The 144,179-nt window shown below is 43.9% G+C and overlaps 1 protein-coding gene and 1 pseudogene across 1 annotated transcript; one reads left to right on the plus strand and one right to left on the minus strand.

The window, feature by feature from the left end:
• Nucleotides 1-12,921: 12,921 nt before the first annotated feature.
• On the plus strand, nucleotides 12,922-61,206 carry LOC137351908 (transmembrane protein 88). The gene is made up of 2 exons (XM_068016784.1): nucleotides 12,922-13,450; nucleotides 58,967-61,206. Exons 1-2 carry the CDS (start codon nucleotides 13,175-13,177, stop codon nucleotides 59,234-59,236), a joined length of 546 nt encoding a protein of 181 aa, XP_067872885.1. The 5' UTR covers nucleotides 12,922-13,174; the 3' UTR covers nucleotides 59,237-61,206.
• Nucleotides 61,207-127,026: 65,820 nt separating this feature from the next.
• Nucleotides 127,027-130,807, minus strand: LOC137352017 (ferritin heavy chain-like; annotated as a pseudogene).
• Nucleotides 130,808-144,179: the final 13,372 nt, after the last annotated feature.

Raw genomic sequence — 144,179 nt, forward strand, 5'->3', positions numbered from 1 at the left:
CCCCGCCACCAAAAGTGCCCCCACCACCAGTCCACAACCCCAATCTTGTCATCAAACCAGGCCTGGAATGAACCTTCAGGTTTTCACCTGCACTGTCCATTCCAGGAAACCATTCCAAGTGTTGACCGTTCTTTGTCTGAAGAATTTCATCCCAACATCAGTCCAAAATTGTTTTCTCCGTGTCGTGATAGTGCTCTGCGTTTATATTTCTCATTTAACATCTTATATATCTCCGTAGGTGCTTCATCTCCTTTATAGGACGACGGGCCCAATTTCTCCAATTTTTCCTTGTATCTCAATCCTTGCATGATAGATTCAAAGCGTGGCTCCTCTCTCCACCAACTCCATGGCTTGATAGGTTCCCTTACATATTCTTGGCTAAAGCTGATTTTTCTTGAGTGAGCTAATTTACCTATTGTCAGAGGGCTCTCGGTGGGATTTTCAGTGAGCTGACTGAGTGCTCACGGGCCACTTAAAGTGAAAACATTGAAACACTGTCTCCTTAGCAACATCAACCTGCTCCCACCATCTCCTTAGTTTTTTTTAATTTCCAAAATATACTTTATTCATAAAAATCTGTAACAAATACATTCCCAAACAGTTTAAAACAGCATCAAGTCAAAAAATACGAACAGTGCAAAGGTGATCAGTTTCCTTCAATACAATCATGAGTTGCCTCACAACCCTTCCATTTCATTTGTCATGCCATTAACATTTTTACATTTTACAGCAAATGAAAATTTTTCCGATACAGTTCAAGGGGTTTCCCATGGATCCAGCCCCTCAGTTCAGCTTGGTGGGGGGACCTTACACAGTGGTCTTTCCCCATTGAGCCTTTGCTGTGGCTGCCCCAAGCTTTAGTGCGTCCCTCAGCACGTAGTCCTGGACCTTGGAATGTGCCAGTCTGCAACATTCGGTGGTGGACAACTCTTTGCGCTGGAAGACCAGCAAGTTTCGGGCAGACCAAAGGGTGTCTTTCACCGAATTGATAGTCCTCCAGCAGCAGTTGATGTTTGTCTTGGTGTGCGTCCCTGGGAACAGCCCATAGAGCACAGACTCCTGTGTTGCAGAGCTGCTTGGGATGAACTTCGACAAAAACCACTGCATCTCTTTCCACACCTGCTTTGCAAAGACACATTCCAGAAGGAGGTGGGCAACCGTCTCTTCCCCACCACAGCCACCGCGGGGGCATTGCGCGGAGAGGGCGAGACTTCGGGCATGCATGAAGGATCTGACGGGGAGGGCTCGTCTCACCACCAGCCAAGCTACATCTTGGTGCTTGTTTGAAAGTTCTGGTGATGAGGCATTCCGCCAGATGACTTTGGCGGTCTGCTCGGGGAACCATCCGACAGGATCCACCGTCTCCTTTTCCCATAGGGCCTTGAAGACATTCCGTGCAGACCACTGCCTGATGGATCAGTGGTCAAAGGTGTTTTCCCGCAGAAACTGCTCCACGAAGGATAGGTGGTACGGCACGGTCCAACTGCATGGAGCGTTCCGCGGCAATGTGACCAGGCCCATCCTTCGCAACACCGGGGACAGATAGAAGCTTAGCACGTAGTGACACTTGGAGTTTGCGTACTGGAGGTCTACACACAGCTTGATGCAGCCGCACACGAAGGTAGTCATCAGGATGAGGGCCACGTTGGGTACATTTTTCCCGCCATTATCCAGAGGTTTGAACATCGTGTCCCTCTGGACCCGGTCCATTTTAGATCCCCAGATGAAGCGGAAAATGGCTCGGGTGACCGCCACAGCGCAGGAGTGGGGTATGGGCCAGACCTGCGCCACGTACAGCAACAACGTGAGCGCCTCGCACCTGATGACCAGGTTCTTACCCACAATGGAGAGAGATCGCTGCCCCCACATTCTCAACTTTTGTTGTACCTTGGCTACTCGCTCCTCCAAGGTTTTGGTGCACGCCCCGGCCCTTCCGAACCATATCCCCAGCACCTTCAGGTAGTCTGACCTGACGGTGAAGGGGACAAAGGATCGGTCAGCCCAGTTCCCAGCCTCGCTCTTGCCGTGGTTAACTTTGGCTCCCGAGGCCAGTTCGAAATGGTCGCAGATGCTCATCAGTCTGCGCACGGACAGCGGATCTGAGCAGAAGACGGTTCCTTAGTAACATTGACCACCTCACCGTCTCCTTCGAAACGACCCCCTCTCCACCATCTCTTCAATAACGATGACCCCTTCCACTGTCTTCTTAGTAATGCCGATCCCCTCCATCATCTCCTTAGTAACACCGACCATGTCCACCATTACCTTAATAGCACCAGATGCTAGAATGGAACACCCAGTGATGACAAGGTGTAAATGAAGGTAACCTCAGTGGATAACGAACTTCCTCCATTCACATGGCCAAATTTGTGCAGGCGTAAACATTGCTCCAGTCACTTCCTAAGGCCACTCCAGGTTAAGTTGGTGGAACGGCTGCATGGGCAATTTCACTCAGTAGCTCTCACTCCGAGACCCCAAACCCCCGTGTCTTTACTGATGCAGCATTCAGAATTCTCATCTTTTAAGTGATGAGATTTTAAGTGGAATTAAGGAGCAGAGGGATTTTAGTCTGCAGAGACACAGGTCATCAAATGTAGCAGTGTAAATAGAGGACTTTACAAAAGGCAAACAGAATCATTAGCTTCTATCTGGAGGCATAGAATACAAAATAACAAGGTGACATTGAATCTGTACAAAATCATAGGCCACATTTGGCGTATTGGGAATCCTACAATAGAAAGGATATAAAAGTGATGCAAAAAGGTGGAGTTCAGATTCACGAGGATGTCATCGAGGAGTTATCGTATGAAGAGAGACTTGAGAAATTAGAGTTTATTTCATTTGAAGGTTAAAAGTAACTTGATGGAGGTCTTCAAAGTTAAGATGAGTCATTAAAGGGTAAATCGCATAGTTTCTATTGATCAGTGAGCTAGTAACAAAGGGAACAAATTTAAGATGATCACAAAAGGAATTAGAAAGGACATTAGGAAAGATTTCTTTACATAAGAACTTAAGGAAGAGTAGCAGGAATAGACCATACAGCCTCTAGAGCCTGCTCCACCATTCAATACGATCATGGCTGATTATCTGCCTCAACGCCACTTTCCCACCTGCTCCCCATATCCTTTGATTCCCTGAGAGACCAAAAATCTGTCTGTCTCAGCCTTAAATATATTCAACGATGGAGCATCCACAACCCTCTGGGGTAGAGAATTCCAAAGATACACAATCCTTTGAGTGAATAAATTTCTCCTCGTCTCAATCCTAAATGATCAATCCCTTATCCTGACACTGGGCCCTCACCACCATGTTCTAGATTCCCTCGCTAGGGGGAAACAACCTCTTAGTGTCTCCCCTGACAAGCCCTCTCAGAATCTTGTATGTTTCAATGAGATCACCTCTCATTCTGCTAAACCCCCCTGGCCTGATTTACTCAGGCTCTCATCATTGGACATCCCTCTCATCCCAGGAACTAATCCAGTGGAAACAGAGATCGGTTAGAATGTGGAATTCTCTGCTACAAGCCATTGTTGAAGCAGAGTCCATAAACTATTTTAAAAAGGAATTAGATAAGATCCTTGAATAGCAGGAACAGTAAAGAATATGACTGCGGGGTTAGACTCAATGGCTCGTGGAGATAAACACTGGCAAGGACCGGATGTGCCAAATGATCTGTTTTTGTGCTGGAACATTCTTTGATTTTATAATTGTATTTGTTTTGTTTATTTTTTGCTCCTCACCAATTTAACATTAAGAGCCAACATTGCTATTCTTTTATCAATTGGGTATCTAACATGTATGGAAACCCAGAACCATGTTTAAGAGTTTCTGAACGAACCAGCTGAGAATTCCATGCAGAGCTTCTGATTTTTATTTCTTACTATGTTTCTGTGAAGCATCTTGGGATGTTTTCCTATGTTAAAGGCACTATATTGATGCAGATTCTTGTTGCTGTTTGCCCGATACTAAGTGTGCACACACTCTCTCTCTCGACTGGACTACATCCCATTAGAGGGATTGGCACAGCCATTGTATTCCCAAGTGGGTATTACTAGGGTTTAACCAGTTAAAGTTCTGCAATTTATTAGTCCAGAGCATTGGTAAGCTTCCCACTGCTTTCACAGGGAGGATCACCCCAGCTATTCGAGCATAGACTTGTATGGTTATCATTAATAAGCGAATCTGACTAATTGGACACCAATAATGTCTTGGACTGCTGCCAACTTAGCTGAATCAGGAAGATTACTTGGTCTGCCGCAGACAATACCTTTCAATATATAAAAGGAGCAGAAATATCACAGAGGGAAATACCACTTCAGCTCATTTTCACCTTTCATTGCTTCTCCATCATCCATGTCACACGTCTCACAACCACTTTTCCTTCCAACATCTTGCACTTGTCTGGAATTAATTTTATCCGGCACAGTTCTGCCTATCTACAGATTATATCTAACGCATTTTCTAGTTCTCTGACTGCTTCCTCAGACCGAACTGCCTACAGTTCATTATCATCTGAAAATTTAATCAATTTACATTGGGTTTCTGAATCCAAATTGTCCAAAATAGTAGATTGAAAATAGCAAAGATCATTTCATTATTTCCTTCCCACCTTAACACCACTCCGCTGCCCCCATATACAAACAGGAATTTTTTTTTCCCTTCAACTAATTCTCCACAGTCAAATGCTACTTTGAGGCTCTAATAAGTTAATCTTATTACTTTCCAGTCTCTTTGGAATGATTCAAGTGAGAATCATTAACACAATTAATATAAGTAATTAACATAGAACAACTCTGAGTGTTAGGTCTGCACAAACCCAGGCCACAAATCTCCCACCTGATTATCTATGTGACGGCATCCACATTAAGGGGGAGGAGTTTCCTGTTTCATGAAGTGTCGCCTGGTCGATGCCACTGTTTTCTGCGAAGAATTAGAAATATTAGAGAGAAAAATTATGGCTATCCAATTGTATACACAGCTGGGAACAGGGAATTTTACAGTAACAGCTACACCACATTGTATATACAGCTGGAATAAAGAATTATACACCACATTGTAAATACGTTTGCAGGGAGCTGAACTAAATCGCCCTCTTCATTTTTAATTACCTTGTGAATTACACAGTGAACTATCTCGCCAGTTACAGACTGACTCCTTGCAGATAATTAGGGACGAAGCTGTGGGCAGCTACAATTTGGAGTATTTCTATGTTGGAACATGGTTATGATTTTATAATTTTATTTGCTTTATTAATTGATGCCACTCACTTGGTTTGACGAGTTTTTTGTCAGCTGGATACCCGACATGTATGGAACCCCATTATCATGTTTGAGAATCTCTGTGGGAAATTCCAGCCACATAGCATTCTGTTTACCTGGTATGGAGTGTACTGGCCTCTCTCTACAGAGGAATATAGCCCATTAGGAACACCCAAGTGTGTGCAGTATCTTCATTACTGCGTCTGATGCTGCATCATGTTAGAGGATAAAGTCAGTTTAAGAATATTGCCAGTACAGAAACTAATCATCAAGCCACAGGTGGCACCTTGGATTGCCACTAATGTCAGTGTTAGACAAATATGTGCAATAACTGTATATAGCTATCTAATACTGCAGATCATGCCAATATAAAATTATAGTCAGTCATCCTTCTTACTTACTTTGCAACTTTTCTTTAAATCAGACAATACTTCCTTGTATTTTCCCAGGTACGGTGCTGACCACCCCCCGCATCCCCCCACACACCCCATCCTCCATTCTCCACAAACTGCAGCTCATTCCAAAACTCTGCTGCCCACGTCCTATCCTGCACCAAGCCCCGTCCTCACTGGCTCCCAATCACCCAGTGCTATTTTAGAGTTTATTTCAAATGGCCTACCTCAATTAAATAGCATAAATTTGTACAAAACATCGATCAGGCCACAGTTAGACAGTAATAGGTGCAGTTTAGGGAACTATATCGAAAACTTATTAAAGTCAGAGAGGACTATGATGTTAGTGTTGATTCACCAGGATGACTCCATAGCTGAGACACTAGAGTTACAAGGAGAGACGAGGTAGTGGAATTATTGCCACTTAAGCAGAGAAGAGGAGAATGAATAGAGTTTATTTTTAAATTATAAAGGGCTTTGATAGGGAAAGATGATTTTCTTTGGGTAGGGAGTCAGTCACAAGGCTCGTTATTTGAAACTGTCACTAAGAGTGGGAGGAAAGGTTAAGAAACCCATCTGGTTCACTAATGTCCTTTTGGGAAGGAAATCTGCCTTCATTACTTGGTCCAGCTTATAAGTAACTCCAGACCCAGAGCAATATGGTTGATTCTTAACTGCCTTGTGAAATGGCCTAGCAAGCCACTCAGTTGTATAGGGATGGGCAATAAATACTGACTTTGTGAATGAATCATAAAAAAAAACATTTATTGCCCATTTCTAGTTGTGTCGAGAAGGTGGCAGTAGGCCTTCTCCTTGAACTGCAGCAATCCTTGTGAGAATAGTGCTCTCACAATGGTTTTGGATATGGAATTCCAGGATTTTGTCTCAGCAATGGTAAAGGAATGGCGGTATATGCTCAAGTCATAATGGTGGAGTGTGACATGGAGGTGATGGTGTTCCCAAACATTGCTGCTCTTGTTTTTCTTGGTGACAGAAATTGCAAGGGAGGGAGAAGTAACCTTGGTGTAATGCATCCTGAAGATTATATGTACTGCAGCCAACATGTGCTGGTGATGGGTGGGCAGCTTTTGAGTCCGGTGGTGGGGCACCAATCAAGTGAACTGCTCTGTCCTGGATGGTGTTTTATTTCTTGAGTGTTTTTGCAGCCTTAACATCCAGGTAACTATTTGAAGTAAAGGAAGTAATGGAATTCATTTTAGGTTGTTCTAACAAGAGCCGCACGAACACCGTGGACTAAATGGCCTCGTTTTATGCTGGTTCTAAATGTGCGCATTTCTTTGCTACTGTTTGAAATGCTAGCTTCCAAGGTGATGATAACAGTTACATTAGGGAAATGATATAATCATAATAATTGTGATAAATAGTTAGTTACCTCAACAATCAGTAATAGTTAAAATTAAGGCCCCCCATTAAAATGGTGCCTAAAGGAATTTTCAATGAACTTGGGAGGTGACTAGATGTGTAGATGAGGGTAAAGCAGTTGATGTAGTCTACATGGACTTCAGTAAGGCTTTTGATAAGGTTCCTCATGGGAGATTGGTTAAGAAGGTAAGAGCCCATGGGATCCAGGGCAATTTGGCAAATTGGATCCAAACTTGGCTCAGTGGCAGGAGGCAGAGGGTGATGGTCAGGGTTCTTTTTGCGATTGGAAGCCTGTGACCGGAGATGTACTACAGGGATCAGTGCTGAGACCCTTGCTGTTTGCAGTGTACATTAATGATTTAGATGTGAATATAGGAGGTATGATCAGTAAGTTCACAGATGACATGAAAATTGGTGGTAAATAGTGAGGAGGACAGCCTTAGATTACAGGATGATATAGATGGGCTGGTAAGATGGGCAGAGCAGTGGCAAATGGGATTTATTCCTGAGAAGTGTGAGGTGATGTATTTTGGGAGGACTAACAAGGCAAAGGAATATACAATGGGTGATAGGACCCTAAGAAGTACAGAGGATCAGAGGGACCTTGGTGTACTTGTCCATAGATCACTGAAGGCAGCAGCACAGGTAGATAAGGTGGTTAGGAAGGCATGTAGGATATTTACCTTTATTAGCTGAGGCATAGAATATAAGAGCAGGGAGGTTATGATGGAGCTGTTTAAAATGCTAGTTAGGCCACAGCTGGAGTACTGTGTACAGTTCTGGTCACCACACTAGAGGAAGGATGTGATTGCACTGGAGTGGGTGCAGAGGAGATTCACCAGGATGTTGCCTGAGCTGGAGCATTTCATCTATGAAGAGAGACGGGAAAGGCTGGGGTTGCTTTCCTTAGAGCAGAGGAGGCTGAGGGGGGACCTGATTGAGGTATACAAAATTATGAATGGCATAGATAAGGGAGAGAGGATGAAACTTTTTCCCTTAGTGGAGGTGTCAATAGCCAGGGGGCATAGATTTAAGGTAGGTGGCAGGAGGTTTAGAGGGGATTTGAGGAAAAATCTTTTCACCCAGAGGGTGTTTGGAATCTGGAACACAATGCCTGAAGGGGTGGTAGAGGCAGGAACCCTCACAACATTTAAGAAGTATTTAGATGAGCACTTGAAACACCAAAGCATACAAGGCTAGGGGCCAGATGCTGGAAAATGGGATTTGAATAGATAGGTGCTTGATGGCCATCACAGACACAATGGGCCGAAGGGCCTGTTTCTGTGCTGTATAACTCTATGAATGTCAATCATAATTTCTACCCCATGGTAATTATTGCAATTACAGTTGATAAAGGTTATGGCAAGTTAGTCCTTATAAAGAGTTGACCTTTCACTTTCCCTGATGCGTGCCAGCGAATGCAACAATTACCCAGGATCACACCGACCCAAAAATGTTGCCAATGACACCAGCAAATTTTCCACGATTAGCTGGAAATTCCCTAATTTGCCTTCAAATGGCAGTGACTCAAGCTACAAGGGAAGCATCTAGAGTGCCTGTCATATAAATGAAGCCAGAAATCCCAGAATGGGTGATTAGTATCAGGCTCCCTAACCCAACCAGATGGAAATTGTAGTTTCCCCCATGGCTCCATTAAAGATTATTTTTTTAAAACCTGGTGGAAAATCTTTGGGGGTTCAGGCCATGATCCTGAGCTAGACCCTGGACAGTCCCCACATCCACCATTGGATTGGCTAGAGCACCAACCTGTGCTGATCATACATCATGAATCTTAGAGGGCTGAGGTGGCAGGAACCCTTGACGTAAAATGCTCCTGCCCCCTCTTACAAGGGCACAGCAGAAAATTTGCTTCAAGGTTGGGACCCAGCATCATGTTGGTTAAAGAAACAGTCACAGATGTGAGGAATGACGATATGTTGGAAGGAGGCCACATGGGTTAAACTGAAGATTAGAAAAGGGGCAATCACAATGCTGGCAGTGTACTATAGAACCCAAAACAGAGGGAAATAGAAGACAAATTTCTGAGATGTGCAAAAACAGTAGAGCAGTATTGGAGGGATAGGGAGAGGCAATATATACTTAATGGAACGCTTCTAAAGAGTGGGCATGGGAGTTCATGTGCATAGATCTTTGAAGGTAGCTGGACATATCGAGAGAGTGGTTAGAAAAGCATATGGGATCTTGGGCTTCATAAATAGAGATATTGAGTACAAAAGCAGGGCAGTTATGCTGAAACTTTATAAAGCTCTGTTTAGGCAACAACTGGAACATTTATTTTTTTTATTTTATTTTATTTTTTAACCATGTGCCTGTTTTTCACGTAGACAGAGCTCCTCATTATTCTGCTATTAACACTCTCTCTGGACTAATGCTTTGTCTTTCACCACAAGCATTAACACACTCTTTGCCTTTGTCCCAGGACAGCTTTGTTATTTAATCTCTCCCGCCCTCTGCCATATCACACACCTTTCCTTTTGTTCTCTTCCCAACCAACCACCACCACCCCTCCAACCCCTTCACTTGCTTAAAACCTAATTCTTTTCTAACCTTTGCCAGTTCTGATGAAAGGTCACAGACCTGAAACGCTAACTCTGCTTCTCTCTCCACAGATGCTGCCTGACACACTGAGTATTTCCAGCACTTTCTGTTTTTATTTCAGATTTCCAGCATCTGCAGTATTTTGCTTTTATTAACCAGAGTACTGTGTCAGTTCTGCTCACCACACTTTAGGAAGGATGTGAGGGTCCATCAGAGGGTGCAGAGGAGATTTACCAGAATGGTTCCAGAGATGAGTGATTAGCTACAAGGTTAGGTTAGAGAAGTTGGGGTTGTTCTCCTTGGAGCAAAGGAGATGGAGGGGAGATTTGCTAGAGGTGTACAAGATTATGACAGGTTTAGATAAGGTAGACAAAGAAAAGCTGTTCCCATTGTCTAATGATACAAGGACTAGGGGACTACATTTTTGGGCAAGAGATACAGTGGAGATGTGTGGAGGAACTTTTTTACGCAACAAATAATAATGACCTGGAACTCACAGCCTGTGAGGGTGGTGGAAGAGGAGATGATCAATGATTTCAAAAGGAAATTGGAGAGGGACTAGAGGGGAATAAACTTACAGCACTACTGGGATAGAGTGGGGGAATGGGATTGACTGGCTTGCTCCACAGAGAGCTGACATGGACTTAATGGGCCAAATGGCCTCCTTCTTTGCCATAATGACTCAATGACATCCAATTAACACACCATAACCATAGTTCCGTTGGTGTTGCAGAGAGGATGCGTCAGAACGGCCATGGATTTTTCAGGTCAATAAGTATTTAAAAGAGCAACAGACTTCTAAAGTCAGGTCATAAGGCCCAAGGACAAATGTATTATCTCTTTCTTTTGAAATAGTAACCATAGGAACAGCTGGACTCACTCTACAGTTGTTTCTAATGGTACTTAACAAAATGATAGATAAGAGTAAAAAATAGAAAATCAAATTTTCATTCAGTGTTTAGGAGCACTCAGCCAAATTTTCTTCATAAGTTCAGTTCATTACCTCAAATGTCAACACAGACTAAAATGCAAATAATATTTTACCAGCTGAGTGGCAAACTCTGACAGGGAAAAAAGGTAAAACCAAAAACATGGTGCTGTACTTGGAATGCATCACAGCGACCGGCTGGTTTTCCTCTAGTGTTTGACATGTGCTGTTGCAGCCCATAGACTCCTGGGTTTAACTGCAATAATAAACTATCATTTCGGATGAGCCTTTCCGTCTTATCTTTTTAAATAATCTCGAACAGGCTCATTTAATCACATTACTGCAACGGCAACCTTGATACCATGGATAGAGGGTTGACTGGATACAGAAAGCAGAGAGTTGGATGGTTTTCAGATTAGTAAGGCATTGGTGGGGACAGTCTATTGGGACCTTTTCATTTATGTAAATGGTTAGGACATGCATATAAAGGGAATGTTGTCAAAGTTGCTGATGATACAAAATTAGTGGGTTTGCATATATGCTAACCAGCCACATTTTGTGTGGGCAGTCAGATTTTCCAGCCCGTGTGTGCTGGAGTTTGGATCTCAAGCTCCTTGAAGTCACTGTATGAGCCACCACGCTGTTCTCTCACACACGATGCGCGCATAACATATACATAACATATATACCACCTTTCATGTCTTCTGAATGTCCAAAGCACATTACACATAACAATGTACCTTTGAAGTGTAGTCACTATTATAATATGGGAAAATACAGTGACTAATTTGCACATGGCAAAGTTCCACAAACAGCAATGAGACAATTGTCAAAAACAATGTCTGTATGTGGATCAACTTTAGAGGAACCAAAATTATAATCAAAATAGTGTCCAACTTTTCTTTTCATTGTATTCCCCTTGGTGCCAGTGTTTGGTATTGATTCTTAAACCTGCTTCTACTAAGTGTTACTTGAGTAGCAGGAATATGAGAAGTGCTTGGCTGCTGTGTTCCTCTCGCCACATTTCGAGATAGGCGTTGTCTCATGGCAGTTAAGTCCTCAAATACAGTTGCTGGAAGATGCATCTGCTGTACTGATGCAAAGGCAGCCTGGCCCTGCCTCCTTTCTGCCACCAATCCAGGCATCTGAAAGGGCTGGTGGGAAGACATATGTGTTCTGCTATCCTGAGAAACAGCAGCATCGTGTGAATGCATTCCTGCCATGCAATTTCTGCCGGGCACTGGATCTGTATGGCCACTGATCTCTGGGAATATAGAGTGAATGGTAGCAATCAGATCACTAAGGCGTTAAAGGATGGTTTCTGTAACATGTCAGAGTCTTATCCACTCTGGCAGACAAGGACTCCATGCCAGTCTGAGCATACGTAGCAGAAGCCATAATTATCCTTTGGGTCTCTGTGGTTGGTGTCTCCGCTACAGGATAATCCTGGAGCTGCTAAACACTCCAGAGTAAACAGGAGTGTTGCAAAGCCATCCTTCATGCTGATACAGATTTAGGTTGATGCCTCTTAGTGCCAATTTAGGGCAATTTTCTGCTGTGCCTCATGCCTACTTGGAACTGGGTTGACACTGTTCAAACACATATGTCATAGGGTTGATGGCAGAATATGTAAAAGAGAAAGGGAGCAGATTTAAAAACTCAGAAATCCTTTGTACAAATAGAGATAGAACCGATACAGTCCTTCATCAATTAAACGACTAAATGTGCTTTATTTTAAGTTCTGGAATTAACAATGGAATTGTAAAATTATTTATGTTTAAATGTATTATTAGTCTTGGGACGGAGTTACTAGAGTTCTGCCTAAATTTTATTCCAGTTACTCATGCTTAATATATAGTCAGCTGCAGTTAACTACAAAATATGATGCAATAGAAGTACTGCTGTGAGCTACTCTTAGGATCATAATTTATAGGTCTCCAAATGTATTTATTTATGGAACCTTAGATGAAGCAGTACGAGGATCAACGGGAAATTTTAAAACTGCAGGCTGCTGTATTGCAAAACATTATGAATGTAACATCAAAAATACTATTAATGTAATATAATTAAGAATTATTCTTAATATTGCATTAAGAATAGAAAGTCTATTTATTTATTGCAGGTTTGAAAGATACCACATTTTAGTCTACTGCCGTTCAAAAGGACAGAATTCATCGTCTGGTTTAAGCTTTTTGCACCTTGTGTGTGTTTGCAGCTGTTACCTGGTGGCAGCTGTTTCAGTTTGTGCTGATTGTCTGATACCCAGGTACTGATCTGGGTGGTGCATGCTCAGTGGCTAGGGATACAGCACAAGGGGATTGGTTCGTGGCGGGAAGGACTGCATCCTCAGGCAGCTTGTTAATCTCGACTAACTGGCTTAGTGTCAAAGGCTGATAGAATCAGCTGCCGCTGTGGATGCTGCTCATGCAAGGCTGGACTCCTCACCAGATCTCAGCGCTGAAAGTGATTTATATCTATCGCAGGACAGGGCAACATTAACGTGGGACTAGCAGGATAACCGGCAAAGAAACTATTTGTGTGGATCGCAGCCTAGCCCAGTAACTCATCGTATCCTGAACACTGAAGCCGGGAACTGCAGCAAAATCAATTAACTGTGGAAGACAAATCAAAAAGGAAATATCTGCAGTGGTAAAATGGCAGAGCATGAAATTGAGGACTTTGACGCGGACAGTGTGTCGGACACTGCCTGCATGCTCAAGCACGTCCACCCTCCACCGTACAGCATTGATGACCAGCCATGGCCGCTGGAGGCACGCAGCATGTGCGAGTCCTGGGGATGGGCTTTCCTGGTCACTGCCTTTAACTTTGTGCTGTTCCTCCTGAACTTTGTCCTCATGGGCACTGTGTTTGGCATTGTGCTGCTACCCACTATTGTGGTGGTGTACTTTGGGTTTCAATGTCACTCCAGGGTAAGTAGCCTCTGGCTCGGAATGTTAATTCTCTATTTGCTTTGTAATGGCTGTGAAATTATAATGGTGGTCATGAGTGGCCTGCTAGCCTGTCTGGACCAAGGATACTACTGACTAAAGTTAAAAGGTTGTAAAGACTGCATGAGTCTTCGATAATTGATTGCATTTTCCATTTAAATAATTGTAGTTTCGGTGCTGACCAATGCTAAATGATAGAAATGCACACATCCTAAATTATAGAGAGGGGATTATGCTCCTTTCAACATTGATTCAAATGTAGCTCTTCTTCATCTGAATGGTAGAAGGTTCCTATTCCTGATGGCCTGCCCAGTGAGGAAGCAACATGTTATAATGCTTGTGTGATATAAATGAAAACTCCCAATGGTTTTGAATGCAAACGGACGGTGCAATGAAAGATATTAAGACGGTCCAGTTCTATCAGCAGGGTCAGTGAGTGAGCCTCAGCTATTGCTCAGCTGCATGTGCTGCCCAGGGTGTGAATCACACTGTAACAATATTGCCAGAAACTTCAGTCAATGGATGTAGTAGGCTACTTTCTGCACCCTTCATATGTTTAAATTAACTTCCGCTAAAGGTAGACTGTGTACATTTTCATGGCGAGAAAACTACGGTTTTAATCTTCCACACTCAAAAGACAACGCAAGGGTTTATTTTAAAGAAATAGCTCAGAGTTATTGTGAATTTTTCTAACAATACTGTCTTTGAAAAAATATTCCACGTCTGAATATGAAACTAAGAAAAACATCAAGACACCCTGACCCCTCTCCTTTTATGAAACACAAACTCAGGCTATTGTGATATTTAGAAATGGGTCACAGGGAACATGGAGGGACAGGTTTGGTGGCATTCATGTCTGTAGCTTTAAATAAGATGGTGGCAAAATCCCAAATTCGACCACTTTAGGGGGAGCTGGTGGGCACCTATGTCCAATTATCAAGGGGTGGAAAACAGGCGGCCAACTCACCCACTGAGCCATTCTCTGGTGTATATTTCAGGAAGATAGGTGGAGATCTGGGAACAAGTTACTTCCCTGTCTGCATTCCCAGACATTGATGTATGAGGATTTAAACAGGAGAGAATAAACTGAAATTATTAGATATGTTTAAACTGGTTCATGTCAAAGGGAATTAAAATTCTATCAAGTCAGTCAGTGTCTCAGTATTTTCACTTAACTAGTCTACCCGTTGGAAAGTTTCCTTTTTAAAAAATAAATCACCCTCCATTTCTGAAAAACCAATAAAGTTTGTCGTATTAAAAAATATTTTCTTGGTTTGATTGAAAATGAGATGGAAAATTAACTGGAAAATTAATGTAGTTTGCAAACCACAAATGAAAATGAAAAAGCTGTAGTGCCTTGCTGAACCTAAAATAGTCTCAGCCCAAATTCTACTGTCACAGGACAAAGTTGGGACTTGATATGAAACTGAGATTATACTTTGTCGTTGCAACAAAAAATGGTGCACACCGAGGATCAAGCTTTTGTTTCTTTGCTTTGGTGTCACAGGTTAAACCTGATTAGGTGAGCTGGTGCTATTGGGACATTTGGTGGAGACAGATGGATTTTCATGTTGGCCTGTTGGGCGGAGGTGGTTTACGTCTTTCAGCTCAGCACTATAAACTTTCAGTAGCATCCCAGGCAGTTGGACGCTCTCCAAACGGCCTTGTCGTGCCTGCCTACGATACTTCTGGATCGAGCCATGTTGTGGGGTGGGGCTAGAGTAGGAAGAAAAGGCCACTCCCCGCTCAAAATTTCTTACTGGGGCCAACAAAGAATGGAAATTGGTTAGAAATGGGTTTTGCCCCAAATTACTTCCCCTGGCCCAGATAAAGCTAAGATTTTTATTTAGATTATTCCAGAGTACAGTAGCGTTTACTAATGTCTGTAGTGTAAAGGAAACTTTAAAAAAGCAATTAAAGAACTTGCATTTAAATAGCGACTTTCATGACGTCATGAAGTTGCAATGTGCTTCCCAGCCAATGAAGTAATTTATAAGAGTATTCACTGTTGTAATGTAGGGAAATGGGGCAGTTTATTTACACACAGTAAGGTCCCACAAACAACAATGGAATAATTGACCAGATAATCTGCTTTGTGGGTTTTGGTTGAGAGAAGGACTCCCTTACTCTTCGTCCAATAGTGCCATTGTACCTTTTACTTCCATGTTGGTTTAATGTCTTTTCTGAAAGTGCAGCACTCCTTCAGTATTGCACTGAAGTATCAGCCTGCATTCCTGGCATGGTTTACTTTTCTTTAAATATGTGGCTGTACCTTATCCAAACCATTTAATATTTTATATACCTCAACCGTTTCCTTTAGACTGTAGAGCTTGCCTTCAGGTGCTTTTACCAGCTGGCATTTTATTTCTTTCTCTCCCCTTTTTCATTTGGCATTGGGGGAATTCTATAGGTGCTCTGCATTGTGCTGCATTTTACAGAGCAAGCGGGAGCAGCACTCCACACTTACACTCCTTGTCCATAAGGCTTTACCTGGTGTACTGTGCATAGACCCATATCTTCAGGTCCCAGAACAGTGCACTCGCTTACACTAAGGAGTGCAGCTGATAGATGGTGAATTACAGTCTGTGGCCACAATATCCTGTTATGCCAAGGGAGCTACTAAAGCTACAATTTCTATAAATGGGTTGAGTTGTAACTTAGATGCTTTAATCACAGTGTGCGTTGAGAATCCTCCTGTTGTGTTTAACTTCCATATGTTAATTAATGGTTTAGGTAATAGACTAAATTCAGTAACAACAAACGATGATCTGCAGTCCTGCTCCATTACCACAGCAATGATGGAGCAGGAGACTCCTTCTCTGTTGGGAACTCAACTCTTGTCCGAATTGCCAGAGCCAGGCGATTTAAACAACGTGGGCTGGAGTCCCGTACCTGAAACCCTGGGGCTAGTTTGAAGGATGGAAATAGTGGCTTTGACCACCAGGGATGCTATGTTCACCCCAATGAGAAAGACTTGAACAAAAATGGACCCTTCTCTGGGATATCCAGTTTCCTTGCTCAGGAATAGGAAGGGTGCAGTCACGATGTTGGGGGTTTTCTACAGGCCTCCCAACAGCCAGTGGGAGGAAGAGGAGCAGATATGTAGACAGATTTTGGAAAGATGTAAAGGTAACAGGGTTGTAGTGGTGGGTGATTGTAAGTTCCTCTATATTGACTGGGACTCACTTAGTGCTAGGGGCTTGGATGGGGCAGAATTTGTAAGGAGCATCCAGGAGGGCTTCTTGAAACAATATGTAGATAATCCAACTAGGGATGGGGCTGTACTGGACCTGGCACTGGGGAATGAGCCCGGCCAGGTGGTCGAAATTTCAGTAGGGGAGCATTTCGGGAACAGTGACCATAATTCCATAAGTTTTAAGGTACTTGTGGATAAGGATAAGAGTAGTCCTCGGGTGAAGGTGCTAAATTGGGGGAAGGCTAATTATAAGAATATTAGGCAGGAACTGAAGAATTTAGATTGGGGGTGGCCGTTTGAGGGTAAATCAATATCTGACATGTGGGAATCTTTCAAACGTCAGTTGATTAGAATCCAGGACCAGCATGTTCCTATGAGGAAGAAGGATAGGTTTGGCAAGTTTTGGGAACCTTGGATAACACGGGATATTGTGAGCCTAGTAAAAAAGAAAAAGGAAGCATTCTTAAGGGCTGGAAGACTAGGAACAGACGAATCCCTTGAAGAATATAAAGACAGTAGGAAGGAACTTAAGCAAGGAGTCAGGAGGGCTAAAAGGGATCATGAAAAGTCATTGGCAAACAGGATTAAGGAAAATCCCAAGGCTTTTTATACATATATAAAGAGCAAGAGGGTGACTAGGGAAAGGGTTGGCCCACTCACGGACAGAGAAGGGAATCTATGTGTGGAGCCAGAGGAAATGGGCGAGGTACTAAATGAGTACTTTGCATCAGTATTCACCAAAGAGAAGGACTTGGTGGATGATGAGCCTAGGGAAGGGAGTGTAGATAGTCTCAGTCATCTCATTATCAAAAAGGAGGAGGTGTTGGGTGTCTTGCAAAGCATTAAGGTAGATAAGTCCCCAGGGCCTGATGGGATCTACCCCAGAATACTGAGGGAGGCCAGGGAAGAAATTGCTGGGGCCTTGACAGAAATCTTTGCATCCTCATTGGCTACAGGTGAGGTCCCAGAGGACTGGAGAATAGCCAATGTTGTTCCTTTGTTTAAGAAGGGTGGCAAGGATAATCCAGGAAATTACAGGCCGGTGAGCCTTACGTCAGTGGTAGGGAAATTATTAGAGAGGATACTTCGGGACAGGATTTACTCCCATTTGGAAACAAATGGACTTATTAGCGAGAGGCAGCATGGTTTTGTGAAGGGGAGGTCGTGTCTCACTAATTTGATTGAGTTTTTTGAGGAAGTGACGAAGATGAATGATGAAGGAAGGGCAGTGAATGTTATCTATATGGACTTCAGTAAAGCCTTTGACAAAGTCCCTCATGGCAGACTGGTACAAAAGGTGAAGTCACACGGGATCAGAGGTGAGCTGGCAAGATGGATACAGAACTGGCTCGGTCATAGAAGACAGAGGGTAGCAGTGGAAGGGTGCTTTTATGAATGGAGGGATGTGACTAGTGGTATTCCGCAGGGATCAGTGCTGGGACCTTTGCTGTTTGTAGTATATATAAATGATTTGGAGGAAAATGTAGCTGGTCTGATTAGTAAGTTTGCAGACGACACAAAGGTTGGTGGAGTTGCGGATAATGATGAGGATTGTCAGAGGATACAGCAGGATATAGATCGGTTGGAGACTTGGGCGGAGAAATGGCAGATGGAGTTTAATCCGGACAAATGTGAGGTAATGCATTTTGGAAGGTCTAATGCAGGTGGGAAGTATACAGTAAATGGCAGAACTCTTAGGAGTATTGACAGGCAGAGAGATCTGGACGTACAGGTCCACAGGTCACTGAAAGTGGCAACGCAGGTGGATAAGGTAGTCAAGAAGGCATACGGCATGCTTGCCTTCATTGGTCGGGGCATAGAGTATAAAAATTGGCAAGTCATGCTGCAGCTGTACAGAACTTTAATTAGGCCACACTTAGAATACTGCGTGCAATTCTGGTTGCCACACTACCAGAAGGACGTGGAGGCTTTGGAGAGGGTACAGAAGAGGTTTACCAGGATGTTGCCTGGTCTGGAGGGCATTAGCTATGAGGAGAGGTTGGATAAATTTGGATTGTTTTCACTGGAACAACGGAGGTGGAGGGGCGACATGATCGAGGTTTACAAAGTTATGAGCGGCATGGACAGAGTGGATAGTCAGAAGTTTTTTTCCCAGGGTGGAAGAGTCAGTTACTTGGGGACATAGGTTTAAGGTGAGAGGGGCAAAGTTTAGAGGGGATGTGCGAGGCAAGTTCTTTACACAGAGGGTAGTGAGTGCCTGGAACTTGCTGCCGGGGGAGGTGGTGGAAGCAGGTACGATAGCGACGTTTAAGAGGCATCTTGACAAATACATGAATAGGAAGGGAATAGAGGGATACGGTCCCTGGAAGTGCAGAAGGTTTTAGTTTAGGCAGGCATCAAGATCGGCGCAGGCTTGGAGGGCTGAATGGCCTGTTCCTGTGCTGTACTGTTCTTTGTTCTTTGTTCTTGTCATTAGGAAACCACCTTTTCAGAAGTTGGTGGGTCCCACTTCCACCTTCTTGAAAGTACTACATATCACCGGCACTGACATGATGGGCCGAATGTCCTCTTTCTGTGCTATAACCATGCAATAATTCTGTATGCTTCATGAAGGCATGTTGGGGGGCACCAGAGTTGGGATTGGCAATGCTTCCTGCAGGTGACAACATCTTGCCAATTCCACTTCCTTTCAAGCTGTCACAACCTCCCTAGCCTACAGGACACACCAGCTCTGCAAAAACAGTGCAAAAACCAAGAGTTAAGCATCTCAATTTCTGTTACTGCTAGCCCCATGCATCCCAAAAAATGTCCCCAGTGTGCCCTGATCCCAGAGTAAACCCTGGGCCAGCATTCTCTGGGTAAACTATTTTTCACAGTTTATCTCCAAACTGTAGAATTAATTTTTTCAAAACTTAATATCGACAAAGGAGAATCGCGTTTGATTGAAACAGCTTGATTTGTTTTATTCCTGGGAATCTCACCACCAGTGCAGTTTCACTAACTGACTTCCTGTGTCACTGCTCAGATTAAGACCAAGGTGCAGGGATGAAACAGGTTGCTGGCATCAATCTGTTAATGCTCTCCCTGTCATGTCAGAAGCCATATCAAAGAAAGTACCCCACCTATTTAAATTTCTGTATCAATACTCCCTGATTGTCCAAGATAACAAAACTCCAGAATATTCATCCATCCTCACAATCTCCACTATTCAGTCCTGGCCGACTGGCCTATACAGATGACATTTGCTTGTTCCTTTAATTGCAGTTTGAAAGCATTAAATATTTTTATATGATTCTGCTCCATATATTCAGAATTTACAAGTCTCCATATGACATGGAGAACTCATTGATCACATCTGCTCCTTCCTAATATTACTTTCCACTTTATCCCACTAGGAGCCATAATACCCGGAATAATCTATTTATCTAGCTCTACCACACGCTGCACAATTTACTTCCTTGCCATCCTCTTCTCCCTGGCTGTCATTTATATGGCTCCTGTTCCTCATTATTTTTACCTTCTTTGTGTGTGTTTTTTTTAAATCTTGTTTTGCCACTGTGCTCATGGTCTTGCAAAATTTCTATCAGTTTCCTTTCTGCAGCCTTTAAACTTTACAAACTCAGAACTGCAAATGCAATAAATTGAAATCTTTAAGTGAGACATCCTCACAGCTGTTCCTGTTGGATGATAGCCCGGCTTTTGGAGTCTATCGTGCAATATAAATGAGGCCGTAATTTCCTTCTAGAGGCAAGAAATACCACCTCATTACAAAGTAATAAAGATGAATGGTTTCTGCTACTGCCTCTTGCCTTTGGGATGTTAGTTTTGTTGGGCTATAGACCAAGGGGAGATTTGTAAAATGATCAAAAAGGCTAATGGAATGCTGGCTTTTATATCTGGAGGACCAGAATACAAGGGGCAGAAGTCATGCTACAGCTATATAAAGCCCTAGGTCAACCACACCTAGAGTACTGTGAGCAGTTCTGGAGCACTGCATCTTCGAAAGAATATACTGGCCTTGGAGGGGGTGCAGTGTAGATTTACCAAAATGATACCTGGACTCCAAGGTTAAATTAGGAGGAGAAATTACACAAGCTAGGGTTGTATTCCCTGGAAATTAGATGGTTAAGGGGTGATTTGATCCAAGTTTTCAAGATATTATGTAGCATTACAAACTCACAGCTTGGTAGTTGCACATGCACGGTCTCCACAAGCTGTGGGTTTCACACTGGTCTCTGAAGTGACCCCACACTGTGAATAAGGCCAAATCGTCAAAGCAACATCTGAATGGTATTACAGAGCATGGGGTGCAGGAGTGGCCAAATCAACAGCTTCGAGCATAATAAAAACATAATAAAAATCAAGGCCATTTGGCCCACCAAAGTTAATCTAATATCTCAACTCTCCCATCAAAACTCATTCTTATAACTCTCTGTCTCCTCATTCGTATCTTCAAAATGATTAAACTTTTCCCAGTATAACTGCTATTTGGGAAGGAGGTGGAGGAGAGAGAAAAGTGAAAGCCACTATCAGCAGTAATACTGATACGCAGTAAGAGAACATTATCAACTACCTGCCTCACTGCCAGTCAGACTGTACTCAGTTTGAGTGGATTTTTCAAACAGTGAACTTCTCTTAGCAGCAGGATGGAGCACTTACCAGCTGAGTGAGTGACACTGAATGCTTCTAAGTGATGGGCAGGTGAGTGGTTCCCATAGAACGATAGCATCAGTCAGCCCATAAGATAACACCCATCACAACCAATTTTCACAGAACCACTTTTGTTCCTGAAATGGACATCATCAACTCTGTTCACTTACTGCAACTGGAAGCAGCCATTCCCCTTCATCCAGGGCTTGGAAAATCAGCGTTAATAAGTGTTCCCCTGGCAACCTCGCTGCCACCAATCAAACTTGCAAAAGACAGGGGACTCAAGAAACTGAAAGTAAATGTTTCCTGCGGCCATAAAGAGGGCAACACAAGCCACCATGTTACTGTGCACCAGTTCCGTTCTATCAATGTTCCCTTGGTTTTTCTCAGAGATAAAAACATTTGTTCTGTTCGCCCTGATTGTACTGGGGATATGCTGGATAGAATATTCATCCAAAGACTGTACTCATTGCCGATTGATATACATTGTACATACCAGGTCCTGTGATGTAGCTGCTGTTGATGTGCTATTGGGATTCAAAATCAGTCACGATAGCATGTTCAAGGTGCAGTCATTGGAAATGCTTTCCTGTTGAACATCAAATAGTTGGGACAATATATCAATTGAACTGGAACACAAACAATGCAAAGTGAAGGGGAGAGGCACAGGGTCATCCTCTCCCCATCAAAGCAATCAATCCCCTACCCAAGGGATCAGCCCTTACACCCAAATGCTCTCTAACCTGGTTAACACCATCACACAAGGCGTCAACTATAACATTCACAGGATAGACTTTGCACCTCTAGAGACACATAAAATCCATTTCCTCTTTCTCCACCCTGACCCAGTCCCTGACCTCAGTAGCATTGTTTTGCAGATGCCGGGTGCGACCCAGCCACATTTCCAGGTTCAAAGACATGGTGAGATATTTTAACCCAGCCTGCTGGGTAGGGAACCGGTGAGATTGGGTTGGGTGCCTGTTTAACACCCTGTCACTGGACAGTACAATCAGGGCGGGTGTAAAACTGCCAGCCGACCCAATCCTGTTAAATTCAAATTAACCCCCCAATTTGATTTCACGTTGTAACTTCATCCTCTGACCACTTTTCATTTATCGGTCTGAGTCTGTTATTTTTGCACTCGTATAACAGAAATAATTCTCAGTTATTATTTTGTTGACATTATATTGTGTTTTTGCTCAGTGAGAGGTGAGAAAGAATTGTAGTTGTTAATAGCTCAGGAGATTGATTTCTGTTTATTGCCACTTGTATTCGTGTTAGCAACATTGAGCATTGATTACTGTAGCCTAGCACTGGCTGCCTCAGACTGGGACACAGTTAGAAAGCAAATTCATGTTTATTCCCACAGAAATACTGCATCTCTCTCAGCTGGAAATTGGCACTGTTAAACATTACGAAATCTGGACTTTGTTGGCTGAGACCAGCTACACTGCTAAACCTCATGTTGGTGCGATAAGCAACACTTCAAATGAGCTGGAACAGTGCTCCAGATGTTAAACCACTAGGTCCTGAGGTACTGGCCACTTCCACACACGGCATTGTGCTGCCCGTACTCCTATGATCCTGAGCTTTCATTGTAGTATTTTTCATCTACATGCTGTCCCTCGGCGACATAATCAGAAAACACAATGTCAGGTTCCACATGAATGCTGATCATCTCCAGCTCTCCCTTGCCAGCACCTCTCTCGAGCCCTCCAGTGCCTTTGATATGTCATGTTGCTTGCCCGACATCCAGTATTGAATGGGCAGAAATTGCCTTCAACTAAACACTGAAAAGACAGAAGCTATTGTCTTCTATCCCTGCCACAAATCCCATTCCCTAGACACCAACTCTATCCCTCTCCCTGGCAACTGGCTGCAGTTGACCCAGACTGTTTACAACCATGGCATCCCCTTTGACCTTGAGCTGAGATTCTGACCTTGTATCCCCTCCATCACCAAGACCTCCTACTTTCCACCTCCGTAACATCGCCCGTTTCCACCTCTGCCTCAGCTCATCTGATGCTGCGACCTTCATCCATGCAGTTGTTACCTCCAGACGCAACTATTTCAATGCTCTCCTGACCAGCCTCATACCTACCAGCCAACGTAAACTTGAGGTCTTCCAAAACTTTGTTGCTCCTGTTCTAACTTGCACCAAGTCCTGTTCACTTATCGCCTGCCATGGTCACCAATCTACATTGGCTTCCGTTCCAGCAATGCCTCAATTTTAAAGTTCTCATTCTTGTTTTCAAATCCCACCACTCCTTCCTATCTCTGTAACGTCCTCCAGTCCCACAATCCTCTGAGATCTCTGCACTCCTCCAATTCTGGCCTTTATGCCTCCCCCATTTTAATGGCTTCACCATTGGTCATCTCGCCTTCAACTGTCTAGTCCTGATCTCTAAGGCAGGAATATATAAAATTTCCTCCCCCAAACCTCTCCACTCCTCTACCTCTCCCTCCTCCAAGATGCTCCTTGAAATTTACCTATTTGACCAAGCTTTTGGCCATCTGCCCCAATATCTTCTTATGTGGCTCAGTGTCAAATTTTGTTTGATAATACTCCTGTGAAGCACCCTGGGAAGTTTTGATACAGTAAAAGTGCAATATAAATGCAAGTTGTTGTTATTTGTCCCCCTCCTCTTCCTCTTCCTCCCCTTATTGGATGACTTTCGTGACAGGTAGGGGCAGGGCCTGAGAACATCTCCCTCAAGTACCTCTTAACTGACTGCTATCTTCGGTGAACCAAACTGTAGCTCAGTAGCCGGGGAGAGGGGATTCGTGCCTTAGGCGAAAGTACACTTAAACACACAAATAAATTTATTAGTTTAAATAATTAATTGTTTGCTTAGCATCGTATTTTTCCAAATACGTAAATCTCACTTCAGGTGACTTAGTTCAGCAAAAGGCAGCTATATAGTAGAACAGTTTACATACATTACAGCAACATCGACAAAAAATACATAAGCTGAACCACAATCATCCCATTGCCTGTCAAGCAGGCAGCTACAGATCATTGGCAGTTAAGGTTCTTCTTCTGTTAAGGGTTCATCAGCTTCTAAGGGTTTATCTTCCTGGAGGTTTGGTTTCTATCCCTATATAAATTGCAGCTAAGTCCTCTCAAATTGCAATGCCACCTCATTACTAAATTCACCACCTTTTTTATAAGTTGTCCTTTTTTCCCGTTCCATAGCACTTGGTTCAATCTAAACTGAATCCCCTTGCGCTGGAACAATCTTTTCCCTTTCCAGAGGAAATGTCCAAACCAAGAAGGAAAGGGCCCCATTCAGAGGAGCGGGTTTGGGAGCAGCAACAATTCAGGGGGTGGTTAAACGTGGGGTCGGGAGGAAAGCACCTGCTGCTTCTGGCTCCACATTTAGGTAAGTTATCTACTTTGTTGCGGTTGATCTTCAGGGCTGGTTTCCTTCAGCTCAGTTCACAATGGTGCTGGCTGCCTCATAACAAACCAAGCTGGGCAAGGGGACTGCAAGTAGGCATTCAGCCGCTTATTTCCATAGGCAAAGGGCTTAACGCCTGCATCAGGTGTGGGCACAGGCCACCTCTTGTTTGTCCTTAACCAAAATGGTGGGTGGCACACTGCTGGCTGGAATTATGCATGCACTTCCTGCCTGCCACTTTGCAGCCTTAGGTATTCACGTGATGTCTCAAAACTGGATGCTGCGTGATACAATTTCTGGGCCAATATCTCTAGCACAAGACTCCTTATACACAGAAAACCCTCCAAATAGGAAAAATACCACATGAAGTTTAGAAGCTTCATTATGTGAAAGCTTTATCCATTGATTGAAATGTTTATTTGAAAGTGCAGTGAATTTGAATTGTGACCTTCCACCTAAGGGACTTAGTTTGTGATCCAGCCCAGACGGGTGGCTATGAATGTCTTTCTCTGCTGGTCACAGCAAGTCTACACGAACTGAGTTTGGAAGGTCAGAACCTCAGGGCATGAGCTCAGCGCTCTAGTCTTCCTTGAATTGATTCAGAAGGATCATTGGTGAGTGATATGGAAATGAGACAATTCTAGCGTGGGGGTGTTGCCTGAGGTCTATTGTTGGGTGGAACTCTAGCGCGCTGTTTGCATTATCTGAAATTTGAGATTAGGGTTACTGACGCAGACAGGCTTCCATGGAATATGAACTAAGAATCATAAAGAAACTATAGACAATACATCAGTGCTTCAGTTTTGGCCAAATAAACTGTACTATAGATTATTTATGTTTTCTCGGCAAACTTTCTTACCCGTCCCTTAGCAGATGTGTACTGAGACGAATTTCAGACTGAGATCAAGATAGAGATTTATATTTAATTATTTGTCTCCAGATCATATAAAAAATATCTGGCAGAATAAAAACATAGAGCACAATGGAAGAGCAGGTTGGAGGCGATGATTGATGTACTTTGAATTTAGTCCCATTGAAAGAGATTCCACAGAGTTGTTAAATTAGTTGTCAGAGTGTGTGGCCGAGCTCAACCAGTTTCATTAATCGCGCTGTGCCTATCACATTCAATATGATTGTGGTGGGTTATTGACAGAAATTTCCAGAGACATGATCAATCATTGGTGGTCAGGCAAGACGGGCTCAAAACACAATTTGATAGACAATTATCTGCAATTTGATTGTCACCTACTGCAAGTCTATTTCATGTTTCATAAACTCTAATTCAGCCTTTGAGCCATATCAATAAATTCAGCTACACAATGCAGAGTTACATAAAACATTAAGAACTGCAACTCTGGTCATGTGATGTAATGGAATAGGACAGTCATTGACAGGTAATGAAACAAGTGGAAGAGGAAGTGAATAAGCAGCAGGGGTTGGAGTGATGAATCAGTTTCATTTGGTGCCATTTCTCTGTAGAATATTAGCTATAAAATCGATTCGTTCTCAAGTGTAGCAAAGAACAATAGCACTGCCAGTGCAAAGACATACAATGGGCATTATCAGTAATGTTGCCTACTAGATGATTTTAGTGATTTCTTGATTTATCCAGAATCAGGGTTAAAGTGGAAGGGTGAGGCATCGATTCATGGATAGGTCCATGTGTGGCTCACTGACTGCTTTCTGGTATGGGTTCTTCATCTTCTCAATAAATATCCAAGTATGCTTCATGATCTGTTTGACCTTGCCCCTTTTGAGCATGTTTCAGACTTTACATACTTGCGTTAGTCCTCGTCCTTCCACACCTGAATAATAGGCATATGCTGCCAGCCCAGCGATGCACTGTTACTGCCCTCTGCTCCCACTCCTGAGATTCTCTTTTAATGCCCCCACACTCCCAAACAACTGATTCCTTATTAGTGCCTTGCACACTTAGACCAATAATTCCTTTTTACTACCCCACACTCCCAGATCTGCGTTTCCCTATTAATGCCTCGCAGTCCTAGATCAGTGATTCCCTGTTATCAAGGCCATAAAGCAGGTTAATAAGGCCATGAAAATGCAAACAAAGCACCGCTGTTCAGGTCTAGAGGAATAAGAATTGAAAAACAGAGATGTTATATCAAACTTGTATAGCACCTTGGTTAGATCATCCTTAGAATATTGTGCACAGTGTTACGACTGACCGCTCCAGCCAAAGCCCCCAATCAAAATAGACGATTCTGATTGTGGTGGGAGAAACGCACTGTTAATTCAATCCCGCCGCTCCACAGATCGCCTAACATATCGTTTAAAACTTTCCAAATTAAAGAAAGACCCAGCCAAATTGTATCATCTATTAACCCCCGAATGAGGCTAACCAAACCAGGTGTCTTTAAATCAACAAATTAACTGTTTAATCAGAAAAACTAAATTCTTAAACACTATGAAGATATAAACAACATTGAAAATGGAAAAAATTAGAGTCCTTGCAAATCTACAGTCCAATGTTGCTTGAAGTCCTCACAGCCATCCGATGAGGGAGAAAAGATTCTTCCACAGTAGAACAGTCCGTAGTCTAACTTCAGCAGTAGGTGATGCTTCCTTCTTCAGCGATGAATTTCAACAATTAACAACCTGCAAACACTTTCGATGGAATCAATCTGACTTTAGAGTTTTTGAGGGATAAAAGATTGTCACAGTCTAACTTCCTTTCCTTCAGTTCAAATTATCAGAGATCTCCATTTTGGCTTGACGTTTTTTTAGAATTTTGAGATAATAATAATTAAACAGACTAAATTTTTCTTCCTTCAGTTTAAATGGCTGAGAGCTCTTTTTTCAGGTGCTAACACCACAGCTGTCTGTGTCCTCTGTTAGAACAAACTGTCTTCAACTAAAAAGCCTGCTCAAAACTGAATTGTAACAAATGTATCATTTGATACTCACTCCAAGTGGCTATATCCATGGTAATGAGAATGCACCCTTTGAATCGCAGTCTCCAAATGGTTGTATCCAACGGCAACCGAAAATGCATTTTCTTTAACTCCTGAGGCTTGCTGATTCTTAAAGCAGTACTGATCCTCCGCAAGCCTTAAAGGCAAACCACATATTCCCTGGAGAAAAAAAAATACAGGACCATGACAACAGATTTGGTCTCCATAGGAGAAAAAAGGATATGGAGGCACTGGAGAAGGTGCAAAAAAGATATGCAAGAATGATAACAGAACTGAGAAATTATAACTATCAGAAAAGAATGAATAGGCTGTGGCTCTCTTCACTAGAAAAGAAAGGCTGAGGGGTGACCTGATAGAGGACTTCAAAATTATGAAGAGGTTTGATAAGTTAGATGTAGAGAAGATGTTTACGCTTGGGGGGAAATCCAAAACTAAGGTACATGAATATAAGATAGTCACTAATAAATCCACTAAGGAATTTAGGACAAACATCTTTGCGCAGTGAGTCTTGAAGTGTGGCACTTGCTACCACATGGAACAGTTGAGGTGAATAACGGAGCTGCATTTAAGGGGAAGCTAGATAAGTATATAAGGGAGAAAGGAATAGTAGGATCTGCTGATAGGATTAGATAAAGGGCTGGATTTTAAAAGCCGGCTGCTGATCTCGGCGGCGAGCTCAAAAAATGGCAACCCGCCTGTGCAGGCTGCATGTCAAAAAGCTGCCGCAATCTCAAGCGCGGCGGCTCATTTAAATAGAGGAGGCAGGCGGTCCCTCCCTGGCAATGGTGTCAGTTGCCTGTGCACGGGCGCTGCCGCTATTTGTAAAGGGCAGCTAGCCCTGCCGCCCAATTAAAATTTTTAAAGTCCTACCCCCCAAAATTAAATAAATAAATTTCAAATGCCCCTTTCCCACCCCCACCCCCCCCCCCCCCCGCAATAACAATTAACCATTTTCCCTTTTCCCTGCAAAACACTTAACCTTTTACATCTGGATCTTCCACCCCCACAAACTGCACAAAGTTTAAGGTTCAACCCTTTCCACCATCCCCTACACCTATTACATATATTTGACCCCGTTCTCCACCATCCCCCACATTATCGCACTGACAAACGTACCTCCTGACCCCTCCCCACCAGTGTGGCGTCGTGTTTCCCCGGACGTGAAATTGAAGGGGGGAGGGGGGGGGGGTGTGCCACCACGGAGCCTCCCCGCTGCCGGGAGGATCAGACCAGGCCCTCCCAGCATCAAAGTCTGTGGTAGGCCCAATCTGGAGCCATCTTCAGGCCCCCCAACCGCCACGGAAGCTGACGCCTGGGGAGAACAAAATCCAGCCCAAAGTAAGGTAGGAGGACACTCGGGCGATAGGTAAACACCAGCAAGGATCAGATAGGCCGAATGGCCTGTTTCTCTGCTGCAAATTCTACATAAAAGAAAAAGACTTGCATTTATACAGCGCCTTTCATGACCTCAGTACATCCCAAAGCACTTTACAGCCAATGAAGTACTTCTGAAGAGTAGTCACTGTTTTAACGTAGGAAACAATTTGCGCACAGCAAGCTCCCACAAACAGCTATGTGATAATGACCAGATAATCTGTTTTAGTGATGTTGATTGAGGGATAAACATTGGCTAGGACACGTTACTGCTCTGATCTCGCAGGTCAGTAATTTATTAAATTAACACAAGTAAGTTTATCAGTTTAATGTTTTTTTTTGCTCGGGCCGGCCATGCTGGCAGCTTGACTGATAATGTTGATGTGCAGCCAGCCATGCTGTGTTTACTGCCAATCTTGCTGGCTCTTCTGCCTAGTAGGCTGTCTCTGCTGCTAGTCTTTCTGTCACAATCCAACTATTCTGCTGTTACTTCCTTTCACATTAGCTTGGCCTATGCTGGCACTGATTGCCTTCCTGTTGAGTCAGCTGTAGTGTTGCTGGTTATAGTCCCATTGAATCTGTCATAGTGCCGTTGGTTCCCTCCCACTTAGGCCATCCATAATGTCGCTGAAACCCTCCTTATTGTGTTGCCCATGTTTGATGCTGCTCTCCTCTCTGTTGGATTGCTCATGGTGCCATAAAGAGTCCTAAAGAGATCCGGCAGAAAGAATTGGCTCTTGTCAACGGATAGAGAGAGGAAGAATAATTGGAAGTGTCTTTAACTTTCATTCACAGACTCAATGATTCACAGTGGGAGCACTGCTATACCAAAAGTACATCTATTTCTCCGAGCTATTCATCACCAGATCTAGCTGGACTACATCGAGTGGTATCATGTTTCATTCTCCTCCATTAAAAACAGCCCACTATTTCTCTCTCAATTTACAACATTTTGGGGCAGTTTACTTTTGATTACCCTATACTACAGCCTAGCACTGCACTACAAGCTGATCCCCAAATATGAGGCCATCAATGAAACAGGCTCCAATTATGATCATGTTTATTCTCACCCCTTAAGTAGATGGACCAGTGTTGCCATGTGTGTGAGGTTTGTGATGTTCCTTAAAGTGCTTTGTTGGTTTGGAGGTAGGAGAAGTCTTCACTTCACATGAAGTCACAATTAAGCTCAGTGAAAATTAACAAATTCTAATTTGTTGAATTGCTCCTTATCTCAAATGGATAATGACAATGGGAAGAGGGAGAAGCAAATAAATGAGAATTTAACTGGAAAGGATGGAGAAGCAGAGTTAGCGACACATGCAAAGGGCAGATAAAATAGACATTTGAAACAAAGTCAGGAAGAGAAGCGTAGATGAATCATTTAACAGATATCGTTAATGTTGAACTACATAGAATATACAACAGAAACTGGCCGTTCAGCCCAACTAGTCTGTGTTTGTGATGATACTCCACGTGAGTCTCCTCCCATTCCAACTGCATCATCTCAGACTTTCAGCATATCTTTCTGTTCCCTTGTCTCTCATGCACTCATCTAGTTTTCTTTTGAATGCATCTAAGCTGTTTGCCTCGACCATCTCCTTTGGCAACGAGTTCCACATTCTAACCACTCTCAGAGTAAAGAGATTTCTCCTTATTTCTGTTTTATTTATTATAAATTATATTATAATTAATTATTATAATATTATAAATCTTTATAGATTTATTTGTCATCATCTTGTACTTAACAGCTCTTAGTTTTGAATCCTTCCACAAGTGGAAATATTCTCTCTATGTCTACTCTGTCCAACCCTTTCATAAGTTTAAAGAACTCCATCAAATCGCCTTTAAATCTCTTTTCCAAAGACAAATCCCCTATCTGTTCAATTAGCTGTAATCTCTCAGTTCTGGTACCATCCTTGTAAACCTGATTTTTTTGCACTTTCTCTAGTTCTTCTATGTCATTTTTATAGAATGGAGACCAAAACTATGCACAGTGCTCTAATTGTGACCTTATAAGTTTATCATAACTCCAGTAATTCTGAATTCTATACACCTAGAAATAAATCCCTTAGCATTTTTAGTTGTGTTGCTGACCTGTGATGTGATTTTCAATGATTTGTTCACCCTGCTCTTCCTCGAATAGAGCTATGCGATATTTTTACAGCCACCTGAGCAGACAGTATTAGAAGCACACTTATAGGACAAGGAGAAGAATCATTGTCCCAGCCACGATGAGTTACCTTTTGTGGGTTAATCACTATTAAAGAATATGAAATTTACTTCAGGCGATGACTTTTCAAATGCATTGCATTCCTAACAGAATCTCTAAAAGGTCTTTTTAGATCTGCCAGTCTGGGCCTGTTTCTAAGACATGTTATGCATTCCAGCTGCATCTCTGATGATAATGTATTGGTGAGAGTTAGTCTGAAAGAGAGACAAATCAATGCCATCCGATAATGTAAAATTGACAAAGGCCTCAGGCTACTTGAGGAGGAGCAATTGGCAATATTTTCCTCTTAGGCTACCTCAGTTTTCCATCATAACTCAGCCTCTCAGGAGCTCGGGAGCTATCCCGATGCATCTCTATCCATTAACTGACCCATATCGATCTTCCAGTTTCACCTCCATCAAGATGCTGGAAACAGCCACCCAAAAAGGTGCAGGTGCAACTCAATAAGGCGGTAGTGACAAGTGGCATCATGGCCCTGATATTGTGTTCAGCAGCGAAGGAGCAGCTTGGCACTGCCCTCAGATCTTTATGGGCTTTAGAGTGGCAATTTACAGTTTTGAGGGATCATTTCTAGTGCGGTGCCCTCTACAGGGCATCTGTGACATGTATGAGCTGGACAAGCAATAGCATTGGTCTTCAACCATTACAGATTGAAGAATCCTCACTGAAACATGCAGCGTCTAAACCAGGAAGTATAAATTAGAATATTTTAATTCATTGTCAAATCATGTACATAAAAGAAAACTAAAGAGAAATAAAGGTGGAATTAAGAAAGATATATAAGAGACAGAAAGAGAAACTTAAAAAAACCTCAAATGATAATTAAATTCTGAAGGAATGAAACTCCACACTTGTAAAATTCAGTTTTCAATGCCAGAGAGGTTGTTTGGCAATGATTAAAACTTAGTATGCTGCTAAAAATTCACTTACAGCTGAATGCACCAGCTCTAACTTTTTGTGGTATGTTTAGTGGGTACATACAGCAACTTCATGTGCTTACATGGATTTCATTGCCAGGTTGGCAAGGTACCGGTGGAGAGAAACTCGTGGAGCAGCAGGGCAACTTCCGGATTTCTGCATTTAACTGCGAATGTGTGGATGCAGGAAGTTGCTATATGATTTACTCCATAATAACAGTGAGCACTGATAGTCGCACCATTATTCTTAATGTAAAATTCATGCCCATAAGTCACATTTTCCTTCATTACCAATATAGCAAAGCTGGGCATGAGGAACACCGATCTACATCAGGCATTGATATGCCAATGGAGGCATATGTCTCACACCCAGCTACTGGAACCAGGATCTGAGAGAGGCTGGAAGCTTTTGCCTGGCCTCAAAAAGGACAGTCCTTTTAAGCTGAAGTAGACAAAAAAGCCTTGAAGTAGACCCTTTTTTCTCAACAATCGATCTCCTGCCTCCCCCCCCAACTTCTTCCCCACTAACCCTGCAACCTGTAACATCCTTCCCGACAAATTGTCTCTGCAGCAATGGTAGAAATTCTGCCAGAAATCCAATAAAACAATTCAAGTCAGGCTGAAAGTTTTCTCGGCTGAACAGCTCCTATGTCAGGCCCCACCAGATTTATAGCAATATAATGAGCACCGAGGAAAATTGAGGCACCCCTGTGAGAATTTAATCAGAGAATAGAAAAAAATAAAGATGAGGAAAAAAAAAGAGAACATAGAAGGGAAGGAAAAGCAGAAACAGCAACATATATACAATAGAAATTAGCTTACAGCACTCTACTGCTCTGGGGTAGGGGGAGTCGGTGCGCGACAACCATAAAGATCCCTCTGTCCACTAGTGATGTTGCTAATGATTCTGGATTCATTACTTTAATGGGAAACACTGTTTTTCATTTTGTGTTTTACCACCTTCTAGCTGATGTTCATTAACACCATCCAATAGGTCAGGAGGAAATGCCCTGTGGGGAATTTACAAAATGAAAGCTCAGTAATTGTATCCAGATCCATCGCGCATACAGTGTTTTAGAATATCAGCTGAGTTTATCAAACCTTTGAACTTTACAGTAATGGGGAAAATAGAGAAATACAGTCATTAAATGAAATGTCGTGAGTAGTGCTGTAATCATCCATCACATGTGTTCAATTTGCACCTCTGTTTACTTGGTGGCAACTGCAAATAAGTTTGATTTATATTACACGGTTGCTCATTATTATCTCTGCTTCCTTGTACGTTGTTAACTCCACACCACAATCAAACACTACAGAAGACTGACACGACCATAAATTCACGTGCAGAAGCTTGTTAGTTAGGGAATAATCCTTGCATCATAATGAAGCAGCAACTTTCCTCTTCAAAGTTGATGGTTGCTGTGCTGAATATAATTCACATTTCTGCCCCCATTGTTTTCCGAAATCACAGGGAGACCAACGAAGTAGTGGCCTGCATTTTGGAATTCGTCTTACAAAGGTGTCAGCTCCTATATCATACTACAAGCAAGGCTACCTTGCACCAAAGTGACCGCTCTTCGGCCTGAGTTTAGTGTCTTGGCAGCGGCCCTGGAAACAGGTGCCATCACCGCACGGGTGAGGTTGTGGTCAGCCAACTGCGATCACCTGATGGCCTGCCAATTAACAGCCTGGAGGTGCAGGGACCGTCCAGTGGTGGAATGGGGGCAGGCCATGAGGCACTGATCTCAGTATCACCCAATGCAGAAGCAGGTGCTGGCGCCATTTTTAAAGAACTGCCAACCCTGCATTCAGTCCAGCCTGGCACGCTCCAAATGGCACTCCAGTAAGGGCACTTCCTCCAGAGTGGAGCCCTCCAACCCCTTCAATCCGATGAAGGGCTTGTGGCTCAACTGGGGAGTCCAGGGGACAATCAGGAGGGTGCAGCAATCATGCTGGAGGAAGACACTGGATGGCCTCAGGGTTTAGCGATGCTTCCCTGCAGGTTCTCTTCCAGGCTGCAAGGGAAATGCTGGAGTTTCTCTTCCCAAGGGACATCAAGAGGAGACCCTCCCACCTGACCAGGTAAGGATGGACGGAGATAGCAGAGGAGGTCAGCAGTTGCAGGGTCACCCTCCCGGTCCTGGGTGCAATGCCGCAAACAAGTCAATGACCTCCTCCATGCCGCCAGGATGAGTCCTACATACCGCTCTCCTCTTTGGGGCTCGCATGTGCCAACGTGAGATGGTGCGCTACATGGGGAGGGAGAGACCAACCAAGCATTGGCAAGGGAGGGGACGCCAGCACCAGCTGACATATGAAGCAATGCTGCATCTCAATGACAGACAGACTTATATCTTTGTTTACCCCCACCACATCCCTTGGGAGCAGACGTGTGGAGGAGGCATTTGGGAGCCCCATCATGTGCCAGTGGGATGCCACCAGCATGCGTGTTGTGCTAGTCTTTGTGTGGAGACTCAGAGTGTCCCTCCTTCTGCCTGCAGGAGAAACAGGCCCACAATACTAAAGAGAGGTCCAAGACCAGTGGAGGAATCCCAGACTTCAGATCACTGATATCGGCAGAGGAGGAGCCCTGGAACTGGTTTGCTGGCAGGGCAGCTACACCATTGCAGATAGTGAGACTGGAATGGCAACCCAAGAGAGTGTGGAGGCATTGGGCTCATACATCCATATGGACCATATGGATATCCACAGCAGACATGGATGGAGGGAGGAGGGCTGAAGCCCTTAGCTCCTAACTGTTGGTGTTCACTCATGCAGGTCTAGGCACTCTAGAAGGATGGTCAGCTGCTGAGACTGTGAGCCTGCAGTCCACCTCTGAGGAGGAATCCTCAGAGGGTGCAGCATCACATTGTTCCCCCGTACCCTCTACCGCAGCGCAGATACTTGCACATCGGTGGGTATGCTTTCATGAGTAGATTCAGGCTCACAAGTTGGCAAGCACTACGCAGACACACCCAAGAAAATGACGGAGGCTGTGACAGCCAAGGCCACCCACAGTTGGAGGACTGTGGGAGGCCTGGTTGATGACGGGCCTCTGGTGTCGGCCACATGGAACCTGCTGGAGTTGCAGCGAGAGCTAAGGAAACATCTGGCGGAGCTGCCAGAGGCCATGCGCAGCCATGCGTGGACAATGGAGGAGTCCATTCAGGCCATGAGTGCTTCCATGTCTCAGATGTGTGCATGCATAGTTTCCTCCATCGAGAAGTTGGTGACCCTCATGAAGAGCCAGATCCAGCAGACCAATGAGTGGATGACAGAGGTGCTCGCAGACCTGCATACCATCACCTTATCCATGAGCTCAATGCAGCAGTGGAAAGGCGAAAGGAGGACGAGGCGCCTGAAGTCTCCACCAGGTCCTCACCCTCCTCTGGTCAGAAGGAAGGTACAAGAGTGCCTTACAAAGGATCTGGGGGCTCCTCTCAGGGCGTTCTGATTGTGGACAGCGGTTCTTCAGCCGCTCTGCCAGTGACCCCAGTAGATGCGGCAACAGAGGGGGTCCTGAAACTGTGCGGGTGCCCTTCAGCATGCCTTCCATGCCCACTGGATGGCTGCCAAAGTCATCCTTGGCCACAGGATAGCCCAATCTACAGCCTGCCTCCACTCCAGTTGCAAGTACTCATAAGCACATTCAGAAGAGCACCGATACACATTCGGGGCTGGATTTTGTGCAGGAGACAGGGCTCCCAGCGCCAGGCCTAAAAGGCGGGGAGAGTCTGCCTCTTCATTTTTTCAGCCCCCCGGAATGATCCTCTGGTCTTTTGGAGTCAAAGTTTTAGGAGGCAGGATCGCCGTCCCTTCAAAGACTTTAGAGGGACGGAGATCCCGTCTCCAAGAGCTGCTGGCCAAATCACTGGGCCGCTAGCTCAGCAGTATTGGCAGCGCCAACGGGAGCAGTGGCCACTGCCGGTACTGCAGAGGCTTCAGACCCAGGCCCAGTGCTGGAACCTCGGAACACAGGCAGGTGAGACGAGGTCACTGAGGCCAGTCCGGAAGGCCCCAGCAAGGGGGGGCTGGTCGTTCAGTCCAGGGGGAGGAGTTTCCCGGGGGTAAAGTTGTTCCTGGGGAGAGGTCCTCTGTGGGCCAAAAATTGCCCACTAATAAGGGACCCCACCCCCAAGCAAGCAGGGAGGGCGCCTTATTTTACAAGGCGTCCTCCCCACCGCTGGTAAGATCCCAGCGGCGGCGGGAAGAGGCCCTTCATTGGCGGTTAATAGGCCTCTTAAGGGCCTTAATTGGCCTCTGGACGGGAAGGTTGTCATTGGCCTATCCCGCCCTTGGGAAGATTGGAACCGGGAATTCTGGCATCAGGTTCTGTGGCGGGTGATTCTGCTTTGATTCTCCCACGACACAAAACCCGCCTTCCAGATGAGCACAAGATCCTGGCCCTAGGTGTTCAAACTTGGCACTTGCTAAGATCTGATAGGGTAGTTCCAAAAAATGTGTTTCACAGTTACTGATGTTGATCGTTTATGCATTCATTGCTGCCTTGTCAGAAGTCACCTACACCATTGTTCCCTCAATGGGCTGCCAGTGTAAGGGCAGGCTGAATTTGGTCACCTCCTTAACTGTGTCAGAGCATGTGGTGAAACTGGGCGCTAGGCGATGGAGTGCAATATGAGGGAGACGATATCCGGGTAATGTGAGGGTGAGTCTTTCTTGCACAGGCATTGAAAGGGCATCATGGTTGTAGGAATCGGGTGTGAATGAGATTCTCCTGAGCCTCCCTTGTGTGTCTCTCAATGCCCCTTGCCTCTGGTGCAAGGGGCTCATCATTCTGTCCTGCTTACCCAGCCCCCTCCTCCACATCCTCCTCATCGGATGAGGCATGATGATCAATTATGTCCCAATGATGCCAGGCCTCCCCACTCTGCAGCGCTAGATTGTGCAGAGCACAGCAGACCATCACAATACGAGAGACCCTCACTGAGGCATACTACAAGGCTCCAATGGATTGGTATGGGCACTTGAATCTCATCTTCAGCTGGCCATTGGCTTGCTCGATGATCGCTCAGGTGGACCCGTGGCAGACACTGTGCCTCTCCTTTGCTCCAGTGCAAGGGTTCCTCACAGGCATGAGTAGCCATGTCTTCAATGGGTAGCCCTTGTCCCCAAGAACCCATCCCTGAAGGTGAGTGGGGGACCGGAACAGTTTTGGCACATGGGGCTGCCAAATTATGTAGGTGTTGTGAACAAAAACCATCAAGTGCTGCTCCCAGGTAATTCACAAGTTGATGTGGTGCCACCAGATAAATTTTACATTAATAGCTTCGGAATTCCACTTGTTGTCCCGTTCCCACTATTGCTGTGGTTACCCTAACCTTGGGCCTATCGTTGGGCAGCTGATGCACCTGCCCGAGTCAGGCAGTAAACACTGCTAAGAAGCAAATCAGGGTCTATGACATACACAGAATCCTGTTTGCCATTTGAGAAACGTACTGGGCAGAGAGGGCTGGCAGTGCAGCCAAAGATGGGCTGGCAGGTTAATTTTGTGTTCATTTCTGTGGAGCTGGGAGGCAGAGAAGAGCTGCTCAAATTCAATTGGTCCGCTGCTTCTTGAGGCCCCTCTGCATTCCAAGAGTGTCCCCCTCCCACAGACCTACCATTTTCTAGCTTGGGGACCTGACGGGCTGCCCCACATTGCAATGGCCCAGAACCGGCAGGCTGCCCTAGAGTGCTTGTTTGCCGCCCACAGTCGAATGTTAATGAGGCCTGGCCCTCAAAATGGATGGGGCCTTCCCACCAGGACTATTGAACAGTCAGCTAAATGGAGGGAAATCTACCCCATTATGTCCAGTTTTGGATCCCTTGCTTTTGGAATGATGTCAAGGCCTTGGAGAGGTTATTGAAGAGATTCATGAGGATGATATCAGGGTTGAGAGGCTTTAGTTATGAGGAAAACAATGGGGATCTTTCCATCAGAGCAAAGAAGGTTAAAAGGAGTGGTGCTTAAAATTATGAAGGTTTTGACAAAGTAAATTGGGAAGATTTATTTTCACTGATTAGTGAGTCAGTAACTAGTGGACATAAATTTCAGGTTATTGGCTATAAGAAGAAAGGGAGAGGCTCGAAGATATTTTTAAATGCAGTAAGTTGTGATAGAGCAGAATCCATTATCATAGCTTTTTTTACAAAATGGGGTAAAATATTGAAAATTAAACATTTTAAAATAATGAGGAAGAGACAGAGGAATGGAATGAAGGGGATTGCTCTCTTAGAGAACCAGCGGAGGTGCGATGGGACAAATGTCTTCCTGCACTGTAAAATTCTATTATTCCGAATGTATGAGTATTTTTTCATATGATTTCCCTTCCTCAAAGGTTGGATGAAATATTTAATACTGTGATACAGGAGCTTACCTAATGCTTGTTCTGAACATCTCAGGGAGTTGTAGACTGAAAAAGGCAGTTGATCAACCAAATCACAGATGACAGATTATAATTGGACACTTAAGAGGCTAAACCACTAACTAACTAGGAAACTGTGTGTTTCTTCTGCTATGTACTTGGGAGCAGCTGGCAAACTCCTCGCCTGTACTAATATCGTGACCAGATTTGAGGGTGGAGTGGAATACTCTGGAAAATGGATTTCAAATGAATAACCTTAAAAATAAATTGGATGTCAGTATTTGAATGGTTTCTAATTTGCTGCTTGAATGATTCCAAGCAAACAGGGTGCTTTGAGACAGACTGACAGCAACAATCAACCAATTCTGACAACCTCCTTATCAGTAATTATAACAAAGAGCTTCGTACAGTCAGTCCACAGGAGAGATCACATTAACCCGCAATCATCATCTTTCATTCAGCAATAATAATTGGGTAAATAAACAGCAGAAATCTAACTCGACATAAATGTCAATTTGAAGTTTGTTCTCCATATTCCATTGGTAAAAACTCCATTATATAAAATCCCATGATAATATTTCAGTGCAGAAGTGAACATCAGTCTAGATTATGCATGACCTTCTTAGAGATGAAAATGCTACCACTGAGCCAAGTCTCGGTAAGTAAAGTTACCAATAAGTTGCTCACCGATGCTCAGTTTGGGTTCTGCCAGGAACACTTGGCTCCAGACCTCATAGAAGCAAGTGAATCCATGGAAAGCATGCGACCCAAATCAGATCAGCACAAAAATTCTTAAGGAATGTGCTCATCAGTTTGCAGTTCCTTGTTCTCTGGTCTTTCAGAAATCACCTGACACGCGTACCGTTCCTTGCTGTTCGAAATCAGCCATCACCGTTCCGGTTGCTAAGAAGTCACGGCCTGTTGAGCTGAATGATTGCCGACCAATTGCTCTTACATCGATAGTCATGAACTGTTTTGAGCGCATTGTGTCAAAGTGTCTTTTAGATCCTCTTGTTCCACATATCGATCAGTTACAGTTTGCTTATCAACCTCATGTCAGTGGACAATGCTGTTCTGACTTCGGTCCATTTGATCCAACAGTACATGGAGAGATCAGGTATCAGTCTCCGGGGCTTACTTGGAGCCCATGTTAATGAATACTGGATCTCTTCAGGGCTGTGTACTTTCGCCTTTGCTTTTCATCCAGGACACAAATGATTGTCGATCAGAACATGACAACATAATGATTCTGAAATATGCTGATGATATGGTACTTGTGGGCATCATCAGGAATAGCGAAGGAACTCAGTGGAGAGGTTTGTAAAATGGTGCAATAACAATTCTCTTAAATTGAACAAAAACAAGACAAAAGAACTAGTTATAAACTTTAGGAAAAAACAGTTAATGATATTGTTCCCTTGAAGATTCACGACGTGGACATTGCAATAGGCACCAGCTCGGTACCAAAGTAGATAAGTTGAATCAGTGGAACAGTTTAGTGATGCAGTGGCCAAGGGACATATATGATGATACTACCTTAGAAAGTTAAAATCCTTTCGAGTAGACCCTACAATCATGAAACACTTTTATCCGGCCGTAGTTGAGAATGCTGTCCTTTTTGGATGTCTCTCCTGGTACAGTGGTCTTAGGAATGGAGATTCTTTAAGGGTACAGAGATTGAGGAACCAGGCAGGAAGGGTATTTGATGAGCAGACCTTTCTTGATGAAATCTGCTCTCAAAGAATTTTGATGAAATTAGAGAGCATTATGAGCAGCGAGAATCACCCTTGTCTCAATATTACTGTTGGATGCATTCAGGAAAAAGACCACTATCTCTTAGATGTAGGACAAATCGGTTCTCGAACTCATTTGTGCCTTTCTCTATAATTACTTTTAACAGGAGCTTGATTAATGGATGAGGATATGCACATATGATGGGACTCACTGACTGGAGTCAGACCTAGCACAAAGGAAGATGGTTGTGGTTGTTGGAGGTCAATCATTTCAGCCCCAGGACATTGCTGCAGGTGCTTCTCAGGGCAGTGTCATAGGTCAGAGGTCGGCAACCCGTGGCTCCGGAGCCATACGTGGCTCTTTAACATCTCATTTGCACTTTTTCCAGGTGGATCAGATTATCATGACAAAAGCCCCAAAAAATGAAGTCAAGAAAATAACAAATCTAAGAACTATTAGACAGCAAAACAATTTTCCTTATTGAGTTATTTGTTTGCTAGATCAAAAATGTAGTTTCTAAGCTTCAAAAGTGGTATGGCACTTGAATAGCCTTAACAATTGACAGCACAAGATGCAAAAAGAAAAATACATGTTTTACTGTGCATATACCTCTGATTTTCGAGGAAGGATTGCTTATGTCTGATATAGGATGAAATGTTTTATGTTGACAATAAAATCGAATTCTGCCCAGTAATTGTTTAAAACCTTTGCTGAACAATTTCCACCCAAAATGAAAGACAATGTGCTGTTATGTATCTTCAGGAAAAAGTTGAGAAAGCCGAAGGCAAATTTAAGATTCCAGTAGCATCAAGGTTCAACTTTGAAACCAGAAATTGTATTTTTACCTATTCCAGGGATGTAGAAGTTGGATTTTTGCCCGACCTATATATGAGATTGAAATTACGTGAAATTCAATAGTAACTGCAGTTACTCTTATAATCATCAGAGAGAAGTTAAAGCAAATTACTTTTAACGGCATAATTGTGCATAATGTTCCTTAGATTCTTAATAAACTATTTTTTCCTCTTAAAGTATGCTTGTGCTTTCACTCCATTCTTTTTTTTGTCTTGTGGCTCCCAATAGTTTATATTTTAGGTAAATTCTTTCAAAATGGTTCTTCAGGTTAAAAAAAAGGTTTCCAACTCCTGTCCTAGGCCTATCCATTTTCAACTGCTTCATCAATGATCTTCCCTCCATCATAAGATCAGAAGTGAGGATGTTCACTGGTGATTGCACAATATTCAATTCCATTCACAACTCCTCAGATACTGAAGCAGTCTGTGGCCACATGCAGCAAGATCTGGACAACCTTCAGGCTTGGGCTAAGTGCATGTAACATTCATGCCACACACACGTGCCAGGCAATGACCATCTCCAACAATGGCATTACCATCGCTGAATCCCCCATCATCAATATCCTGGATGTCACCATTGACCAGAAACTTAACTGGTCCAGCCACATAAATACTAAAGAGCAGGTCACAGCTGGGAACTCCTGAGTCCCCAAAACCTGTCCACCATCGACAAGGCAAAAGTCAAGAGTGTGATGAAATAGTCTCCACTTTCCTGGATGGGTTCAGCTCCAACAACACTCAAGAAGCTTGACACTATTCAGGACAAAGCAGCCCGTTTGATTGGCACCCCGTCCACAAACACTCGCCCCATCCACCACCTTAAACATTCACTCCTTCCAAAACTGGCACATCGTGGCTACAGTGTGTACCATCTATAAGATGCACTGCTGCACTTAGCAAGGCCTCTTCGACAGCACCTTCCAGACCCGCGATCTCTACCACCTAGAAGAACAAGGGCAGCAGGCACATGGGAACACCACCACCTGCAAGTTCCCCTCCAAGTCAAATAGCATCCTGACATGGAAACATATCACTGTTCCTTCACTGTCGCTGGGTCAAAATCCTGGAACTCCCTACCTAACAGCACTGTGGGTGTAGCTACACCACATGAAATGCAGCAGTTCAAGAAGGCAGCTTACCACCACCTTCTCAAGGGCAATTAGAAATGGGCCCTTGCCAGTGATGCCCACATCCTGTGAATGAATAAAAAAAAGTAAGTATATCAAAAGTCAATTTTTTCTGCCTTCCCACTCACATTGGGCACCAGACAGATGTAGTGTTCCAAGGTGTATTGTGTCTGTGAAGGTCTCAGATTGCCGAAATTTCCTGTCCCAGGCTACTAGCATGGCCCAGTCACACCCTATGCAGGCCCACAACCTGGCAGGGCTTTGCATTGGGAACCAGAGGTGGAAACAGGATGCAGCTTCAGGTCTGAGATCCCTGCAGCCCCAATGCTGGTTGCTGGCCTCAGGGTCTTCTGGTTGCTGCTCTGCAAAAGATTTGGCTGGACAGGCGGAAGAACATTTCTTCTGCCCCTGTCCTCTTTGAGTGGCTACCAGTCCCACCAGGCCAGACTGTAGGCTCACTTGGAAAACATTCTGGGGCAAGCTAGTGAGACAGAGATCTGACATAATGGATCTGACATAACGGATCTCCATCTTATTTGTCTCTCCGCAGCATTGGCTGTTTGAACTTGATAATTGGTGGTTTCATTCCTCCTTGCAAATTGGTGATTGGCACATTTACTACATAAGAAGCATAAAAAATAGGTGCACAAGTAGGTCATTAGGCCCCTCGATCTGGCTCCCCAGTTCAATAAGATCATGGCTGATCTTCTACCTCAACTCCACTTTCCCAATCTATTCCCATATCCCTTGATTCCCTTAGTATCCAAAAATCTATCAATGTCATTCTTGAATATATTCATCAACTGAGCATTCACAGCCCTCTGGGGTAGAGAATTCCAAAGCCTCACAACCCCTTGAGTGAAGAAATTCCTCCTCATCTCAGTCCTAAATGGCCGACCCCTTATTCATGAGACTGTGAACCCTAGTTCTAGGCTCTCCAGCCAGGGGAAACAGCCTCTCACCATCTACCCTACATGTTCAGTTATTCATTTGTTGCTATTGCAAGATTATGAAATTTGAAAGAGACTTGCACAAGGGCAGGATTGACACCCGAAATGTGGCACTGGGAGTGTGATAGCTCTGTGACTGTTGGATAAAACACAGGTTAAATGAGCCCTTTTCATACATAATGAAAAAATATATTGTGGTCTCTAATATACAAAGTTATCAACACATGTGAAAGTATCAGGCATAGTTTATCATCCTTAGGATTATAATGAAGGTGGAAAGTACCAGCCAGTTAATAGAAAATACATTAGATTAAACCACTACACTAATCAACTTCTCAATATTTCCTCAAATTTGTTCTTTTTAAACCTTTAATTATGTGTTAACTCTTCCTGCGATGTACATAGGTTATTTCTGACACTATCCAGCACTATCTATATCACCAAACCAGGAATTACCTTTACTGAGCTAGGAAGTACCCTACTGCTTTATTCATTCTCGGGATATGGGCATTGCTAGCAAGGCCAGCATTTATTAACCATCCCCAGATGCTCCTGGGAAGGTGGTGGTGAGCTGTTTTCTTAAACCACTGCAGCCCATGTGGTGAAGGTACTCCCCCAGTTGGGCATACCAGGATTTTGACCCAGCAACGATGAAGGAACCACAGTATGTGTCAAAATTGTGTGACTTGCAGGGGAATCTGGCAGTGATGATGTTCCGATGCACTTGTTGCCCTTGTCCTTGTAGATAATGGAGGTCATAGATTTGGCAGAAGCTTTGGCAAGTTCCTGCAGTGCATGTTATGGGGAGTACATACCACAACCACGTTGCTTAAGTTGGTGAATGGGCTGCCAGTCAAGTAACTGCTTTGTCTTAGATGATACCAAGCTTCTTTAGTGTTGCTGCAGTTGCACCCATCCAGACAAGTGCAATATACTGCATCACACTCCTGACTTGTGCCTTATAGATGGAGAGGTTTTGGGAAGTCAGGAGGTGAGCCATTTGCTGCAGAATGCCCAGCCACTGAGGAGCTAAGGTATTTATGTGACTAATCCAGTTCAGTTTCTTTTGAATAGTGATCCCCGTCCCCCTCCCACCACCCCCCCCACCATGATATTGATGGTGGGGGATTCAGTGAAGGTAATGCCATTGAATGTGAAGGAGAGGCGTTAGAATCGGTCTTGTTGGAGATGGTCATTGCCTGCCATTTGTGTGGCCTGGAGATTATTTGCCACTTATCACCTGAATGTTAGTCAGGTCTTGCTGCAGGCCAGCATGGATGCTTCAATATCTAAGGAATTGAAAATGGAGCTGAACATTGTGCAATCATCAGCGAACGTCCCTACTTCTGACCTTATGTTGCAGAGAAGGTCAATGATGAAGCAGCTGAAGATGGTTGGGCCGAGAGCACTGCACTGAGGAACTCCTGAAACAAGTCCCGGGACTGAAATTACTGGCCTCCAAAACTGGTATGACTCCAGCCAGTGAGTGTTTCCGCCCATTCCCTCCCTCCATAATACTCACTGAGTTCAGTTTTACTTGGGCTCCTTGATGTCACACTCAGTCAAATTCTGCCTCGATGGCAATGGCAGTCACTCTCACTTCACCTCTGGAATTCAGCTCTTTTGTTTATGTTTGGACCAAGGCAGTAGTGAAGTCTGGAGCTGAGTGATCCTGGTGGAACTCGAATTGAACATCAGTGAACAGGTTATTGGTGAGTACGTATGGCTTAATAGCAGTATGAGCTACTGAATCAAGCTATGCATTCAAAGAGTTGCTTGTTCCGGTTTGCTTTCTGCATCATTTTTCCAGTCACATACTACTCTATTTTATGACCCGTGGAAGCTTTAAAAAATAATAGAGAACTCAGTAACCAAAGCCCTTTGCCTTTAGCAGTCTGGCTCTGAATTCTGATTAAGTATTACTAATATTAATGAGGACAAAGGCTCCACACCTTTTGCACCGTTTCTGATTAACTTCAGAGCAGTGTGCTTTGTAACAATCAGAATCCTAAAAGAAGGGAAAAAGCACATTTGAACTATTTATTAATTTGCTGATAGATCATTAAAGTACCTTAAACTGCAATGAAAACATTATCCATTGGGGCATTGGTTGGGACAAGTCCTTGTTGCCAAGGAATACAGAGGAGTTGTGCCCTTGGCAGCAGACCATTGGTGTGTGCTCTTAAAATTTGGAGCAAAGAAACTCCTACAGGCACAAAGCCACTGGAAGTGTTTGAAGTGACATTTTAATGAGATTAGGCAGTGCTGGGAATTTCCTTACAGCTGTTCCTGCTTTTCCACTAAAAGAGGGGCAAAGGGAAAGCACGAGAATAGGTTAGTGGCTAACATCAAAAGGAAACACAAAAATATTTTACAGGCACATAAATAGTAAAAAGGGAGTCAAAAGAAGGGTAAGACCAATTAGGGACCAAAACAGAGATATTCTTGTGGAGGCGGAGGGCATGGCTGAGGTAATAAATGAATACTTTGTATCTGTCTTCCCTATAGCTGCTAACACTGCAATAATGGAAGAGGCAATAGCAATATTGGATAGAATAATAATAGATAAAGAGGTTGCACTTAAAAGGATGGCAGCACTCAAAGTAGAAGAGCCACTGGTCCGGATTGGATGCATCCTAGGTTACTGAGGGAAAGAAGGATGGAAATTGCGGAGGCTCTGACCACAATCTTCCGACCCTCTTTGGATCTGGATGGTGCCAAAGAACTGAAAGAGTGCAAATGTTACACTCCTGTTTACAAACAGGGAGGTGGATAAACCCAGCAAGTACAGATCAGTCATCCTAACTTCAGTGATGGGAAAACATTTAGCAACAATAAGCTGGGCCGAAATGAATTGATATTTGGAAAAGTATGGGTTAAAAAATGAAGTCAGCATGGATTTGTTAAAACAAATTGTGTTTGACTAACTTGATTGAGTTCTTTGATGAAATAACACAAACAGTTAATGAGGGTACTGCAGTTGATGTTGTGCATTTGAACTTTCAAAAGATGTTTGAACGTACCACATGATAGACTTGTTCGAAAAATTAAAGCCCAGGGATTAAAGGGACAGAGTCAGTATGGCTATGAATTTGGCTAAAGGACAGAAAGCAGAGATTAGTGGTAAATGGTTATTTTCCAGATTAAAGGGTAGTATTCAACCAGGGGTCAATATTAGGACCACTGCTCTTTTTGATATGTATTAATGAACTGGGCTTTGGTATACAGGGCATAATTTCAAAGTTTGCAGATGGCACTAAAGTCAGAAATGTAGTAAACAATGAGACGGATAGTAACAGACTTCAGGGAGGCATAGACAGACAGGATCTGAGCTAGGGCAGGGAGAAACTTGGGGAAAGGTTGGCTTGGTGGGCAAGGAGAAGGGATGGATGTGGTAGAGGCAGTTGAATGGATGATCCCAGTCTTAGACACAAAGAGCTCCTCACCAATTGTTGGAGGTGAGGGTGGAGGGGACAGGGGAGAGGTTTAAGCAGACGGTTGTTTGTGGAGAAAAGAAGCTTCTTGAGTGTTAGCTAAGCTTCTGGAGTGTTGTTGTGGCTGCATCCATCCAGGCAAGTGGAGAGTGTTTCATCACACTCCTTATAGGTGGTTGAAAGGCTTTTGAGAGACAACAGGTGAGCCACTCACTGCAGAAAATCCAGCCTCAGGTGTATTTAGAGCCATGGCATTTATCTGGCTTGTACCATTCACTTTCTGATCAATAATGACCCGTAGGATGTTGAAGTTGACAATAATTCCATTGCATGTCAAAGAGGAGGTAGTTAGACTATCCCTTGTTGGAGATGGTCATTACCTGGCACTTGTGTGATGTGAAGCTTACTTGCCACTGCAGCTGAAGCCTGAATGTTGCCCAGATCTTGCTACATACAGGCAAGTGCTGCTTCATAATCTGAGGAGTTGCAAATGGAACTGAACACCGTGCAATCATCAGCAAACATCCCCATTTCTGACCTTATAATGCAGAGAAGTTCATTGTTCTAACAGCTGAAGATAGATAGGCCTAGGACCCTTGACGTGATGTCCTGGAGCTGAGATGATTGGCCTCCAACAGCCACAATCATCTTCCTTTGTGCTCGGTATGACTCAGCCAGTGGGGAGTTTCCCCCCTATTTCCCATTATCTTCAGTTTTACTAGGGCTGCTTGATATCACACTCAATAGAATGCTGCTTTGATATCAAGGGCAGCCACTTGACATCTGACATCTCTATTTACCCACAGAAACCTGATGGTAGGCAATTAAAATGGCTGGATATACTTAAGCACACTGATTCCACTGCCCTTAATGCAAATTCCAATATGAACAGGTGAAAGGACACCCACAAAGAAGGTTGCAGGGTCTTACATTAAATATGCAGATCAGGCTCCAATGACGTAATTGGGAGTGGACTATATTTTAACCAAGGCTTGCGTGGAAAGCCATGTGGTTTCCCCACCAGACCAACTTGCTAGCAAGAGGAGCCGGGGCCAGAAGAAGCCTAAAGGGGTCATTTTTTTTTTATTTCCTTGTGGGTCAGGAGGCGCAGGACTGCTCCTCTTGGCCCCACAAGAAAACCTTGGGCTTCCCCTGCCCCAGGCTTCCCTCCCCCACCCCCTCCCAACCCTTCTCCCAACCTCTTAACTGAGTGCCAGGGCTATTCCTTCAGGCACCTGGCACTTCTCCTTCCACCCAAAATCCCATTCCCTCCTGCCAGCCAGCTACCACCACCCAGCGGGTTTGGGCAGGAGATGGATGAGGCCCATGTAGATGAGTTAAAATCTCCTGGCCCTCATGCTGCATGGTCAGATGGTTTGCCTTCTGCCTCGGATCCCCCCTGCATAACTCCCAGCCAGGAGTTAAAATTGGGGCCATACAATTTTACAGCAGAGGAGGAAGTTGTTTGGCACATCATGCGAGTGACTGCCCTTGACATCAAAGTAGCATTTGACCGAGTATGGCATCAAAGAGCCCCAAGAAAAATTGCAGTCAATGGGAATCAGGGAGAAATCTCCCCACTGGTTGGAGTCATACCTAGCAGCAAAGAAGATCGTTGTGGTTGTTGGAACCAATCATCTCAGCCCCAGGACACCGCTGCAGGAGTTCCTCAGAGTAGTGTCCTAGGCCCAACCCATCTTCAGCTGCTTCATAAATGACCTTCCCTCAATCATAAGGTCAGAAGTGGGGATGTTTGCTGATGATTGCACAGTGTTCAATACCATTCATTACTCCTCAGATACTTAAGCAATCTATGCTCGCATGCAGCAAGACCGGGACAAAATTCAGACTTGCGTTGATAAGTGGCAAGTAATATTTGCACCACAACAAATGCCAGGCAATGACCATCTCCGACAAGAGAGAATCTAACCATCTCTCCTTGATGTTCAACGGCATTACCATCGTTGAATCCTCCACTATCAACATCCTGGGGATTACCATTGACCAGAAACTTAACTGGAGCAGCCATATAAATGTGTGGCTATAAGAGCAGGTCAGAGACTGGTAATTCTGTGGTGAGTAATTCACCTCCTGACTCCCCGAAGTCTGTCCACCATCTACAAAGCACAAGTCAGGAGTGTGTACTCTCCATTGATTGGATGAGTGCATCTGCAACAACACTCAAAAAGCTCAACACCATTCAATACAAAGCAGCCCACTTGATCAGCACCCCATCCACCACCTTAAACATTCACTCCCTCCACCACTGACGCACAGTGGCAGCAGTGTGTACCATCTACAAGATGCACTGCAGCAACTCTTTGACAGCGCCTTCCAAACCCACGACCTCTATCATCTAGAAGGACAAGGGCAGCAGATGCATGGGAACACCACCACCTGCAAGTTCTCCTCCAAGCCACACACCATCCTGACTTGGAACTATATTGCCATTCCTTCAATGTCGCTGGGTCAAAATCCTGGAACTCCCTTCATAACAGCACTGTGGGTGTACCTACCCCACATAACTGCAGTGGTTCAAGAAGGCAGCTCACCACCTTTTACCATTGTTTCTGGTGGAAGATTCCATATCCTAACAATTCCCTGAGTAAAAAACACTTTCCCTGACATTTCTCTTCATACCTCTGGTGATTATTTTAAATGTATTCTCTCCAGTAGCTGGCTCACTGACATCAGATTAAAGCATAGGTCAAGTGGAATCGATTGAAACCTGTCATCCATCTTTGCGTAAGCTATTTCAACCTCAATTGCAAAAGATTTCTTAAATATACAGACCCATGAAAGGAATAGCCTTTCATGGCCTAATACTGGGGTTGAAATTGCAATGGCCACTCTGTAGCAACAAAACAAGTGAGTCATGAAGATCTCCGGTAGTCCAAGCAAGTTCTCTGGTCAATATTTCTTCTGAAATGACAAGATGCATTGTGATCAGTTTCCTGACCGTGCACATTGGTTTGTGATGGGGGTCCTTTATTGATGTCCCAGGCTTGGGAGGATTCAGATTTTACAACTGGTACGAGCTGAATTGCTGCATCCTTGTTGTTTACGAATATCTATTGAGCCATTTTTGAAAATTATGCCAATTGCCTTGAGGGCAATTTGTTACAGTGCAAATACAAATTTACAAGTTGGATTGTTTGTCAGCACTTTGGTGCTTCATTCAGGGCACCCAACCATTCAGCAAGTGCCAGCTCCGAAATGCCTGGGTTGACTTTTCACTGTGAAAATGTGATCTGGCGAACACTTTCAGTTCTCACCAAGTCTTTTTTTGGCAGATTCGACACGTTGTTAAGAGAGACTCACTGTAACTGGAATGAATGTGAGTGGCATAGGTACAAATAATGGACGTGTTTATCCACACTCTACTCTATCTGCTTTTAAATGACTTTCAACTCTGTGTGAGGAACACAGCAGTATTGTTCACTAAAAAGCCAGAGGATAGTTTTTCCTGAGTGATGTGAAGTAATATGTTTCTGGATACTGAGGACTGAGCTTGTTGCCAGTTTAATGAGTGCAAGGAATCTTTTCAGCACAGAACCATGCTGCAGTTAGCAGCATAATAAACGTTCCACTGTCATTATGACTTTTACTGTACACCCAATAATAACTCTATTTTGTCAGCAGAGTTTAACTACTTCTAAAGCACCACATCACACAAATGAAAACAGGCCCTAAGCTGAACAAAGAAATTCTGTTACTTCATCTATAAAAAATGCATTGCCTCATATTGATGGAAATGTAACCTTTATTCTGATAGAGTGGAGTCCTGCCAACTGGGTATGTTCTTTGTAATGGTGTCTTTTCCATTGTTAGAATATTAGGAAAATGTTTGGCATCATTTAGAGGAGATATCACTGCAGCCAGAACACACACTCTGAATATAAACGCTTTGCATTGTCAGGCATAACAAGCAAGGCAAAGAAAGTTCAAGTAGAAAGTAAGCAAACTGCAAGCCATGAATATGTTAATGTTAAATGGCATCGCTATTTAGTCTGAAGACGATACAAGTTTTATATCAGGAATGGGATCCAGAATCAAAGCATCAAGGTAACAGGGCTCCCATTGGTCTATCTACAATAACATAATTGTTAGCTATTGCATAGAATGGGATGCTAATTTGGCAGTCAGTGGGATGACAGCTTGCAGTTTATTTTCCAGTGAATTAAGCAAGCATATAATAAATTAATACACAATGAATAACACACCAATTATTGTGCATCAGAGACAATTAGACTCAGCCAACAACTCATTTACCATAATAAATCCTAGTACATCGTCTTTTGATTTCTGCCACAAACTCTGTTCCCTCGCCACTGACACCATCGCTCTCTGAACAACTGTCTGAGGCTGTTTGCAACCTTGGTGTCATATTTGCTGCTGGTTTGAGCTTCTGACTACATATCCGCACTTTCATTACGACTGCCTTTTTTCCATCTTTGTAACATTGCTCAATTCCATCCCTGCCTCAGCTCATCTGCTGCTGAAACCCTCATCCAAACCTTTGTTATTTCTAGACTTGACTATTCCGATGCTCTCCTGGCTGGCTTCCCATCTCCCACCATCCATAAATTTGAGCACATCGAAAACTCTACCACCTATATCCAAACTCGCACCAAGTCCCGTTCACCCATCGCCCCTGTGCTCGCTGACCTACATTAGCTCCCGGTTAAGCAATGGCTCAAATTTTTAATATTCTAATCATTGTTTTCAAATCCCTCAATGATCTCGCTCCCCTTTTCTCTGTAACATTCTCCAGCCTTACAATCCTGAGATACCTACAATCCTCCAATTCTAGCCTCTTGTATATCCCTGATTTTAATTGCTCCACTATTGGTGGCCGTGCCTTCAGCTTTCTAGGCCCTAAGCTCTGGAATTTACTCCCTAAATTTCTCTGCCTCTCTACCTCTCTTTCCTCTTTTAAGATGCACTTAAAACCTATCTCTTTAACCTAGCTTTTGGTCAACTGCCCTAATATCTCCCTATGTGGCTCAGTGTCCCATTTTGTTGGCTAACTCTTCTGTAAAGTGCCTCGGGGTGATTTACTACATCGAAATAAATGCAAGTTGTTATAATCTGACACTTACAGAGATATGTTCAATCATGAAGATAGTATTACAGAAAGGTTAAAAAGGCCTAAAAATCTATAATAATGCAATATTTTTTCCAAGTGATGCAAAATATGAAAGGTAATTGAAACTCCATTGGTACAAATAGGAATTGCTGGGCAGAAATGTATGGAGATGGAGTGAGTTCATTCCCAGTGAGCAGAGACTACTGTACTTGCCGCAAATATCTTGGATATGTACTCGTAGCGCCATAACCTGCAGGGCTATGGACCAAGAGCTGGAAGGTGGGATTTTCAGCCATCACAGACACTATGGGCCGAAAGGCTTCCCTCTATGTCGTAAATTCTTCTATGTTTTTCTATATAAAAGGGGAACATGGACAATAACATTATGATAAGAGACCTAGGGCTGGATATTTGCAGTATACTACTATGAATCCATAAACTGAAATTAGTTATGATAATGTAGAATTATCTGAGTTATAATCTCGGAGTGATAGTCTGGTTTCAGAGTATTCAAAGCATAGCTTCAGGGTGTGAAGGGCAAACTCAGAAGAGACACCAAGAAGCATTTCTTCTGAAAAAGATTACTAGTTACAGTGCATCACCAAGAAGGATAGAGCATTAAAACTGGAAGATGTTATACATTTCAGGAGGACAATTGATATATTTTTGGCGGACAGAGCTATTGAAGGGTATGATCGATACGGTGGGGTAAGAAGCCTGTTACCTTTGGAACGAGCCCCATGGGTGGAAATGACCCTTTCCTCTGTTTCTAAGGATAATGGGAAAATTGGGATAGAGAGGAGAGGGAAGAAATTTCCTGAAATTGGCCTCTGTTTTCTTTTCTCTGCTTCGGTTATGCTCTCCCCACTCCGGCCCCCAGCAGCTAGCATTTCCAGAGGTGAGGAGGGATGGGGGATGCAGTGGTCCATGAGATTGCAGCATCTGAAGGGAATGGATAGGTCAGATGACCTTGTCTTATCTTACTTTTTGTATGGTCCTGGTTGAGACGAGAACACTGGACTTATTTAAGAAACAGGTCAATGCTGTACGGGGAAGATTGTTCAATTTGGAAATCTGGAAGAATAAGATAAAATGGGCCAAAGGGCTTTCTTCATTGCAACCGAGCTTGTGAACTTTCAGCAAATCATTTGCAGTTTATCTTCATTTCCAGCCTGTATAGCAACACAGGGAATAAACCTACAACTGTCAGACATCCAAAAATAAATTAGATCTATTATTCCAATCTACTGCAGCAATGTTGTCATTCATATAGACTAATAAATGCTAATAAATGCAAATGAATACTAATAAATACTGCGGGATGGTGGAGTACAGAGTCACAGAGACAGATCATCATGTTGTCCCTTCTCTGTATCCGCTTGTGGTGCGGGAGCTGTAAGCTGTACTGAGATTGATGTTTGAGTGCTGGTTTGGCCTCTGAGTCACAATATCATGGGTTCAGGCTGCACTGCAGGATTTTGAGCAGATAATCTAGGCCAACTCTTCAGCAAAGCTCCCTCTACTCTGGCCAACAAAATATCTTTAATCTGCCCTCAAAACAGCACCCACCACTCCACGAGGGCAAATGTTTAATTTCACGGTCACACTGAATGATAGAGCAAATTTGTATTCTCTTTATTCCTCAATATTTCTCTCTTTCCTCCTCTCCTGCTGGTATTAGCATGTTGACTGGTCTCTAGTATCCCCTCAATTGGCTGATCTTCATATGTGAATATAGACTGTGGGTGTTAACAATAGGGGGCATCACAGTCGTGCCTAACCCTGTTTCCATTGAATGCCCACACATGCTCATTTTCAGCAGGGATAATTGGATTGTGATTGAAAGCAGGAACCCTGGAGCTTTAAATTCTAATTTTGTTGTCTTCATGGAGATTCTGAGCTGATAAATGTGCTTCACACTCATTATTAACGTGTGAGCTTTTTGATGTTTGTGTTATTTTGAAGTTGTATTTGCTGTCAGCGTGACATCCTCCAACCCAAATATATTATCAGCACAATCCCTTTTCAGTCTCTACTGACACATTAGAACTTGATGTTCTGGAGCTACGAGGTTTTCGTTGTCCCGTGTATAATTTATATTTGGATAAGTCTATCCTTCCCTTTGTCTTGATGATCTGAATGTTGATGCTAAGAATTGAAGTCATTTTGAGAATAGTGAATGCCATTTTGCATCTGTTCAGCAAACTGTACGGAACATGTCAATGCCAAATACTGTAAGACGTGGGAAAATATATTCATGACCTATTCAGATTAGTGGTCACATTCTCTGAAACATTTCATTATTGTTAAGCATGAGAAATCTTCAGCCATCAAAGAGATGAAACCAGAATCAACTTAGAAACCAGTCTGAGAATCACATAGTGAACTATTATCATCAAGTGAACCGTTACCATACGAACATACAAATTAGGAGCAGGAGTAGGCCACTCAGCCCCTCAAGCCTGCTCCGCCATTCAATAAAATCATGGCTGATCTGATTGTAACCTCGACTCTACATTCACACCTACCGCTGATAACCTTCCACCCCCTTGCTTATCAAGAATCTATCTATCTCTGCCTTAAAAATATTTAAAGATGCTGCTTCCACTGCCTTTTCAGGAAGCGAATTCCAAAGACCCTTTGAGAGAAATAATTTCTCCTCATCTCTGTCTTAAATGGGCGACCCCTTATTTTGAAACAGTGACCCCTAGTTCTAGATTCTCCCACAAGGGGAAACATCCTTTCCACATCCACCCTGTCAAGACCTTTCAGGATCTTATATGTTTCAATCAAATCACCTCTTACTCTTCTAAACTCCAACTAGCCAGTCCAACCTTTCCGCAAAAGGCAACCCACCCATTCCAGGTATTAGTCTAATAAACCTTCTCTGAACTGCTTTCAACACATTTACATCCTTCCTTAAATAAGGAGACCAATACTGTACACAAGACTCCAGATGTGGTCTCACCAATGCCCTGTATAACTGAAGCATAACCTCCCTACTTTTGTATTCAATTCCCCTCACAATAAATGATAACATTCTATTAGCTTTCCTAATTACTTGCTGAACCTGCATACCAACCTTTTGCGCTTCATGCACTAGAATACCCAGATCTGTCTGCATCTCAGAGCTCTGCAATCTCTCACCATTCAGATAATATGCTTCTTTTTTATTTTTCCTACTAAAATGGAGAATTTCACATTTTCCCATATTATACACCATTTGCCAGATCATTGCCCACTCACAACCTATCTATGTCCTTTGGTTGCCTCCTTATGCTCTCTTCACAACTTACTTTCCTACCTATCTCTGTGTCATAGCAAATTTAGCAACCATACCTTTGGTCCCTTCATCCAAGTCATTTATATGAATTGTAAAAGGTTGAGGCCCCAGCACAGATCCCTGTGGCACACCACTCATTACATCTTGCCAAACAGAAAATGATCTATTTATGCATACTCTCTGTTTCCTGTTAGCTAGCCAATCTTCTATCCATGCCAACATGTTACCCCCTACACCATGTGCTTTCATTTCCCACAATAACCTTTGATGTAACACCTTATGGGTGCCTTCTGGGAATCTAAGAACAGTGCATCTACCGGTTCCCCTTTATCCACAGTACATGTTACTTGTTCAAAGAACTCCAATAAATTGGTTAAACATGATTTCCCTTTCATAAAACCATATTGACTCTCCCTGATTACCTTGAATTTTTCTAGGTACCCTGCTATAAAGTCTTTAATAATTACTTCTAACATTTTCTCTAAGACAGATGGTAAGCTAATTGGCCTGTAGTTTCCTGCTTTCTGTCTTCCTCCCTTTTTGAATAAAGGAATTACATTGGCTATTTTCCAATCTAATGGAACCTTCCCTGAATCTAGGGAATTTTGGAAAATTAAAACCAACACATCAACTATCTCACTAGCCACTTCTTTTAGGACCCTAGGATCCATCAGGACCTGGGGACCTGTCAGCCCGCAGCTCCAACAATTTGCTCAGTACCACTTCCCTGGTGATTGTAATTTTCTTGAGTTCCTCCCTCCCTTCCATTTCCTGATTTACATCTATTTCTGGGATGTTACTTGTATCCTCAGTGGTGAAGACTGATGCAAAATACCTATTCAATTCATCTGCCATCTTTTTATTTTATCTTATTAATTCCTCAGACACACTTTCTAAAGGACCAATGCTCACTTTGTTAACTCTTTTCTTTTTTAAAATATCTATAGAAGCTCTTAGTATCTTTTTATATTTCTAGCTAGCTTTCTCTCGTACTCTAATTTTACCTTCCTTATCAATCTTTTAGTCATATTTTGCTGTTTTTTATATTCTGTCCAATCTACTGACCTGCCGCCTATCTTTGCACAATTTTATGCTTTTCCTTTAAGTTTGATACTATCTTTAACTTTTTTAGTTAACCATGGATGGTGGGGCCGCCCCTTGGAATTTTTCTTTCTCGTTGGAATGTATCCATTCTGTGTATTCTGAAATATCCCCTTAAATGTCTGCCACTGCATCTCTATTGACCTATCCCTTAACCTAATTTGCCAGTTCACTTTAGCTAGTTCTGCTTTCATGTCCTCATAATTGCCCTTATTTAAGTTTAAAATACTAGTCTTGGACCCACTCTTCTCTCCCTCAAACTGAATGTAAAATTCAATCATATTATGATTGCTGTTACCTAGGGGCACCTTCACTATGAGGTCATCAGTTAATTCTATCTCGTTGCACAATACCGAGTCTAGTATAGCCTGCTCTCTATACTCCAGAACATGATGTTCTAAGAAACTATCCTGAAAACATTCTATGAACTCCTCATCTAGGCTACCTTTGCCCATCTGATTTTTCCAGTTTATATGTGGATTAAAATCCCCCATGATTATCACCGTACCTTTCTGACAAGCTCCCATTATTTCTTCCTTTATACCTGTCCTACTATGTAGTTACTGTTAGGCGGCCTGCACAGCGTTCCCATGACTGACTTCTTGCCTTTATCACGTCTCATCTCTACCCAAACGCTTCTACATCCTGGTTTTCTGAACTTAGGTCATCCCTCTCTAATGTGCTAATGCCATCATTAATTCACAGAGCCACTCGTCCACCTTTTCCTAGCTTGCTGTCCTTCCTAAATGTCATGTACCCATAAATATTCAGGTCCCAATCTATGTCATCCCGCAGCCATGTCTCTGTAATGGCCATCAGATCGTACTTATTTATTTCTATTTTTGCTATCAATTCATCTGTTTTGTTTTGAATGCTACATGCATTCAGATATAGAATCTTTAGTTTTGTCCTTTCATTATTTTTGTAACGCTTAGCCTTGACTGCTGATTTACTCTTATATTTGTACTCTCTATCCCTTCCTGTCATGGTCTGTTTATCATTTCCCATATTAATACCTTTCTTTCTTGCCTTGTCTCTACTCTTTGATTTACCACATCTTTCCAAATCTGATCCCTGCCCCCACTATTTAGTTTAAAACCCTCTCTACTTCCCTAGTTATGTGGCTCGCTAGAAAACCAACCCCAGTCCAGTTCAGGTGTAAACCGTCCCAAGGGTACAGCCCCCATTTTCCCCAGTACTGGTGCCAGTGCCCCACAAACTGGAACTTACTTCTACCACACTAGTCTTTGAGCCACGCATTAATTTGTCTAATATTATTTGCCCTATGCCAATTTGCATGTGGCTCAGGTAATAATTACCTTTGAGGTTCTGCTTCTTAAAATGGTGCCTCGCTCATTACACTCAATATGCAGAACCTCCTTTCTTGACCTGCCTATGTCATTGGTACCTACATGGACTATGATGACTGGATCTTACCCCTCCCACTGTAAGTTCCTCTCCAGCCCTGAGCAGATGTCCCGAACTCTGGCACCAGGCAGGGAACACAGCCTTCTGGACTTTCGCTCTTTGCGGCTGAGAACAGTGTCAATTTGCCTCACTATACTTTCGCCTACTACCACTACATTCCTTTTTGCTCTCCCCACTTGAATGGCTTCCTATACCACAGTGCCATGGTCAGTAGCTCATCCATCCTGCAGCCCCCACTCTCATCCAAACAAGCTGAAAGAACCTCAAACCTGTTGGACAATTGCAAAGGCTGAGACTCCTGCACTCCTGCTCTCTGGGTCCCCTTACCTGCCTCAGCTGCAGCCACACTCTCCTGTCCCTGACCACTGACCAAATCAGAAGACCCTATCCTAAGGGGTGTGACCACCTCCTGGTACAAAGTGTCCAGGTAACTTTCCCCCTCCCTGATGTGTTGGGTTGTCTGCAGCTTGGCATACAGCTCAATGACTCTGAGCCGAAGTTCCTCAAGACACAAACACTTACTGCAAACATGTTTGCCCTGGATCACCCTAGCATCCAGGAGCTCCCGTGTGCTGCAGCCATAACACATCACCCGTCCTGCCATCCTTAATGTGCTTTAATTAACTACTTAATTACTTTATTCAATTATTTATTTTCCTTTTTTTATATATTATAATAACCTTACCACCATGTTCCTGTCCTATTTTAAACCTTAGGAATAGAATAGACCTTAACCACTTACCAGATACTCACTAAACAGCTAGCTTTTTCTCCTGTCATAGAGTAAGAACCAAATCCTACAGGGTGAAAAAGTTAGAAAAAGCAAAGGAGCACCTTTTTCCCCTCCTCACCCAACTCCCTCAACTCACCCAACTCCCAGCCCTCTGTTCAAGTCACACTCAGTGCTAATCTATGGAACCATCATCAATCTATAATAAACAATAAATCTGTGGGATTTGGAAGATAGCCAAAGTTACAACCTTATTCAAAAATGGAGCGGGGGGGTGCGGGGGGGTGGGGGGGGGGTGGATAAACCAATTAACTACAGGTCTGTAAGTTTGATGTCAAAAATGGGAAAATTGCTAGAATCCATCATCAAGGACAGAGTGAGGCAGTACTTGGAAAGTAAGGAGTTTAACAGAGAGAGAGAGAAAGATCAGGAAATCGGGATTAAAAAGATAAAATTGCCCTAACTAACAAAAAAGGCACAGCAGCCACGATGGGCTGACTGGCTGACTCATGTTTCAGTATTCCTCTCTCTCACTTTGATGACACAACATTTGTTAAACATATTTAACAAAAACTTTTAAGTATCAATTAGTGATATCGATTGGGATTTGACATTATCCATAATCTCTGTTGTAACAAAATGCACAGAAGCCGTATTTCTAGAATTTCCAATTAGCAAATAATATACAATAATCATTGTCTGCGTGAGTTTCAGAGTAACATTTTTATATTTGATCTGCAGGTTATTCATTCGGATGCGTACTACTGTAAAACTATCCTTGATGATAACAGTTCCTCCGCCCTCATCATTCTCGGCTTTGTCCTAATGTCCCCACTTATCGTGATTGCCATGGTAACCTATTGCAGTGTGGCACGCCGTCTACGTCTCTTCCTCTGCTTCGTACCCTACTCCAGAGCCATCTACAAAGGGATGAAGTGGACAGGGCACGACTACCCCAGCTGCTGTTGCTGTGGAAAAGAGTGGGACAGCAGTTTGAAGGCTTGGGTCTGATAGTGTTTTAGATGATCTGAATGTAACTGCAGGCCGTTACTGCATTTGTATAATAATATCGCATTCCACTTTCTGTCTCCTGCATTGTGAAATTATTGATAGTGACATTTTATTACAATCGAAACAGTGATTGTTGGAAATACACACCAGGTCCCTCAGAATTTGTAAAGGGAAAAGACAGATCTCTGCTTTGGGTAGAGACTTGCATCAGAGCTAAGTCTTCATTCTGAACTGTTGTGTATTCCCGGCAATTACAGCTTTTTTTCTTTATAATTCTATTATTTTAAGTAGAAAAATATTTATTGCAGTCTGTTTGAAAGGGACCAGTAGCCTTGTGCAATTTCAACTAGTTTTCATAGCTTTGCCTGTCTCTAAGCTATTGGATAAATTCTGTTACTGCACACCTATATTATACACATCTATCTGTAATAATATATTAGCAATCTTACATCTGAGTGCTTTAAACTGCCTATGTAAACTTGTCATATTGTAATGACACCCTGCCCAGCAGAGATACTGCAGCACAAACACTGGTGGGAAGGTTTCATTACATTATAGTGGTGGGTTATTGCAGCAGGGCATCCAATTGCTGGGAGGGATGCAGGTTAGCTTGGGGGGCGGTAACTGGGAGAAAATACACCTGCCATGCTGGACTGAGACTCACCTCCTTGGAGCAGGGTGATTGCCTGTGTCTGTTATAACCTGAAGTGTGCAGGCTCAAGATGGGTTGGGTTCAGATTTGAGATTTTTTAAAATGATTCCATCCCACCCGACTCAAAACCACCCATTATGGGGTTAAAAGTCCCCTCATTAAGAGCAACATGACTGTTGTCGGAATGAGCTAGCAAACTCAAATCACATGAGTTGGCCTCCTGGAGAATCTCACAGCTGTAGTGCGTTCAGTAATCTCCTGAGTTCAGCTGCCACCTTTGTATTAACATGTACCAAAAACCACTTTTATCCACTGACTGTAGCATTCCCCACTTTCCCATTAAAACTGCTATTGTCTGAATATTTGTTGCTGACAGTACTGTTAATGGACCATCACAGCACAACCCATTGTTCTAGTCTGTGGCAGAACAGCCACATTCAGTGTTTGCAAAATAGCCTGAAGGAAAAATCCATAGAATTCAATGTTCTTGGAAGTATTTAGTGCATTTCTTTTAAAATAAATAATCGGATTTGAAGAAAATAAATTCACCCATCACAATGCACTAAAGCCTGGGCTGGTTATTCCACATTGTATCACAATATTCAGAGTCATCTGGGCATCCTTTTAAACACCACTAGGAAAAAGAACAAGCATAGTCAAGAGAATGGCACTTGCTGTTTAAGCTGAATATAACACCTCAATTACAGCATAGCTGGTAAAGGGAGAAAGATAAGTAATTTTTGTCAGATTACTAAACATGCAAAGTTTTTCTGACGCAAAGTTAACAACTTTCCAAATCTTTTGTTACAGTTTGTTTTGAGAAATATTCTTCCATAAATCCAAACAGTCCCAGCGTGTAAATTGTGATCTGTATCCACCACTCCTATGTATGTGTGTAATTCCCATCCGAAGAGCAGCATTTCAGGAGGAGAGGTGTACCTAGGTCTTAGAGATTCTGTTTCGCCTTGTGCCCCAATTAATACAGGAGTAGAGAGGCATGGAGCATGTTTTTTGATGAGGGATAATTATAGATTCATTTTCTGTGCTGTTGAAATCACGCTGATGTTTGCCAATAGTGCTCTTGAGTATCAGTATCTGGTTTGTATGTTTGCTGGTGCTCTGATAGAATTGTGACGCCCAGTGTACCAATCCTCAGCTAATTCTGAAATGTAAATCACAGTTAATGTATACTGCTTGTTTGTAAAATATCTTTTGATTGCTTGATGTAATGTTCAGCTGGAATAAATTTGTTATCACTGGCTGACACAACTATTCACATGATCGGTTTAACCCTTTGCTCACACCAAGATGATCTGCTTCCAGTTTGGCAATTGTTAGTACAATATAACAAAATGCAAACTGTCAAAAATAATCAACTTGTAAAAACTGCAAAAGGAATAAATGTAGCTGTATGCAGAAACCTGGAGAATGACACGTCTTTACTTAAAATTGCCTAAAAATCAAAACAGAATATTTTCAGTGACCCAGCCTTGCACGAGTGCAGTGAACAGCTCAGAATCAGCCCTTGCCATGGCTTCCTATTGAGCAACTGTGTGACTACTATCTTTTAGGAAGTTTTTGAATCTGTTCCACCTATGCTGACAAAATATAATTACAATATCAGCTGTTATCAATGTTGATATTATATCAATACAATAGTAACATTTATCAATGCTGGAGATATAGCATTATAGCACCAACTATCATTGCTGGTGTGATAATGCTGCAATACTGACATCTAACAATGCTGGAATGATATCACAATATTGACAGCTAAGAACACTGGTACCATATCATTACAATACTGACATTTCTCAGAGCTGTTACTGTATCTTTGCAATTTGGATATTGGTATTAAGGGTAGACTTTGATCTGGGCCTGTTTCTGGTACTGCACAAACAGCACATGTCCAAACTAAGAGGCCCAAGGATCAACGGGCCTTATCATACCCAATGGCAGTGGCTGGCACTGGTTGCACTTTCACACGCAACTCACCTGAGCAAAGAGATCAATGTCCCGTCCGTTGCCTGTCTCGTTGGCAATGGCCCTCAAGTGAATCTCGGGGAGTGGGGGCTTTAGCGCAAGCTATGGGTGGGAGGTGGATTTGGAAACCTATTTTTCAGTCTGTTTTCAGTTCCAGTTAGTTTTCTTTTCCTTTAGCCCCTATTACTACTGACCAATCATAGATGTTTCATTGTGATGTAAAACTGCTCTTGCTGGCGGGAGGGACATTCCTTTAAAATTCAGCTTGCCCTCTGTGGAAAAGGATGATTTCTAGGGGATTAATCAGAGGAATGTACCTGTGGTAAGTAGCACAGACCCACATCTTCAATGATGGTACTGACATCTATCCAGGCTAGTACTGGTTACACACAGGGCTGCAGTATTCCAATACTGGGAAAACACAAGGCTACTGTGTTCCATCACTGAGGCACACAGGGTTACAGTATTCCAATACTAGGTACAGAAAATTGTGCAAAAATATGCAGTATGCTATCATTGGTAGAAAAGGAAGTGCAAGGCAACAGTGTTCCGACACTGAATAAATACAGGAGTGCAGTATTCCATTACACTAGATCCAAAGCTGCAGCATCAAATCACTGGGCAGACACAGGGCTAGAGCATTCCGTCACTGGGTAGATAGAGGACTATAGTATTCCATCACTGTGTAGATACAGAGTTACAGTATCCCTTCAGAGGGTACATAGAGGGCTATGGCATTTCATCACAGGTAGAAAGGAGGCTACAGTATTTTTAGATGCAAGATTATAGCATTCCATCTAGGCTAGAATCTATCATTCGAAAAAAGGTAGGGCTACAATTTCTTATCACTGGATAGATTGAGCACCAAACCATTCCTTCACATGGTGAATACAGGCTGATGGTATTCCATCATTGAGTAGATGCACAGCTATAGTAATCAATAATAAGATAGTTAGAAAGCTTCAATATTCCATCTCTGGATAGGTGCACTGCTACAGTTTTGCACCATTGGGTAGATACCAGGTCATAAGTATTTGATCATTGGTTAGCTACAGGACTACAATATAACCAATCAGAGACTGCTAAATAAATAAGGTAAAGATTGGTGGGCAACATGGCAAAGCATCTTTCATATGTTGAAGATACCACTTCATTTGTTCACAGGTTGCCTATTACTGTTCCTTTCCATCATGCGGGTAATGTTTGAACGCAAGCACAAATCTTCCTTCCCGACCACCACATGGATACTAAAATGAATCAAAAGCAGGTTTGCTGGGGAACATTCGCCAATGGCGTGCTGCCAACAGGAAGCCACACTGGAAAGTAATAGATGTTGGATAATGACGTTCTGCAGCATTAACTTCAATTCACAAGCCCTTCCAGTGCGGCTGCCTGTAATAAGCCTAAAATGGATCAATTTATTCTGTGGAATCACCAGGCGGCCCAATGGTTAATAGAGTTTTACTTTCCTAAATATTAACTAGGTATCACCATGGCAATTGGCCAGGCTACTGTTACAATGAAACAGAAATGAAAATATTTTTGATTGTGTGACACTCCAGTGTATTCTCATTTACTTTTCACACTGGATTCAAATGGCACTTTTTTAATTAAAAATTAATAGACATCTGGAGATTTCATTATGGTTTGACCGCAAGCATGTTCTATAGATATTGGAGGGATAACTGTTGTCATAAAAGAAGTTAAATTTCAAGTTGCCTGCAGACTTTAACTTCCTCCTGTGAGTCCTGTTTTCTGGTGACGTACTTTGCTGGCTAAGGTTTAAAATGTCTCCCAGCAGGTTTGTGCCAGAGCATTGGAAATGGGTGGCATCAGAAGCACCCGCTCCTCTTGCAGTGCCAATTTCCTGCCAATGTATCAACAGGGTGGAAACCCAGCAGATACCGATTGCACCTCAAGGCTGGAATTTTACAACCCCCTCAGGAGCAGGATGGAGGCAGGGGAGGGAGTCATAAAATTGAGGGGGAGGCAGGGAGCTACTGTTTCTGTCGGCTTCCCGCCCCTGCTACAATTTTACAAGGGGCGGCAGCAACGAGAAATGGTCTGTCCATCCCAGGCCAATTAAGGCCCTTACGTGGCCAATTAACTGCCACTTAAGGGCCTCTACCGCTGGTATATTACTAGCGGTGGGCAGGCGGCTCAGGACCCCCAGGAGGCCGCTCAATAAAACCTGGCATCCTCCTTGCGGCCTTGGGGGTCCTCTTGATTGGGCACCTGTGCCCCACAGAGGGCCCTCCCACGGCCCAACCACCCCCACTACACTCCATTCCCCCTACCCCCCAACCGATCCCCCTTGCCTCATCGGGGCCCAGCTGATTATCCCTGGCGAGGCCCCACACACTTAAGCTTTTTTCTGGGGCCCGGTGTCCCTCTTGCTCCTCTCCCTGGCTGCAGTCCCAGCAGCGGTCAATGTTCCCAGTGGCGCTGCTGGAATTGAAAGTTGCCAGCTTGGCCAGCAACTCTTGGAGGCGGGGCTTCCTGCCTCAGAAGGGCGGAAGTCCCACCCGAGGCCAATTAAGGGCCTGGACCACATAAAATCATAGTGTGGTCCCAGGCCCAGTGGAGGCCCGGCTCGCCCCTGACTTTTTGGCCGGTGGGTAGGGCCTCGAGCCCAACATAAAATTCCAGCCCAAGTTGCAGCACCATGATCCCACACAAACCCCTGGCCGTCCCCCCCTAGCCAGTCAGGATTACAGTGGAAATGCACACATTGCTCTCATGCAATTTATATACGTTAAATTCCTTGATTGTGTGGGTACAGGTAGATAACGACATCAAAAAAAGCTAATAAGATGTTGGATTTTTAAAATAGCGACATAGCGTGCAAGAATAAAGTGGTAGTGATAAATTTGTACAAAGTAATGATTAGACAAGAATTAGACTACAGTGTGCAGTTCTGTGCAACAACTTGTATTCACATAGTGCCTTTAACATAACTAAGAAGTCCCAAGGTGCTTCATAGGAGCGTTATAAATCAAAATTTGATGCAGAGATCCAAGGAGTTTTGGAACTAATAATGGTGTCCCAGTGACACAACAACCTCAAAGAAATGTTTTCATATTCCCTAGGTTCCCACTCCATTATAGAAAGGACATTTAAAGCCATACACATAATTTCACCAGAATTAAACAGGGTTTGGAAAACTATAGTTATGAGGGAGACTGTGGATGGTTTCTGCTGGAGAAATGAAGGCCAAGAGGTGATTTAATCATGTTTTTCAAAATGATGGAGCATTTTGATGGAGTTAAAAAGACAGACTGTTTCTCCTGGCTGGGGAGGCAATGATGAGGATCATCAATCTAAAACTATAATTAAAAGAGTAAGGAGAGAGGTTAGGGAAAATTTCTTTGTGTAGAAGGTTTGCGCAGCATGGAAATAGCCAAGATAGAGACTACTGCATCTTCTAAGAAATAAATTGGATAAATACAAATCCAATTAAAGGAATAATTTTAATAGGTCCATTCGGAAGGAACCAATTCAATGCCTTGAAGTATCTAATGGCAGATATAGGCTTCGTAGTTCAATGGAAGGTAAAGCCTTGATGGGACCACTGGAAAGATCGGGCTATTTTATCCAAGGGAATTTTGCACTTTGGTGTATTCGATCTAAGAACTAGACTCAACACACACACAGACAGAGAGACCAGAGGTTTGAAACACAGGGCGCAATGCATACCAATTTCTACTCTCATGTGTTTAATGGATGTAACATGCTCTATAGATCTAGTGAATGAAACACACTGAATGAGACCAATAGAAGGGATAATAAAAACAAGAAATGCTGGAAATACTCATCAGGTCTGGCAGCATCTGTGGAGAGAGAAGCAGAGTTAACGTTTCAGGTCAGTGACCTTTCATCAGAACTGAAGATGCCAGAAACTGGTCTAAATTGGGTGAGGATGAGAAAGCCATTGTGTCCAGTGAAAGAAACATGCAATGGGTCTAGTTGAAGGAATGGGCGCGATGTGTCACTAGATGGAGCAGGTTTGATGTGTGTAGTGCATGGAACTGGCTTGAATGAGCCAATTTGAAGGAATTGGATCTGCGAATGCAAAATAACGTTTGATGGCCTAGAAACCCAGTAGTGTCCAGGCAGGGAGTGCTCTCCACCTAATGCCACTTCTTTTCCTCCAACAGTTAATATTGGCCCTTAGGGAACATAGGAACAGGAGGAAGCCAATTAGCCCCCTAGCCTATTCCACCATTCAATGATATCGTGCTGTTCAGTGACCTAACTCCATTTACCCGCTTTTGCCCCATATCCCTTAATATCTTTGGTTAACAAAAATTTATCGATCCCAGATATTAAATTAACAAATGATCTAGTATCAATTGCCATTTGCGGAAGAGAAGTTTCAAACTTTCACACCCTTTACATATAGAAATATTTCCTAATTTCATTCTTGAAAGGTCTGTCTCTAATTTTTAGATTATGTGCCCTACTCTGAGAATCCCCAACCAGCAGAAATAGTCTCCCTCTGTTTACCCTACCTGTTTCCCCTTTAATATCTTGAAAACTTCAATCAAATTACTGATCAACCTTCTAAATTCCAGGTAACACAACCCTAGTTTGTATAATTGCTCCTTGTGATTTAACCCTTGGAGTCCAGGTTGTAGTAGTAGCAGGCATCGCTCTCTCCTTTACAGGGAGAGATAGTAATGTATAACTTGAGGGGCACCACTCCGCAAGCATGGGGCAAGGCAAGGAGGCAGGCCTCCAGGAACTACTGCAGCTGATAGAGAGATTGAACCCACACTGCTGGCATCTTTCTGCATTACACTCTACCCATCTAGCCAACTGAACAGTGGGTTTGTGAGGCTGGATCATGTTATACACAAGACAGTATAAAAATTCAATGTCCCCCTTTTGATCACTAATGGAAAAATAATTAGGAATACAATAGTGACTCAGAATGATTGATTTTTGTTATTAGTGACATATTATCAGAGTTTCAGAAGCACTTCCTGTGGGCCTGGGATGACAACCCATTTCCTGATAATTAAAGTTTAATACTTCCAATGTTTGCGGTTGCAGTTTTCATGATTACGATTCATGAAAAACATTCAGATGCATCTATTAAAATCAAATTGAAAGCAAAAAGATAGAAAAACAGCAGGTGATGGAATCTTGGGCTTTCACAACTTGAATATTCATTGCCAATTTACAGTATAATGGCAAGGGCATTGGCAATGAATCTCAAACCAGCCTCATTAAACAAAGTCTTGTGTTTCATCTTCAATGTATCGTAATGTCTGCACTTACCTTCAGATCCAATTGGCAAAATTCATAAAATGAGTTTTGTTTTAGAAATTATCAGCTGTGAACAGTGTAACAGAGAATCACCCTGTATTAGTTTCTCGATTTCCAACTTTATTAACTGTACTGTAAGACACTAACTGGAAGAAAGCTGGCACCATACTATTCTAATGAAAGATAAAAACAGCTGAGTAGTGTCATCACAGCACACACATTACCTCACAATAAACACCATGCAGCCCCATAGGTTACTGCACTGTTAACAACTCAGCAATGTACATTCTCACACATTGCACCAAAAAAATAACTCAGCAACAAAAACTTGCATTTAGATAGCACCTATAACAATATTAAAACATCTCAAGGTACTTCACGACCATATATAATGAGGCGAAAATTGACATCTAGCCAAAGAAGGCGATATTAAAACTGGTGACCAAAGGCTTGGTCAAAGAGGTAAGTTTTAAGGAGCAACTTAGAGGAGGAAAGAGAGAGGTGGAGAGTGAAGAGGTTTGAAGAGGGCACTCCAGACGGCTGCGGTGCAGTGAAGGAAATGGGGGTATGCACCAAAGGCCAGACTTGATGCAATGCAGAGGGCTGGATTTTGTGGTCCCACTGCTGCGCGTGGTGGCGGGCACAGAACATAGCGACGGTCCCCCACGGGACACACGCCATTGCACCGCTGCAATTATGCGGTGAGCGGCCACTTCACATATTGACGACAGCCGCCCCCCCAAGCCCACCAATCACGTGGCGGGAGTGGCCTCAGCAACACCATTCAGGGCATCGCCTGTTGAAGAAGCAGGTGCTGGCGCCATTTTTAAAAGGCTGCCCGCCCTGCAAACAGTCCAACAACGTGCAATAAAGTTGACCCCTTCCCTGCTCAGTGGTGCCAGCTTTCCCTGGATGGGAAAGTGAAGGCGTGCGAGTGTCGCACGTAGCGCTGAAGATCGGGGACTGAAGGTAAGATTGCTGCGGATTAGATTTTGATTAATGCAAGCATGTCACCTAAATATGCAAACTCGGGTCCTGTTGCAGAGTGGCGGTGGGCCTGCCACTGAGCTTCCCCGCCGCCCGGATGACCGAGCTCGGCAATTATGGCACCGAGTTCCGTGGCAGGACGCTGCTGCTCTGATTCTCCGGCCTCCCCACCCCCATGAAAAATCGACGCGGGCTGGGAACGAAATCCAGCCCAGAGTTCTCAGACAGTTATAGATTGTGAAAGATGCTATATAAATGCAGGACTTTTCTTTTTTCAGTCACCTAAACCCAATTCTCTCCCTAAACTTCCCCTCATCTCCTTTTTGTCCTTTAAGGACCTAATTAAAACCCATCCCTTTGATAAAGGTTTGTGTCAGCCATCATAATATTGGCTCACCATCCATTTTTTTGAATTACACCTTAGTGAACTGATTTGGGATGTTTTTCTACATTAAATGATGTGTATTTAATGTTCACTGGTTTATTTTATACTTAATATTAGTCGTCAATATTCAGTATACTTAGTATTTACAATTTATTTTATGCATAAGATCGACCAATAATTATAAGTTGATAAGCAGGTAAGAGTTGATTAGAGGGTTTGGGAAAATCAGTAAATATTGATACTTTTATATGCTTGATGCTCAGTGCCTATTTTATGTAGTGAACACACGTCATTCATGCAGAAAATAGGAAACTTTTTTTATTCATTCATGGGATGTAGGCATTGCTGGCAAGGCCAGCATTTATTGTCCATCCCTAGTTGCCCTTGAGAAGGTGGTGGTGAGCTGCCTTCTTGGCCTGCTGCAGTCTGTGTGGTGAACACAGTGCAACTAGGTGGGGAGTTCCAGGATTTTGACCCAATGATGATGAAGGAATTGTTATATATTTCCAAGTCAGGATGCTATGTGACATCCCATGTGCCTGCTACCCTTGTTCTTCTAGGCGATAGGGATCGCAGGTTTGGGAGGCACTATCGTAGGATAGATTCCAGTATATATTAATATACAGGGCCCTGTTCTTTGCAGACAGAAAGAACATGTACACACATTGCGTCTGTTTCAGCTAAACAAAGTAAATGACAGCCATTCACTGGTGCATTCTCCATGGCAACGCCTGTACCAATCAGAGTCCACTTGCCAACCAATAAGCACTCTCTTCTCATACAGTATAAATTTGTTGTTTCCCTTACATTGGTATTCTTGTGGATTGTCCTGATGAGTGCACAATGAAAAGCTTCGACAAAATGTCTCTATTTTCAGCAATACTCAAGTTTTGTACTACCAAATGAATATTTGAACCAGGGTTGTTCTCCTGGTTTGATGGTAATGGTAGAGTGCAGGATATGCTGGGCCATCAGGTTACAGATTGTATTGGAATACAATTCTGTTGCTATTGATGGCCCACGGTGTCTCATGGGTGCCCAGTTTTAAGCCGTTAGATCTGTTCTGAATCTATTCGTCCGCATGAGGGTTGTGCAGTGGTTACTCCTACCAATACTGTCCTGGACAGATGCATCTGCGACAGCGACAGGTAGATTGGTGAGGAGGAGTTCAAGTAGGTTTTTCCCTAATGTTTGCTCTCACCACCTGCTGCAGGCCCAGTCTTTCTTGAATTGGCCAGCTCAGTCAGTAGTGTTCCTACTGAGCCACTCGTGCTGATGGACATTGAAGAGCCCCACACAGAGTACATTCGGTGCCTTTGCTACCCTCAGTGTTCCTTCCAAGTGATATTCAACATTGAGGAGTACTGATTCCTTGGCTGAGGGAGGGTGGTAGATAGTAATCAGCAAGCAGTTTCCTTGCCCATATTTGACCTGATGCCATGAGCCTCATGTGATCTGCCGTCAATGTTGAAGACTCTCAGTTACTTATAATTGTAAAAAACTCCCAACAGTAAGCAGCTTTTAGCCAGATAGTTAACCAGACATGAGGTGCTGTGAAAACAGCCAGAATACTAAACAGAACAAAGCAGCAACCTCAATTTAGGTTCAGCAATAACATTGAAAATTGACAGGTCTTGTCGGTCCAATAATACTGCTGTTTGGATTCGGGTTAATTGTACAATGATGAAATGGACTCAGGCACAATATACCCGGTTATTCTGAGAAATAATAACTCCAAGATGAGCTTCAATTCAGTAAAATCAACAAATTCTGCTAATAACTTGGACCAGGTGGGAACGTTTCATCGAGGTTTTCCATCTATAATATTGCTTTGGACAGTAAAGTTCCTCCAGGGCCCACGAATGAGATGAAATGGCAATTACTGTGTAAAATTGAATGAGAGGAAGAGATTAAAATTACACCACCAAATGGAATTTATTTCTTAGGGGAATTGGAATCAGTCCAAAGGGAAAAGCTGTGTGAGTGCATCCATAAATCACCCAGGCACAGTTCACCAAAAGATATCAATCTGGTATCAATGTACGTTCCAGTGAAAGTCAGGAAAGTATAGTTAAGAATAGTTTCTCTTTGAGTTGTTTATGTCCTTACCAATACTGAACAATAAGAAAACGGCATTTGATGGCCTGCCCATGAGCTAAGATATCGGGACCAGGCAGGAGTAAAGATTTCCAGCTTGCATCCTCAACCCTACCCTAAATGATCTGTTGATAAGGTAATCTGAAAGCCCAAGAATGTCTTGTGTCAGACATGACGGGCTAGATTTTGTGCTGGAGCCAGGGTTCCCGGCACCGGGCCGAAAAGGCAGGGGAGCCCCACCTCGGCCTTTCCGTGCCTCACCCAGGAGCAATCCTCTGGTCCTTTAACTTCTAAGTTTCACGAGCCGGGACCCCCATCCATTTAAAGACAGGATCCCGCCTCCAAGAGCTGCTGGCCAATCAGAGGGTAGAAGCTCAGCGGTATCGGCAGCGCCACCAGGAGTGGTGGCCACTGCCGTTACTGCTGAGGCCTCAGATTGAGGCCCGGCGCTAGAACCCCAGACTCGGGGTAGGGGAGGTGGGGTTGCCGGGGCCAGTCCGGATAGCCCCAGTGAGGGGTGGCTGGGGGCTGGTCGGGGTGAATTGGTTCCCCGTGGGGGTCCTCCATGGGCCATAAATTGTCCACGAAGGCGGAACCACCCCTCCCCACCCTACCAAGCAGGGAGGGCACCTCATTTTTACAGGGCATCCTCCCTGCACGGTGCATGCACCCCTTACCACTAGTAAGATCCCAGCACCGGAGGTAAAACGCCCTTAATTGGTCGTTAATAGGCCGCTTAGTGGTCTCACGGCCTCTAGGCGGGAAGACCATGATCGGCCTAACCCGCCCCCTGCCCTCCTAGCCAACCGTTGCATTACTCTGTGCTCCCACCGCCTCATACCCCGCCTCAGGAGGCCACATAACATCTTGGCCTACATGTGGCAAGATATTGGGATACGTGTGCAAATGCAATTTGGTGCTTGTGAGGCAACTTGCATGAAGAAGTGCATGGTGAAGACGCATTGAAAACAGGTCAGTTACTTGACCACAGCAAGACATGAAATGGTTAATGTGGCTCAGGAGAGTGGAAAAACTTTTCCAACAAGGCACTGACACATGCTCCGTAGAGAAACCAACATTTTATGAAACGATTGGGATAGAGGTAAACATACTGGTACTTGTCAGAGGGATTGAAATTAAAGTAATGAGAGAGATAGCGTTTGGATTTGCAAAATTCAGGGTTGTGTCCTCGAGTTAACAATGAAATTGGGACAATTGAGGGATAGGGAGAAATATTACTGAGCAAGGATTCCCACAAGATGAATAAGGTTAAAGGGAGAGCTGGAGAATCTTTGAAATCTATCATTTCTTGATAATATAGCACATTGTGGCTTTCTTCACAGTTTATTATGATTTTCTCTGTCTGTATCATGATGTGTAGTATTGGCCAAATGAAATTTAGACTAGTTATCATGGAAGTGTTGCTTAAGTCAGCTCTTAAGAGGAATCCAAGGAATCTCGCAGGCATGGAGTAGTTAGGAACTCACAGACAATGATCAACAAATGAAATAAGGCCAAAGGGACCGCTTGATAAATATGTATATATTGTGTGTGTTTATGTAAAGGTAATATTAGATAATTATAGACTCAGGGTGATCTACACCAAGGTCAGAAGAAAGTTAAGGGGCGAAGTGAAAATACCCATATGAAAATTGAACCTGAGTGGGACCACTCAACTTCAAAAGGAGGGAATATTAGAAGATTCTATTAAAAGGGTTTAAAATTAAATAGTCTTTGCTTAGCTGCAGAAGTTTTAGCAAGAAGGCGGGTGTCAGTGGTAGGAGAGTTTGGAAGATAAAAGACAGAGAATGCTGGAATTTCCAAACCAGGATAACACTCAAGTCAAGAAAATCAGGTACCTAGATAAGGGACACAGTGGCTAAGTCACTAGTACAGCGTGATGGTGGTGTAGTGGTCATGTCACTAGACTAATGCTCGAGGGGCATGAGTTTAAATCCCACCTTGGCACCTGTTAGAGTTTAAATTCAATTAATTAATAAAAGCTGTCTAGGTTAATCTTAGTAATGGTGTCATGAAACTTTCATTTTTTGTTGCAAAAAACAATCTAGTTCACTAATATCCTTTAGGGAAGGAAATCTGCCCTCCTCATCGGGCCTACATGTGACTCCAGACCCACAGCAATGCGGTTAACTCTTAACTGCCTTCTGAAATGACCTAGCAGCCACTCAGTTGTCACAACTTGGGAATTAAGGATGGGCAACAAATACTGACCTTGCCAGTGATACCCACTTACCATGAAAATGCCACAGTAACTGCAGCCTACAACTGCCAAGGCAGTTAACACTCAATGCCATGAGGAAATATATATGAGGAGAGTCTATGCATTCTAAAGGGCACAGATTTAAGGTAGTTTGTAAAAGAAACAATGGCAACAATGAAGAAAAACTTTTCACGTAGCGAGTGGTTGGGATCTGGAATGCACTGCCTGAGAGTAGGATGGAGGCAGGTTCAATCGAGGCATTCAAAAGGGAGTTGGATTATTATCTGAAAAGGAAGAATGTGCAGGGCTATGGGGAGAAGGCGGGGGAATGGCACTAGGTAAATTGCTCCTTTGGAGAGACAGCACAGACATGACGGGCTGAACAGCCTCCTTCTATAACAATTCTGTGATTTCAAAGGCAGTTGAATAGTATAAAGACAGAGCATTTACCTTCCAAAGGTTAGGAGTCTCGGGATAGAGTGATGTAGACAACCAAGCAGGCAGCTTAGAAAGCCAGAACTGGTCACTCCAGGCTTAGGAACCAGGTTATATTACTGGCTTGTCATTCAATGTAATCTGAAGACAGTTGTATTATAACACTGTTGAATCAATATATATTAAAACTTCTTGTTGAATAAACCACTCGGACTTGCAGTGGAAGTTATTGTTGAAGGATTGACAACCGTTAGTAGCCACAGTAACTACAGTAGAAATCCACTCTCATTGGTCTCTGTACAAACTATGGAATGAAGGAAATGAACAAATCTCCTTTAGAATGGTACAAATATACCAATAACAGAGACCCCTGCACCTGAAATGCTGAGACTGATATATCAGCAACTAATTATTGTTTTTCTGTGACTCTCCTTGCAAACTAGCATCCATGAGGAATGCAACACTCCTAATTCACTGTTAAAAATTGTAAATGAGCATAGAACTGATAGTCACCTGTCTCCTGTTTAAAAAATGGTGTTGAAATTCAATGGCATTACTTTTTTATAATCCAGTACCTTCTTCACGGCTTTCAGTCTTTTATTCACCAGGACTCTATGCAACAAGGAGCTCTTTACAGCTCCATAAGATTAATCTATGTTGTTTTAATACTGTCTCTTGATATGTGTATCTCATGGAACCAGCAGCAACTAGACCTAAACATAGCACCAAGCCAGTGGTAACTCAAACTAAAATTGTCACTGAGCCAACAGTAACCCCAAGATCAACTGATCACAGAGCAAGCAGCAGCCCTAAACTAAACTTTTCACAGCGATGGGGCAAACCTCACCTTAATTTAACCACAGTAGTGGTAATCCCTGCCTAAACATACTGGACTTGTAATACTCGCAATCAACAAGACACTTTTTTACAGGGTGATCCTGACTGCCACTTATCTACCTGCCTAGTAAACATGCTGCTCCAATTGCAATCCAAAGCCCTTGTGATATTGCTATGATGGAACTTCATGACATCAGCTCATAAACGCACCTAACTGACTGACATCAGGACAGTGAGACTTCATGCAGGCACAGTGGCAAAACTATCTCACACATTCTGCGCATGCAATACGTATGAATATATGAAAAGGACCAGAAAAAAAAGCTACTCCAACAAACCCATCCCATGCAGATATGGTGCAGTCACACACATCAGTTATTTACCTCTTATGCTGCTTGTGCACTTTCAATAATTTATTTACTCTGACTCTAGGTTGCTCCCCCATTCCAAAGTCTTTAGTAGGTACTCCTACGATGCACTGCAGCAATGCACCAAGGCTCCTTAGAAGCACTGTCTAAACATGCGACCTCTACAACCGAGAAGAAGAAGGGCAGCAGACACATAGGAAAATCACCACCTGCAAGTTCCCCTCCAAGCCACACACCATCCTGACTTGGAACTATATCGCCATTCCTTCACTGTCGCTGGGTCAAAATCCTGGAACTCCCTTCCTAACAGCACTGTGGGTGTACCTACCCCACATGGACTGCAGAGCTTCAAGAAGGCAGCTCACCACCACCTTCTCAAGGGCAACTAGGGATGGGAAATAAATGCTGGCCCGGCCAGCGTCGCCCACATCCCATGAACAAATAAAAAAAATACTCCTGCATTAATTGTACACATTAGCCTGGAGTTGCCCTGACCCAAATGCAGGACTGCACTTATTCACATTGAAGCACATTTGCCACATGTGTGCCCACTTTGCCAATGTATCTGAATCAGCCTGCAACCTATTTATTTGGACTAAATGCCCAACTCCTGTGTACATTTTTGAGTAACCCACAAATATGAGGATTGTTCCATCAATGCCTTCCTTCAAAGCTAGACTGCAGCCAGTTTACGTCAGAGACCAAATGTACCTTTCAAGCACTGCATTCAGCTCACTCTGCTGAAACATGACCAGCAAGATAATAGCAGCTGAAGCGTGCAATTTTAAGAGCTGGATGAGGGGAATTCAAAGGACTACAGAGACATTTTTAGCAATCAGCACAGATTGTATGCAATGCAAGTTTAATTACTGTATTGTGTAGAGTCTTTCTGCTTCTGTATAGTGTCTTATCTGTGAATAAATCCGGACAGTCGTTTGCCTGTATGCAAAGTCTGGAACTGTGGTATTTTCCACCTTCTGAGGTGATAGGAAAATGTGGTTGGCGTCTGAAATATTCTCTAGTAATTGAAATGTTAGTATGGGGATTGCAGAATAGTGGTTATGTTACTGGACTAGTAATTCAGAGGCCTAGACTAATGTTCCAGAGACATGGGTTCCAATCTCACCACTGCAGCTGGGGGAATTCGAATTCAATCAATAAAAATCTGAAATTAAAAATCTAGAATCAATAATGGTAACCACGAAACTACCGGATGGTCATAAAACCCCCATCTGTTTCACTAATGTCCTTCAGGGGAGGAAATCTGCCATCCTGACCTAGTCTGGCCTACGTGTGACTCCAGACCCACAGCAATGTGGTTGACTCTTAACTGCCCTCTGAAATGGCCGAGCAAGCCATTCAGAGGGCAATAAGGAATAGGCAAAAATGTTGGCCTTCCCAGTGACGCTTACATCCCATGTGCAAATAAAAAGTTGTTAGACCCAGGCTTAACACTACCACAAACACGTCACCCATAAAGGACAGATTTTAGTTCATAAGAGGAATCTGCTAATGGAATTTATTGTCAAACCATAAACCCTAGACTAGGATTTGGGAGAAAAAAACTAAAGTGTACCAAACCACATAATTCCTCAACACCTTTTTGCTTTCCTTACATTTTCACCTTATTAATATCCATAATATAATAAAAATATTGTATCTGCATGCATTTCCTGCCTACAAAATTTTACTCCTTATTGTGACATTTTTGTCATACTTTTGTGTCCATTTTTCCCCAGTATAAATTTTTTTACAACTGAAACTGCCTATGTAAACATGTCATGATGAAATGAATTACACATTTGTGCCAGAGATGGCACTGTAGCACCTCGGGTTTGTGCCTCCCAGTTTCTTAGCATTCTTGAAGGAAGGTGCCAGGGAAGTGAGGCAACATGACAGGTGGGGGCTCCAGTCTGCAGATGCTCCACCACCCAAATATACCACATTCAACACAATTATCTGGATCTTGCACACCTATGATGCATTTCTCGGATCAGATTCACTACTGAGGCCATTACTGGATCCTGTAACATGCTGCAGGAGAACATGCAGCCGAGAAACAGGACAGCAGAACAATGAGAATGATCGCAAGGATTTTTTCAAGTGGAAAACCATTGGTGGAATGCATAGAGCTCTGTGTAGTCCAACAAACAGCAATGCACAAGAAGTTCCACTTATCAATGTTCCACATGTGTGTGGCCATCACCACAGATGAACACCCACTGCCCTGGCAGTATTCGTGACAGTCAGAGGATGGCTGCTGGGTCATCAAGATTACCTGCTACAACCTTGACTCACAACCTCTCTGTGGCATTGAGTGGCAGTTGCAAGAGAAAAATATAACAAAGTGCATGCCTCCACTTTATCAGAGTACTATAGGCATGATGAAGTGACGTCTCTAATCCCTGCATGGGGGTTGGTCAGGGGAGGGGTGGCAGTGGTGTTGTCCTACAGTATAGTACAGCCAAAATTTCAAGGATTATTGGGGTCTGCTGTATTCTACACAAGTTGCCATAAAAAGTCACACCCACAAGTGGAGGATGTCTCTGTGAAGCCTCAAGAAGATGCACTGCAAAAACCTTTGGCCTTCAGAAGAACCATTTGGACAGAAAAACCTTCTCCAAAGTAGGCCATTTCAACATCTTCCAACATCTTCCCCTTTGCCTCTTAATTAATAGAAATGCCCATCATTATCAAATACATCATCTATATCTTGAAGCTACAATACTCTTCTGAAGTGTCAATGCTATTTCCCAAGCACAAAAATGAACCAGTCATTGAAGGCAGCTAAATCACAACAAGCATATTTTATTTTACAACTAGCAGGGACCTGTAAAACGTGTGCATGAAATTAGTATCTTTATTGCACCTCCCATCCCTTATGGAAACAATCTCTCCAGCCAGATTTACCACAAACCAAAGCTAACAATGGCTATAAAATCTCATACAAACATTTGTGTCACTGGGATTTTAACATAGCCTGACAATGGACATGCAAAAGTTTATTCACTTGAATAGTGAAAGCCAGTAGTACAATTCTAGATTTTGGCTTTCCAAACATGGGTTAAGTCTGGAGAAACTATGCTGAAGGATGGGTGGTTATGGGTCTCTCACTGATTATATAAGTAGTGGGAATAATTTAAAGTGATGTTACACTCAAACACAATATTGAAGCATTTTGGGTTCCATGCACCATAGCCAAGATTGCATTGATCCCTGTCTATGTTAACTTGGTCTAGAGATAATACGCCTCCAGATACCAATAATATTCCCATCTGCATAATATTATGATGTATTTCATGTTACATCCTTACCTTCCGCTGTTATTGTTGCTGCTGCCACCACCAGCCATTGGCAGCCACTTGTGCATCAAGCTCTCTAGTCCACTGTGCGCCCCACGTGCCCCTGCGCATGCCAGGCTAAGCCCACCGAATAAACCCATCAACTATTCAAAACATCCAGACAGACAAATACAATAGTGGTGCAGTGGTTAGCACCGCAGCCTCACAGCTCCAGCGACCTGCGTTCAGTTCTGGGTACTGCCTGTGCGGAGTTTGCAAGTTCTGCCTGTGATCGCGTGGGTTTCCGCCGGGTGCTCTGGTTTCTTCCCACAGCCAAAGACTTGCAGGTTGTTAGGTAAATTGGCCATTGTAAATTGCCCCTAGTGTAGGTAGGTGTTATGGGATTAACGTAGGATTAGTATAAATGGGCGGTTGTTGGTTGGCACAGACTCAGTGGGCTGAAGGGCCTGTTTCAGTGCTGTATCTCTAAATAAAAACGGAATATTGTTATTATAGATATGTATAATCAGTGTTGTCCCAATATCAGCTAACATGTTGCTTAGTCATCTTACTCCTGTGTGCCTTGGTGTTATATTAAATAATCTATTAGTTTTTCCAAGTGATGTCTTGACACCTAGAGGCCCTGAGTTGACCAGCAGCTGCAAGAAAGATTCCTGGGATTCTCATGGATGGTTCTTCATTTCTGTGAGATTTCTGCTCAAATGGTCCGACATCAGGCTACAAAACAGTGGGAGTAGCCTTCCTGTTTTCTTCCATATGGGAAGTCATTGGCATGAGGGCCATCGAGAGGGAGGGTTGCATTATTCTCAGGTACTCTGCTTTAACCCTGCTTGTGGCCTCCAAGTCACCATGTCCACTGATCTGTAGCTGAAAAGACTCCATTGGAGCAATGACATTGCTGAAGTCTCTGTCATAGACTTTCTTCAGTTAATCAACCTGATCAGCTAATCTGTCCAGGGAGGATATAACATTGACAGCATCAGCCACCTCCTGCCATGCTCTCTGGCCTGCAGCCTGCTGGGCCCTGTGATCAGGTGGAAAAAAGACCTTTCCTGCTCAGTTGCTCTGTCGCTTCATCATTAAAGCAGGGGGCCACTGCTACCTCTCCTATTGCTGCTTGCCATTTTAAAACACTGCAAATCAAAGTTCTTCAGAAGGAGACTTTAAGCTGTTGTGGGTATTTAAGGCTTGCAGGAACACAACAAATCCTGCCCTCCATTGGGTGAGTTCCTACACGTACATGGATGTTCCACCTGACATCACGCTACTTGGTTGAACCCAGAGTGGGGAGGGAATCAAGGCCATTGACTTGAGTTACATTTCTCTGCTTCTTTTTTCAGATCTTTAATTGACTATTAAATGGTGCAATTCACTCAGCTTCAATAGGCAGTTGTGGTAATGGATTCCATATTCTAATAACTTATTGTGTGAAAAAATCCTTTAACCTCCCCCTTTAAGCCCCCAGTATGAACCTTATGACCCTTGTCATTAATTCACCAACTTAACAGAAATAATGTTGAATTATTTAGCCTCTCAAACACTTTTAAAACTTTCAAAGCTCCATTAAATTTCCCTTAATCTTCTCTGTGAATATACCCAACTAACTTTTGATATAATAACTTTTTCCTTTCATTCTTGGTAATAAACCAGTAAATCTACACTGCAGTTTTTATTTAGCTCCAATATCCTTCCTATGATGGTAATTGCTGCTCAGAGACAAGAAATAGAATGAATGACTTTAATAACCACTGAATTTGTCTGCCATAAATATGGACCAACAAATGGTTCTTTTAAATTAATGTCTGGAGAAAAAAGTTCAACACTGTGAAGCAGGTACATAGCGGGGGATTCCGAAATACTTAATCTTCTTAATTTTGATAAACATGGTGATAATTTCAAGAATGTCTGCCAGCCTCCTTACTGAGATGAGATTGCTGCACTAATCCCATTCTGTACTCAGTGACACTTCACCTGTGTGTTCTCTATACTTGCCACATGTTTCAGTGTTTCCTTTGCTCCCCCTCCCTGGCACCCCTCAGCTTGAACCAGCTGTTAAGCAACCTCAGTGTCCTGTTCAACCCAACAATAAACTTCCAACCACACCTCCACCTCCACCCTTGGCTTATCCTTGTTGATGTTGAGAGCCTTATCCATGTTTTCATCATTTTAAGATTTGACGTTTTGAGCATTCTCTTTGCTGGCTCCCAAACTCCTCCCCACAGGAACTTACTTGCCACCGAATCCTGCCCTCACTGAGTCCCACTCACACATCACCCCATGCTCATGTCAACTTCCATTGGCTCCAGGTGCACTAAATTCAAAATCCTGTCTTTGTTTAGTAATCCCTCTATAGACTAACCCCATTCTACATCTGTAATCCCTTCAGCCTAAAGGCCTGCTCAGGTCAGGGAAAACCAACCCAACCCGAACCCACCAGAACCACATTAGATCCGAGCCCGACCCAGCCCGAGTCCCTCCATTTTTTCCCTCGCCTGACCCGATCCGAGCCCGACCCCCCCACCCGACCACCGGAATGTTCCCTTTACCTACCTTGCGGCTCCGAATCTACAGGAAGCTGCAGCATGAGCGTGATGACATCATAGAGACGCTCACTCACTCGCTGCGCAGTCTCGGAGTTTCCCTACTTGACGTCCCGGACTCCCAGCTCAGGTAGGTTTTTTTACTTTTAACACTTACCAGCAGAGCAAAATGCAATTCTTACTTTCTGTGTCCGACCCGGCCTGACCCGAGCCCGAAAGCCGGACCCGGAAGAGCGACCCGACCTGAATCCAACGCATGTCGTCGGGTCCTGTCAGGTTCGGGTCGGGTAGCAGGCCTTTACTTCAGCCCATAACCTATAATTCACTGACTTATGGCTTTTGCATCGTCCCCTGCCAGCCTTCCTACGTGGTGGCCATGATTTCAGCCATTGAAGCCTGTCATCCAGAACTCCCTCCTTAACTGTTACTAATTCCATCCCCAAAACTACCTTATCAACACTTCAGGCAACTCTCCTAAATGATCTGTTTAGACCAGTCTGTTCTCTCCCAGTACTCCTTGATCTGTTCTCTCCCAAGCCTCCCACTATCCCTTGATCCAATATGTCCTCACCACCCGTCAGTGTGTCCTTTCCTGAACCTTTTCCTCCTCGCTGGTCTTTTCTCTCCCAATGTGAAGTGCCATTGAATATTTTATTTTGTTAAAGGTACAATTCAAGCACAAGTTGTTTCTGTCCAGTTGTTGGTGCATTTTGAAGCTCTCTCAATCCCCTCTCATTATACGGGAGGATTTCTGGGAGAACTTCTCATATTCCAGTTTACAGCCAGTTAAGCTTTCTCTCACTCCGGTTGTTCCTTTCATTTTGGAGGCTGGATTGCCAGATATCTTGTGGTTGACAAGTTATCCAATCGAGACAAAAGGCTTGTTAAGTTTACTCAGTACTGATCTCTTGTATTTGAATGCTCTTTGTTGTCTGAAATGAGAGGAGATCTAATTCCAGCTAAACACATAAGATGCAACCATGCGTCTCTCAATTAAAAATGTCTCTTTTACGTGACAGCAGTTCAAAAAGGTGAAGATATTTACTCTGCCAACAATGGGGGGGGTGGGGGGTGGGACATGCTGTGACATGTTCCATCCTTGATGGGTTTGACTGAGATGCTATACAGGATTAAGGGATCAATAACAGACAGGTTTGGCACTGCACTGTTTGGTGTTGACTCTTTAATGCTCTTGTGTTGCATCACACACCATTCATATTAATACACTAACAGGCATTCAAAGGCATTGCGCATAGTGAATCAAAGGACCTGCTGTTTAATACCAATAGGGGTTCTGCCAGGGATTGCATAGTATAGTAACATGACCGCTGGGTTTTTTTTACTGGCTTCCTTGCTTCTGATTTTTGCATCCCCTACCTCTTTAATTCTGATTTGCTGATGTTTTACTTTGAACCAATCAACAAAGTGTGACAACTGAAATGCACAGGCTACAGGAAGTGCATGCTACAAAGCATTTAATATTTGGTGTTGCTATAAATGTGTGACTTTTATAGGTGCTTTAAAAAGAAATTGCTGGTTCCAAAGTTAGTGGGCAAGCAGCATTGTGTGAGGCAGCAGCATCAGCTGGAAAGTGGGAATAGCAGCACTAGGGCAGGTGCTGAGTGAAGGCAGTGTGCAATATGTCAGATCTCTTGATGCACCCTACTCTAATCCTATGTATTTCCTCAACCCTTAACCCACCCATCTGCACATTCTGCCACCATGTGCTAATTAAAGCTAGTGCCCAGCACTAAATTGGGAACTGGGCAGGTGAAATTGGTCTTCAGCACAAAGCGGGAGATAGTGAAGAGGAAACCCCTTTTACATGACGCCCAATTTTATCTTCCATTAATGCCATTAAGTTGAGAATAATTACTTTTTAAAATGCTTTTAGTGATTAAGAAAACCCGCCATTTTCAGCCTCGTGCTGTGGGAAGTGGCAAAGAGCAGTAGGGGAAAGGTGGAGGCTGCAAACGGAGGTGTGAGTTAGGAACAACATTGCATGCAACAGCCATGAAACGGTGCTTGGGAGGAGTGGACGCCCTTCCAGTGGCTAGAGAGGGAAGGGATGCTTGACAGCTGGAAGCGAAGCAGCAAGGCCAGTAACTAAGGTATGGGAGAGGTTCAGGTTGCTGTCAGTTGACAAATGGAAAGAGAAGATACAACAGTGCCACTTACTGTTGGGAGGCCTACACTGCACAATAAGTGATTTAAGTATCCAGGCATGTGAGGTACCCAGGCGTTGCTCCCAGTGTTACATCATTTGTGACACAGGAAATAAATGTGGCAAACAGAAAGTGTAAAACTTTTAATGTATTGTAGATAGTTTTAAAAAATAGAATCTTCATTGTTCATAGTCCCACCCCTTTTGGCCCTCACTCATTTTAACCATATGGTGCTGCGTTACATCTTTTATGTCCAGTTAAGAATTTGCTGAAAATGACTGAAATAAACTTGAACACAAACATTACAGTGCAGAACAGCTGGTCACTAGCTTTTATTAACTGCATGAATTGCAATTAATTAATTTGACAATTTTAATAACTGCAGCTGCAAGCAATTTACCATTGTCTAATAACCAAATCACTGTCCCATGGAGGAAAAACTGGCATATGAAATCCTGCATGTACTATAGGTACACTAACATACCGAGAACTTGTTCAGAACATACCAAGAGCATGCCAAGAACACATCAGTAACATGATAGCACAGACAATACACAAAGGACAAGATGAGAACAGACCGAACATGCTGAGAACATTAATTAATAACTATTCTGGTTACACCAGTTAACTATTCTGGTGTATGCTGATTAATAACTATTTTGGTTACGCTAGATAATAACCAGTCTAGTTAAGCAAATTAATAAATTAAACAACTATCCTAGTTACACTGTGTTACCATTCCCACTGCTAGTGGCTGCTTTTTTGATGATCACATTAGCAATGACTGCAGCCCTCAATGAAATGCATTGTTTTAATTTGTGTAACATTGGGTGCAGTGAATACAGTCAAAATGACATGCCACTGTGCTTGCCCATTGTCCTTCTTTCATCATTCATAGGAACATAGGAACAGAAGGAGGCCATTCAGCCCCTTGAGCCTGTTACAACATTCAATCAGATCATGGCAGATCTGTCCTCAACTCCATCTACGCATATTTTAATGCAAATCCCTTCATTCACTTACCTAACAAAAATCCAACAATCTCAGTCTTGAAAATTTCAACTGACCCAGCATTCAGAATCCCACTACCCTTTATGTGATAAAGTGCTTCCTGAGTTCACTCTGAAATGGCCTGGCTGTCATTTTAAGATTGTCTCTATTTGGTCTGGATTCCCCTGCCAGCGCAAATAGTTTCCATCCAATACTCTGTCTATTACTGCTTTTCATCAGTCTACACGCACTCCGCTTGGTCCATTGCTCTGCTCCATCATTCTACTCGATCACTCTGTCCATACCGTGACTCTATCCATCACTCCATGCTGTCTGTCTGCTCCATTGGTCCACTCTGCCCCTTCTTCACTAAAACATTACAACACAGAATTGCCTACTACATGGCTGAATCTGTGGTTTCTGTGCATTTTATTTCGAGTTAGATGACTTTGATTTTTGAACATTGGCTCAGCAGCATTATTGCTGTTGTGTTTTGAGTTGTGATTGTTCTGGTGACCTCCTTACCAGAGATGCTCTATTCAGAGGGAAACCAATGTTGCAACAAGAGATGCTGAATTGAAGTGGTGACAGCATCATTGGCCCCGTTCCTTTCCTGTGGAGGTGTTAAAAACAGCCGCCAAAAGCAATGCTACTTTAATACATTTCAACATTCAAAGAGGAATTCCCCCTCAATGTTTGCAGCCAACAAAATGCCAAACACTTTGTAATTACTGCCTCCGTCTCCTACAATAGAGGACCTAAATATGACTTTTGCCCTTTTAACTGGAAAATAAAGTTCTGTCAATTTGTATTTCAGAAAAAAAAATGCTATGTAGTAAATTTAAAATGTCAATTGTCGTGCTGTGATTTATACTCTCTAGTTTGTCACAAACATCCATTTCATCTTGTCCTGTTTTCAGCCTCCCACTCGCTGACCCTTAAACCAGTCACAGCCAGTGAGTCTCCCACTGTTTCCATGGCAGATAATTCTCTAATTGCCATGAGGTTCTGTCCTCATTTAAACAATAATTAGTTTCTTAGGAATTTATGGAAACAGTTTCATAGGAAGAAATGACCAGCTATGATATGGATGCTTATTAAAGTTCATTTCTCAAGGTGTTCTTATCAGCGATACAGAGCAATAATGAAGGCAGCATTTAACTCTTAGTGGATCTCAGTCTATTCAAATATGAAACAGAAAATGCGAATAATACATGGCAGATCCATCAGCAGCTGAAATAGAAGGGACGGCTTGTAAACAAAGTCAAAAGTGGAAATTGGAAGGCGTGCACCCTTAATTGAACTGAGCAAAATGGGGAGCAGAGAAGATGGGTAAAGGTATGAGTTAGGAATACTGAACCATGACATAGAGAAGGATAGTAAGTCAAAAGGCAACAAGTAGGGTGTTTGAAAGGCCAGTGGGAGATTGTAGACGATGTACAGCGATCATCTCTGTGGGACAGTGAGAAAGCATTGAAAGAAAAAATGGGCATGAAATAGCTGAGTGGAGAGGTAAAAAGACATGGGAATGATACAAACCAAAAGCTGCTTTGATATTGGAGCTAGAGGAGCAACAATCCTCAATGAATGGGCCGCCACATGCACTCCGAAGCAAACGTCAGTCAAAGCTGGCCACCGAGGACTGTTTTTTTTTTAATGTAGACCAGTCCAGCAGCCAGCCACAGCAAAAATCCACTCTGGGGCCTGTGAGGCCCTTTCACCCAGGCCTCAACGCCACCTCACCACCCCCCACCCCCCCCCCCCAACACCTTTAACAAAAAAAGAAACCAAAAGAATTTTTTTTTTAAACTGCAAATGTTGGAAACATCCATACAGGCAGCAACATCGACAGAGATAAGGCACGCCAATACCCCAGGTATAGACCCATTCCCCATCTCCACCAGAATTACGTTTCATGAAGGATCCATACCAGCAATGCCAACCCTCTCCCCTAGATGCCAACTGACTTGCTGTGCATTCCCTGTTTGTAAGAAAATGGGAGTGACAGACAAGATATGAAATTTCTGAAATCATGTTCCAACTGGAGGACTCCAGGGTGTTCAGCAGAAAGATGAGATCCTGTCCCTGAAGCTTGTGTTGAGCTGGGTTGGAACACTGTGGGAGGCCAAAACCAGAGCAATCAGAATAAGATACAGAATTAAAGTGGAGAATCACAAGGAGGTTAGGGTCATACTGGAGTACAGAATGGAAATGTTCAGAAAGTGCACCAACACAGTTGTGGAAGAGAAGGTGATGGGGTGGGTGACCTGAGTACAATTGAAGCAAAGAGGGAACCAAATCTCCTGTTAAAAAACAGTCATAGCTGCTACTCATGTGGTTTTCCCCCTGTAGTGACTGACATCCTTTAACTCAACGAAGTGAATGTAATTAAAAGATAAGTTGTTCAAGGTGAGAACACGTTCAGCCAGGCAGAGGGCTGTGGTAGTAGAAGGCCTGAGTTAAAATCAGTCTATTGGCTCTTCTGGAGACACCCTGTTAGTCTTATCTTTGGGAGGAGGTAAGAATGAGCTGTGCAGGATTGAGAACCACAACATCATCAAAAGGGATTATGTCAGTGATGTCTGAGAAATGATGGTTTGTGTTCAATACTGGGGTCAGCGTCTGGAAGGAAGTAAGAGTAGAGTCAGATAGTTACTGTTCACCTCATCCAGACAGAGGTCTTCTGTCATGTGACAGCAGTCCCATTGTCACATTATCAGCAGATTGGATAGCGATGTCAGGAGAGTTCAGAAAGCTGCATGTTCAGATGGAGACAGTTAAATGGAGTATGAGTTCAATAACTGAGCCAGTTTTTCAGCTCTGGGCCTCACTGGAGAATGAGTGACACAACAGGTTGAATGGAGCAATAGGTTAGAACTGGCGCCATTAGCAAGTTGCCGTTTAGAGATTATTCCTCCCATCAAAATACTACTCATTTTTAATTGTGTAAATTTTCACTCATTTTAATCTTTTCAGTATTATGCTATCCGAATTTGTATCAAGCTGTTATCAGTTTCATTAGGCGACATGATAACTAACTGCTCTGAGCTTCCATATCAGTTTCCAACATTGAACATTTACAATTCTTGGGATATATTTTCCAGGTATAAGATCTGGCTTTCAGCTTTACAGAGTAAAGAAACACTTGAATCTATTCTCTTAGTCCCAGCACCAAATTAAATTCTTGATTTTATTTCCCCCATTTTGTCTGTCATTTTTCTGGTGAAGCATCAGATCCCGTAGTGACTTTATTTGGCAGAGTTGCTCATTCAAGTCAGCATCACTTTTAGTCCACACGAGCGTGGAGTTCAGTTACAGCTATCAGAAGCCAACACACTGCATCCACCCACACAAGGATCAATGGAATTCCGCCGACTGTGATAGACAGTGTCATTGATCTCATGGCTTTCATTTGTGAACACAGCAACCCTGGAAGTGCTGAGTGAACAGAATAAATCCATATACTATAAACCACCATGCCAGACAGAAAAATAAAGATACCTCTTCTTGTACAATAAAACCTTAAACAGCCACACACCAGTAGCCAGGTGCTATGGTTTAACAACAATCACAGGTGCAAAGGACATCAGAAGTGGACTGTGGGAAGTCCGATGATATGCTGTACTTAGATTTCCAGCAGAGATTTGACAAAGTTGTACATGAATGGCTATCAGTAAATCTCAAATGTCACGGAACATAGGGCAAATTTTGGGTGTGAATGAAATATTGGCTGGTGTAGAAAACAATGGGTGCTTATAGGAAACAAAAACAAGAAATGCTGGATTCACTCAGCAGGTCTGGCAGCATCTGTGGAAAGAGAAGCAGAGTTAACGTTTCGGGTCAGTGACCCTTCTTCGGAACCCGAAGTGACCCGAAGAAGGGTCACTGACCCGAAACGTTAACTCTGCTTCTCTTTCCACAGATGCTGCCAGACCTGCTGAGTGAATCCAGCATTTCTTGCTTTTGTTTCAGATTTCCAGCATCCGCAGTATTTTGCTTTTATTTGGGTGCTTATAGGAGTTCTGTCAGGGTGAGAAGACGTATTTAGTGGGGTGCTATTTCTAATTTTACATCAAATAACTTGGACACAGAACCCAATGCAAATTAATCAATGTTGTAGATGACACCAATCTGGTACTGGAGGAGGCAGTGTAGAAATTGCCAACCAAGTTGGACAAAATATGTAAGTGGCCAGAACAATGATAATTGAAACTTAATACAGAGTAAAGTGCTGGACATTGGCGCAGAACATGAGCAACACATGTACTCCTTGAAAGGCTTCTGAAACAACACAGAATGAAGTCGAAAGTAGAACTTGACAATCATCAAGTCCAAACAATGGAGAACAGCAATCGAGGCAATCAAGAGAACTTGAACTATTTAGGAAGTAGAATACAAGTCAACCGAGCCATAATCAAACTATATTGTGTCTATTGCCTAGACGGCTGAAAGCACTGATGCTAATAATGGCTTGAAGGGACGGAAGGTGTACAAGGAGCCAAAATCAGATGAGTAGAGAGCTCTGGGGGTTTTAGGGTTCAAGTATGTTACAGGGATAGGAAGGAGTGAGGTTACAGAGGGATTTAAACACAAAAATTACGATTTTAAATTTGAGACACTGGGGTACAGGAGCCATTATAGGGCAGCGAGGACAGGGATAATGGACAAGAGGGATTTGGTGCTGGTTATCATATGGACACTAGATTTATGAATGAGTTGAAATTTACAGAGGGTAGTGGATGAAAGGCCAGCCAGGATAGCATTGGGATAGGTGAGTCGTGACAGGGGCATGAATGAGGACTTCAGAAACATTAGGCAAAGGCCTGAGAAGTAGCTGTGGGGCAGCTCTGTGTTAAAGGGGCCAAGCTTTAATGAGGACCTAAATTCATTCACATTCGACCTACTGCTGTCAGGGCAAGGAGTCCCAACCACTCAGAGGCCTTGGTTTTATCTGGGCGTCGCCCCTTTTGTGGAAGGCCCGCTAAATCAAGTGTCAATTAGGCAGTTAACTAGACAGCGGCAGGCCCTCCATGGGATCAAGGTCTCAGGGAACGGAAATCCCACCTGCTGAGAGCTACTGGCCAATCAGAGGCTGGCAGCTCTTTAACTGAGCAGCGTCACTGCGGAGGCGGTAGCTGCTGCTGGTGGAGCACCCACCCGAGGCCTAGGAACGGCGCTGGACCCAGGCCACAGGTAGGTCAGGGTGGGAGCGGTCTTGTGGGGTTGGGGGGTCGCAGGGGAGGGGCGTGTAGGATGGTCAGCAGCAAGGGAAGGGGAATGGCTCTCAGTAGGCCCCCTCCTTCCGAATACCAGGTCCCTCATTCAGACACTGTGCCTTTTAATGAAGGCCCTCCACCACCGGAGCTAGTAAGCAGCCCACACGGTTTCTCGTTTCCCTGTGCACTGAAGTCTGCCCGCTGCTGGGCTAATTCTGGCGGCGGCAGGTTGAGGTGCTTAATTGGGCATTAACTGCCCACTTAAGGGCCTCAATTGGCAGAGGGGTGGGAAGGCCATTCACAGGCCTTCCCACCCTGGCCTTAATTTCAACAGAGGCAGGAATGTAGCAGGGTCCCCCCCCACCCCATCCAATTACATGCTTTCCCGCCTCCATACTCATTCCAGGGGGGAACATAAAATTCCCCCCAGAGAGTCACGCAACTCTCACTCCTAGCTGCAAGACTTTGCAATCGCCTGTTGTGGCAGAAGACAGTATCTCCCACACCCTCCATGTGACCAGGGTGTTCATGAAACATTTGCCTATCAGTGTAAGTAATATACAGGCTGTGCATGGAGCTGGGAAAACACTCGAAAATATTCTGATATGGGTTGACATTGAAGCAAGCAAGTAAAAGCAACTTAAGAACCGGCAGGGCATGGATCCAATCCACTTCAGCCTCTCTGCTCAACTCAAAATCTGTAACATGTGCACAAACATTCTGTTAAATAATTACCTTATTCTGAATGATCACTCATCAAAAGTCTTAAGGAGGATATCATTCATGGATTTGAACTGAACAAACTGAGTAACACTTGATAATCATTGTCTACACGATGCAATACTGACAGAAGGAACATAGATAAAAGAGCATGGAATGTTCCAGAAACTCCACGATCTGCACCAGAGATGTGCTAGACAGCATACTACAAGATTCTCCCCCATATATGAAGCAGTAAAGAACAATTGGCACAGAAGAGTAAAAAGGCATAAGATAGAGACAGAAACCATCTAATTAAATAACTGTATGTTCATATGAATAAATCATTCTTTTATGACAAAACGTAAAAACAGAAAGTATAATAAACAACAGGGGTTAAACTAGAGATAAACCCTGTTCTACCAACTGCAGAAAAACACAGAAGCAACCCAGTCCACTGGCAGTCCCCCAAAATAATGTCGTCTAACTTTTGCCTCAATTTTCTGTAAACATTTTTTTATATTTGTTTTCCAGATGTGAGCAACAGCGGCAAGGTGGTATTTGTTGTTATCTTTAGTTGCCCTGAGTTGGGCTATTGTTTTTACAACTGTTTATATGACAATTAGCAGGTTGCATGGTCATTTGGTATGGTGCTGGTCCACAAATGAGGGCGGCACAGTGGTGCAGTGGTTAGCACCGCAGCCTCACAGCTCCAGCGACCCGGGTTCAATTCTGGGAACTGCCTGTGTGGAGTTTGCAAGTTCTCCCTGTGTCTGCGTGGGTTTTCTCCGGGTGCTCCGGTTTCCTCCCACAAGCCAAAAGACTTGCAGGCTGATAGGTAAATTGGCCATTATAAATTGTCCCTAGTATAGGTAGGTGGTAGGGAAATATAGGGACAGGTGGGGATGTGGTAGGAATATGGGATTAGTGTAGGATTAGTATAAATGGGTGGTTGATGGTCGGCACAGACTCGGTGGGCCGAAGGGCCTGTTTCAGTGCTGTATCTCTAAACTAAATGACCAGTTTTATTGAATTCCATTCCACAACCTGCCATGTTGGAATTTAAAACCATAACCTCTGGGTTGCTAGATCCAGTACAATGTTAGGGCCCTACTGTGCTATCTAAGCCTTCATTCCTGACTATGTTTTGCTCATGTTGTTGAGCTCCTCTTGCCTTTTCAGCTTTGGGACAACCTTTACTTTGCAGGTTCACTAAGGTTATTGTAAAATATCCCATTGTGCATGGCCACCAATGCGCGGTACCTTTAATTTGTTTTTTGCATGACTGTGCAGGAGCAGTATTTAACACAGAACAAAGCTTGTGTAGTACCTTCCAGGCTGCTGCAGGCCGCACAAGTGCGCAGCTTAACAAGAATATTTTTTTCCGAAGAAGGGTCACTGACCCGAAACGTTAACTCTGCTTCTCTTTTCACAAATGCTGCCAGACCTGCTGAGTGGTTCCAGCATTTCTTGTTTTTATTTTATATTTTTTTTACTACCTGGGCTTTCTCACCTCTGTTCTAAGGGGCTTTGAATCCAGACACTTTCCTTGTACTAGCACAGATGCCTTGGTGACGAATATACCAAGTAGGTACAGCGGACATTACCTTGAATGTTAACATGGGCACACTAACTCATTCCTACATACCTGTTCCCAAATCTTTGGATTGCCTGTTATTTTGCAGCTGAGAAAAGCACAATCTTCATGGCTGCTATTCAGCAAATATAATTTAAAATGAGGAACAGTCAATCTCCAGGTTTATTTGTGGCCAAATGCAAACTTTGTTATAATGAAATGTTTAATTCATGAAATACAAGCACAATCCTGGAATCAAAAGTTGAGCTTGTTTGTAGTATAATTCAGCAAGAGCTATTTACAAGCACAATAGGATTACTGGCACATTACAGCAGAGGTAAACGAGGCAGCTTTATGCACATTTAACTATGTTTTCTTGGCATAAACTTGTGGCTAAAAAATGGTTATTGATAAAATGGAGCTAGCTGTTAGCCAGTGCAACAGTTAAGGAGCACAGTCTTGGCAAGTATATTGGCTTTCATCCAGTTCAGATCAATGAAGGGGAACATGATTTGCATTTAGATTCGAAACAAAGAGAAAAGCAGAATAACACACTGGCTGCTACCTCATTCCCTGCATTGCTTTCTCACAGGCAGATTTATATGGTGAATAACATGGGGCACCACAAGCCACATTATAAGCCCCCTTATCAATGCCTCATTGTTGTCAGTGTTTTCATATCCACATTTATGATATTTCTGCCAGCACCTCTATCTGTATCAACACATCTGTACCAGTCTCTATCTGCATTGATATCTATATCTTTGTTGGCATCTCTATATCTGTGTCTCTGTATCCATGTTAGTGTCTCTCTAGCTGTGTCAGTTTCTCTGCCTGTATCAGTGCCTCTCCATCTGTGTTAGTGTCTATGTATCTGTGTCTATGTATCTGTGTCTCCGTATCTGCAACAGTGCATTATGTCTCAGTCTGTCATATGCACTGTCTCTGAATCTCTGATCCTTTGATTAAAAGACACAGTTTGATTTTTTCATAAATCAAACCAGAAATTCAAACTCTGCTACGATATTACAACAGACTGTTAGTATTTGCATCAGGACATATATTCAAAAATCAACAAAATTTCCAAGTTTAAACAAAGTGACTCTACAGGGTTTGAGAAATGGATAATTGGCCTGGTTATGGGAGTGCACTTGCACCTCTATAGATTGTGGATTTTTTTACACTCTTAAGACACCACGGTTGTGTAATATTCTTCATGTAAAATGCCAAACTATGAGTAATTGATTCTCATTCAATCATCAAACATTTGTGTTTCTGCAGCTGTTGCAGTCAGTGCAAGGTATGAATGTGGAATGACTCCGCATTCATTCAGCCAGCAGTAGTTTCATCAGCCTGTAAACATTTTAAATCATTGTGTTTCCTCCACAAGGAAGTCAATGAGACCAAGCCTCTACAGTAAATCTCTCCCATCGGCCAGTACCTTATTCTCTACATTATGCACTAGTAGTGCCTTTGTGAAGCTGCAAAGTAAGCAGGTTACTATTTCTCAGTCTGTTGATTATCCTGAGGGGGAAGAATTAAAATTTGATTACATTTATTATAGAAATCCATTTCTCAGGATCAGCTGCTACATTTTGTTTAGCTATTCAACTCTATCCTGCTGTGCATCCAGACAGCTTTCACAATTGTACACAAATGGGAGGCGGGAATTCCACAGTGGATAATTTATTGCTGATTCCCTGTATTGTGTAAATGGGCACTTGGTGATAAAGCCGTTAGTGGCTTGTTGTGCTTTCTGTGTGGCTCCAACAGAACTAAAAGTCAAAATAAGAAGTGAATATTAGGAACTGATTGAATCAACTTTAATCAGCCTGCCTATTAATTACTGGGTCCACTCTGTGCCCAGGACTTGTAACTGCATCAGTTATCCCATTGCCTGACACTATACCGCAGGACCCCTGCTCCACAGCATCATTAGCTCAGCTCTGAGTACCCACTTACTTCAGGCCTTGTCTGTATAAACAAAGAGGACAATGAGCTTCACTTTACCCAAACAGGTGGCCCTTCACAGTCACAAACTCTTAATTGCTTGATCAATTAGATGTTGGTTGTGTGCTCACTCATCTATTTAGAGCATGCTCTCCATCACCCGTTGTCCCCCTCAATTGGGTTCTGAGGCTATGCTGTGAAATGAAGAGAGTACTCTCTCTGCCCCAGGCTTCCTCTGATTCTAACATTTCAGTCAGGTACTGTCTCTTGGCTGTATTTAATGAGTAGTTCTGAGTGCAAATGCAATGACCCCATCTCCCAACATTTACAGGAATAGGCAGCCTAATCCAATGGCCATGTTTCACTGTTTATCTCCTGGAACATAAGGACAATTAGAAATTCAGCATGAACTTGCATTTATATAGTGCCTTTCACAAGCACAAGACTTTCCAAAGTGCATCATTATTTATTGTCAGTTGTTCAATTGTCCAGCACCATTCACGATTGGATGTGGCAGGACTACATAGCTTAGATCTGATCCGTTGGTTATGGGAACGCTTAGTCCTGTCTATCGCATGCTGCTTCTGCTGTTTGGCATGCAAGTAGTCCTGGGTTGTAGCTTCACCAGGCTGACACCTCATTTTGAGGTATGCCTGGTGCTGCTCCTGGCATGCCCTCCTGCACTCTTCATTGAACCAGGGTTGGTTCCCCCGACTTGATGGTAATGGTAGAGTGGGGGATATGCCGGGCCATGAGGTTACAGATTGTGGTTTAATACAATTCTGCTGCTGTTGATGGCCCACAGAGCCTCACGGATGCCCAGTTTTGAGTTGCTAGAGCTGTTCTAAATCTATCCCGTTTAGCACTGTGATAGCGCCACGCAACATGATGGAGGGTATCCTCAATGTGAAGACGGGACTTCGTCTCCACAAGGACTGTGTGATGATCACTCCTATCAATACAGTCATGGACAGATGCATCTGCAACAGGTAGATTGGTGAGAACGAGGTCAAGTAGGTTTTTCCCTCTTGTTGGTTCCCTCACCACCTGCTGCAGACCCAGTCTAGCAGCTATGTCCTTTAGGACTCAACCAGCTCGGTCAGTAGTGGTGCTACTGAGCCACTCTTGTGATGGACATTGAAGTCTCCCACCCAGAGTACATTTTGTGCCCTTGCTACCCTCAATGCTTTTTCCAATTGGTGTTCAACATGGAGAAGCACTGATTCGTTAGCCGGGGGTGAGGGGGTGGTGGTGCAGTTTGTGGTAGGTGGTAATCAGCAGGAGGGTTCCTTGCCCATGTTTGACCTGATGCCATGAGACTTCATGGGGTCCAGAGTCAATGTTGAGGAATCCCAGGGCAACTCCCTCCCGACCGTATACCACTGTGCTACCACCTTTGGTGGGTCTGTTCTGCCGGTGGGACAGGACATGCCCAGGGATGGTGATGGTGGTGTCTGGGACATTGTCTGTAAGGTATGATTCCATGAGTATGACTATGTCAGGCTGTTGCTTGACTAGTCTGTGGGGCAGCTCTCCCAACTTTGGCACAAGCCCCCAGATGTTAGTAAGGAGGACTTTGCAGGGGCGACAGGCCTGGTTTTGCCGTTGTCGTTTCCAGTGCCTAGGTCGATGCCGGGTGGTCCGTCCAGTTTCATTCCTTTTCTTAGACTTTGTAGCGGTTTGATACAACTGAATGGCTTGATCGGCCATTTCAGGGGGCATGTAAGAGTCAACCACACATTGCTGTGGGTCTGGAGTCACATGTAGGCCAGACCAGGTAAGGATGGCAGATTTCCTTCTCTAAAGAACAGTAGGGAACCAGATGGGTTTTTATAGTAATCGACAATGGTTTCATGGTCACCGTGAGACTAGGTTTTAATTGCAGATTTATTAATTTCACCATCTGCCAGGTGGGATTCAAACCCATGTCCCCAGCCCATTAGACTGGGGTTCTGGGTAACTAGTCAAGTGGCATTACTACCACACCACTGCCTCCCCTCTCATCATTGTCAATGAACAACTTATGAAGTGTTGTCACTGTTGGAATGTAGGAAACTCAAAATACAGAGTGGGACTTAATCCCATGACCTTCTGATTTAGAGTTAAGTGTCCCAGTACTGAACCATGGTTGGCATCTCAGGATATCAGCTAACAGAGAGAAGAATGCATCTGCCCTACTGCTGCATGACACCTGAATGCTTAGTTGGCACTCAAACCCTACTAGACTCAAATCCACCTCCTCCTGAAGAATTAGGGCTGCTGACCCTTGGATTAATATATATTCCTTGGCCAGTGAATACATTTCTATGGAAATCAATACAGGTGATGAGCAAGCACTTGAAAAATCAGTAGATGAATAACTCAGCCCCAATAATTAAATACTAACAGAAGGTGACTGAGAATAATTATTTGTAAAGCCATGGCTGAGTAAAGGAGACTGTTAGATAAATTAATTGCACAATAGAAATGAGCTCAGTAAATTCCCGGTGGGTTAAGTTAATGAGAATTTGAAATGATAATTGAAAAAAATTACTTCGGTTTCCAAATCATCATTGCATAAATTAATTTTAATATCAATTGTTTGTTTATATTCTAAGAACCTGCCTGGTGGCTGAGAAATTAATTGTTTACAAGTCGCTGAATCGCAGAGTTTAATGGTCCCTGAAGTTCACCTCAGTTAAAAGTCAAATAAATTGGGGGATGGAATAAATCATTGCTAAATACAGGACTAGTTAATAAATGAAGATGTATGTGAATTCCCTATCACTGTGACTCTTTATTCCTCCCTTGGCTCCTCTGCCGTTTGACTATTCTCGACTTGTTTCTGAGATATTAGGGCGGCACAGTGGCGCACTGGTTAGCACCGCAGCCTCACAGCCTCCAGGGACCCAGGTTTGATTCTGGGTACCGCCTGTGCGGAGTTTGCAAGTTCTCCCTGTGACCGGGTGGGTTTTCGCTGGGTGCTCTGGTTTCCTCCCACAGCCAAAGACTTGCAGGTTGATAGGTAAATTGGCTGTTGTAAATTGCCCCTAGTGTAGGTAGGTGATAGGGAATATGGGATTACTGTAGGGTTAGTATAAATGGGTGGTTGTTGGTCGGCACAGACTCGGTGGGCAGAAGGGCCTGTTTCAGTGCTGTATCTCTAAAATAAAATAAAAAATATTACCATAGTCTTTGCTTGTTGTCATCACTGGCCTATTACCCAATATATTTCTGATGTTGAATAGTGAGGCTAAGTGGCCAGTAATGCAGGATGTAAGGATATCTGAACAAAGAGAGACTGCGTTCTCTACATCAACTACTTTAATTACCCAATGTCCTGGCTGGCGCGGGGCAGATGGATGAAAGGCAGAAAAATGAATAGAAAGGTGGGGACAGTATATCTGAGAGGGAGTCAGACTCTGTTGGAGTAAATCCCACAGACTATCTTTGCAAAGAAATATTTTTCACTTGGTTGCAAACACACGTGGTAGTGACAGAAACCAAAGTGTCCCCAGCGGATGTCACTGTCACATGAGTGCAGCAGTCAACATTGGGTGGGAAAAGAGAGAACGGTCGCACTCCTCACCACAACCAATATCTAATGTGCTTCACCCAGGTGAGGGCAAAATTCACAACAAATGCTAAAATATATCAAGCATTTGACACACAGTCAGACCTTGGATCATTTACGCTGATTTTCTTGTTCCATTTCAGAAGATAAAAATTGCAATTGAGTTTATTTGGCAGAATGTTTGATGTTGGCAGGTTTGTCCTGTAGAAGAACTAACCAACTAACCTTCTGTATGGGTAAGAGCTCAGGGAGGGAACTGTAACATTTAGTCCCCACACCAGACAACAGCACCTTCTAATCTCCTTATAATGCGATAGGAAAACTCATCATTTGCTCATTGTAAATGTTTTCCTCCTCGATCCCAAAGAATTAAATGAATTCTTCAAATACTCAGTAGTGCAGCTGATGAATCAGCCCTCTCCCTGCATCAGTGTTGTCCATGAAAGTATCTCCAGATTAAGCAGTATTGATGTTTGTGTCACTTTAGAGTTGTTTTTGTCATTTTGATTTATCATTTTCAGTATTGAAAAGCAAGTTCAGCATATAACAATGTATGAAAGAACACACAAGGAACGACCTGGGAAACAAGAGCCAAATTCACCAGGAGTAAAGCAGGTCCAAGTAGAGCGAAAAGAAACTATGACTGGAATAACTGAACTAAGTTAACACCAAGGCCCAGAGATTAGATTGCGCCTGAAAATGGGGAGCACAAACGCACGTACCTGTTCACACAATAGCAGGAGCAATCTTAAATTGGTATTGACAGCTCATTATAATGACTGAGGCATTCAACCAGTTCTGGTCATTGGCTGTGCACTTGTTTGGGAGGGGGTGTGGGAAGAGGAGGAAGAATTGTCCGATGCCGCATTGGAGAACCTCATCTAGGCGGTGGACAGGAGGAGGGAAATCCTATTCCTCCTGGGTGTCAGAAAGCCCTCCAGGCAACAACTGTATTACCAGTGGGAACAGGCTGCAGAGGACATTAATGCCAGGAGCTTAGCTCCCAGGACATGGCTGCAATGCAGGAAAAAGTTCAATGACCTCACGAAGGTTGTCAAGGTAAGAATCCTGCTCTCTTACTTTCTGCTCACACCAATATGTAAAGGAAATGCAAAGGAGGCTATGAGGTCAAATTTTGAAATATTCCCAGGAAAAGAGATCATTTGATGAAAGGTACGGTTCAGTTTTGGAACTGAAATTAAAGCTGATAATCAAAGGGTGACTGCCAGACGGGATCTTCATAGTGAAAAAGAAATATCCATAATCAGAGGGCAAATTCTACATAGGAGAGCAATTGTCACTTCCAGAGGGAAACTCTCACCATCAAAGTGGGACACCCTTAATCAGTGGGCAGATCCTCCCTGCCAAAGAGAAGTGCTTACAGATGTAGAGAGTCATGCATAGTAAGAGGGAGACTGTCACAGTAACATGGAGAACCCCAAATTTAGAAGAACTTCAATGTCAAAAAAGTGATACTGACAGTTAATGAAGGACCCAACACGAAGCAGAGAATAATGAGACAGCTTACTACTCCTGCAGAGGATTGCAACTTTGGACAGATAATACAATTGCACAGTTTTGATAGAAACTGGTTTTCACAAAATTGTCTTAAGTTCTTGTGAGTTGAACATTGGGAGCAGCTGGTTGGAAGCAGTCATATTGTTCGTGATCCATCAGCTTCAGGCATTACTAATGCAGGACACCATTCTTCCAATTTAATATTACTGAAGACTTTGATGAAAGGCTCTCATGTATCAGATTTTATTCAAGCTTTGGGACTTAATAATGAATATTTGTTATTTTAGATTGAGTTAGAATGAACATACAATAAAACATCGGAATCAATTTACTGTGAATGAGTGTACCAGGAATTCATAATTTCCACCATTCGTTTTCTATCGAGAGCCTTGCATCAGCCATGATCATCCCATATCCCGAAGCACCGTGCAGCAGCCAGGACCATTGCATATCCCAAAATCTCCTGTTTCGGCCAGGATTGTCCAATATCTCCCAACACCCTGCACCAGCCAAGCTGTCCCATATCCCAAAATATCCTGTCAGCCATTATTGTTTACGTTCCTGTGCCTCAATCATGGTTCAACAGTGAGGACTGTATATCCATATTCTGCACTACGAGCGCCAGCTACATACAGAACACGTGGGATGAAGAGATGTCCACCCCAAACTTTTCAATTTTGAAGAGTTGACATTTTAGCTGTGCATTTCCGTCAATTTCTGTTTTTATTTCAGATTCTCAGTACTCACAGTTTTTGTCTTAATCTTTGGTGCACTAATACAGATGGTTTGCAGCTCTTTTGGGGGGTGGGGGGGGGGGGGGGGTTGGGTGGCTATTTAGGATCAGTTTGTTATACCAAGACAGCAGCACTTGGAAATTAATATCCATGGTAAAGTTGGGTGAAGTGTGTCATTTTTTTCATCTTTCCTCAGGTTGTGGGCAACACTAGCTAGTCTGCAATTATTACACATCCTTCCATTTGCCCTGAGAAAGTGATTGGGAGTCTTCTTCTTAAATTGTTGCAGTCCTTCTGGCGATGGTGTTAGGTAGGGAAGTCATAGGGGAAGATTATTATCTGTAAATCATTTCTAAGAGGTGCTAATCCAACCAGAATGGCAAAGTTCTATTGGCGCTCAAGTTTTGTAGGTTAGACTATTTGCATAATTATTTACAGATCCATGTGCAGATCTGGGGTGGGGTAAGAAGCACCCCAGTTACGAGAGCAGCAAAATCATGTGGAAGTGAAATTTAAAGGGAAGGAGACAATTAAAGTGGCACAATAGGGTGAAAAAACTTCTGCTAGTCCTTAGAAAGGTTGAAAACTCTTCTCAACCGATCAACACAGACTGCAGTGGTTCAAGAAGGCAGCTCAACACCACCTTCCAAGGGCAATTAGAGATGGGCAACAAAAGCTGCCCTTGCTAACAACTCACATCCCATGAAATAATGTTTAAAAACAGCCTTTGTCATGGCTGAAGGGTGACAGAATTAAGAAATTATAAGCAAAGAATAAGGAATACCAAGATACTATCATGTGTTTACAGTCAAGAGATGAGACCTGATTCTCTGTTTGATGATTGCTGAAGTGAATTGGTTCTATATGAAGCGGTTATGATGAGAGTGACTCTCTGTACTGCTCTATAGCACAAACCCCATAAGTCCATATTACAGCAAGGAGGTAGAGGCAGGCTTAACACTGAAGCTGACCTGTACCGTTACTGTCTGTACAGCCTGTGGAGCCCTTACAGCAGATGTCACAGCTCTGGGCCCATCTCTCTACTAAGTTGAATCCTCTAAAGACACCACACACCCACATAATGCCTGTCAAAATGGCTGGTAATATCTTGGCGGGTATAGCCAAACAGGTTACGCAGGCTGATGATCACCCTGTGATTGGGGATCTTCCAAAGAGCCATTCAGAATAAGTGAGTCAGGCTTTGCTGCTGTCACAACCTACCTTGAGAGTTGGAATTCAGCATGGACTAATCATTTATTAAAATGAGGCATGTTCACCTCTGCCTCAGAGCCCAGAAAGAGGATACTGGCGGGTGAAACAGCCTCTCACACATCCTGATGGGGGAGGCGGCGGCATCGCGGTAATGAGACTAGGCTAATGCTCTGGGGACACGGATTCGAATCCCACCGTGGCAGATGGTGAAATTTGAATTCAATTAATAAATGTGGAATTTTTTAAAAAGCTAGTCTAATGGTGACCATGAAACCATTGGCGATTGTTGTAAAAACCTATCTGGTTCCCTAATGTCCTTTAGGGAAGGAAATCTGCTGTCCTTACCTGGTCTGGCCTACATGTGACTCCAGACCCACAGCAATGTGGTTGACTCTTAAATGCCCTCTGCAAGCCACTCACTTCAAGGGCAATTAGGGACGGGCAATAAATGCTGGCCTAGCCAGCGACGCCCACATCCCACAAACGAATAAAAAAAATCTACCTGGTATTCCTCTGTTGGTTTTCCTCTCCTTGCAAATATTTCAGTTGGATTCCAACTGGCAATCCTGCTGGTTCCAATAGTAGTGCTAAGGGTCAAAAAGAATTTACACCAACTGGTACAGACTCATGAGAACCTAAGTGCCAGTCACATAAATTGAAGTAGAAATAGCCTATAAAAGTGTTGAATTTCTTTTTACCCCAGAGCGGTTTGAGTACTAATCTGATGAAATATTTTAATGGAAGCTGGGTGCAGCTGCTACTGTTACTGTTACTTGCATTGTAAAGAATATTTTGATCTTTGATAAAACTCCAAATCTAAACATTTGGAACTAACATTACATCCGCCTAAAAAATACTTGGTGGAGCCACAGGATGCAAAGAGTAGACAGTCAGTCAAGTCTTCAAATAAATCATCCCACAGCCAGTGTGAGTTTAAATAAACCCTTCCAGGTACTGAGCATCAAATGGATATGACGTAACTATTTCCTGGTGCCATTCTTGGCTCTGCCACAAGTTGGAAGCTTTGGCTGTTCATGTTTCAAATTCACTGATCACTCAGGCAGCATTGGACTAAATGCCAACCATCCAGAATGCCAGCACACAGTTACAGATACAGGTATTAACGGGTGAGGACTATATTCATCAGACTTCATATGGATGAAACTTGTCACTCGGGACTGATACTTTTACGACTTCGTTAATTAAAGACTGTATATTTTATTAAGCTGTTAACCATTTTCATTAAATGTTGGGATTTACCTAAGTGAGGCCGTTAGTACTCACTAATTTCTCTAGTTGTTCAGGCAGTGTCTCACTAAAATTGTTATTAACCTTTTTAATAATAAATGTTATCAGTTCTCATTCCCAACGCAGGAAGGAGAGTTTGGGTTGGGAGCAATTCAAATCCAAATATTTACACACATATAGAGCAACAAACCCAACATTCACAACAAAGTGCAGCATTAAAGGACTTCAAACACACTGACACAGAGAACTGCATGTCCCAGACTCAGTAATCCAGAAACGCTCTAAGGGTTAGTGGCCTGTCACTGTCCAGACTTAATATCCAGATCCAGTGAAAGCTGACTAGCTAGGATGATCATCCAAGCTCAATGTCCGTCTGACTCAGTCTAGACCATGGCCAGCCGAGGACACTGTCCAAGTTCAGTATTCAGCATAATGTCCAGACTCAGTCTAGCCCAGTGGCCAGGATTACTATTCAAGCTCTGTCTTCGGCGTGCTTTCTAGACCCTGCATCAAGTCTACCACAGTTAGATTGAGCATTATTATGGAAAAGGACAAAGATAGAACAGGAGTAACAGTTCTAAATTGGGGGAAGGAAAATTTTACGAAGCTGAGAGGTGATCTGGCGAAAGTGGACTGGATACAGCTACTTGAAGGAAAATCAATGTCAAACCAGTGGGAGACATTCAATAGTGAGATTCTATGGGGACAGTGAAGGCAAAGAAAAAGGGTGGTACTGCCAGATCTAGAGCCCCCGGTTACCTAGAGGCATACAGGGTAGGATAAAGCAGAAAAAGAAAGCTTATGAGTCACAAAAAATGTAATACTTTAGAAAGCCTAGAGGAGTATAGAAAGTACAGGGGTGACGTAAAAAAGGAAATTAGGAAAGCAAAGACAGGACATGAAAAAATATTGGCAGGTAAAATCAAGAAAAACCCAAAGATGTTTTATCAGTACATTAAGAGCAAGAGGATAATTAAGAAAAGGGAGGACCTATCAGAGATGTACAAGGTAACTTATGCGTAGATGCAGAAGATGTGGGCAGTGTTTTGAATGAGTTTTTTGTCTCTGTCTTCACAAAAAAGGGGGATGATGCAGACATTGTATTTAGAGAGGAGTGTGAAATATTAGATACGATAAGCATAATGAGAGAGGAAGTAATAGAGGGTCTGACATCCTTGAAAATGGATAAATCACCAGGGCCAGATGGATTGTATCCCAGGCTGTTAAAGGAAGCCAGGGAAGAAATAGCAGATGCTCTGAGGATCATTTTCAAATCCTCACTAGATACGGCTGAGGTACCAGACGCTTGGAGGTCTGTGAAAGTTGTACCATTGTTTAAAAAGGGTGCGAGGGATAGGCCAGGTAATTATAGGCCAGTCAGTCTGACCTCGGTGGTGGGCCAATTATTAGAATCAATTCTGAGAGATAGGATAAACTGTCACTTAGAAAGGCACAGATTAATTGGGGATAGTCAGCATGGATTTGTTAAGGGAAGGTCATGTCTTGCTAACTTAATTGAATTTTTTGAGGAAGTAATAGGAGGATGTTGTGTACATGGATTTTAGTAAGGTATTTGACAAGATCCCACATGGCAGACTGGTCAGAAAAGTAAAAGCCCATGGGATACAACGGAAAGTGACGAGTTGGATCCAAAATTGGGTCAGTGACAGGAAACAAAGGGCAATGATTGACGGATATTTTTGGAATTGAAAGCTGTTTCCAGTGCGTTCCACAGGGCTCGGGCTGTTTGTGGTATATATTAATGAATTGGACTTAATTGTGGGAGGCATGATTGGGAAATTTGCAGATGACACAAAAATTGGCCGTGTAGTTGATAGTGAAGAGGATAGCCGTAGACTCCAGAATGATATCAATGGTTTGGCTGAGTGGGCGAAAAAGTGGCAAATGGAATTCAATCCAGATAAATGCGAGGTAATGCATTTGGGGAGGGCAAACAAAGCAAGGGAATACATAATAAACGGGAGGATATTGAGAGGGGTAGAGGAAGTGAGAGACCTTGGAGTGTATGTCCACAGGTATCTGAAGGTGGCTGGACAGGTAGATAGAGTGGTGAAGAAGGCAATGGAATTCTTTCCTTTATAGGCCGAGGTATAGAATACAATAGCAGGGATGTAATGCTGGATCTGTACAAAATGCTGGTTAGGCCACAGTTGGAGTATTGCGTACAGTTCTAGTCACCACATTACAGGAAGGACATAATTGCTCTGGAGAGAGTACAGAGCAGATTTACAAGAACATTGCCAGGGCTTGAAAATTGCAGCTACGAGGAAAGGTTGGATCAGCTAGGGTTGTTTTCCTTAGAACAGAGGAGGCTGAGGGGTGACTTAATTGAGGTGTACAAAATTATGAGGGGCCTAGATAGAGTAGACAGGAAGGACCTGTTTCCCAGAGCAGGGAGGTCACTTACCAGGGGGCACAGATTTAAGGTGATTGGTAGAAGAATTAGAGGGGACATGAGGAAAACCTTTTTCACCCAGAGAGTGGTGGGTGTCTGAAATTCACTGCCCGGATCAATGGTGGAGGTAGAAACCCTCAACTCATTTAAAAGGTGCCTGGATCTGCACCTGAAGTGCTGCAACCTTCAATGCTACGGACCAGGTGCTGGAAGCTGGGTTTAGAATGGGCAGCTAGTTTTCTTCAGCCAGCACAGACATGATGGGCCGAATGGCCTCTTTCTGTGCCGTAACTTTTCTATGGTTCTACCAGCTTGCATTTATGGATTATGTGTAGAATAACGTTTTTACAATTGAGTGAATTCTCACAGCAAAGGTTAGAGGATCCAATCAACAGAAATTGCACTAGAAATGTTTTACTTGGATGAATTCTACAAAAACAATGGAGCAAGGGAAATCAATGCTGAGTGTCAGATTTGCCCATGACAGGAGGCTGTACAGATCAGTCAGTACTGATCAAAGGTTTAATCTTAATCAACTTCCTCATATGTGCAAACTGTTAGCATTTCACACTGACCTAAGCAGTTCTACTGTGTTGTCTGCATGTCAGCATTTGCTGATGAAAATCTGTGTTTTTACTGCCTTCAACCCTTTGGGCTGAGTTGGCTCAGAATTCCCTTCAAGCTTTTTGTGAAAATTCACATGCACAGAATGCCTAGCACATACCTGTGAAGGTTGTGAGCTCCTGTGCTGGGGCCATTATGCATTTGTTAGGAGGATTTGAATACAGGTTTGCTTCTATGTTGAAAGTGTTTTTTAAGGGGCAAAGGGAAGCAATATTTTTATAGATTTTGGAGATCCAGGCCATTTGTTTGGCTGAGATCCCAGTGATGGGACCCACGTTTGCCCTTGTGGAAGCTTGTAACCCTTCATTTACTCAGCACTCTGGATACCACTACCACACAAGGTCCCAATTGCGAATTGGAGCAGGAATTTGTGTATTGTTTTAGCGTAGGTCGAGTGTTGTTTAAAGAAGTCTCAGGTTCTTTGTAGGACTAAAGAATAACTCAATTATTATATACATATAACTATTTACACACTCCACAAGCCTGTCTAGCCAGCATACCTCGTACTGCTTTGAGCTTCTTCTCGGCTTAATACCCATGTGGCCATTACATCATTATCACTACAGTGGGCGGGGTTTACTCTCACTGTCTCAAACATTAACCCTTTCAGGCCCTCATACTACAGAACTCCTGCCTCAAGGAATTCCCCACCTATTGTCTGTCATTTGGCCTTGTAAGGAGTGAGTGCAAGATCCATCCTTTACAAAGCAGTGAGGAAACTTGTGGAAACAGCCAGAGCTGAGCAAAACATTTTTTATATTTCCAAAATATACTTTATTCATAAAAAATCTGAAAAAAAAACTTTACAAAAACAGTTCAAAACAGTACCCAGTCGACAATACATTCAGTGCAAAGGAGATCAGTTTCCTTCAATACAGGAGTGAGTTGCCTCACAACCCTTCCATTTCATTTTGCATGCCATGTACGTTTTGCAGCAAACCCATATTTGATGTATACAGCCCGAGGGGTTTTTCATTGATCCAGTCCCTCAGTTCACCTTGGTGGGGGGGACCTTACACTGTGGTCTTTCCCCATTGAGCCTCTGCCACGGCTGCCCCAGGCTTTAGTGCGTCCCTCAGCACGTAGTCCTGGACCTTGGAATGTGCCAATCTGCAACATTCGGTCGTGGACAACTCTTTGCGCTGGAAGACCAGCAAGTTTCGGGCAGACCAAAGGGTGTCTTTCACCGAATTGATAGTCCTCCAGCAGCAGTTGATGTTTGTCTCGGTGTGCGTCCCTGGGTACAGCCCGTAGAGCACAGACTCCTGTGTTACAGAGCTGCTTGGGATGAACCTCGACAAAAACCACTGCATCTCTTTCCACACTTACTTTGCAAAAACACATTCCAGAAGGAGGTGGGCAACCGTCTCTTCCCCACCGCAGCCACCTCAAAGGCATTGTGCGGAGGGGGTGAGACTCCGGGCGTGCAGGAAGGATCTGACGGGGAGGGCTCTTCTCACCACCAGCCAAGCTACATCTTGGTGCTTGTTTGAAAGTTTTGGTGATGAGGCATTCCGCCAAATGACTTTGGCGGTCTTCTCAGGGAACCATCCGACAGGATCCACCGTCTCCTTTTCCCGTAGGGCATTGATGACATTCCGTGCAGACCACTGCCTGATGGATTGGTGGTCAAAGGTGTTTTTCTGCAGAAACTTTTCCACGAAGGATAGGTGGTACGGCACGGTCCAACTGGATGGAGCATTCCGCGGCAATATAACCAGACCCATCCTTCGCAACACCAGGGACAGGTAGAACCTCAGCACATAGTGACACTTGGAGTTTGCGTACTGGGGGTCTACGCACAGCTTGATGCAGCCGCACACGAAGGTGGTCATCAGAATGAGGGCCCTTATCCAGAGGTTTGAACACTGTGTCCCTCCGGACCCGGTCCATTTTGGATCCCCAGATGAAGCGGAAAATGGATCGGGTGACCGCCACGGCGCAGGAGTGGGCTACTTGCTCCTCCCAGGTTTTGGTGCACGCCCCGGCCCTTCCGAACCATATCCCCAGCACCTTCAGGTAATCTGACCTGACGGTGAAGGGGACAAAGGATCGGTCAGCCCAGTTCCCAAAGAACATGGCCTCGCTCTTGCCGTGGTTACTTTTGGCTCCGAGGCCAGTTTGAACTGGTCGCAGATGCTCATCAGTCTGCGAACGGACAGCGGATCCGAGCAGAAGATGGCGACGTCATCCGTGTTCAGGGAGGTTTTAACCTGAGTCTCTCCACTGCCTGGGATTGTCACCCCTCTTATGTTCGCATCCTTCCTAATAGACTCAGCAAAGGGTTCAATACAGCAAACAAACAAGACCGGGGAGAGAGGACAGCCCTGTCTGACTCCAGATTGGATCGGGAAACTTTCTGATTCCCACCCATTGATTGAGACTGCGCTACTGATGTTTGTGTAGAGCAGTTTGATCCAATTGCAGATTCCCTCCCCAAACCTCATTTTGGAGAGCACGTCCATATTGTATGTGTGCGATATCCTGTCAAAAGCCTTCTCCTGGTCCAGGCTGATGAGGTAGGTGTCCACCCCGCTGTCCCTGAGCAAAACCGCCACAGAATATCAGGTCTTTCTGTTTTATCAAGACTTGAAATAAAGCTAACTGACCTGTAAGTTCCTGGCTTATTCCTAACCCTTTCTTGAAGAGGATGGTACATTTCCCACCCTCTAGCCCATGGGCACAATTTGCTTTCCCACATAATTTTTAAAATTGTAGTCCGTCTCCGCAGTTTCTTTCTTAGCTTCCTTCAGGAACTTGGAAACTAAAGAGTGAAATTCCAGTGATTAGTCTATCTTACATGTGAGTAACTTTTTAGTATCTTTCCTCCAAATAATAGCCTCTACTATCTATCCTACACTTACCTTGGGTGATTCAACAATCTCAATATCCACCCTCACTCTGAAAACTGAAGAAAAATAATTTAGTATCACTGCCAATCCTTCAATCCCCACTAGGAGCTTGCCTCCTTTATTTCTTTGCAAGCATTTTACTGCCCTTTATGTTTTTTGCGAATTTTCTCTCATACCTTTCTAAGCTCCCTTTTTGAAGGTTTAGTATATTCTTTAGCCTTGAAATTAAACTAAGGCCTTTCTGCCAGCAGCAGACTCTAAGAGGCCTATGCCTGTGTGGCCTAGTCCAGACCCTATATTATGGAGAGAGAGTCATTTGAAGATACAGAGCAGGCACATTGCAGCAGTAAGACTGCTTCAGCACTCAATGGGACATACCAGTTCTCAGCTGACTAGAGTCGCCCTGAGACCTTATAAGGACATACAGGGTGGCATTCCTATGGTAGAATCATGGAGTCATTTACAGCACTGAAGGAGGCCATTTGGCCCATTGAGTCCATGCCGGCTCTCCACAGCCCAGGAAGCCCACCCCCACTGACCACCACCATCACCATTGGAAAATGGCCTACAGAAAAATACATGGAAGCCCAAAACAAATGGGCCTGTCCGATTTTTCAGCCCATGTGCAAGAGTTTTGCTGAGTTTCCAACTTGGAGCCAACTGAAATTTCAGGGCCATTTTCACCTGACTGCTTCTTTTTCCATTTCATATATGTTTTGATCTTCCTATCCAACCATTGTGCCTCAGTCTTAATATATTCCCTTTTCACTTATTGCAATTTACCTGATTTGTATTTTTTCCACCTCCTGCTGATTTATTTCTCATTCCTGCCTCAGCCCGCACAAACAGAGAGGTCCTCACTTGCATGGCCACATCTGAAATGTTAATTTGTGTGCTCTCTACATTACTGCTGGGTGTTTTCAACATACTCTATTTTTGCTTCACCCATCCTGATACAGGGCTTTGAGTCATCAGGGTTAGTATGGTAGAGTACTGCTTGACAAAAGCATCATGGGAACTTTCTGCTTAGCAGTGAATGGCATTGCACACGAGTCACACATTAATAGGATGAAAGCCTTTCCTGTTCAATAAATGGAGAGGATTCGTCATATGGGCTTTGATCACCATAAACGACCCCTCTCATCTGTACAACTGGATGTTCTCTCTCTGTATTCCTGCTCCCTTTGGGAAGGGAATGAAGTGTGTTGTCTGTCTGAATAGAGTTCAATAAACTTTGTTATTCAATGGTGAGCTGCTGCATGACTAATGTGGCAAATGTCACTAGATGCTGCTTGATAAAGAAATTCATAGCGTGTTGACGTCTATTAGTACAGACCTTGCCAGTCTCTTGGTGAAAATGAGCTGCAAATCTTCAGCCAGCAGTTGATCTATCTCCCCAGTAGCCTCTGGAGGGACAGCAGCAATCTAACGCAGCGGTGTAGAGAAATATAACTCGGACTTGTACAGAACAGATCTGTTCTATGATGCCTCTCTCTAAAAGTCTCTAATTTAGCCTCTTCCATTCTCCTCCTCCTCTTCATAACATAGGAATAGACAGATTACCGTTGGGAAAACCATATATCCAATCCAATAGTGTACTTTCTGCACAGCTGGCTAAACAGGATAGTAAAGTCCTGACAGACATACAAAGCACTAAATAACTAACATTGAAATGTAGGCAAAGTGGAACTAACCATCATGTGTAGCAAACAAAATGGTCTTCTCAATGTGGTGTCTACTACAGGTCGCTTGCTCCACAGTTCATACCAGCGCTTATATAATAGTAGTAATAATTTGGGACAGAAAGTGGAGAGCAGGGCTAGCCATACCCACATGACTATATTTAAATATGGTGGGGCAGGCAACCGGTGGACATCATGGGCGTTGAAGGGAAATTGTGCAATTTCTGCAGGACAATTCGGCTGTATGCTTTTTATTTGGCTAGTTGAGACTGTTAACATCTTACTGAGTTTTGCAGCCCAAAATCATCCAAAAATGATGGTAAATCTAGGGAAATTTAAGAACAGTGTGTTTCATTTCCTGGCCTCTTGCTTATTCTGAACAGGAGGTTTTTTTGATGGTTTCATCCCAGTGATTAATGAGTCACTAAGCTCAGCCACAGGCAAAGTCCCTAATGGAGCACTTTGCACTTGAGATTATTTATGGTGCCTGGTATTGAAATCGTTGAAGGTTCATTTAAGATTAAGACCCTGATATTTACGAGGAGGCAGGGAGGGAACAGGGGAAGGTTTAGCAACCGGGAAACTTGGAAGTGCTTGAACATTTTTCAACCAGGTTTCCCAGCCACAGTCAGTCTGATTGAGAGGATGGCTGGCTGTCGGTTGAGTAGGCCTGCAACATCAAGCCATTGCCATGGAGCGGAGGGAATGAGGAAGTAGTTCTAGGTTTTTCCAGAGCTTACAGAAGTTTACAAAAACACAGATATTAAAAGGTTATTTTCTTTTAGGACTTGATCAGGAGCCTGATAGAGAGGATTCAGGAAATGATTCAATGCGTCTTTTTGCAGGCCTAGATCTTGAGTCAGAATGGCTATTATTTTGAGGTCGATGAATGGGACATGGAGGATGGCACAGAGAGACTGTGGGTCGGGGTGGGGGGTGGACATCGAGGGGACCCAGTGCGATCATGAGATCATGGTTCGGGATGGACATGGGCGAGGGGGGGGTGGTATTTAATGAGATCAGTTAAGGGTGGATATTGGGAGGTGTGTGAGGGAGGCCCAGAGAGATCAGTCGGGGGGGTCATCGAAGAGGGCCAGTGAGATTGTGAGATCATGGGTCTGGGAGGAACATTGAGGGGGGCTCAGTGTGATCGGTCGTGGGTGGGGGGGTAGTGTGAACATCATTGAGGACCCAGTTAGATCAGTTGGGGGGGGAAGTCGGGGGTGTGCCAGGTGATCGCCTGAGATGAGGTGGTTGTCCTATGAGGAGAGATTGAGTAGATGGACATATATTCCCTGGAGTTTAGAAGAATGAGAGGTGATCTCATTGAAATGTATAAAATTCTTAAAGGACTTGATGGGGTAGAAGTTGATAGGCTTTTTCCTCCAGTTGTCAGTCTAGAACTAGGGGGTCATAGCCTTAGGATAAGGGAGCAGCCATCTTGGACTGAGATGAGGAGAAACTTCTTCACCTTTGTGAACCTTTGGAATTCTCTACCTCACAGGACTGTGGATGCTCAGTCAATGGGCATATTCAAGATTGAGGTTGATAAGTATTGGCCACAAAGGGAATCAAGTGATATGGAGACAGGGCATGAAAGTGATGTTGAGGTAGAAGTTCGGCCATGAACTTAATGAATGATGGAGCAGGCTCAATGGGCCACATGGCCTACTCATGCTCCTACTTCTTATATTCTTATGTGAGCTTGTCTGGGACAGGTGAGTGGACATTGGTGGGGAGAGCGGCCGCAGAGATCAGTCGGGGGCCAGGGAGGTGGGTTGCAGGGAACAGAGAGATTGTGGTGGGGGCCATCGTGGGTGTCCAGTCAGGGGGTGGGGGCCTGGTCAATCACGGGGAGGTTAACAGTTGAGCTTTGTTGGCTGCGTGGGATCATTTCTGGTCCTCCTGGTCAGTGATGAAAAGGCCTGGATCCAGGCATTCTCACTTACCTTCAGCTGCCGGCTTTCCTGAGGCCTGGTAAACCCAGCCTGCAGGCCTTCAATCTGCAACTGAGGTGAAGTTGGATGCGCGTAGCTTCATTAACATATTTAAATTAAGGACCCGCCTCCTAAGAGCAGGTTGGTTTCCTGCCTTCCCCAACTATTCTCGGTCAAAACTGAAAATGGGCGCATTCAAGCAGGTTGGGGATGGATTTGTCATTTTGGATATTTTATCTACCTCACCCCCACCCCCCCAGCCACATCAACCCTATTAGTGGGTTAAAATTGCCCCCCAAGTGTGGGCTGCAGGTTCTGATTTATCTTGTTCAAGAAATTGTAGCCATCTAGCTTTAAATAATTAATGTTTACCTTCGTGGGCGGCTGCATCAAGCTATGTGTCGATCCCCAGTACGCAAACTCCAAGTGTCACTACGTGCTGAGGTTCTATCTGTCCCCGGTGTTGCGAAGGATGGGCCTGGTCACATTGCCGCGGAACGCTCCGTGCAGTTGGGCGGCGCCGTACCACCTATCCTTCGTGGAGCAGTTTCTGCGGAAAAACACATTTGACCACCGGTCCATCAGGCAGTGGTCTGCACGGAATGTCCTCAAGGCCCTACGGGAAAAGGAAACGGTGGATCCTGTCGGATGGTTCCCCGAGCAGACCGTCAAAGTCATTTGGCGGAATGCCTCATCACCAGAACTTTCAAACAAGCACCAAGACGTAGCTTGGCTGGTGGTGAGAAGGGCCCTCCCCGTCAGATCCTTCATGCACACCCGAAGTCTCGCCCCCTCCGCACAGTGCCCCCGCGTTGGCTGTGGTGGGGAAGAGACGGTCGCCCACCTCCTCCTGGAATGTGCCTTTGCAAAGCAGGTGTGGAAAGAGATGCAGTGGTTTTTGTCAAGGTTCATCCCAAGCAGCTCTGTAACACAGGAGTCTGTGCTCTACGGGCTGTTCCCAGGGACGCACACCGAGACAAACATCAACTGCTGCTGGAGGGCTATCAATTCGGTGAAAGACGCCCTTTGGTCTGCCCGAAACTTGCTGGTCTTCCAGCGCAAAGAGTTGTCCACCACCGAATGTTGCAGACTGGCACATTCCAAGGTCCAGGACTACGTGCTGAGGGACGCACTAAAGCTTGGGGCAGCCGCAGCAAAGGCTCAATGGGGAAAGACCACAGTGTAAGGTTCCCCCACCAAGCTGGACTGAGGGGCTGGAACCATGGGAAGCCCCTCGAACTGTATCGTTAATATTCTCAATTGCTGTAAATGTAAAACTGTAATTGACATGACAATTGTGAAACGGAAGGGTTGGGAAGAAACTCATGACATTATTGAAAGAAACTGATCTCTTTTGCAATGTTTGTATTTTTTCGTGCTGTTTGGAAACTGGTTGGCAATGTAATTTTTACAGATTTTTATGAATAAAGTATATTTTGGAAAAAAAATAATTAATGTTTACTGAATAGAACTAGGTTTTATTTCAGTAAATTATTAACTGAATAAGATAAAGTCCTTAGACAACTTTACAAAAATTTTTTTTTAATGGACCTATGAAACAAATACAAATGATGGTCACTGTCTCACTCAGTGTCTGTCTTACAAATTGTCCTGAAAGCAAACAGTATTTGGAATAATATATTATAACAAAAGATAATGAATTAAGACACTGATAAATTTCCTTTGAAATTAGCTAACAAACTTCCAACTTTCAAATTTAAATCCATCGTGTTGACCGTAAATTATTAATTTGTGTTTTATATAAAAAAGGCACAACCAAGGCCAGTGAGCTGCAGTCAGTCTCTCTACCCCAAGTTTACCAGCCTCGGGAGTGGAACCTATCTCTGGTTTTAATACTTTGAATGTACCAACGTCGGGCATCGAACTGGGCTTGTCTCTAGACTGGATTTCCTTGGCCTGTTTACTGCCAAACTAATACCATAATTGCAAAACTGGCCTACCACTGAGACTGAGCCCAATTGTTCTCAGTATGCTTTCATTACATATTCATCATGGGCTCCTGGCGCTATTAGCACCGTCTAATAGAAAATCTGCCTGCGAGGGAGGTGGGTGCGGGAAGCAAATCCAGCGCTGGTACAGCAGCTGAAAGGATCCTGGGGACATTTTGTGTGTGAAACAATATGGCTTACTACAACAATAAGCAACAATAACTACAACAATTCAGCAATAAGTTGCTTCTTTAGAGCACCAAGACCACAAATTTAAAGACTCTTTATTTAAGGTGTCTGTAATCCAGCAAACCCAGGGAAAGAAGGCCATGAAAGGCATGCTTCAGGTCCAATGTAGTGAGTGCCACGTCCAGTAACCCCAGCATGGCTATCCAGTGCCAGAACTCTAAACTGATCTCTCCAAATCATTTAAGGTAACAGAGTGTGAGTCATATCTTGTAACAATGCATCACGATAAGCATTTTTCCCACTTGGAGCCTCCTTGCTTTCACTTTCTTGAATATTACTTGCAACAAACCAGCCACGTTCAAGAGGAACTTCAATACTCTTCATATCCCCTTCTCCTGCTAATATTTCTTTCCTCATTGACAAATGTGAAGGCACCCACATGGTATGTATCTGGTTTCCAGCATGTGTGATCGCCTGTATTATGGAACGCTGACACCTGGATTACATTCTAGATACTGCTCCACAGAGTAGCCTCACAATCTCTTTGCTTAAAGGGGAAACAGGCCACAAGCAAAGACATGGGGGCTGCCCACGTCCTCCAAGGTTCTTGCTGCAAAATTGTCAGAGAGCCACTTCAGAACCTCTTGCACTGTGGGAGGAATGGGAAGTTAGGGTTGAAGGAGCACACAATAGTAGCCACTAAGGGGAGGCATGATGGTCATAAGAAGTAAGAAAATTGTCAGATTTGTTTTCAGTGAAATGCTTTTTGGCAGGATGTGTGTGGAATGATTCGGAGAGCCTGCGTGAAGCAGGACTAGAATAATCTCCAAATGGACACCTTGCTAGTCGTGGAGCAAAGCAGCAGGTCAGCAAGGGAATACGTTGAACTTGTTGCCAAAGGAGCTCCGTGATTTGGTGGAACTTATTTCTCAGCATATTTGGATCCCAGGCAGCTGGCACAACTGAATTGGGTGAAAAATCCAGTCCCCGGTGTCTATACACCCAGTACCAACATAGAGAGCTTGCCCTCACTCAGTGTGAAACTCCCAGTGACCCACATTTGGTACATCTAATATTCCCAATGTCCCATACTCAGTCCATAAGGCACACCCAGTGTTTCACACTTGCTACATAAAATACTTCCAGTGTCTCACACTCACTACATTAGATACTCCCAGTGTCCAGCACTCGATACATCAACCAGTTCCAGTATCTGACAATTAGTATGTCAATCACTCCCACTGGAGGCTGAATTTTCAGGTCTCATCGGGGGCAGGAACGGAGACGGATGCAGCCCGAAAATACTAGGGCTGGCCGGCATGCAGGTATCCCAATGCCATTCTCAGCATCGGCTATGTTCACCAGGGCAGGGAGAGAGGGGAATCTCAATCCTTTCCACTCCCCAATTAAGGCACTTTGAGCTCATTAACAGAGAATGTTGAGATTTTCACAGGGGCAGATGGGCTTTTGTTTTATTTGTTCGTGGGATGTGGGCGTCGCTGGCTAGGCCACCAATTATTGCTCATCCCTAATTGCCCTTGAACTGAGTGGTTTGCTAGGTAATTTAAGAGTCAACCACATTACTGTCGGTCTGGAGTCACATTTAGCAGATTTCCTTCCCTAAAGGACATTAGGGAACCAGAAGTGTTTTTTTTTTACAACAATTGACAATGGTTTCATGGTCACCATTAGACTAAATTCCAGATTTATTAATTGAATTCAAATTTCACCATCTGCCATGATGGGATTCAAACCCATGTCCCCAGAGCATTAGCTTGGGGCTCTGGGTTACTAGTAAATAGACATTACCACTATACCACTACTGTCTGGGGCAGACCAGCTGAAGGAAGGCAGGTACAGAGTCGGGAATCAGTCATGGCCGCCCCAGGGAATTACCTAGATCCATCCGAGGGAGACTCGACTATTAGGAAACAGGTGCCTTTGGTGCTGCGCAGGTGCCGGGGAGAGTAGGCAGCAAGCCCTCGGGAAGTGCAGTGGGGGTTGTCACCCTGCTGCCATTGCAGGGGCAGAAGAGCAGGGGATAAAGGCTGCCAAGGACAATTGGAAAACCAGCTGAGCACAAGGAAGACAGCAGCTGGCAACAGGGGCACGACTCTTAGTTTGGGCCCAGTGGCGATGAGGAGCAGCACCCCCCGCAGGAAGGGCAGAGCCCGGAGCATCAGGAAGGCAGGGGAGAGGAAAGAGGGCCAGGAGGGACATGGAGGCTGTACCCTCAGCATAGAATATACTGACGAATATGGAGCTAGCTGGAGAGGACTGAGACCCAGTGCCGCAGGAGACTGCAATTCTCCAGGTAGATGGTCACAGGGATCTGTGCCCTTGTCACCAAAGACATCACACCTGGCAGCACTGGTCACCATGCCCTGCCAGTAGCCATCAAAGTCACTGTGGCCTTGAACTTCTTTGCTTCTGGCTTCTTCCAAGGATCATCTATGGGCCTTGGTGCCATCTCGTAAACAGCTGCACACCACTGCCTCCCGCTGGTCACTGATGCCCTATATGCCAGAGCTGGAAAATACATTTATTTCATGACAGATGAGGCGTTGCTGGTACAGAGGGCATTGGGTTTCACTGCCATTGCTGGATTCCCCCAGGTTCAGGGCATCATCAGGCTTCCCAAGCTGCAATTCCAGTGCCTGAATGGGTCAGGAGGCCACCGAGGCACCCAGTGACCGGCCAGTGAGATTCATCAACAGGAAGGACTTCCACTCCCTCAAAGTTCAGCTGGTCTGTGACCACAACAAGAGCGCCCTCCATGTGTGCGCTCACTTTCCTGGCAGCTGCCATGACTCCTTCATCCTCTGGCAGTCCAGGCTGCCGCAGATCTTCACTCCGCCCCACAATGTCTGTGAATGGATCCGAGGGGACAAGGGATACCTTTTGAAGAGATGGCTATTTACCCCTCTACGAGAGCCCCAAACAGAGGCACAGAGGTGATACAACCAATGCCACCTGCTCACTGGGACAACCATTGAAAAGGCCATTGGGCTTCTCAAGAAGCGATTCCGGTGCCTGGACCAGTTGGATGGCACCATGCAATACACTGCTGCAAGGGTCTCGGTCATTGCGGTGGTCTGCTGCATTCTCCATGATGTGGCCCTCGAGCATGGTGAGGCCCTGGAGCCCGATAGTTTATCAGAGGAAGAGGAGGAGGCGAGAGAGGAGTAGGAAGTGGAGGCGGAGGGGGAGAATGCAGAACACCGAGCTGCACAAAGAGGGCATGGCATGGGGCGCAAAGATCTCATCAGGGTGTATGATTGTAAGGGATCATTTGATTCAGGAACATTTCACCTGAGTCCCTCTGACCCGGGATGAACAACATGGGATGGAAGTCAGTCTGAGGTTCCTGTACTAACACGTCCAATCAAGACATCTAAACTCTTACCGCCAATGAAGGATGTACATCTGCCCAGAGACTTTGCCCTCACAGTGGAAGAACCCTTGATCTCCTTCACTACCTCATACCATTTTTCTTGTCACACCAGCAATAAAAAGAGTTTCAGGTGTGGCTTAAAGTGTCATAATTTATACAGTGCTAAGAAAGGGACATCATGCACAGAGACAGTAAGAAGACACCCTAGTGACGCACTCAATGCTCTGCACGATGCGGTAGCCTCCGTACTCGGTCACTGCTATGCAGTGCTCACCTTGTAGCCTTGGAGGAGGTAGAGGCAGCCTGCTCACTGGTCTCTGCTTGCGGCTGAGATGCATGTGGCGGTCGTCCTCGTCATGGTGGTGCCGGTGGGGACATCGCCAGAGGCTGCTGCACCTGCATCATTGCAGGGGCAACCTCCGTCACTTCACCCTGCTGTACAGAGGCTCCCACAGTCAGAACAGCCAAGGAGACTGAGGATGGTGAAGGTGTCCCGTGAGGGGTGGCACCCTTATCCTTCTGGGTGACATCCTCAGCCCTTGGCGGGAGCATCAAATACCCAGAGGAGAACACCAGCTGGGGCGCAACTAGCATCCACACCAAACATCTCTCTGCCACCAGCGCCACTGACCGGTCCAGGCTACACAGCATGGCGTGCATCCTTTGGATGTCAGTGCGCATTTCCTGCATACACTGCAAGTGTTGCCGCGTATGGTTGTCCATGAGCTTGGCCACTCTTAATGGAGGAGCTCATCACTCAAAGCCCTGAGCCATTGTGGTGCCCATGAGAGCTGGATGGACTCCTCCATTCTTTGCCCATGACCCTGCACTGTGTCAGGGAACTCTGACATATTAGAGCACATCTCCTGCTGCTGTTCTAAGTAGAGCTTCCTTTCGTGTGACTCCTGAGGCCCCACATCTGTGCCTAGCTGAGCAGGGCTGAATCTGTCCTCCCTCCTCCAAGGGGGACTGCCCACAGCTGCCTCTGCCACCTCCTCCTGCCCATTGGTGCTGTACTCCTCACCCAGTGACAGATTCTCTAACCACGTGCGAGGACCCACTGAGGTCAGAATATCTGCAGTGTTGGACGTTGCACTTTTCAGTTGTGATGGTGCTTCTTCTGTTTCTTGCTGCTGCTCTTGGGCGACTGCTTGCGAGGGAGAGCGTCCCCATGTGTGGACGTCAACATCTGTGAGAGACACAAGAAAAGATCATGAGGGCTAGCCTTGGAGAGAAGAAGCCCCTGGAGTGCTGAAGCTTCCCAATGCAACTCAGTGTTCGGCATGCTGTTGACGCAGTGTCCTCTGTAATCACTATGTCCACCATGAGTACCCATTTCTCCAGGGTCAACTTTCCCCCAGTCCACGACCCTGGCTATTTACATTGCTGGAGCCTCTGATGGTTGTTTTCACCTGAATGTAGGAGATACCTTCTCCTATTTGGGTCCTCTGACAGACATTGTGTGCCCGTTTCTCCTGCAAGAACAAAAGAGAGCATGATAGAACACTGCTCTCCAGTATGGCCAATGTCATCTACTCCTATGTATTAGCAACTGCATGTCTCAGTGGTGAGAGGTCCTCAGCAGCACTGTGGCTCTGAGCCATTCTGAGGGATCAATAAGTGCCCTGGGCACACACTCCTCCCACATTCAGGAGCAGCATGTGCCCTGAGGCTCCTCAGTGTCTGCTGGAGGGTGAATACCCAGTGTTATGAAAGTATTTCTTTTTTTATATATTTTTGTGAGGATCCATGTGTTAACATTGTGGAAATGGATTCCATTGGATAACTGAAGAGATTACATAGATGCTGGACTTGTTTTTTTTTTAAAAAAAAGGTCACTGGAAGGACTTTGGGACTTGGGGAACTTTGTTTAAGAAACAAACCATTACTGGATGTCACATGTCTTAAGCTAAATAAACAACAAGAGCCTTGGTGACTAGCAGAGTTGTTTACAGAGAGGTGACATGTCAAGATGTATGGTGGTCAAGAGTTGGTTTAATTTTTAATATTGTTTTGAGTTAGTTGGGGTTTGTAGCCTGCTGAGAGAAGCACCCAGCTCATCCTTTCTCCACCTCTCTGAGAAACCCTGAGAATCCAGTGTGATAGCTGAAACCCCTGATGTCGCATTTCTCCTGAAAAGCCTGCCTAATTCTCAACGCTGCCTAAAAAGAACTGCACCAGTGACAGCCATCTACGTGTATTTGGGACGCCAGAATAAAGGGACAACTGATAGCATTCCATATCTTCTCCTTTTCCTTCAAGAATTAACAAGTATTTGGCCAAAGTATTCTTTTTGGTAGAAAGATCCCTGCAAAGAAAACCTCTTTATTTTTTTCTTTAACCAGTGTGTGTGTGTGTGTGTGTTGGGCTAAGTTAGAAGGGAACTTTTATATTTCAATCTGTGTTAATGCTTTGCATCTTTACTGAATATGTCTTGTTCTTTCATAAATTTATAATTTTATTGTTTATTGAAGAAACCGGGTTCGTGGATCTTATTCTGAAATAAAAATAGAATATATAAGTGGCCGTATTGGTAACTGGGTCAACATTTAAATGTATGTTGTGACCTGTGGAGAAGTGGAACTAGAGAAAGACAGTGCACTCCTCCTACCTCGGTCGTAACTGTCCTGAATGTTAGGAGTGGCACTCACCTTGCCAGAGCATATGAGGTCATTGAACTGTTTCCAGCAACAGATCCAGGATATCCTAGTGACACTTCTGCTCACAATGGCAGCAATGTCCTGCCAGGCCTGTTTCCTCTTGGTGCCTCCTCCTGCCAGTCTCTGGGAAGAGGACCTCCTTCCTCTCCCTCACAGCCTCCAACGTAGCCTCTAGATCTGCATTGGTGAAACGAGGGGCTGCCGTGCCCTGGGTTCCAGGTCTCTGGCTCTCCTGGGACATGTTGGAGACGACATCCGATTTAATTACATTGGCTGCTGTGGTCTGTTTAAATCGGGACCGCACTTGAAGAATCCCGCCTCTGTTCCTGCCCCCGTGTCTGCTAATTGGACGGTGAAGCCATCTCCATAGCAATTAACGTGTCCCCCACCCCTATGAGTATCGTGCATCATTTCTGTTTCCCACCAGGGGCGGGTTCGCAATCTAGAAACCGTCTCCTGACTCATGTTTCCTGCCCCCAGTGTCAGACACTCAGTTCATCGGCCACTTTCTGTGTCCACCATCTTCATTGTCCACAGTAGCAGCTTGTCATCGTATCCCACTCTTGGCACATCAGCCGCCCCCCCCCCCCCCCCCCCCAGTATCTGACAGTCAGTAGCTAAGATACCAGAAGGAGTCAATTCCAGAGCATTTCAAACAAAGAGTGTAGAACTTAAACTACTCTTTCATCAAATAAATATGATGGATTGTGAGAAAAAATGTTTATCCGGACTGCCAGCTTTTCTGATTCAACGTTGTGTCAAGAGTGATGCGGCTTAAGTAAATGCTGTCACTTGGGCTGCCAGTTAATGATCGAGTGTAACTTACGTCAGAGTTAGAGAGAAACACATTTTGGGTACGATGATGAATGGAATTTGCCCACCAGAACAGAGATGATGGAAGAGTTTGAATCATTTGTTATTCAGCAAAATAACTCAAAATTCATGCCACTTTTGGGTTTCTGTTATTTGGTTGTTGCTCTTGAATACCCTGCATGCGTGTGTCTGCATATAGAAATTAAAAGAAACGCATTATTTCCTGAGGGAGTGAATTTCCTCAGTGGAAGTTTGGCGTTAGGGCAGAAGAAGCTGTGAGGAAATTCACCTCTTTAATGATTAGGACTTTCATCAGTGAAAGAGCATGCTCTATATTCTGCTTTTCTGCGTTAAAGTCCTGCTGCCTAAATGTATATTGCTGTTGGCTATGTTTTCTGAAAGCTCAGAGGTTGCTGAACTTTGCTTCAGCCAGAGATCTGTTTCTGCCCTTGCTGCTCAACACTGTCCCAATGTCTCAAAGTTGCACAGCCTCTGGAGAAGCCTGACTTCACACCTAGAATGTACTCAGTACAGGATTTAACAAAGGCTGTGCCATGAAGCAGACCTGGCACAGAATCCAGAATTCCTCTCCCCTCATGCCTACAGCTGAGCTGGTGTCAGTAGCACAAGGAAGAGCAAATCAAACCATATACTGGCCTAAACAGAGGGGAGCTGCAAAGCTGCAGCCCTTCCAATCTATTCCCATCATAACTATAGCAGAGACACACCAGATGTGCCGCGTTAGGCAGGACCAAGTGACACCAGTTCCTGCTATTCTCCCAGGGTTTCCACTTATCATGGTTGAGAGTGGAACAACTGCTCCAAACAGGCCATAAGTGTGTAGGGGACTGAAGACTCAAGGACAGCACTTTCTATGCCTGGGATTCACTGGGCAGAGCATTTGCAGCCATTATGATGTGTGGAAACTGGTCTTCCAGTTGCTGGAGTGATGTGGGTCCCAGCCTGGGGTCCCGGTCTGGAGTTTGTCTTGGACCCCAAAGAAGGACAAGAGTTAAAGTTCTCTATTGGCTCCTTGCCGAATGGTGCCAATGGGTGCAACCTCATACTCTATCTGAGGCAGGACCTTGGCAACACCTAACCCCAAAGCCAGCACAGTCCACTACAGTTTTCAGCCCGATGGGCAGGGGGACCAGAAGCACAAATTGAGTGATCTCTGACCCAACAAGCCTTCGTAGGTTCAGCAACAGAGGTCACGAGCAGGGGCATCCAGCCACTACTCTGGAATATCATGAATTCAAAGTGCATGCTCATCTCAGTGCTAATCAAACACAAGTTCCTTTTTACACTGTCCAAAATACAGATTCCTCTTCACAACGTCCAGAAAACAGGAAATCTGCACGCATTTGATCTGCATGTTAGAGTTAGGAGAAGACAATTTGGAACCTCTGCTGCTGATCCCATTCAAATATATCCAGAGTCATTGGGGGTGGGGAGGGCTGATGGTTCCCTTATTTCATTTTCACTACACTTACCCGAGGGGGGCTTATGGTGGGACGTGACATTGGCCATCCACTGTTACTTACATTTGTAGTGTACATTAATGATTTAGACGTGAATATAGGAGGTATGATCAGAAAGTTCGCGGATGACACAGAAATTGGTGGTGCCGTCAATAGTGAGGAGCAAAGCCTTAGATTACAGGACGATATAGATGGGCTGGTAAGATGGGCGGAGCACTGGCAAATGGAATTTAATCCTGAGTAGTGTGAGGTGATGCATTTTGGGAAGATTAACAAGGCAAGGAAATATACAATGGAGGGTAGGACCCTAGGAAGTACAGAAGGTCAGAGGGACCTTGGTGCACTTGTCCATAGATACTGAAGGCAGCAGCACAGGTAGATAAGGTGGTTAGGAAGGTATATGGGCTACTTGCCTTTATTAGCCGAAGCATAGAATATAAGAGCAGGGAGGTTATGATGGAGCTGTATAAAACGCTAGTAGGCCACAGCTGGAGCACCGTGTACAGTTCTGGGCACCGCACGATAGGAAGGATGTGATTGCACTGGAGAGGGTGCAGAGGGGATTCACCAGGATGTTGCCTGGGCTGAAGCGTTTCAGCTATGAAGAGAGGCTGAAAAGGCTAGGGTTGTTTTCCTTAGAGCAGAGAAGGCTGAGGGGGGACCTGATTGAGGTACACAAAATTATGAGGGGCATTGATAGATTAGATAGGAAGAATCTTTTCCCTTAGCGGAGGTGTCAATAACCAGGGGGCATAGATTTAAGGTAAGGGGCAGGAGGTTTAGAGGGGATTTGAGGAAAGAAATTTTCACCCAGAGGGTGGTTGGAATCTGGAATACACTGCCTGAAGGGATGGTAGAGGCAGGAACCATCACAACATTTAAGAAGTATTTAGATGAGCACTTGAAATGCCATAACATACAAGGCTACGGGCCAAGTGCTGGAAAATGGGATTAGAATAGGCAGGTGCTTGATGGCCGCCATCAACACGATGGGCCGAAGGGCCTGTTTCTGTGCTGTATAACTCTATGACTCTATGAAATCGGCAGCCTCGACCTGACAGACAATTTTAAAGTACCCATTTGCCCGCCTGTAAGGGGACCCTCCAGCCATACTTTCTCTGCTACTGAGCACACTGTTTGGGGTGAACTGAGGTTCTGCCCAAACAAGTTTTGGTTCTGGCATATTTGGGTTTTGACCATAATTACAGGCCTTCTATCGCACGTCTGCCCAACCTATTGGATTTTCTGGCCCAGATTTCGTCTACTCTGCCTAAAATACAGACTCCTCTGTACTGTTAATGAACAGAGATACATTCTGTCCTTCCCAAAAGTAAAATATACCTTGGATCAGACACCTCATAGCAATGACCTGGGTTAAATTAATGTCTTTTCTGTGTCGTTTGCTGATCTTTAACAACAACAGCTTGCATTTATATAGTGTCTTTAATGCAGTAAAATGTCCCAAGGCACTTCACAGGAGCATTATCAAGCAAAATTTGACACCAAGCCACGTAAGGAGATATTAAGTCAGGTGGCCAAAGCATGGTCAAAGAGCTAGGTTTTAAGGAAAGTTTTAAAGCAGGACAGAGGGGTTGAAGAGTCAGAGAGATTTAGGGAAAGAATTCCAGAGCTTAGGGCCGAAGCATCTGAAAGTGCAGTTATCAATGGTGGAGCGATCAAAATCAGGGATATGTTGGAATTGGAGGCGTGCAGAGATCTCAGAGTGTTGTAGAGCTGGAGGAGGTTGCAGAGATAGGACATGGAGAAGCTATGGGGGGCTTTGAAGACAAGGACGAGAATTTTAAAATCAAGATGTTGACGGATCGGGGGCCATCGTAGATCCGCAAACACAGAGGTGATGGAGTGAACAAGACTTGTTGCAAGTTAGGATCCAAGCAGCAGAGTTTTGGATTAAAAGTTTATGGAGGGTGCAAGGTCGCCCAGGAGTGCATTGGAATAGTCCTGTCTAGAGGTAGCAAAGGCATAAGATGAACTGAGGCAGAGATGTAGACAGGCGACGTTACAAAGGTGGATTAGGTGTTCTTGGTGGCACAGGCGACATGGGGTTGGAAGCTCAGCTCAGGGTGAAAAATGATGCCAAAGTTATAAACAGTCTGGTTCAGCCTCAAATAGTGGCCAGGGAGGGGGATGGAATTGGTGGCTAGGGAACAGAGTTTATGGTGGGAACTGAAGACAATGGCTTCTGTCTTCCCAATACTTAACTGGAGAAAAATTCTGCTCATCCAATACTGGATGTTGGACAAGTAGTGAGACAAATCAAGAGAGTTGGTGGTGAGGTAGGACAGGATGTTGTCAGTGTACATCATTAACTCGTGATACTGAGTTAGCAGCAGTTGGAGTTGTCCTTTTTGTATCAGTTACACTCGAAGTACACGATTCTCATTTCATACTGTAAGGATTCCATTGTTATTATCTGGTGAGCCAGGTGTTGAACACTCAAAATATTCCCAAAACATGAAATAGAACATAAATTTGGATTTTCTGAATTCATTGCTGTGAGAATTTAGAAGAGTAAAATATCAGTGTGGTGTGTAAAGTCGGTAACCACTGACATCAGATCCAATGTGAATTTTCATATGGTTTGCAATGATCAAAACCTGCAGAAGCAGATAGTAGGAGGGGAATCACCAGATACAAGAGTACAGACTAATGCCAGGGTTATTATCAACTAATCGCCTACCATAAGGATTCATTCTTTCCGATTCTGCCCCATCCAAGCACAATAGGTGTTCTCTAATGAGCTCGTCCTGCCATCACCTGTCAGAATGGAAAAGCTGCAAGTAGCACTATTGAAACTCAGAACAGCTATTGACATATTTGCTGAAAATCTATCAGCTCCTTTACATTGTGCATGTTCTAAATGAAAAGCTAGAGCTGGTTCATCAAAAGTAATGTGCCCCTCAGTTCCGTGCTGTTAAGAACTGCATGACAAGTGGTTCAACAATAGCAAGTATGGGGCAACTTTGTGCAGGAAACAGCTGCCTGCGTATATCTCTGTCTCTTTACCCGTGTGTCTGAGTATGTTTGTACGTCTGTGTAACTGTGTGTATCTTTTTTTGTGTATATGTGTCAGAGTTTATGTCTACGTGCATGTGTTGCAGAGGTTGTCTTGTGATGGAAAGTCTGGAACTCAGGTCAGGTCAAATAGAACACCGAGGGTGCAAACAGTCTGAGTCTGACACAGTGCAGCGGAGAGGAAAGAAATCAATAACACAAGAGCAGACTTTGTGATAGGGACTGAAGACAATGGTTTTGGTTTTCCTGATGTTGAGCCGCTGACAATAACAACTTATATTTATATAGCACCTTTAACATAGTAAAACGTTCCAAGGTGCTTCACAGGAGTGTTATAACACATACTATGACACTGAGCTACATGAGGAGATATTAGATCAGATGACCAAAAGCTTGGTCAAAGAGGTAGGTTTTAAGGAGTGTTTTAAAAGGAGGAAAGTGAGGTGGCGAGGCGGAGAGGTGTAAGGAGGGTATTTCAGAGTTTAGGGCCGAGGCAACTGAAGTCACGGCCACTAATGGTCGAGTGATTAAAATCAGGGCTCTTGAGGCCAGAATTAGAGGAGTGCAGGTATCTCGAAGGGTTGTGGGGCTGGAAGGGATTACAGAGGTAGGGAAGGGTGAGGAAATGAAGGGATTTCAAAACAAGGATGAGAGTTTTAAAATCAGGATGTTGCTTGACCGGGAGCCAATGAAGGTCAGCAAGCATAGGGGTGATAGGGGAATGGGACTTGGTGTGAGTTAAGACACAGGCAGCAGAGTTTTGGATGACCTCAAGTTTATGAAGGTAGAATATGTGAGACCAGCCAGGAGTGCACAGGAATAGTCAAGTCTAGAGGTAACGAAGGCATGAATGAGAGTTTCACAGTAGCTGAGCTGAGACAGGGGCAAAGTTGGGCAATGTTACAGGAGGTGGAAATAGGCAATCTTAGTGATTGTGCAAATATGAGATCGGAAGCTCATCTCTGGGTCAAATGAGACACCAAGGTTGCGAACAGACAGTCTTAATCTCAGTCTGTTGCTAGGGATGGTGTCAGTTGCTAGGGAATGGAGTTTGGCGTGGGGAAAATGGAAAAACGATGGCTTCGGTCTTCCCAATATTTAATTGGAGGAAATTTCTGTTCATCCAGTACTGGATGTCGAATAAGCAGTCTGATAGGTTAGCAATAGTGGAGGAGTGGAGAGATGTGGCAGTGAGGTAGAGCTGAGTGTCGTCAACATATCCTGCAATCCAACCTGGTCAATTCAGAATAATCTTTCACCTGTGCAGTATCCACATGGTATGAAAGCTGGTTTGGTTTAATGGCAGAGGTCACCAGGCTTTCAGTTATTGACAGTAAGCAGATAGCACTCTCCTCGCTAACGTCGCTGCCAATTGTCCCACTGTACAATGTTATGGTAATGTTTCACTTGGAAACACAGCCTGATCCCTGAGTTAATCTGGCTTTCTCTGTAAAATGCATCAAACCACAACAATTTGAATGAAATCCAGAGTCAATATTTGATTATACATCACTTCCTTTTATAGTTATATTGCTTATCTTGTTACAACCTCCTCATGTTGGAAGGCAGGCGGGAAGCTCAGAAAGCCACATACTTGCTGCTGCTTTCATCCTGCTGGTTCGAGAAAGAGAATTGCGTTATTTTTAGAGTACATGTTGGTGCTGTGCTGTATTCCACTTCACAATTTAATTGATAATGGAGAACCAGTTTTTTTTTCCAGGCCCTTCCATGAGGACAAGGTAGACAGCAGCAAACACAAGGAGTGCATGTCAGGAATTTGTGCATCTGCAGCACGTCATTTTCCATACACGAAGACGGATAGGTAATTGTGATGTTCTCAGGACTGGAGTGAGGTTTAGCCGAGTTTAGCAAGAAATATGAGGCAAAGACAGAGAATGGCAGCATGCTCTTGCACATAATGGAGTCTTCCTTATTCTGTTTTACTTTCAGTTTCTCTTTCAGCTCCTTCTGCTGGCTCATGGTAGCCTCAAGTGAACCATATGTACAATGCAATTGTCAAAACACTACAGTAATGTCCCCATTTAGTACAATTAGTAGCCCTCTTAGCTCTGTGTCAGAGGCTGTGGTTTCAAGCACCCTGCCCCCACCACCACCCTTAAGGATTTCTGCACATAATTAAGGCTGACACTCCAGTGCAGTACTGAGGTAGTCATGCACTATTCAAGGAACTTACCTTCAGATAATATGTTAAATTGCTTATTCTGGTGGTTCAGGAATATAAGCAATTCCATGTTTTTTTTTGAAAAAGAGCAGAAAGTTGCCCCAGTCCCTGGTCAACATTCCTCCATGAACCAACACAACCAATGCCAGATTAACTGACTATTCATTACACTGCTGTTTTGGGGATCTTACTGCATGAAAAATGACTACCGTGTATTCCTGCATGGCAGCAGTGATTGCATTTCAAAGTAATTAATTGTAAGACCTTGGTACGTTTCTGAGAGAAGTGATAAGATGCTATATAGTTCTTTCAGTTATCGTGAGAAAACAATAGGTGCATACCAAATGCTCTCTGACTATACCTTAGTTGTCATGGAATTTTAACAACAAACAGAATGATTTTTTTTTCTGTTCAAGTTGCTTTATTTGGAGATAAGCCAAAGAACATTTTCTACAAGTACACTTCAATAAACTCATCAATATATAACGTAATAGAACACATTCGAGTAACAGTGGTACAATCAATTACATAGTTGGGTGGTGTGAAAACTGGACAGACTACAAACATAAGTTAAACATGCACTGAGCATTACAGACAGTACTGTAAGCAGCAAAGGATAGACAGCAGTTCAGGTGTTCAGCTGCTGTCATTACCTAGGGCATGCTTGTCAAATAAATATTCAGCCATTCCATTTTCAGGAGCACCCAATCTCTGCAAGTTGGCCACATTGTCTCCTGGTAGCTTGATAGACTTGACCTGCTGATCCAGGTAGTGGGTCTGCAGGAAGTCGCAGAGATGTGGGTCATTCCTGTCTGTAGCTAGTTTATGCAACTCTATAAGCGGCTGGTTCACGCTATTCTCCAGCTCCAGCTCCAAAGAGCACATCATTGCATCCAAACTTCAACCCCATTCATAATGATCTGATTTCTTGATACCCTGGAGTAATTGGCCTTCTCAAGGGCAATTAGGGATGGGCAATAAATGCTGTCCGAGCTGGCGACGCCCACATCGCATGAATGAATAAAAACAAAGATGCGTCCTCCTCGCTGGTTCTGTAGTTTCATCAGTTTCTCAACATGTTCACACTCTTCATGGGATTGCTCCAGAAAGAATGTGGCAAAATTCTTCAACGCAATGTCATTTCTGTCAAAGTAGAAGGACAGGGAGAGGTTGACATAAGACGTGTACAGCTTCAGGTTGATCTGCCGGCTGATGGTGGCCCCACAGTCATTGTGGTAAATCGTTGCACCTGGGAGCTCCTGGCAATAGGTGGAGGATGAAGCAGATATGTAGCAGGATATAACGATGCTGTGAGTGTGTGTGTAGAGAGGGGCTGTGTGTGGCGGATGGATAAAGCAGCTGGGATTGAAGGTTCCATTCAATCACTGTTGAAGCAAGAACCCTGTCTCTCCTGAAGCACAAAAGTGAAGGTATTGCAAGTCACACAGAAAACTCAGAGTTTCCACTCCAGACGGTGTCTGTTTGAACAGTGGATCGTAGGTATGGCCTGGAATGGAAAGATGTGCTCAACAATGTGTGGAGAGTATATTAACGTCCAGGGTTTGGTCTAGTATTTATTTGCGAATGATGTTACCCGCTGCTAACCTACAAACATACGAACGAACGTATGATTAGGAGCAGGAATAGGCCATTCGTCCCCTTGAGCCTGCTCTGCCATTTGATAAGATCATGGCTGATCTGATGGTGACCTCAACTCTACTTTTCTGTCTACTCCCCATAAACCTTGACTCCCTTGTCTATCAATAATCTATCTAACTCAGCTTTGAACATATTCAATAACCCAACCTCTACTGCTCTCTAAGCAAGCGAATTCCACAGACTAACGACCCTCTGAGAGAAAACATTTCTCTTCATCTCTGTCTTTAATGAGAGACCCCTTATTTTTAAACAATGTCCCCTAGTTCTCATCATGCCAGTAAGTGGAAACATCCTTCCAGCATCCATTCTGTCAGGTCCCCTCAGGATCTTATATGTTCCAATAAGTTCACCTCTCATTCTTCTAAACTCCAAAGGGTGTAGGTCCAACCTTTTCAACCTTTCCTCATAAGATAACCCCTTCATCCCAGAAATGGGCGGCACAGTGGCGCAGTGGTTAGCACCGCAGCCTCACAGCTCCAGGGCCCCTGGTTCGATTCTGGGTACTGCCTGTGTGGAGTTTGCAAGTTCTCCCTGTGTCTGCGTGGGTTTCCTCCGGGTGCTCTGGTTTCCTCCCACACGCCAAAGACTTGCAGGTTGATAGGTTAATTGGCCATTATAAAATTGCCCCTAGTATAGGTAGGTCGTAGGGAATTAGAGGGATAGGTGGGGATGTAGTAGGAATCCGGGATTAGTGTAGGATTAGTATAAATGGGTGGTTGATGGTCGGCACAGACTCGGTGGGCCGAAGGGCCTGTTTCACTGCTGTATCTCTAAACTAAATCGATCGAATGAGACCAAAACTATACACAGTACTCCAGATGTAGACCAAAACTGTACACAGTACTCCAGATGTGATCTCACCAAAGCCTTGTACAGCTGTAGCAAAATTTCCCTACTTTTAGATTCTATTCCCCTTGCAATAAAATGACAACATTCCATTTGCCTTCCTAATCGCTTGCTGTACCTGCATACTAATTTTTTGTGATTCATGTACCAGGACACCCAGATCCCTCTGTACCACAGACTCACTCCATTTAAATAATATTCTGCTTCATTATTCTTTCTGTCAAAGTGGACAAGTTCACATTTTCCCACATTATACTGCATCAAATTTTTGCCCACTAACTTAACCTATCTATATCTTTTGTGGACTCTATGTCCTCTTGAAAACTTACCTTCCTGTCTATCTTTGTGTCATCTGCAAATTTAGCTACCATACATTTGGATCTTTCATCCAAGTCATTGATGTAGAATAGTTGACACCCAGCACTGATCCCTGTGGCACTTCACCAGTCACATCCTGCCAAGCTGAAAATGACACATTTATCCCCACTCTCTGCTTCCTGTTAGCTAACCAATCCGCTATCCATGTTAATATCTTACCCCCTACACCATGAACTCTTATTTTGTGTAGTAACCTTTGATGTGACACCTTATCAAATGTCTTTTGGAAATCCAAGTGCACCACATCTACATAGTCCCCTTTATCCACATTGCTTGTTACTTCCTCAAAGAACTCTAATAAATTGGTCAAACACGATTTCCATTTCACAAAACCATGTTGACTCTGCTTGATCGCATTATGATTTTCTAAATGTCCTGCTATAACCTCCTTAACAATGGATTCTAGCATTTTTCCTATGACTGATATTAGGCTAACTGGCCCAATTTCCTGATTTCTGTCTCTCTCCTTTCTTGAATAGCGGTGTTACATTAGCTATTTTCCAATCCGCTGGGACCTTTCCAGAATCTAGGGAAGTTTTGAAGATAACAACTAATGCATCTACTATCTCTGCAGCCACTTCTTTTAAGACCCTGGGATGCAGACCATCAGATCCCGGGGACTTGTCAGCCTTTAGCTCTAATAGTTTTCCCAGTATCTTTTCCCAGGTGATTGTGATTGTTAAGTTTTTCCCTCCCTTTTTCAAGTATCTTTGGGATTTTTTTTTATGCCCTCTACAGTGAAGACCAACACAAAATACCTGTTCAATGCTTGCACCATTTCCATATTACCCATTATTAATTCCCCAGAATCACTCTCTAGAGGTTCAATGCTCACTTAAGTTACTCTTTTCCTTTTTAAATACTTGTAGAAACTCTTACTGTTATTATATTTCTAATCTTTGTCCCCATCATATGGATTGGACAAAGAATCTGACTCTTGGAAAGGTTACTGTTTCTATTGGCACTGTCCTGGGCTGTTTAATGTTTAACACAACCCATCCACCAATCCCCTCTTCCCCACCCACCCTTCCCCTCCACCCCCACCCAAACAGTGAACAGGCCAACAAAAATATTTGCAGCTTCATGCTATCTGACTTCAAAGGCACTGTTCAAATAACAATCCCTATTCCTGTTTATCTGACATTCTGTTCTCCCAGATGCAGCCATATGAGAGCAATCTTTCCCCAGTCTCAGGCAGCAGTCATCGCTCCAGTGCTCTTGTGTCTGCATCCCTCTCCTTTATCTGTACCTTTCTGCAAATAGATTGGACAAACGCTTCAAGGTAAATGTGTGAGTAATATCAGCTTCAATGCAAGCAGCACTTATCAGAGCAAGATCAATTTAACAAATACTAACCAAATCATTTCTCTTCCTGTTTTGTTATTTTTATGTACTTTATATAAACTCTTTACAGGATTTTCCTCTACACTTTGGCCGCCGCACAATCCTTTGTGTGAAGTTTCTTCCCTGTGTCTAGCCTTGACAGCCTCCCAAATATACTGTTCTCAATATTTACATTAATTTTGCCTGGCATTCAGCATAACATATGAAATTGGAAATCTCTCCTTGTCCCAAGTTAACACTGATTAGCTGCATTATCAATCTAGTGATTTGTGAATTAGTCTCAATACACAAGGCAATAATGCAGAGTTCACAATCCTTGCATTCAGCATAGCTGTAAATCCCCAACATTTCTGTGTGTGTTTATTTTCTGTTTACAAGTTCTAATTTATTGATCGTCCCCAACTGTAGCAAAACTCCATGATATAATGATCACAAGAAACTGAAGGAACCTTTGCAGTAGCATGGCATACCCTGCCACTTCTCTTGGATCCCATTAAGGTTCACAGTCCGAAAGTTCTATATAGGAGCAGAAGTAGGCCATTCAGCCCATTGAGCCTTCTCTGCCATTCAATTAGATCATGGCTGATCATCTACTTCAACACCACTTTTCCACGCTATCCACATACCCTTTGATGTTATTAGTATCCAGATATCTATCGATTTCTGTCTTGAACATGCTAATGATTGAGCTTCCACAGCCCTCGGGGGTAGAGAATTCCAAAGATTCATCACCCTCTGAGTGAAAAAATTCCTCCTCTTCTCAGTCCTATTCTGAGACTGTGCCCCCTTGTTCTAGACCGCCCCCCCCCCAAGCCAGGGGAAACATCCTACCCACATCCACCCTGTCACGCCCTGTAACAATTTTGTAAGTTTCAATGAGCACCTCTCATTCTTCGAAACTCTAGAGAATACAGGCCCAGTTTCCTCAATCTCCCCTCATAAGACAAAGAGAAAGAAACACCAGTCAAGCAATAATGTGAAGAGTGATTGAATCAAAAATGACACGCCACTTTTAAAAGTGATGCTACTTTGGCACATGAAGTCACGAGGAGAGGAGCAGGATTCGGGATCAGCCTCAGGGAAAAGTCAATGATGTTGTGGGGGAAGGTAGCAGCCATCATGAGGCAACTATTCCTACTTCAGGAAACACCCTCCGTGGTTTTAGAAGATTAACGGCAAGGGCCAGTTTGGTTCCACCATGCTGCATGTATCTTCATTTCTGACGATCCTTTATACCTCAATTCCCTTTCTTCCTCTTCCTCCCAGGAGCTGCACTTGCTAAACAGCTGTATGATGCACAAAATTCTTATGGTCTTGCTACTCTCTGAAATCATTCTCTTGGATGTGCATTGTAAATCCATTTCCTTTCCTCTTCCTGTAGGTTCCTCTTAAGATCAGGCGAGACTAGATGGCTCCACAAACCATGGCACATCACATCAGCTTACATCCAGTCCTTCTGACAGATACCACACCTTAAAGACTGTAATCAGTACGTTTTGAGGAAGGCACACTAAACAAATCACAACGCACAACTGAACAACAACTACTTGTATTTATATAGCACTGATACTGCAGAAAAACACCACAAGTCACTTCAGGGAGGCGTGAGGAAAATGAGCGCTGAGCCAAAGAGAGAGATGGGTTTTAATGAGCATCTTAAAAAAGGAGAGACAGAGGGTTTTGCAGAAGGAATGTCAGCAAATGTCACCAGTGGTGAGACAAATGAAGGAGGGATTTGCCCAAGAGGCCAGATCCACACGAACAAACAGTTTTGGATGGGTTGTAGGGCTGGAGGAGATTACAAAGTTAGGAAGGGATGGGATGGATTTAAAAACAAGGGAAAGAATTTTAAATTTGAGATGTGGTTGGAGCAGGATATAATGTGGGTTAGTGTGCACAGAGCTGCAAAGCAAGCAAGATGGTGCAGGATTGAATACGAGCATCTGAGTTTTGGATGATCTCGGGCTGAATTTTCGCGTTGGAGGTGGGAATAAGGTGTCAGGTCTGTTTCCGGGTCCCAAACCCTCCCCTGGGGGCGGGGGGTGGGGGGGCAACAGTCACTGACCTGGGATTTTCCTGGTGATTAGGAAGGGGCTGTAAGTTCAGTCTAGCTGTTGGTTTCCAGACAACAGTTGTTGGCTAAACAATTAGGGACAGCCTGTAGCAGGGGGCTGCCTGTAATTGGGCTTAGCTGGAGTGAGAGCAGCACGTTATTGGGGGCTGGCCAGTTGGGCGGGTGTTTGTCAGGAGGAGGGAACTGCCTGGAATAGGAACTGCTCAGTCCATGGGGCTGCCTTCAGTGTAGGCTGCCCGTACTGGGGTATTGTACAGAGTGGGAGCTGTGAGCAGTTTTCAAGGGTTTGGTTCTGTTTCATGAGTATATGCTGTGTATAACAGCATGGTAAATGTGCTACATAATCAGTAAGAGGTGACAGGAAGAAAGTTGTCAGCATTATATCAATTAGTAGACGCAGGATCAATTAGCTTAGCAGAGAGTTATAGCTGAGCTTTGAATATGAACTGTAATTTTGGTATAACAGATGCAAATGGAAGGTGCCACTGCCTTTTCACTGGTTGAACAGTTCCAGGTGCAGATGGCAGGTCCACTGTCCTTACACGAGTTACGCAGGCTTTGGTGAGATACAGTTGTGGCTTCATCCCTTCTGGACAGAGATGGGGAGGAATTCACACAGTTGATAATTTTTTTCCCCAACATGTCACTTACACTGTAGCAAAATAATGTAATTGTACAGAAAATTCTGCAAAGGATAATATTTACAAGACTGTGACGTGGTTAAATTCAGAGGAAGGCTGAGGGTAAAAAAAAAAATCACACTAACCGTGTCTAACCACCGCTGACAGCTGCTACTGATGTAGTAAATGAGATGGGTAAATGAGATAGCCAAAGCATAATGCCGTACTGAAATTCATTTCCGGACCTTTCACACACTGGCTGGCTGCTGTTGTTTGTATTTATTTTTCACAGATGCCTGGTATTAATAATTAGGGCATCAGTCAGGCTGCTGTTTCATTGCCACCTTGTTTTTTATTCATTCAGGGGATGTGGGCGTCACTGGCTAGGCCAGCATTTATTGCCCATCCCTAATTGCCCTTGAGATGATGGTAGTGAGCTGCCTTCTTGAACCACAGCAGTCCTTGGGGTGTAGGTGCACCAACTATGCTTAGGAAAGGAGTTCCAGGATTTTGACCCAGCAACAGTGAAGGAACAGCAATATAGTTCCAAGTCAGGATGGTGTATGGCTTGGAGGGGGACTTGCAGGTGGTGGTGTTCCCATGCATTTTCTGCCTTTGTCCTTCTAGGTGGTAGAGGTCGCGGGTTTGGAAGGTGCTGTTTAAGCAGCCTTGGTGCATTGCTGCAGTGCATCTTGTAGATGGTACACACTGCGGCCACTGTGCATCGGCGGTGGAGGGAGTGAATGTTTGTGCATGGGGTACCAATCAAGCGGGCTGCTTTATCCCGGATGGTGTCGAGCTTCTTGAGTGTTGTTGGAGCTGCACCCATCCAGGCAAGTGGAGAGTATTCCTTCTCGTCAAGACATAGGCAAAACTACATCAAAGTACAATCCAGATATTAGGGCCTGTGTGCATCAAAACAAGACTTCAGACCCTCAAATGCCAGGTGATTATCTCACACCAGTTTAAATCTATTAACTGCTGCAGTCTCGCTTTAGTTTACTGCTAAGCCAAAATTTACAATTACACGTGTGGACAATTTTTTTCAAAGCTCAGTGGCACAGTGGTTAGCACCGCAGCCTCACAGCTCCAGCGACCCGGGTTCAATTCTGGGTACTGCCTGTGTGGAGTTTGCAAGTTCTCCCTGTGTCTGCGTGGGTTTCCTCCGGGTGCTCCGGTTTCCTCCCACAGCCAAAAGACTTGCAGGTTGATAGGTAAATTGGCCATTATAAATTGCCCCTAGTATAGGTAGGTGGTAGGGAAATATAGGGACAGGTGAGGATGTGGTAGAAATATGAGATTAGTGTAGGATTAGTATAAATGGGTGGTTAATGGTCGGCACAGACTCGGTGGTCAGAAGGGCCTGTTTCAGTGCTGTATCTCTAAATCTAAATCTAAATAGAAAATCACAGATAAATAGAACAGAAAATATGAAATATGCACCCAACCAAACAACATCACAGCATGTGAGCGGTTGCTTGAATCTGTTTTGTCAGAGACTAATAGCTGGAATATAAGTCAATTACAGCAGCAACTTGTATGTATATAGCACGCTTAATGTGGAAAAGACCCCAAGGTGCTTCACAAGACATATAATCAGGGAAACATGAGGCAAAGGAACACAGAGTAACAGCAGGTAAATGATTATGGTCATAAAACCAGCTCATAATTTTAGGAGTAACATGATGTACATGGTGATATGGTTACCTTGAGATAACTGATTACAGGGGTAACAGGGGTTAAAAGTGTGGCATGAGTAACAGCTGGTGAATGATTATAGGGATAGTACAGGGAAAGATTATTGAGCTAACAATGGCTGAATAGTAATTATGAACAACACCTGGTAAACGACAGTCAGGGTAACACAGACTAAATGCTTCACTGTTAACACTGAGCAAGTGATAAAATGGATAGCACAGGATAAATGATAAAGGTCCAGCACAGGGTAAATGGTTAAACACATGATGTGGGGCAGTGATTAAGATGTAACATGGAGATATAATTAATGGTGCAACAAGGGGTAGCTGATTCAAGTGTAACAGGGTAAATGGTTAGAGATGTAACAGGAATAAAGGGGGGGGGGGGTAAATGATTAAAGATGTAACATGGGGTACGATTAACGATGTTACACAGAGAGACTGGAATGCCTATTTTTGCCCTGCATACTAGCCGTCATTTGCAACCCAGAGCAAGGCCTAGGAAAGTTTCAGTCCGGCTGTTTCCTTCCCTCAACTACACCCCCTCTCATGTAGGGGCCATGTTTGGAGCAGGTGGAAGTTCTGCTAAAATAGGCCTCTCAGGAAACTTAGAGTGGAGGCTGGGACTTTGCATATCTAGGTCCTGGTACAATTCATGGGACATCCTTTGCTCTTCAGCCAACTTACACTGGGAAAGTGCACCCTGCAAGAACTGTAGAACATAAGAACACGAAAAATAGGAGCAACAGTAGACCATACAGCCCCTTCAGCCTGCTCCACCATTCAATATGATCATGGCTGATACTCGGTCTCAACTCCATTTCCCCCCCACTCCCCTCTCCCTTGATTCCCTGAGACACCGAAAATCTATATCTCAGCCTCGCTGCCCACAAGGGTGGGTTCGAAGCATTGATGATCAATGACTTCAAGAGGAAGTTGGATGGCCACCTGAGACAAATTGACTTGCAAGGCTACAGGGTTTGAGCTGAGGAGTGGGACTGACAGCATAGCTCCAGGGAGAGCCAGCATGGACTCTATGGGCTGAATGGCCTCCTTCTCTGCTGTAAATAACTATGGATTAGACAATTCCAAAGAATCACCACACTATGAGTGAAGAAATTTCTCATCTCAGTCCTAAATGATCAGCCCCTTATCCTGAGACTGTGCCCTATGTTCTAGATTCCCCAGCCAGAGGAAACAACCTCAGTGTCTACCCTATTAAACCTCTTCAGAATCTTGTATGTTTCAATGAGATCACCTCTCATTCTTCTAAGCTCTAGAGAGTATAGACCCAATTTACTCAGCCTTTCATCATAGGACAACCCTCTCATCCCTGGAACTAATCTAGTGAAACTTCGCTGTACTGCCTCCAATGCAAGTATATCTATCCTTAAATACGGAGACCAAAACTGCACACAGTACTCCAGGTGTGTCTCAGCAAAGCCCTGTAGAATTGTAGCAAAACTTCCTTATCCTTGCACACCAATCCCGTTGCAATAAAGGCCAAGATGCCAATTGTCTTCCTAACTACTTGCTGTACCTGCATGCTGACTTTGTGTTCCTTGTATGAGAACGCCTAAGTCCCTCTGAACATCAACATTTACAAGTTTCACACCTTTTTAAAAATATCTGCTTTTCTATTCTTACTACCAAAGTGAATAACCTCATACATCCCCACATTATACTCCATTTGCCCCCTTGTTGCCCATTCACTTAACCTGTCTATATCTCTTTGCTGCCTCTTTGTGTCCTCCCTGCAGCTTACATTCCCCAATAACTTTGCATCATCAAACAGAGGCCTTCAATCTGTGAGGCCCTCTAAACTGCCATGGAAAAATCAGGCTGAATTTTACCCGCCCCTCGACACCACAGGTTGTGGCGCGGGCACTGGTAAAATGCTGCGGGGAGAAGCCCGCCGCGATCCGCGATGTTGAGAAGGGCCCGCCACATATTACCAGCAGCAGGGGGACCTCGGTGCAGCAACCCCCCGCCCCACCCCTCCACCCCCCATCACCTAGTGGCAGGCCCTTCATCTGCATATTTAAATCAACAGTAATTATATTCAAATTAACTTACCTGCCATCCCACGCCGATTTTACAGCCTCCATTCGGCCTTCACGCGCCTTCGATACACCGCACGGAGTTCCGAGGCAAAAACCTGGTGGGGAGGGGGGAGTAAAAAAAATTTCAGGGCAAGAGGAGTGGGGAAATCAATTTTTATTGGATGTAGGGATGGTGGGAAGGGGTTATAGGCCAAATGTTTATTTATTTTTATTCAGAGATACAGCACTGAAACAGGCCCTTCGGCCCACCGAGTCTGTGCCAACCAACAAACACCCATTTATACTAATCCTACATTAATCCCATATTCCCTACCGCATCCCCACTATTTTCCTACAATCTACCTACACTAGGGGCAATTTACAATGGCCAATTTACCTATTAACCTGCAAGTCTTTGGCTGTGGGAGGAAACCGGAGCACCCGGCGAAAACCCACGCGGTCACAGGGAGAACTTGCAAACTCTGCACAGGCAGTACCCAGAATCGAACCCGGGTCGCTAGAGCTGTGAGGCTGCGGTGCTAACCACTGCGCCGCTAACCACTGCGCCACCCCGTTTTAAGTTTAGGGGGGTTAAATGCGGTTCAGGAAAAAGGTATGTGTTGGTCATTTTGGGCATTGAAATGACCATTGGGGGGCCGGGGAAGGGCCAACCATATATTTTTTATTGTTTAATAAAAATTTCATACTGCTGCCTGTTTAAAAATTAAAAGTAATTCTAAGGGCTTAAAGTCCTTTAAAAATGGCGCCGGCGCGGTGGTGCCGGATGCGTTGACGGGGAGCCCATCATTCTTAAATATTAGATCTGTGATGTCCTGTAAAGTATTAACTAAGAATTGTTATAAATAAAAGTTCTCTGAGGCCAAGTCAAGTGTGAGGTAAATTTTGTTATAAATATTAGATCTGGGCGGACCATTTCTATCTGTTACCTCCTGGCCAGGCTTCCATCTTCAACCCGCCATAAACTTGAGCTCATCCAAAACTCTGCTGCCCATACTCTAATTCAAACCAAGTTTCATTCACCCATCACCTCTGTGCTCACTGAATGGTTCCCATTCTGACAACGCCTCAATTTTAAAATTCTCATTCTTGTTTTCAAATCCCTCCATGGCTTTGCCCTTCCTAGCTCTGCAATCCTTCAGGATCTCCCTGGTCCTCCAATTCTGGCCTCTTGTGCATCCCCAATTTGAATTGCTCCACCATTGGCTTTTGTGCTTTCAGGTGCCTAGACCACAAGCTCTGGAAATCCCTCTTCGAACCTCTCGTTCTCCTTTAAGACGCCCCTGAAAACTCATTGACCAAACTTTTGGTCACCTATCCTAATATCTCATGATGTGGCTTGGTGGCTAGTTTGATAGTCGGTCCTGTGAAGGGTCTTGGGATATTTTACAATGTTAAGGATGCTACACAAAAGCAAGTTGTGGTTGTGTGTCATATCTTCATCTGAGTCACTCATGTATTGCTTTAGCACATTTGCTGTATTCCAGCAGTGGACAAACTGTTTTCAGACTGTGACAGCAGCAGGCTCACATTAAATATCAGAAAATGTGCCTCAGGTCTCTATTAGTACTAAATAAATACTAGACAAAGTGGAGGAAATGAATAAAAGGCAAAACAGCCTGTGCTCCAATAATTATAATGATGCCATGAATGACTCCCACAAGCAGCTGCTAAATTCTTTAGGTCTGTTGTATTTGCCTCTGCTACTTGCAGCAATCATTTCAAAAACATTTTCCATTTTTGGATAAAATTGAAAACGTTATTGCACATCCAGTCACATGCCAAAGGGCAGCAGATGAGTCAAGCAGACGTCATTCTCCTTAAAGGTTAGTTTGCTGTTTATTCCTCCACGGCTCCTTTTCATGTGATTACTTGTGTCCAGCTTTGTCCTCACCCTCTGTTCATTAGTTGGTAGAAGGAGAGGCCAAGTTGCTATATTCTGTAATAAAGCAGTATTGATAATTCCTCCATCCTGATTTATTGATGTGTTTATTCCAGTGATCAGGACAAATTCATATCAGAAATTACAGCCACTGTGTGCTCTTCCCATACATAGAGTGACTATCGCAGCAGTTCACAGTAACAAGGAAATTGCAACAGTTAGCATTGAATATCATCAGCATTTGCATTGTTGCTGTCTCTTTTGGAGGGAGGTGGTGTCCCTTACATTGAAGCGGGGGGCACCATTCCAGTTTCTGTCTTTATTTACCCCATGCTTCTTTCTCCTGGCCTAACATTGCACCTGGCTGAGTATTAAAGGTGTGGCATTGAGGTGGGAGCCCTAAGCTGGAATGAATTTGCTTTGTGGACAAGATTTTAGCAACTCCTTTGAATATGTGAGAGGATAGAAGCCAGTAGGGACAATATGCGCAATTACCTCACCTATGAATGTGATGATTATTTCAGCCTGATTGCATCAGTGAGTATCTGTAAAACAAATATATGGCAAATGTTTTATCTTGAAGATCCCAAGATAATTACAGATGAGGGAGACCATTTGGTCAATATATGCTCATCCATCCTGTAGACCTCCATTGCAGCAACCAATTGTTTCTTAAATGCATCCAAAGATTGGTTAGCTAACAGGAAGCAGAGACTAAGCATAAATGGGTCATTTTCTGTTTGGCAAGATGTAACGAGTGGTGTGCCACAGGGATCTGTGCTGGGGCCTCAACTTTTTACAATTTATATAAATGACTTGGATGAAGGGACCAAAGGTATGGTTGCTAAATTTTCTGATGACACAAAGATAGGTAGGAAAGTAACTTGTGAAGAGGACATAAGGAGGCTACAAAGGGATACAGATAGGTTAAGTGAGTGGGCAATGATCTGGCAAATGGAGTATAATGTGGGAAAGTGGGAAATTGTCCACTTTGGCAGGAAGAATAAAAAAGAAGCATTTATCTAAATGGTGAGAGATTGCAGAGCTCTGAGATGCAGAGGAATCTGGGTATCCCAGTGCATGAATCGCAAATGGTTAGTATGCAGGTACAGCATGTAATTAGGAAAGCTAATAGAATGTTATCATTTATCGCAAGGGGAATTGAATACAAAAGTAAGGAGGTTGTGCTTCAGCTATACAGGGCATTGGTGAGGCCACATCTGGAGTACTGTGTACAGTACTGGTCTCCTTATTTAAGGAAGGATGTAAATGCATTGGAGGCAGTAGAGAGAAGGTTTACTAGACGAATACCTGGAATGGGTGGCCTGTCTTATGAGGAAAGATTGGACAGGCTAGGCTTGTATCCACTGGAATTTAGAAGAGGAAGAGGCGACTTCATTGAAACATATAAGATTCTGAAGTGTCTTGACAGGGTGGATGTGGAAAGGATGTTTCCCCTTGTGGGAGAATCTCAAACTAGGGGTTACCATTTAAAAATAAGGGATCACCCAATTAAGACAGAGATGAGGAGAAATTTTTTCCCTTAGAGGGTCGTGAGTCTTTGGAACTCTCTTCCTCAAAAGGCAGTGGAAGCAGAGTCTTTGAATATTTTTAAGGCAAAGGTAGATAGATTCTTGATAAGCAAGGGGGTGGAAGGTTATCGGGGATAGGTGGAAAGGTAGAGTTCAGCCATGAACTTACTGAATGGCCGAGCAGGCTTGTGGGGTCAAGTGGCCTACTCCTGCTCCTAATTCGTATGTTTGTATGTAAAGCTTTCTCCTCCATCATTCTACCGGAAAGCCCATTCCAAGTGTAAATACTGTATGTGTGAAGAACTTCCTGATAGTGGTCCTAAAGTTATCTATTTATTAGTTTAAACCTGTGTCCCCTTGTCCTACTCCCACAGTTTAATTTAAAATAATATTCTGGATTTACCTTTTCCATACCATTTTACTATCTTACACACCTCTACAAGGTCATCTCTCAGACGCCTCCATTCCAGAATGAAAAGATTAATTATCTCCAATCTTTCCTCCTAGCTCAGAGTGTTAAAGCCAAGAATCAATCTCACGGCTCGTCTCTTCACTGCCCCCAGTACTTCCTTGTCTACCTTTGTATTGCAGCCATGAGAACTGGACTCAATCTGCGATCTGACCAGAACCTATACAGTTTGATCACAACGTCCTTGGATTTGCCTCCAGATATTATGCCTATTAATTCTAACATGATATTAGTCTTGTTGGTTGCTGCTCTGTAATAGTTGGACATGCTGAGCACTGAGTCTACTGTCTCTGAGGACTATTTTATCCTTGGTTATTTCATGGATGGTGTCCATTTAATCATGAGTCCTTTCTGCCTAATGCACAGTAGAGATCCCTCAGCACAAATTGACAGCCTTTGCAGCAGTAAGCCAGGAGTTTGACTAAAAGGACTTGCAATTTGGATTGCCTGGCTAAAAGTCCTTGACTGCTTTCTGACTTGCATTCTGTATTGGATTTTACCGCCTCTGGTACAGTCTTGTGGGGGCGTCCTTTCACGTCTTTACATTTCCCTGAAGTGCATGAACTTTAAAGCACCTTCTGTGTGTTTAAGTGCATCTTTCTGATACTTTACAAGTTGGTGGTGGTTGATTTTCAACTGCACCTCTTCACTGAAGTATTTCATAAACACACCTCCTGATAATTGAGATTTCTATCAGTGATGGGTGAACACCTTGTAGAAGTTCAGATATTATGGCTCTTTATTAAAGACAAGAAAAATATTTGTGAACAGTAAGGGAGGAGTTATGGGTGAACATGGTACCAGCCCAAATCTCTCTCCCTTACCCTCCCCCATGACCTGGCTGTTTATTGCGGATGCCCAAGTTTTTCACAGCTCATTGAACATTCCTTGGAAACCTGATGTTTCCATTGTTCGTAAAGAAAAACGAGCAAAGAAACTGATTCCGAGCTCAACCACTGTGTCTACAATGGACTCGCCCACTTCAACTTCAGTGGTTGACATCCAAGTCCCAGTTAGCAGTGCTGGCTATAGCCACAGTGTGTTCTAATGTCGTGCCAATTACTGAACATTATAACTGTTGAAATATTTAAACGAAATGGCAGGGCATTCGGTGAAGTTATCATAGTATGGGGCAATTTAGGTGTTGTTGCTGCGCTGTTTGTACTTAAAAACTGGGTGGTGGTGGAACCAAATCACATAGCGGGTAGTCGTACCAAATTACTGCTGTATTGACATTCATCGAATTCTCAGGTGGACCTGGCAACTGCAGCTCTCATTGAAATTAGACAGAAGACTCATACTTGTACATAATGATCAATGACACAATTAAGACCCCAATGCCACTTTTATTTCTCCACATTTATCTGCTACAATTCCTGCTTCTGCCCATCAATCATGCAGGTGAGAGCATTTCCAGCTCCAAGCTCACTCCACCGTATTTACATGCCAACTTTTTTATTATTCGTTCATGAGATGTGGGCGTCACTGGCTAGGTCAATACTTATTGCCCATCCCTAATTGCCCTTAAGAAGGTGGTGGTGAGCTGCCTTCCTAAACCACTGCAGTCCATGTGGTATAGGTGCACCCACAGGGCTGTTAGGAAGGCAGTTCCAGGATTTTGACCCAGCGACGGTGAAGGAACGGCGATATAGTTCCAAGTCAGGATGGTGTGTGACTTGGAGGGGAACTTGCAGGTGGTGGTGTTCCCATGCATCTGCTCCCTTGTGTCCTTCTAGGTGGTAGAGGTCACGGGTTTGGAAGGTGCTGTCTAAGGAGCCTTGGTGCATTGCTGCAGTGTATCTTGTAGATGGTACACACTGCTGCCCCACTGTGCATTGGTGGTCAAGGGAGTGAATGTTTGTGGATGGGGTGCTAATCAAGTGGGCTGCTCTGTCCTGGATGGTGCAAAGCTTCTTGAACATTTTTGGAACTGCACCCATCCAGGCAAGTGGAGAGTATTCCATCACAGTCCTGACTTGTGCCTTGTGGATGGTGGACAGGCTTTGGGAAGTCAGGAGATGAGTTACTCGCCGCAGGATTCCTAGCCTCTGACCTGCTCTTGTAGCCATGGTATTTATATGGCTACTCCAGTTCAGTTTCTGGTCAATGGTAACCCCCAGGATGTTGATATTGGGGGAATCAGCAATCGTAATGCCATTGAATGTCAAGGGGAGATGGTTAGATTCTCTCTTGTTGGAGATGGTCATTGCCTGGCACTTGTGTGGTGCAAATGTTACTTGTCACTTATCAACCCAAGCCTGGATATTGTCCAGGTCTTGCTGCTTTTCTACACGGACTGCTTCAGTATCTGAGGAGTCACGAATGGTGCTGAACATTGTGCAATCATCAACAAACATCCCCAGTTCTGACCTTATGATTGAAGAAAGGTCATTGATGAAGCAGCTAAAGATGGTTGAGCCTAGGACACTATGCTGAGGAACTCCTACAGTGATGTCCTGGTGCTGAGATGATTGACCTCCAACAACCACAACCATCTTCCTTTGCACTAGACATGACTCCAACCAGCGGAGATTTTTCCCCCTGATTCCCATTGACCCAAGTTTTGCTAGGGCTCCTTGATGCCATACTCGGTCAAATGCTGCCTTGATGTCAAGGGCAGTCACTCTCACCTCACCTCTTGAGTTCAGCTCTTATGTCCATGTTTGAACCAAAGCTTTAATGAGGTCGGGAGCTGAGTGGTCCTGGCAGAACCAGTGGCGGCACAGTGGCGCAGTGGTTAGCACCGCAGCCTCACAGCTCCAGGGACCCGGGTTCGATTCTGGGTACTGCCTGTGTGGAGTTTGCAAGTTCTCCCTGTGTCTGCGTGGGTTTTCCCCGGGTGCTCCGGTTTCCTCCCACAGCCAAAGACTTGCAGGTGATAGGTAAATTGGCCATTGTAAATTGCCCCTAGTGTAGGTAGGTGATAGGGAATAAGGGATTACTGTAGGGTTAGTATAAATGGGTGGTTGTTGGTCGGCACAGACTCAGTGGGCCGAAGGGCCTGTTTCAGTGCTGTATCTCTAAATAAAAAATAAAATAAAGTAAAAAAAGAACCCAAACTGAGCGTCACTGAGCAGGTTATTGCTAAGAAAGTGCTGCTTGATAGAACTGTTGATGACACCTTCCATCACTTTACTGATGATTGAGAGTAGACTGATGGGGCGGTAATTGGCCGGGTTGGATTGTCCTGCTTTTTGGGTACAGGACATACCTGGGCAATTTTCCACA

This window comes from Heterodontus francisci, chromosome 37 (assembly GCF_036365525.1).
Source record: "Heterodontus francisci isolate sHetFra1 chromosome 37, sHetFra1.hap1, whole genome shotgun sequence".
NCBI lineage: Eukaryota > Metazoa > Chordata > Chondrichthyes > Heterodontiformes > Heterodontidae > Heterodontus > Heterodontus francisci.

Coding starts and splice junctions, on each gene's coding strand:
- LOC137351908 (XM_068016784.1), top strand. CDS start 13,175: ATGGCAGAGCATGAAATTGAGGACTTTGACGCGGACAGTGTGTCGGAC. Junction 13,451..58,966: donor GGTTTCAATGTCACTCCAGG/GTAAGTAGCCTC, acceptor TTTGATCTGCAG/GTTATTCATTCGGATGCGTA.